The 144,179-nt window shown below is 37.8% G+C and overlaps 2 protein-coding genes across 6 annotated transcripts in view; one reads left to right on the top strand and one right to left on the bottom strand.

Annotated features, from left to right (window-relative positions):
• The first annotated feature begins 37,651 nt into the window (after positions 1-37,651).
• si:dkey-246i14.3 (ephrin A4) lies at positions 37,652-125,267 on the top strand. The gene is made up of 5 exons (XM_022674214.2): positions 37,652-38,142; positions 97,342-97,637; positions 105,605-105,673; positions 120,066-120,098; positions 121,387-125,267. Exons 1-5 carry the CDS (start codon positions 37,991-37,993, stop codon positions 121,479-121,481), a joined length of 645 nt encoding a protein of 214 aa, XP_022529935.2. The 5' UTR covers positions 37,652-37,990; the 3' UTR covers positions 121,482-125,267.
• Positions 125,268-136,210: 10,943 nt separating this feature from the next.
• The window catches only part of flad1 (flavin adenine dinucleotide synthetase 1), a 12,044-nt gene continuing 4,075 nt past the window's right edge, over positions 136,211-144,179 (bottom strand). For all 5 annotated transcript variants that reach the window (XM_007255926.4, XM_022674209.2, XM_022674211.2 and 2 more), the window contains 5 exons: positions 143,969-144,116; positions 142,540-142,638; positions 141,433-141,622; positions 137,323-137,396; positions 136,211-136,591 (listed from right to left, as the gene is read on the bottom strand). In XM_007255926.4, coding sequence (XP_007255988.3) covers positions 136,456-136,591; positions 137,323-137,396; positions 141,433-141,622; positions 142,540-142,638; positions 143,969-144,116 — 647 coding nt within the window. In that variant the 3' untranslated portion in view covers positions 136,211-136,455. The remainder of the gene's footprint in view (positions 136,592-137,322; positions 137,397-141,432; positions 141,623-142,539; positions 142,639-143,968; positions 144,117-144,179) is intronic.

Genomic DNA, 144,179 nt, shown 5'->3' with positions numbered 1-144,179 from the left:
TAAACATCCACAGCAGAACTAAAGGGTTAGACAAGGGAGTAAACTAAGAGCAAAGCAAAAAAAAAAAAGGAAAATGCATCAAAACAGAGCTAGAAAACTAGATAATACTCGACAGAGAATCAAGGAAACAAAGGGATATATATACTAACACAAACAGGTGTGGGAAACGAGCAATCAGAATGTGGGTGAGGCTGAACGCATGCAGTCCATGGGCTGAGAATGCTGGGAAATTGAGTTTTTAGTGGTACAATTGTCCTGAAATAGATTTTTGGATATATATATATATATATATATATATATATATATATACTAGAATCTCAAAAAATATAATATATACTTGAAAACTTACTTTATTTTAGTAATTCAGTTTAAAATGTGAAACGCATATATTATATAGAAGTATTAAACACAGAGTGATCTATTTTAAGCCTTTATTTCTTTTATTGTTGATTGAAACCGCTGACAACTTTTTTTTATAGAATGCAGATTTCATTTTCCAGCAGGACTTGGCACACTGCCCACACTTCCACAAGTGCCAATTGGTCTTAAATAATATTCTAATTTTCTGAGACACTGATTTTTGGGTTTTAGTTCATCATTGGCTGTGAGCCATAATCATAATCAACAATGAATGCAATAAACGCTTAAAATAGATCAGATTACTGAATTATATATCAACTGTAACTACACAGTTATTAAGGAAACCTAATAAATATATTATAATAAAACTCTCTATACTTGTACTGATGATATCAATGAAAAAGTCACACTGCTCACCCCTAGTGGACACTAATATAATAAGATCCTGCTGAATAATATTAGTATATATATATATGTGTATGAGAGAGAAGTGAGTGAATGAGTGAGTGAGAATAAAAAAAAAAAATACAAAAATACAAAAGCAAATTTCGTCTTAATTAAGATTAGGATCGAAAGCGTAATCTCTGATTGGATCCTGAAGAAAGGCGGATGTCAGAAAGCCGTGGTCTCATTTCCTCCCGGGATCATCACAGGAGTGTTACATCACACTTATCAGGACAGGGTGATCAGAGCTTCAGGAAACTCCGAGCAGCGCTGAACACACTGATAAGAACACAAGAGCCCTTCATGCATTTCTAATCGAATTTCACACACCGGCAATAATTAATTCTGGGGTGAAATCCAATGACATAATGGTGCTGCTGATCTGCATCACAGCTCAGAAAGAACGTTCAACCAGGAGTGACCGAGCATCCTTACCCTGTTCTCTACTACTGCTCACTACTGTTCAACTTAGTCACTATAGAATTCATAAATACAGTATATATTGTTAGATTTGTTAAAATAATTAATTAACACCCTTTAACTTTAAATGTTTAATCTGCTGAGTAGTTACTGAATAATTCCATACTAAATAGTTAATATTTAATATTTTTCATAGTGGATACTGAATAGTTCTTAACCTATGAAGACCCTACGTCCTCATAAGTGGACATTAAATTTCTGCTTCTCTTCACCATGATAATAAATTATTATAATCGTTTTTTTTTTCAAACGTTGACCAAACTTTGGCCTCATATAGAGATAACAACTGGTGTTCACATAACAACATTATACTTAATTGATTTAAAAAAGATGGCGGGAATCCCAATCAAAAGTTTTTACAGCCAGTCCAGGCAGATAAATGGTCCAGGTAACAATTCTCTTAGAATTTTATGTTTGAAAGTAGTTAATTTACTTACTGTAGAGTTGGGTCCTTCTAATCCCAAATAGCAAGGATAATTTTTAATTGTTTTACTACTGTCCCCATATAAGGACACTATATTTTGCAAAAACAATTCCTGTACAAAGACGAAGTTTAGTTTTTATACTTGGTAGGTCCTGATAATCCCAAATAGCTAGGATAAATTAAAAATACACACTAAGCAAGTGTCTGGGTCTCAGGAAGATATACTGAATAATTCATGCTATACACAGTACCACTTTATAATAAGGCTCCTTTATAAAGGGTTTAAATTAGGTTATAAACCATTAATAAGCAGTTACAACACAGTTACAACACAGAAATAGGAAGTGCACATAGTGATTCCACATTCATTTATCATACAGTTAAACCTCAGATCTTACAAGATGCTTTTCTTACTTACCTTTTCTGTTAAGAACTTTATTCATTTAACTATAATAAAACATATTAAATGAATAAACTGGCTTTATTTGTTATCTTATTAAATATGTAAAAGAAAAAAAGTGTTTTTTTCAGTGTGTTGTAAGTTAAGCTTATTAATGTTTTAAAAGCATTAACAAGTTAATTTATAACCATTAATAAAATAAAATATATTCATAAAGTTTTAAGAGTTCAGAAATAATCAATATTTGGTGGAATAACCCTGGTTGGTTTTTAATCACAGTTTTTTTTTTCATGCATCTTGGCATCATGTTCTCCTCCACCAGTCTTACACACTGCTTTTGGATAACTTTATGCTGCTTTACTCCTGGTGCAAAAGTTCAAGCAGTTCAGTTTGGTGGTTTGATGGTTTGTGATCATCCATCTTCCTCTTGATTATATTCCAGAGGTTTTCAATTTGGTAAAATTAAAGAAAATCATCATTTATAGGTGCTCTCCTATTGTTTTCCAGAACTGTATATATAGAGAAAGAAAGAAAGAGAGAGAGAGAGAGAGAGAGAGAGAGAGACATTTTACCTAAAGTCAGTGTAAATCAGTATAATCCCCTATATCATGAACTTGAACATGACTGATATCTCCACCGCCGCCACTGTCTGATTGCTCTGATTAGAATGGTGAATGATAGAGAGAGAGACTGATAAAGAGAGAGTGATAAAGAGAAAGAGAGAGAGAGTAATGAAAAGCGAGAGAGGGCCTAGAGTGGTGAATCTACAGTGGTAAAAAAACAGGTCTGCTCCAGGTGGGACCCAGTCAGAGTGTTATTTTAAGAGAGCGGGATGAGCGTGAGGGGGGAGAGAGATAGATAGAAAGAGAGAGCGGGAAGGAAGGAAGGATGAAAGGAGGGAATAAGGGGAGGAGAAGATGAATGTAGTTAATTAAGACGAGCAGGCAGTGAAGACAGTGCAGAATTACACAAACACTAATTAGAGTCTTCGTTAGGGGGCACAGAACGAGAGCAGCACATCCATCATCTCTCTCTCTCTCTCTCTCTCTCTCGCTCTCTCGCATCTCTACCTCTTGCTCAGCACTCCAGCCACTCCCTCAGTCCTCCTCCTTTTCAGTTCCTACACTTCTATCAATCAGGCTGATCTCTCACTCAGTGCTTCCCGTTTATGACGTTCAGCTCTCGCCGCTTCCTCTCGTTATTGGAGGAGCCTGTTCACAAATCACCTGTACAGAGTTTCCCCTCAACCCAGAGCAGCTGCTCCCAACCAGCTGATACACCTTCAGGGCCTGAAGTCTGTGGGTCCCACCTCACACCCACCTGCACAAGGTATTTCACGATGCTCATTGCTATCTTACACCCCAAAAACTTAACAGTCTTAACAGTTTTACACCATATGCCTTATTAACCATTGTTTCAATAGCAACAGTGCTTCTGATTATATATACACCGATGTTACTAAGTTTATTATCTATTTTTCTATATATACATCTCTAGAAAAAAATAAGAGAGCACTTAAAAATGATGAGTTTTGATTTTTAAATTTTTGCACCAGGAGTAAAGCAGCATAAAGTTATCCAAAAGCAGTGTGTAAGACTGGTGGAGGAGGAGAACATGATGCCAAGATGCATGAAAAAATCTGATGATTAAAAACTGGTGATTAAAAACTTTTAAAACTTTATAAATATGAACTTGTTTGTTTTCTTTGCATTATTTAAGATCTGAAAGCTTTTCTGCATCTTTTTTGTTATTTCAGCCATTTCTCATTTTCCGCAAATAAATGCTCTAAATGGCAATATTTTTATTGTACTTGGAATTTGAGATAAATGTTGTCTGTAGTTTATAGAATAAAACTACAATGTTCACTTTACTCAAACATAAACCTATAAATAGCAAAATCAGAGGGTGAAGAGGGTGAAGACAAGCACATGCCTCCTCTGATACATGTGGTGTCAGACTCCGCCTCTTTTTGAACAAGGAAAGAGAGCCATCTACTGTACCCACCCAGAGAGAGCAAGGCCAATTGTGCTCTCTCAGGACTCCGGCTGCTGATTCTTTTGTTTTTTTTTTTGGGTTCTCAGCACCCATGAAGCTCTGATTCTAGAATAATAATGTATAATAATGTAATAATAATGTATAATAAAGTATCTATGGGGTGGTAAACCAAAACAAATGATAAAATTGACTTAAAAATGTTTGTGTACATGTGTGGAACTAAATAAGCAACACAGCAAATGGAAAAAGAACCTGTGACTGGGATAATGGGTCTCATACATCAACTTGGAACTATAATAAGCATTCGGCCAATGATCCAGACTGATTAAACAGGTAGAATGATGAGTGGTGCTGGTTGACCTTTACAGATAAGATCGGACACCCCTGACCAAAGGGTTTCTATCTAAGGTTTCTGGAGGCTATAAGCTTCCAGTACTTGTTCTTTGCCTCACAGATCCAGTACAGCACTGGGGAAGCCACCCTCCCACACCCAACATAAACCTTAATCTGATATATTTGAGGTAATTTAGATTTTTTTTTTCTCTCCACACCATTACTTTACTTTAAGCATCCTATACCTCCCGCATCCTGATGTGCTATATTCACTCCTCCTATAGTTCTCTTTATTGAGACTCTCTGAGTGTGTGTATACAGTGTGTGTGTGTGTGTATATGTGTGTGTGCATTTCTTCAGTGTCAGCACAATTTTTATTGTTTCCCTCGACCCCCTCAGTCTGTCAATGTACCGTGTCACTCTCTTCCTCTCACTCTCTCCCACATCACTGCCATAATTTACCCCTTATTCTCTCGCTCCACTTCTCTTTAGTCCCCTTCGTCCACATCCCATTTTTCTCTATTTCTCTCCAGAAGCTCGGCTTTGACCACCACTACGTCCCCTTCAGCCTCGCAGACCTATATTCAATCTTTTTTGTTGTCAGACAAAAAGAAAAGTCAAATTTTTCATCTAAACATATATATTTATACATATATATGGACCCACAGGCTGGAAACTCTACTCAAATTCACTCAAATTCAAAAACCAGAGACTCGAGACTCAACTCAGATAGATGTACAATCCATGAAATCCATCCCTAGAGATGCAGAACTTGTTTAATGGCTTATTTCTGGCCTAAATCCCATTGGGTTTCTGTGGCAAGACATTGAGAAAATTGCTGTTCACAGACTCTCTCCATCCAACCTCACCGAGCTTGAGCTGTTTTGTCAAGAAGAATGGACAAAAATCGCAGTCTCTAGATGTACTGATATAGGGGGCTGAACACTTCTGCACTGCACACTGTTTTTTAATAATAAAAAAAAACATAGAGAACTGAGTAGAATGAATAGACCCACTCAAACATTAAAGAATAGACTCTGGCTTGATCCCCTCACTGTGAAACATGGTGGTGGCAGCATCAACAGGAAAGCTGTTCCAGCAAGACGAACTACTATTGTAGTTGAAGTATTGGTATAGGGGTTGAACACTTTTGCATATCACACTTTTAGTAAACAATACCCATAGAGAACTGAACATAGACTCAACCAAATAGACTCTGGCTTGATCCCCAGAAACTCAGGAGTCAAATTCGCATCAAAATGCAAAGTGCTATGTGTGGTGGAAAAGTAACATTGCTTCAACATCACACTGTGAAACATGGTGGTGGCAGCATCATCAGGCAAGCTGGTCAGAGTTGATGGAAAGATGGATGGAGGTAATCACAGTTTAGAATCCAGGAAGAAAACCTGTTGGAGGCTGTGAAAAACTTAAGACTGAGAAGGAGATTGACCTTCCAGCAAGACGATGACCCTAAACATACAGCCAAAGCTACAGTTGAATGGTTTAAAGTCTCTAGAGTCTCTAGATGTGCACAGAGTGCACAGTTCTCACAGTGATCCAGTCATGGTTGCACGACTGACTGTTGACTGTTGTCAGGGTTTTAATCAGTCAGTGGCACACCTGTATTTTTGGCCACCTCACCCATCAGTGTAAATATATTCCTAAATTCCGACTGTGCAAGTGCAAGGCGTGAAAATAGACTGTTGACGGGGTGTAAGATAGCAATGAGCATCGCAAAACACCAGATATTAAAGACATGACATTCTATATTAATCACACAGATTGGCAGAGAGGTTTCAGTGCTTCACTCAGATAAATGTCTACTATTAGCACTTTCCCCTCAGCTAATACTCCTCCCCCTGCAGAACAACTGCTAATAAACCAACAGCGATATTAATACAGCGCCGCGCTCCGATACCAGCCTGAATGTGAAAATATAGACTTCATTTAGTGGTAATAAAAGAGCAGATGGAATACAGTGATGAAGTCGTGACCTACAGGACACGCAGAGATTGATGGGTGACCCAAGTGGAAAAACAAATTACACAAATCAAATTAGGCACAGTACCTGCACACACACACATTCAGTTTCTGAATCAGGTTCTCTGATTTTGCTATTTATAGGTTTATGTTTGAGTAAAATGAACATTGTTGTTTTATTCTATAAACTACAGACAACATTTCTCCCAAATTCCAAATACAAATATTCTCATTTAGAGCATTTATTTACAGAAAATGAGAAATGGCTAAAATAACAAAAATATGCAGAGAAAACAAGTTCACATTAATAAAGTTTTAAGCAGTAAAACATGGTGGTGGTAGTGTAATGGTCTGGGGCTCGTTTTGCTGGAATGAATTCCATGAATTCCGCTGTTTTGCAGAAAATCCTGAAGGAGAATGAAGGAGTGGGTTCTGCAGCAGGACAATGACCCAAAACACACCAGAGCAAGTCCGCCTCTGAATGGCTAAAGAGAAAAACAAAGTGAAGACTTTTGAGTGGACCTGAATCCGATTGAGATGCTGTGACATGAACTTAAAAAGGTGGATCATGCTAAAAAGAAACGTCCAATGAGGCGGAACTACAACAATCCTGTAAAGAAGAATGGAACAAAATGATGTAAAAGACTTGATGTAAGTTACTGCAAAACGCTTGATTGCAGTTGTTGCTTCTAAGGGTGAAACAACCAGTTATTGGTTTTAGGGGACAAATACTTTCAAACAGGACCATGTCTCCCTTAATAATTATATATTTTTGATGATCTGAAACATTTCAGAAATCGACGTCTTATTTGTCTTAGTTCTTGTTTCAAAAGGAAATAAAGTAAGAACTGCAATGCGCCGGCCGTCTGCAGCAACAACAGCATATGGTAATCATCTGCGCGGAGAAGAAGTCTAAAGTCATTAGAGCATTTCTCATTGTAGTTATGTTCAATTTCCATATTTCATTTGCTATAATTATGGTATCCGATTTTTCCAATGTGTAATTAGAGACGCGGCTCGTTTTGCCGCTGTTGCCATGGTTTTGGGTTTCTATTCTGATGGGTCATTAGCGGGTTTAATAGTGTTCTAGTGCAGTGGATGGAGCTGCTCTCTTCACAACCATTATGTCTTCTGGGAACAGAACGTCAATTCATTTCCCTCTCGGAGGGTAATGATCAGATTTGTTTTATTGAAATATAAAGGACCCTAATGTTCTTCTTCAAGTTTTAATTTTAACAACTGCCAAATGATGCTTCTCTGCTAAAAAAAAAAAAAAAAACGACAGAACGAGAGAGAGAGAAAGAGAGAGAGAGAGAGAGAAAGTGTGTATATTTGTGTTTGTGAGTAAATACATGCATGTGAATAAATATTGTGCATGTAGTGTTTTACATGCTCATGTGCAATATTATAATAGGTGCTTTTTAGCTGCTCTACATTTTATGAAAATTCTTTAAAAAAGTATTGGTAATACTTCCCATAAATATCATCTCTATTAGAGTTTATAAACACGCTCAAAACACATTATAATGCATTAATAAGGCATTATAAACATGGCTATTTTACAGCCTTTTATAGCCTTACAATCATTTTATAGCCTACAACAATTCTGTTTCTTAGTGTATTTTTTCCTCCTAATTTTCTCTGAATTTAGCTTGGCCAATTGTCCCACTCACTCAGCTGCTATTCAGCTATATATCTGTCTAACTCTGTCAGCTGATGGCAAGCTGCATGACCAGGATTCGAACCAGCAACCTCCCAATCATAGTGGCAGTGCTTTAGCCTGCTGGTCCACAAGCTTACTGCTTTATATATTGTTATAAAATGAACAATCAACAGCTGAGTGGTGTGATAGAGTGCTATTTGGTTGATATTGAGAGAAAAAGAGAGAGAGAGAGAGAGAGAGAGAGAGAGAGAGAGAGAGAGAGAGAGAGATGGAGAGAGTTTTTTCAGAGTCTGAATGAAATGAATGAGTTTTTTCTCCTTTACTCTGCGCCTTCCTTTCATTCTCCTCCTTTCTAATCTCCCACACTGTAAAAAGTGTAGCCCTGCTCAAATTAAAAAAATTGATGTCCATTTGTTGCATCTAAACTATTTGACTTCACTCAATCTAAATAAAGTCAATTGTTACAACCTTATTATTTTATTTTGACATAAACCCTATTACTTCACTCGACCCAATATTAATTATTCACCTTGATCCAAGTTAAATTCTTTACATTTCAGTTTCAGAACCAAACTAATACATTTAAATTGAACCGAACTTAAAAAAAAAAACATGGCAGCATATTCAGAAGTTCCAGAAGTTACTGTGGCGTGGAAGAGGACGGATTACCAGCGAGATTCGTTTCAGTGCTCTCTTGCTCTTTTTATTTTGCTCTGAGGAGGACACTAAGAGCTGGATTTACATGGGATTCCACTTTTGAAAGTAAAACTAACTACAGCTCCAACGCAGCTAACCCCACTCCCACACACAGAAAACACACAAAGGGTGAGGCACAAAACAACCACATAACTGATAACTACATGAATAATACTAGAACAGTGATAATAAAACATGACATGAAACTCTGGGATAAACAGTAACATAAACACGCAGAAAAACACCCACTTCCCCCAACAGGGTGAGCTCCCATAATTCCTTGCGCCCCCCCTCCAGTCCCGACGCCACAATACCATAGCATGCGTTGCTATCTCGCGAGCGCGTTCAGGCACTTTCTCCCTCTCTCATTCTCTCTCTCGCGAGCGCGTTCAGGCACTTTCTCCCTCTCTCCCTCAGTGCTCTGAAGCACTTCTCTACAACTTCTCCCGTGCTCCACAGTGCGCATGCGCAATTCATGTTTGATTCAAATTAAAAATATTACATCCTTATCTCTTTTCTTCGAGTATGATTTCAGTGGAACCAAAACATTTGGTTTATTTCCTTCAGAATTGTAATTAATTTAGTCTGAATCAAAATTGACACATCAAAATTCAAAAAGGTTGAGTTTCACAATAAAGTCAATAATTGTACTATGTGTTCAATCATATTTATTAGCTTGAATGAACAGCTCCATGCTTCACTTTTTACAGTGCATGTTGCCTTTCATCTTTATCTCCTCTCCTCCATCCTTTCATCCATCGTCCCAAACCTTCTGCTGCTCTCTTCATCTCTTTGCTTCTCCTCCATCTGCCTCTCTCTCTCTCTCTCTCTCTCTCTCTCTCTCTCTCTCTCTCTCTCGATATTTAGGTTGATTTATTGCTGCTTGTTGGAAGGGCTGGCATTTTAATAACTCAACTTCTTCTCACTAGAACAAGGGAAGGGGGAGCGGGGGGCACGAGGGGAGAGGGAGAGAGGGAGGGAGGGATGGAGGGGAAGAAAAAACTTCCGTAAGCACAAAACAAATGTGAAAATCTGTTCCTGTCTTTTCTCCGTACGCGTCTTCTGAGCTCATTTGGACTAGGGAAGACACAGTGGGACCCTGAGTGTGTTTATGAGTGTGTGTGTGTGTGAGTGTGTTTATGAGTGTGTGTGTGTGAGTGTGTTTATGAGTGTGTGTGTTTGTGTGCAAACATGCATAGTGTCTCACACACTGCTTTGTGAACTATAATATATATATAGAGTATTTATCACTAGCGAGCTGATGCTTACATAACATTGCTACATGTTTTAGGCTGAAATATGCAAATGAGTCTGTCTTCTGACCAGTAACCAATGATAACTCCTGATGGTTGTTCTTTTTGAACTGCAGAGTAGCATCATAGGGCTAACGCTCAGAGGAAAGCGCAGCGACTCGGTTCTGATACATCAGCTCACAGATGCAGCTTTGTGCTGATCCACATCACCCTTTGGAATGATGTGGGGGGAAAGAAAGAGCACCATCTACTGTACCCACCCAGAGAGAGCAAGGCCAATTGTGCTGTCTCAGGGCTCCAGCAGCTGATGGCAAGCTGCATGTCCAGGATTCGAACAGGATTAGCAATCTTCCGATCATAGTGGCAGCACTTTAGACCTCCATATGGATCTTTTGACCAATCAAGACTTTCAAATAACTCAATAGGACTGATTTGCTTATTAATTTTCTATTGGAAAAGTTTCTGAAGGCATTTATTAAAACAGACATCCACAAGTCTTTGGTTATAAAATGTTTATATTTGTTTCTGATGAAGGAAGAATGGATTTGACATGCAGATGAATGGAGAGAAAGATTGTTTGATGGATGTGTGAATGGGCAAAAGAAAAGATAAATACATACAGTATCTGAAGAATTGATGGATGGATGATTGATGGATAGATGACGGGAGAACTGAAAGTGGTTTAAATAAAGAATCATGGATCTGATGATGGTTTAATACAAATATTACAAAAAGAAAATGGATGGATGTGTGAATAGATAGAGCTAGAGATGGATAAATACAAAGCCTTCTGATGGATGAATAGATGAAGAATGGGGAAGAAAGGATAAATAGTAGGGCTGGATGGATACTGGTTTGATGCATAAATGGATGGATAGTTGAGGAATGGATGGATGTGTTGTTTAATAGATTAAGACATGGTAAATACACTGCTAATGGATTGATGAGTGATGGATAGATAGGAAGATGGCTGCATGGATGAATCTGCCTGTTTTGATGAAGGATAAATGGATGGGAGGATGGATGATGGTTTGATGTGCTGGTGAAGGCATAGCAGGATGGCTAGATAGATGGATAGATGGCTGAAAAGATAGTAAAAGATATCAGAGGATAGACTGATAGTTATGAAAAGATGTGGATGGATAAAAGTTTGATGAGTGTACAGGCCGTAAAAAGTTTAGGATGGATAGTTGAGGGATGAATTGATGATAGATGGATAGATGATTGTATAAATGGAAAGATGCTGTATAGACAGTCAGGTGATGAGGATGTATAGCTGAAGGATGGATTGATGGGGGGTGAATGGGTGGATAATGGAATGGATGATTGTGTGACTGAATAGATGCTGTATATACAGTAAAGAGTTGAGAATGATGGGTAGATGAATGGGTGATTAATGGATGATTGTAAGAATGGATAGATGTTGTATAGATGGTGAGGAGTTGAGAATGGATAGTTGAAGGATGGACTGATGGATGATTGTGTGAATGAATAGATGCTGTTTATTCAGTAAGGAGTTGAGGATGTACAATTGATGGATGGATGGATGGATGGATGGATGGATGGATGGATGGATGGCTGAATGGAAGGGTGAATGGATGGATGGATGGATGAATGGAGGGATGATTGAGGGGCTTGTGTGTGTTTTAATTCACTGTAACTGCAGTATATATTAATTTAAGAGCAGTACAGGTATTGAGTATGGTCCGCTGCACCCCCGCTCTGCATTATCACAGTTTACACATGTAAAACACACAGCCTGTGAGAATCGCAGAGTAATGGATGGGAACGGAATGGAGGGATGAAGTAATTAGAGGACAGAAGACGGGCAGAGAGAAAGAGAGAGAGAGAGAGAGATTTCCAACACTAAAGCAAGACTTTATATAGAGAGCAATTATTCACAGTGGTCATTAGAGCGAGGTATCACTTTTCCTCATTTACTGAAAGGAGCGAGTGCGTGGGGGGAGGGGGGGTAATCATTAGAAACAGATCATTTTCCTCCTGTCTGTAATGAGCAGCGCAGTGAGACACCAAGCACAAACACAGACCGTAACCCACACAACACACAGGAACGGGCAGACAGCCAGCGGACGGATAGACGGATGGACAGATAGAGAGATGGATGAGCCAATGGATCAGTAGTTAAAGGAGGAGAGGATAGACAGGTGAAGGGTGGACTGTTGGATTGATGGATAAAGGAATGAATGATAGATGGATAGAAATGGAGAGGATGGAAACAGGATGTGTGTATGATGGATGGTGGATGGATGGATAGATGAACAGATGAATGAAGCTGAAGTATGCTTAGATCCTATAGATGGAGGACCAGGTAAATGGAGTTACTAAATACTTGAATAAACAGTGTTTGGAAGTATAGAAAGTGGATGGATGGATGGATGGATGGGAAGATGAATGGAGGGACAGATGAATAGATGGATGAGCCAATGGATCAGTAGTTAAAGGATGAGAGGATAGACAGGTGAAGGGTGGACTGATGGATTAAGGGATAAAGGAATGAATGATAGATGGATAGAAATAGAGAGGAGGGAAACAGGAAGTGTGGACGCGTCTATGGAATAAGATTATATGATGGATAGTGGATGGATAGATAGATAGATGAACAGATGAATGGAGCTGAAGTATGCTTAGATACTATAGATAAAGGACCAGGTAAATGGAGTTATTCAACGCTTGAATAAACACTGGTTGGAAGTATAGAATGTGGATGGATGGATGGGTTGCTGGATGAACAGATGGAAGGAAAGATGGAGGGACAGGTTACAGAAGTCGGATGGCTGGAGGTGTAGAAGGGTGTATGGAAGGATTAATGGATAACTGAAGGATTGATGCACATTCGATTGGTTTGTAAACTTCAACATGCCTAAATGAATTAATTTTTAGATGGAATGATAAATAGTTCAAGGATAGGTGGATGTATGAAGAGTTGATGGATTGATTTTGATTGGCTAAAGGTCAGATGGATGGATGGATGGATGGATGGAGGGACAGATAAATATATGGATGACCCAATGGATCAGTAGTTAAAGGATGAGAGGATAGTCAGGTGAAGGATGGACTGATGGATAGAGGAATTGATGATAGATGTGTGGACATGTCTATGGAATAAAAGTTTATGATGGATAGTGGATGGATAGATAGATAGATGAACAGATGAATGGAGCTAAAGTATGCTTATATACAACTGCATGACTGGATGGATGTTGATAGATGGAGGACCAGGAAAATGGAGTTACTAAATGCTTGAATGAACACTGGTTGGAAGTATAGAACATGGATGGATGGATGGATGGATGGGTGGCTGGATAGACAGATGGATGGGAAGATGAATGGATGGTTGGAGGTGTAGAAGGGTGTATGGAAGGATTGATGGATAACTGAAAGTTTGATGAACAATACATACATTTTAGATGGAATGATCAATAAGTCAAGGATAGGTGGATGTATGAATAGATGGATGGATGGATTGAAAACTTGTATGGGAAAAAATAGCTAAATATTGGCAACTAAAATATAGATTGATGTGTGAAAGGATGAATGATATGAAAAGCTAATGGATAAACCTATGGAGGGGCGAATAGCTCAAGAATGGATGGATGGATAGATGTATGGATGGATGGCCAACTGAAGTATAGACAGCTAAAAGATGGTCTGATTGTTGGATTGTGAATGGATAAAGAGATGGAGAGCTGATGGATGAATGGACAGATTGATGAACAGTCTGATCGATAAAAAGTGGGTGGATGGATGAGCAACTAAAGTATAGAATGAATGACAAAATGGATGGATGAGTGTAGAACTATGGGATAGATAAGTGGATGGATGAATGAAGGAAGGACGACTGAATGGAGGGGTAAAATATGGAAAGATGGGAAACTGAAGTATAGAATGATGGGTGGATGGAGAGCAAACATTTTTAGAACATTCAATCTGTCTAGTTTTGTGGATGTTCTTAGAATGTTTTGATTTAACGTTTTTAATTTGTTTGCATAGCTTATCCAAAAGCAGTGTGTAAGACTGGTGGAGGAGAAGAACATGATGCCGAGATGCATTAAAAAACTGTGATTAAAAAACAGGGTTTTTCCACCAAATATTGATTTCTGAAATATTAAAAACTATATAAATATATGAACTTTGGGAGAAATGTTGTCTGTAGTTTATAGAATAAAAAAACAATGTTAATTTTACTCAAATATATATCTATAAATAGCTAAATCAGAGAAAATGATTTATAAACAGTCCCACACCCAGCAGCCGTCCTCTACTGTACCACTGCCGTGTCTGAAACAAACAGGATCTCAAACACACACACACACACACACACACAATCAAACAACTGTGATGATGCATATTTGAACGAATCGATTCCACATCCTTCTATGGAGGCATATTTACATACGCCTGAGCAATTAACAAACCACAAGGAGACAGACTTAATTAGGAAACATAAATTGGGATTAACAGAAACACAGTGCATTAAAGTTTTTAATTAAACCTATTTATTATTTATTTCGCAAACACAGACGTGGGGGCGTGTGGGGAATACGGGCGGTGCGGTGGCAGCTTTTCTCCTGTATAGACATAAGAAAAAGAGGAAGAGAGAGAGAGAGAGACTCAGAGGAGACCTGCGGGGAGAGAGAGAGAGAGAGAGAGAGATGGGGATAGAGAATAGAGAAAAGAAGCAGAGAGACGAATCAGAAATAAAATATGTAGTTTTATCTTCGGCCTTTCTTCCTCTCTGCTGCTTCATCTCTTCTGCATTTCCCCTCTGGGAACAATTAACTCACTTTTAGTTCCCATCAACATAAACCTCTCCTCTCCCTCTCTTTTCCTCTCTCTCTCTCTTTCTCTTTCTATCCCTATATGCCCCATAGCATCCATCCCATCTGAACACATATCCTTTTATCTGTCTCCCTTTCTTTCTCCCTCTCTTTCTTCCTTTCTCTCTCTCTCCCTCTCTCTTTCTTTCTCTCTCTATTTTTCTCTTTCTATCCCTATATGCCCCATAGCATCCATCCCACCTGAACACATCTCTCTCTCCCTCTCCCTCTCTCTCTCTTTCTCTCTCTCTCTCTCTCTCTCTCTCTCTCTCTCTCTCTCTCTCTGCGCATGCGTGAGCGTGAGCGAGGGAACGCGTGTGAGAGCGTTTTTTTGGCGTCTTGCCGAAACTTTATTTTCTCGTTTATTTTTTGTTTATTTAAGTCCGTTTTAACACCTACGGCTGAAAAACACCTTTAGCTCGAGTGTGAGCGCGGTTCTGTGGTGCTGCGGGGTCTCTGACCCCCAGCAGATCTGCTGGAGTCATGGCAGACCCACACAACGGCAGACTTTTTGAATCACTTTCTCGCCGCCATGGAGTGAAAGTGATCGCCAGAGCCAGCGTGGAGGACTGCTGTCTCGCCGCAGGAGACGTGATCGGGGACGAGTTTCTTGTGTCTGCCTCGCGGATGAACAGCAGCATTGTCATGTTTATAAAAACTGTGGAGAAAGCGGCTGAATTGATAGTAACTGGTATTGTGCTGCAGGGTCAGTTCACCCCCGTATATCCACTCAGCACCCCATCTAAGCGCATCGTCCTCTCCAACGTCCCCCCCTTCATAAAGGATGATCTGCTGGCTAAAGAGCTCGGGAGGTTCGGGAAAGTGGTCTCGGGCGTAAAAAAAATTCATCTCGGGTGTCGTTCTCCCCGGATGAAGCACCTGGTGTCGTTCCGCAGGGTTGTACATATGGTACTAAAAGATGGAGCTGAGGAACTGAACTTGGTGATGAAACTGAAAGTAGATGGGTATGACTACGCTATCTTTGTTTCATCGGACACTGAACTTAAGTGCTTTGGTTGTGGACAGACGGGTCATCTCGTCCGCGCCTGCCCCGAGAGAAGGCCCGAGGCCACCGCGAGCGGCGGAGCGGGGGAACCGGGAGCCGGCGCGATCGCGGCCGCTGCAGTCGGCCCCCCTGCGGCTGTGGCGGGTCCGTCGGGAGCGGCGGTGACCGGGGCACCTGCTCCGGGAAACGATTTAGCCACGGAGGACAGTGAGGCGTTGGAGATTGAGCCTGTAGAGGCTCGGCCAACTGCGGAGGAGTCGGGCCGAGAGGATCCCGGTGCTGAGGGGGTGACGGACCGGGAGGATCCCGATGCTGTGGAGAACATGGACAGTTCGGCGCTGGCTGAGGTAGCTGGCACGGAGGAGCAGAATGACTGGTTTCAGGTACCCCCCGGGGATGATGGACATGAGAATGAGGTACAGTGCGATAACTCTGGGGTGGTGGGGTGTGCTGTGGAGCTGGAGCAGGGGTCTGATATGTTCGCTGACCCCGTCTTTAAAGCTCCAGTAAAAAGAAAAATAGAAACTCAGAGTAAGGTCAGTAAACAGGTAAAAAAAGATGAACCGGTCGCTAACTCTGATGTGATTGATAATGATGATGCTCAGTCTGATTCAGGTTGGTCAGTAAGTTCTCAGGAGGATTTTTCCCCTCCAGTGTACTCAGCTGATGATATTAAATCATTTCTAAAACGTACTAAAGGCCAGTGGAATGTCGTGGTCACTGATCACTTTGCCGATAAACGACAGTTTATTCATGATGTACAGTATTTCAAGAGGGAAAAGTGTTTTACTGTAAAAGAATTGTATAGACTGAGAAAAATGCTGACCGACCTGAAAAAAGAGCTGAACAATGAGGATTTTAATGCCGTGGGTTAATTTATTTTTTATTGTTTTAGCTTTGTTTACTTACTGGTCTTCTTTTAACTATCATTTTATGAATGGTTTTAAGATTGCCACTCTAAATGTAAACGGAGCGAGAGACTGTGAGAAAAGAGCTAAGCTATTTGAATTAATTAAGCAAAAAAGAATTGACGTAAGTTTTCTCCAAGAAACGCACAGTGACACCAGTAATACGGCAGACTGGATAAAAGAGTGGGGCGGCGTTGCTGTGCTGAGTTCTAAAAGTTCACTTCGTGCCGGAGTTGCTATCTTATTCTCACAGTCGTTCACTCCCTGCTCCTATGATGTGGAAGAAGTAGTGAGTGGGAGGCTTTTAAAAGTGAGAGCATGTTTTGAAAATGATGTTTTTAATCTCATTTGTGTTTATGCACCGACTGTGGGGGTTGAGAGGGTGGTTTTTTTAGATGTTTTAAGTCAGGTGCTTCAGCAATGTGACTCAAATGAGTTTTTAATTGTGGGTGGAGATTTTAACTGTACTGTAAGTGATATGGATAGGAATCATACAGAACCGCATGTTGCTTCTCGCAAGCGCTGGTGTGAGATTATAGAGACTCATGAACTGTGTGATATCTGGAGATTCCATCACAAAGAACTTAAGCAGTACACATGGACCCACGTTAAAGATAACATGCTCTCACTGGCTAGACTAGATCGTTTTTATGGTTTTAAGCACCAGTTGAATGTTTTTACTCTGTGTTGTATTAATCCTGTTGGTTTTACTGATCATTTTATGGTTCAGTGCACTGTCAAGAACACCAATGTGAAACCCAGGAGTGCTTATTGGCATTTTAACACCACGCTTTTAGATGACGCTAATTTTAGAGAATCCTTTTTATACTTTTGGAATTTTTTTAGGATGCAAAAATCTGATTTTAGCTCTTTACAGCAGTGGTGGGACTTTGCTAAGATTCAGATAAAGGTTTTTTGCCAACAGTACACTCTAAATGTCACTAGGGACATCGCTAGATCTCTTGCAGCTCTGGAGAGTGAGGTGGCAGAGCTCCAGGTTTTGGGTGCAGCCACAGGAAATCGAGAGCATATTAGAGCTCTCAAAAAGAAAAAAGCCACTTTAACTGACCTGCTGGGGGCTACAGTACAGGGGGCGCTGGTCCGCTCTCGCTTTAAAAGTGTGGCTGAAATGGACGCCCCGTCTAAGTTTTTCTTTGGTCTAGAGCAGAAGAATGGACAGAAAAGGTTAATGCATGCTGTTCGAACAGAATCAGGGGATCTTCTCTCGGAGCCTGCTGATATTCGTGAGCAAACAGTCAGCTTTTTTTCAAAGCTGTTTAAAAGTGAGCAAGCAGATGCACCGGAGGTGGAGGAGAGGTTTCTTTGCCACCTGCCTCAAGTGACACAACAGTCTGCGGGACAGCTGGACAGGGAGCTGACCCTGGAGGAGCTGCATGCAGCTCTCATGGGAATGGAGAATGGCAGAGCTCCAGGCATAGATGGTCTACCAGTGGAGTTTTATAAGGCTTTCTGGCCAGTGCTAGGCCAGGATGTGTTGGATGTGCTGAAGAGCAGCTTGACGGAGGGGAGGCTTCCGTTGAGCTGCCGAAGAGCCGTCCTCACTCTGCTGCCTAAGACTGGCGACCTCACCATGTTGAAGAACTGGCGTCCTGTGTCCTTACTGTGCATTGACTGCAAACTGCTCTCAAAAGCATTAGCTGCTCGACTGAGGGAGGTGATGGGGCAGGTCATTCATATTGACCAGACGTACTGTGTACCTGGCAGGTCGATAAGTGATAATATACATTTAATTCGGGGACTTTTGGACCTCTCCAGGCTATTGGGCATAAAGACTGGTTTGTTATTTTTAGACCAGGAAAAGGCTTTTGACAGAGTTGAACACAGCTACTTATGGAAAGTGCTAGAAGGTTTTGGGTTCAACTCTGGATTTATAGCCATGATCAAAGTGTTGTACCGGGACATAGAGAGTGTTCTAAAAGTTAACGGCGGTTTGTGTGCCCCTTTTACAGTTACAAGGGGTATTAGACAAGGATGTTCCTTGTCTGGTTTTCTATACTCCATTGCTATTGAGCCTCTTTTATGTCAATTTAGAGAGCTGCTTACTGGTTTTAAGTTTTCTAATTGTGACAATTCTCTCTGTGTGTCTGCATATGCAGATGATCTTGCAGTTTGCATACATTCACAGGAGGACATGAATGTTTTAACCAGGCTTTTAAATGATTTTAATGTTTTATCATCAGCAAGAATAAACTGGCACAAGAGTGAGGCGATTTTGGTTGGTGAGTGGGTAGATGCAGTACCTACACTTCCAGAGGGCCTTAAGTGGAAAAAGGGTGGGTTTAAGTACCTGGGGGTGTATCTTGGAAATGACGACTTTATGCTAAAGAACTGGGAGGACATTTTAGAGAAAGTGAAAGGAAGGTTGTTGAAGTGGAAATGGTTAGCTCCTAAAATGTCCTACAGGGGTCGTGCTTTGGTAATTAATAATCTGGCTGCTTCTTCCCTCTGGCATAAACTGGCCTGTATAGACCCCCCCGCTAATTTGCTTGCTAGAGTCCAGTCAGTCTTGGTGGACTTTTTTTGGGACCGTCTTCACTGGGTTCCACAGGGGGTTCTTTATTTACCCAAAGATGAGGGTGGGCAAGGACTGATACATTTGCCCAGTAGAACTGCTACTTTCCGACTTCAGTTTATTCAGAAATTCCTCACTGGTTCCAGTGACACAGTGTGGATAAAAGTTGTGAGTAAAATTTTGCAAACTGTTGGTCGTTTAGGACTGGATAAAGCATTGTTTTTATTGGATTTTAAAAAATTGGATCTTTCTGTTTTACCAACGTTTTATAGAGGCCTTTTTAAAATTTGGAGTCTTTTTACAGTGTATAGACAGAGCAGTTTGTCCCTTTATTGGTTATTAGAAGAACCATTAATCTGTGGTGCTCGCTTGGATATTTTTGGCCAACGCTTTTATACCTTTGCCAGGGCGCTGGTTTCTTCTAGAATCGTGAGACTCGGTCAGCTTGTTGGTCTTGTTGGGTCTGATTTTACTGGTGCTGAACGCCTAGCGGAGCTACTGGGGATGCGGTCACTGCGAGTGATGCTCCAACTCCTGCAGAGCTGGAGATCAGTGCTTTCAACTGAAGAGCTGACTCTCCTGAAAGATCATGCTGCAGGAGTTGTTGAGCCTGAGCCGGGTGATCCGTTCCCTAAGTGTTCCATCACCCCAAACCTGCAAGACAGTACAGGCGTGCTGTTGGAGGAGGTGGGGGAAGCTGACATGGACTTGGGGACTGTCAGTGGTAAGATGTTGTACAGAGGCTGTGTGAGAGTGCTGAACAGGAAGAGGTTGGAGGGGAGGGTGGACACTCCATGGCGTAGGGAGTTTGGGCTAGCTGCAGATAAAAGACCAGAGTGGAGGGTCTTGTACAAGCCGCCGTTAACCAGGAAGATTGCAGATCTTCAGTGGCGAATCCTTCATGGCATTGTCTCTGTAAACTCTTTTATTTCTGTTTTAAACCCTGAGGTTTCACACACATGTCCTTTCTGTCCACAAAGGGAGACGGTGTTCCATGCTTTTATACACTGTTTTAGACTCCAACCTTTTTTTGTGCTTTTACAGACTGTTCTTATAAATTTTAATGAAAATTTTACACCCCAGAGTTTTATACTTGGTTTTAAATATGCCAGGAGCCAAAGGTACAAGTGCCAACTGATCAATTTTATCCTTGGACAAGCGAAGATGGCTATTTACATGAGCAGGAAGAACAAAATTGAGCAAAATGTAGACTGTGATGCTGTGCCAATCTTCCTGAGGATGGTTAAGGCTAGGATAAAAATTGATTTTAACTATTATAAAGGCATGAATGACCTGGATGCTTTTATGTTAATATGGTGCTTTGGGGAGGCAGTTTGCCTGGTTGAGGAGGGTGAACTCTTTTTTGCCCCAGAATTACAGTAAGCTGTATTTTTTATTTCATGTTTTAATTTATTTTATTGTAAAAATCTGTTTCAATCCATTTTTAGGATTGTCTAACTTGTCATATTGACTTGGTTTGACTTGGTTCTAATAAAGAACGTTAAAAGTCAAAAAAGTCTCTCTCTTTCTCTTTCTATCCCTACATGCCCCATAGCATCCATCCCACCTGAACACATACTTCTCTCTCTCTCTTTTCCTCTCTTTCTTTTCCTCTCTCTCTCTCTCTCTTTCTTTCTATCCCTACATGCCCCTTAGCATCCATCCCACCTGAACACATATCCTTCTATCTCTCTCTCCCTCTCTTTTTCTCCCTTTCTCTCTCTCTCTCTCTCTCTCTCTTTCCATCCCTACATGCCCCATAGAATCCATCCCACTTGAAAACATACTTCTCTCTCTCTTTTCCTCTCTCTCTTTCTCTCTCTCTCTCTCTCTCTCTCTCTCTCTTTCTCTTTCTATCCCTACATGCCCCCTAGCATCCATCCCACCTAAACACATATTTCTCTCTCCCTCTCTCTTTATCTCTCTTTCTTTTCCCCTCTCTCTCTTTCTCTCTCTCTTTCTATCCCTACATGCCCTCTAGAATCCATCCCACCTGAACACATCTCTCTCTCTCTCTCTCTCTCTTTCTTTTCCTCTCTCTCTTTCTCTCTTTCTTTCTATCCCTACATGCTCCTTAGCATCCATCCCACCTGAACACATATCCTTCTATCTTTCCCTCTCTCTTTCTCTCTTCTTCTTTCTCTCTTTCTCTTTCTATCCCTACATGCCCCCTAGCATCCATCCCACCTGAACACATACTTCTCTCTCTCTCTCTTTTCCTCTCTTTCTTTTCCTCTCTCTCTCTCTCTCTTTCTCTTTTTATCCCTACATGCCGCCTAGCATCCATCCCACCTAAACACATATTTCTCTCTCTCTCTTTTCCTCTGTTTCTTTTGCTCTCTCTCTCTCTTTCTTTCTATCCCTACATGCCCCATAGCATCCATCCCACCTGAACACATCTCTCTCTCTCTCTCTCTCTTTTTTTCCCTCTCTCTCTCTCTCTCTCTCTCTCTCTCTCTCATTAGATCTAAGCTGAACTGCTTGGGGTGCAGCACGACATCGGCCTTGAGCGTTGGATGTGCATTTTTAATGGCAGCGTGAATCAGACAGTCCTGCAGATACAGATACAGATGCAGTTCATTCTTCACAACAACCCGCAGGACCTCTCGGTTTCAGGGCGGAGGGGAAGAGCGCGCGAGAGAGAGAGAGAGAAAGAGAGAGAGAGAGGATGTCTAATTGATTGCCACATCTCTCTCGCGCGCTATGTGCTGACAGCGCTTCCCAGCATATCGTACACTAGATAGGACAAAGGAGACAATGAGCGCCGGCCGCAGCAGGGTAGCGCACTTTCAGCTGAAGGCCGGATTCTACGAACTACCTAATAGTCTTTATATACTGAAAAAAAGCTCTGAAATAGAAGCTGAAGTAACATATTAGAAAAATATACAGTTAGACAGTTTAACCCTTCAGTTTTAGAGTGTGGGTACGGTAGATGCAATAATAACCCCACAACGCAATATAATACAGAACTGGAGGAGCTACAGTCAAATGAAAAGGTTTGGGCACCCCTATTAATCTTAATCATTTTTAGTTATAAATATTTGGGTGTTTGTAACAGCCATTTCAGTTTGATATATCTAATAACTGATGGACACAGTAATATTTCAGGATTGAAATGAGGTTTATTGTACTAACAGAAAATGTGCAATATGCATTAAATCAAAATTTGACCGGGGCAAAAGTATGGGCACCCTTATCATTTTATTGATTTGAATACTCCTAACTACTTTTTACTGACTTACTGAAGCACAACATTGGTTTGGTAACCTCATTGAGCTTTGAACTTCATAGCCAGGTGTATCCAATCATGAGAAAAGGTATTTAAGGTGGCCAATTGCAAGTTGTTCTCCTATTTGAATCTCCTCTGAAGAGTGGCATCATGGGCTCATCAAAACAACTCTCAAATGATCTAAAAACAAAGATTGTTCAACATAGTTGTTCAGGGGAAGGATACAAAAAGTTGTCTCAGGGATTTAACCTGTCAGTTTCCTCTGTGAGGAACATAGTAAGGAAATGGAAGAGCACAGGGACAGTTCTTGTTAAGCCCAGAAGTGGCAGGCCAAGAAAAATATCAGAAAGGCAGAGAAGAAGAATGGTGAGAACAGTCAAGGACAATCCACAGACCACCTCCAAAGAGCTGCAGCATCATCTTGCTGCAGATGGTGTCACTGTGCATCGCTCAACAATACAGCGCACTTTGTACAAGGAGAAACTGTATGGGAGAGTGATGCGAAAGAAGCCATTTCTGCAAGCACGCTACAAACAGAGTCACCTGAGGTGTGCTTTTGCATTAATGCAGAAATTGGCTCCTTTGGCGGAATTGGCTTCTTTTTACAGGGTTTAGACATTAACCCAGTTTCCATTTTATCTACTATAATTCATCATCTATACAAGGCTGAGTTTGACATTAAACCAATTTCCAATAATTATTTCAACCAAAATCCAGTTCCTTTTTTTAACCAGAATTAAACATCTGAACAACATTGACTTTTAATGTCAATCCATTCCTACTTTCAACTAGATTTTTATGTTTTTTTTTCCTAAAATGAGTAGAAAACATCTACAAATATGTTTAATAATATTTGTATATTATAGTAAACTTTATCCTCCCACCAACATTCAACTTTAATTTCCAAAAATGTGTATAGTGATTGTTTTACAGTGTATAGCTAAAATGAGTAGACAACACCTATAAATATGTACAGTACAGTAAACTTTAGATACACAAGATTTCCCATCATAATTCCAAAAATGTACAAAGTTGGGTTTTGACTTTAACCCAATTTCCATTTCATCTACTATAATTTATCATCTATACAAGGCTGAGGTTTGATTTTTACCCAATTTCCAATAATCATTTTCAAACAAAATCCAACATCTGTACAATGATGGGTTTATGTACTTAATTTAAGACATTTTCAGTTCCCACTACATCATTTCCTGTAGAGTTGGGTGGTTTTCAGGGTGGTTACAGGTACAGTACACTGTGTCTCAGGAGAGGGACTGTGTCTCTAAGGAGTAGTTAAGGAACTGCACCCCTGCAGACAGTGCTGGCAGGTGGATAATGTACATTATAGCTATGTATTATAGCGTGGTGCTGCACTGTATTGTTTCTCCATTGTCATATTTAAACAGCTTCAGCAGCAGCCGGTCCCGGACATCACGTCAACCGAGAGGGAAACCCGGGGAACCAACAGAAAGAGGAACCGGGAGAGAGGGTCATTAAAAGGGAGGTGGAGAAGAAGACGATGATGAAAACGAGCAGATGGACACGGTGCTTTTTTTACAACCTGTTAACAAACAGCTTTTACCAAACATGCATTAAAATCAGCAAAGCGAAAAATATTATATATTATATTCACTCACTTCACACACATCCTCAAGTATTGAGTATTGAAGGTTCTTGTTTCTAAAAAGCGTTACTCTATTGTCCGTGTTTGCCTGCCTGTTCCGACCTTGTTTTTGTTTCCCTCGACTCTGATCGCGCTCGCCTAGCTTCTAATTGCTCACACCTGGACTTCCTTGTATATATACCCCCTTGTTTCCTTTGTTCCCACCCCAGGTATTAAATCTAGCTTGCTAGCTCTTCTACTGAGCATTTAATTTGATTGTTTATTTTCACACCGCATGCCTATGTCGATAATATAGTGACAGAGTTTATGAATATATTTACGCCGATGGGCTCTTCTACTTTTTATGTATTGCTTTCTTGGCAACGTCAGAGCACATCTGGTTCTTAAAGTGAATGGCAAGTGACACAATGATTGGTTTATTTCAAGTTACGCAGAAAAAACACACCCATGATTAATCAATTTGTGCATTTCTAGCTGCCTAAAGTGTACTTTTCCCATTGTTATGATAGCAAAGACATACTGATGTGCTCTAAATCAAGTTGTATGGTAGGTAGTTGACAATTCATCTATGGATATTGTTTAAAAAGTACCCATAGTGTCCCCCACACTGCGTACATATATAAATTCTCTCTAAACTCATTTTACATTGCCTTCCATTAAAAGCTAAGAAGGTTTTATCTTTATCCTGTAAAGTTGCTGTTTCAAGGGATTTTTTTTTTATAGGACAGCGACAATAAATAATGTTTTACACCAGATTCTGAGAGTTTTATTATTATTTTTTAATACAAGTCTCTCGACAATGCACCATTTTACCCCAAACTGCGCTGAATTATTAACTGTGCACAGCGTTCAGAATGAGGCCTGTAGGAGCTTAGAGGAGCCGCTTTAACACAGAAACACTGAAACAACAGAGAGACGGAGCTGCTGAACAGCAGAACACGCAGCACAACATACTGAGTGTCAAATGGGATGAAGGGAAAAGCAGAAAATTGAAGGTGGAGGGGGGTAGAGAGAGAGAGAGAGAGAGAGAGAGAGAGAGAGAAAGAGAGAGAGAGAGAGTCAGGTCAGCCAGGGAGGGAGGAAAGAGGCTAAAGCGCATTTTGTAAACAGGTCTCTATAGTAACGGGCGCATAATTTGCTTGGCGGGAGCGAAAAGAGGAAAAGAGAAGCATTTACCGACTCGGCTAGAGCCCACCACTGTAATTACCACACACACGGAGAGAGAGAGAGAGAGAGAGAGAGAAAGAGAGGGCGGATGGATAGAAAGCATGAAGATGTTGGATGAATACAAAGACAGCTAAGATTCAGTCACTCCATTCATTTGTACAGTAGCTTCTTGAAGTCTGTGATCATAAAAGTGGGAAACCTTGAACAGAAGATAACGTCGCTTTAATAATATGAACCCATTGATCTTCTTAAAGGCACACTACGCCACATTTTCAGTTTAATCAATGTGTTTTATACTGTTATAAATGATTTAATGGATGTTAAATGCGAGTTCAGGGGCTCTCAGCCTGCACCAATCAGCTCATTCAGTTTATTAATGGTTTCTAATTAGGTTGTAAATGCCTTATAAATCATTAATAATCAGTTATAACACATATGTAGGAAGGGCAACAATGACCTGTTGTTTGCCAAATAGTGAACCCACAGCCGTCTATATTGTTGCCTTTTCTACGTATGTGTTATAACTGATTATTAATGATTTTTAAGGCATTTACAACCTAATTATTAACCATTAATAACCCAATTGTAAACCATTTATAAACCCTTTATAAAGGTAGTCTTATTTTAAATTGGTACCGATATTTTTCTTAAACCTGAACCCTGAGCTGCATGTTTATAGGTGAGATGAACAGTATATCTGTTATTTTTCTCTGTATTTTCTCTACTTTATAACTTAAAACTCATAAATTTTAAAACAGCAATATATGAGACTTGTATTTTTGCCTTGTTCCAGGGCTCCATGCTTGAATCTATTCTTCTCTCAACCAGTAAAATATTCCTTATACCACTGGCTGCAACACACCGGTCCAAAGTAACCATCGTTACAAAAAGCAAAGATGTTTAGAGTTAAGGAAAAAATTAAGAGACCACTTCAGTTTCTGAATCAGTTTCTCTGATTTTGCTATTTATAGGTTTATGTTTGAGTAAAATGAACATTTTTGCTTTTTTCTATAAACTACAGACAACATTTCTCCCAAATTCTGAATAAAAATACTGTCATTTAGAGCATTTATTTGCAGAAAATGAGAAATTGCTGAAAAAAACAAAAAATATGCAGAAAAAAGGTTTTCAGACATTAAATAATGCAAAAAAAAAACAACTTTATTTTATATTCATAAAGTTTTAAGAGTTCAGAAATAATCAATATTTAGTGGAAAAACCCTGGTTTTGGTTTTTAATCAGTTTTTTTTTCATGCATCTTTGCATCATGTTCTCCTCCTCCACCAGTCTTACACACTGCTTTTGGATAACTTGGATAACTTTAAGATTTGTGTGGACGGAGCCTAAAACACACAGCACAAACACAACCAGAAGAGCAGAACACTCTCATTTCTGTCAACTCTAGCCAAAAGACAGAACTGATGATCGGTGCGAGAGCATATATGTGCGCGAGAGCATATATATATATATATATATATATATATATATATATATATGTGTGCACGAGTGCAATCAAACCAGCTAAGAGGTAAGTTAATAGCAGTGCTGGGACCAGTGTGTGTACGAGCTGCTTGATTACAGTATGGAGGCTTTAGAGAGTGTGTGCGCGAGTGTGTGCGCGAGTGTGTGCGCGAGTGTGTGTGCGCGAGTGTGTACGCCTGTCCATCGCTGCCAAGTCTGCGTCTACAGAGATAACAGGATTAGCTGCCCCCTGACGTCCACTGTACAAGAGGGACGGAGGGAGAGAAACGAGGGAGAAACGAGAGAGAAATGAGGGAGAAATGAGGGAGGAGAGAGGGACATAAGTGACACTGATAGGGTTGAAGGATTTGTGTCACGAGAGAGAGAGAGAAAGCGAGAGAAAGAGAGAGAGAGAGAGAGAAAGCACTGCAGTAAGTCACAGCTGTCATTTATGGTGCATCGTTCGCTTCGGCTGTCTGTCAATCTGTCCTCAGCCCAGCGATCAATAAGGCCTTATTGAAAAGGAGCAGAGTTTAAAGCAGCAGTTCAGCCAAAAATCAAACTCGCTCAGTCTTCCTCTCAGCCCGAATGCAATCGATCAGCCAAGACATGACTGGCGTCTGAAGTTTTCTTCTTTGCTTGTGAGATAAAGCCAGGAGGCTAAAGGCCGATTCATGTTTCTGCAACTGAACAGCAGCGCATTGTTTACTCAGTAAACCTGCGTACGTGGCCTACGCTGTTGTGAGCGTTTATACTTGCACTTTATTGCGACAATGTGGTTCTATGTCTACGTCAGTTTGGTTTCAATGTCTTCCTCATGTTAAACTGTAAAAAAAAATCTGAACTCATTCTGTTAGATTGGATCTAAACCCTCTCTTTTTTTATTTATTTGAGATTTTTCCCATTTTTTTCTCCTAATTTTGCACAATTTTTTGTGTCCCCATCACACACTAAGAAAAGTAAGTACAGATTTGTACTTAAAAGAGTACAAAGCTTGTCGCTGGGGCTGTACCTTATATTGAGGTACAAAAAAGTACCTCAATATACTGCTGATGGTTTTTGTGCCAGTAAAGATTATGAAGAATTTAAATATTATCACCAACTAAATATGGCTTGAAAACTTGATGATCCAAAATTGTCTGGGTCTCAAATAAAAAAATGTGCAATTAAATTATATATTGTTTATTAGTGCAGTGATACAGAATACTGAATGCACCTTTTGGCTGCAGGTTAAATGGTACAAATTTGTACTTACTGCTGTTAGAAATTACTTTGTACTTCAGAGGGAACAAATCTGACCCTGTAAAGACCAATATTGTACCTTTGAGGGTACAATTATGAAGAGTGTACCTTTGAGTACAAAAAAGTACTCATATCGTACCTCTGTTTTTTAGAGTGCACTAGTGGCGCCTCCTCCGACACTTGTGAATTTAGTCACCCCTTTTTTTGAGCTCCTGCTGATAAATCATTGGAGGAAAGCGAGGCGTCTCGGTTCCAATACATCCGCTCACAGACGCTCGTGCTGCCCGGTGTCACCTTTAAGCATGATGACAAGCTGCATGACCAGGATTCGAACATGCAACCTTCCTTTCATCTAAACCCTCTCTGACCAAAACTTGTCAACCCCTTGCTCTCTTGCTCACAGATTACAATTTTGGGTGTCCTCAGGTTGACCCCACTCTCTACTTCATTGCGCATATTAACTCTACTATTATCTCTAAAACTACGTCCGTAACACTGCTAAAGTTCATCCCTCGTGCATTTATACATGCATTTATTTCAAGCCACTTTGGCTACTCATACTAGAGAGACGAGAGACTCGTAGCTTTATAAAGGGAAATGGATGAGTTAGCAGCTCATATGTGTAGCATCTTTTGCTGGAGTGGAGAAACAAAAAAAGGTGAAAAAAGGACAAGTGGTTTGCTTTTGCTGTTTTTTTGGGGGTTTTTTTTGCAGCTATAGCTGCACAGCTGCACCAAGAGATTACGTGTGGATATGAGAGATAAGCACATAGCGTTAATGCTAATACATAAAAGCAAAAAGATGCATGAATTCTGATTTGACCATTCACATTCATGTCGCATGTCCATGGATCGGAGATGAATGTAATTTAAGACCACATATCCGATTTAAGCTCTACATAGCCTTGCTCCATACTATCTGTTCGACATGCAAAACATGCATCAGAGGCAGTGGTGTAAAGCATGACGCCATTGGTCTCTAGAGCAGTAAAGACATGTTCTCTGGAGTGACCAATCATGCTTCTCCGTCTAAGAATCTGATGGATGAGTGCGGGTTTGGCGATTGACACAAGAACCGTACTTATCTGACTGCATTGTCTCAAATGTAAAGTTTGGTGGAGGGGGGATCATTATTATTATTATGGTTTGGAGTTGTTTTTCAGGATATCTTAATTTCAAGCTTCCAACTTTGCAAGAACATAGCCAAAGGGGAGGATGGCCCCTTTCTACTCCAACATGAACACATTTGGGATGAATTTGAGCAGAGACTGTGACCTCCTGGATGAGTTGTTCATGCCCTTTTGGAGTAATTTTGTTCGGTCGGCCGGTTACTCCTGGGAAGGTTCACCAGTGTTCCATGTTTTCTCCATTAGTGAATAATAGATCTTACTGTGCTTCTCTGGAGTCCCAAACTTTAAAAAAAATATGATTTCTGTAATATGTAAAGGGGCAAATACATTTTCATGCCGCCGTATATAAATAGAATCTATCTGAAGCACTACTATCTGGCTGAATCATGGCTTTAACGGGGGGATCTGCTTCTGGAGCGGCACCTGAGCTCCAGGTTTAGAAGTGCACTTCAGAGAAGATCCCGAAGGAGCACAAGGTGACTGTTCCCCGTTTAGCCCCGATTCTTAATTACCCCGGCACTGCTGAGACCGCCGCACAATAGCCCCGGCCCGGTCCACCCGGACCGCCTGCACCCAGCCCTTCATTTATACACATCACAACTCCCCTACGCTCGCAGATATGACCTCTACAAGATGCTCTCAGCTGCTCCAACACAAACTACAACCCAGAAAATAATATATAACACCAGTCTTTCAGAAGACTGTAGATCGGGGGGGTCAGAGTCAGCGGCTGGACCCATAAGACAGCTGCACGAAACAACCTGCACAAATTCTCCAGTGTTTCAATCCTTTTTCACTGTTATTTAGAGATGATTTTGAGATACTTCCTGTTCTCGATTGGATATTTACATTCTACTAAAATACATTCATTTACAATGGGAATATTTTACTCTGCTTCTCACTCTCTCTTTCTCTTTCTTTCTCTCTCTACTTCTCTCTCTTTGATTCTTTCTATTTTTCTGTCTCTATCATTCTCTTTCTCTACATCACTCTCTTACTCTCTATTTCAGTTTCTCACTAATTGTCTCTCTTTCTCTCTTTCTCGTTTTTATTTACTTGTTTCTCACTAATTGTCCGTCTCTCTCTCTCTCTCTCTCTGTCTTTTTTTCTCTCATCTTTACGTATGTTTTTCCACTGTCACTCTTTCTCTTTCTGTCTCTTTATCTCTCAGCTTTACTTCTGTTTCTCAATAATTGTCCCTCATTCTCTCTCTCTTGTTTTCTCTCATCTTTACTTCTGTTTCTTACTAATTGTCCGTCTCTCTCTCTGTCTTTTTTTCTCTCATCCTTACTTCTGTTTCTCATTGTCACTCTTTCTCTGTCTCTTTTTCTCTATTATCTTTACTTCTGTTTCCTCTTTCTCTAGTTGTGTTTCTCATTACTTCTCTCTATTTCTCTCTCTACTTTCCTCTTTTTCTCTCTTCTCTCTCTACCTCTGTTTATTTCTCTCTACCTCTGTTTATTTCTCTCTGCTTGTCACTCTTGATATTTCTCCCTCTCTTTACTTGTATTTCGATATCAGTCTCTACTTGTCCCTCTATATTGCGTGTCTCGTTCTCTCTTTCTTTGACTACCAATCCGTTTTTCTTTCTACTTGTCTCTATCGTTACTTCTCTCTATTTCTCTCTCTACTTGAAATTCTCTCTCTCTCTCTCTCTCTTTCTCTCTCTTTCTTGCATTCCAATATTTAGCCTAATGTTTTTGGACAGAACTTTAACCACTTTAGCCACTATTATCGGAAGATCGCAGGTTTAAATCCTGGTCATGCAGCTTGCCATCAGCTGCCGGAGCCCTGAGAGAGCACAGTTGGCCTTGCTTTCCCTCTGGGTGGGTACAGTAGATGGCACTCTTTCCTCCCCCATCACTCCTAGGGTGATGAGGATCAGCACAAGGCTGCACCTGTGAGCTGATGTATCGGAACCGAGTCGCTGCGCTTTCCTCCGAGTTTTGAAAAAAATTGATTTGATTTGATTTGACTTGATTTGATATTCAACTTAACCCTAGTATCTACATTATACTTCTACCCACAGAGTAATGAATGGAGATACAACTGTGTACATTAGATTTGCAGTCTAATAATGCAATGCGTATTGCACCGACAGACTCCTGGGGACAGAATAATGAACTGATGAAGACCATGTCGAGCAAACCGACGTGAATCACGATTCATCCGGCTCTCTGCGTTAGCATGCTAATTATGTTCCTCCATTGTAGCGGTCAGGGCTAGCAGGGTGTCGGTTTTGAACTCGGGGTGAGCTCTGGTGCACGAGCCGGTGGTGTCACCGCAGGTGCGCTGTGTATTAGTGTAGAACAGCTATCACACTTTCTAACACACTTTCATAAATTAAATAACGACGAGGGTGGGCGCATTAGGGCTCGGCGGGCGAGACCTTTAGAGTAATTACTCTCCTCCGGCGCACCGGGAGGATTGAGGAATCCTCTAGAGGCGCAATTCACACCGGAGACTGTGTTTGTGTGTGTGTTTTTCAGTGTGTGTGTTTTTCAGTGTGTGTGTGTTAGCGAAGAAAGAGGGGATTTTTTTATTTTTTTTTATCCAAGCAGTCCTGTAATATTAATGACTGGCGACAGGAATTAAGGTGGCGGTAATTTAGCCTGTGCATGTGTGTGTGTGTGTGTGTGTGTGTGTGTGAGCTCCCACTAGTAAGGAATAACGAAGGACCACCACCGGCTGCCCGCGGTGATTACTGTGTACTGCGCGAACACACGCGAGTGCTCTCCCACGGGAGCTCCGTGTCGACAACGAGGCAAATTAATTCAGGCTTTCGCTCACCTGTTCGCTCTCTCTCTCTCTCTCTCTCTCTTACACACACTCACACACTCTCGCGTAATAAGGCCCACCTACACATTTACATTACATGACCTATAGTCCACAAAGAACCCTACGAACACACACACACACACACACACACACACACTCATGCACACACAGGCATAGTTGGTATTTCACTCTCATAATAAGGCCCACCTACATATTCACAACTTTGCATGACTTATGAAGCAGAGAGAAACACACACACACACACACAAACACACACGCGAGCCAAGTTTATCCAGGCATTTGTCTTCTTTGATAACTCAGACGTTCGCACGCTGAGACGCTCCTAATGAGGCCTGTTCAGGATGCTAGTTCATTCCTGCTGTCAGCGTCTTGCTGCTCAACTAAAGCAAAGTGAACAGAATAAAACAGGGCGTGGTCTAATCTATACTAATCTATACATAATCTATACTAATCTATACTAGTCTATACATGATACACCAGTGGTGTAACCCTTCAGAGTAGGCGTGACAATTGATGCATGTAAATCATTACATAATATTTAATCAGGAAATATATAGTATAGTTCTTGTAAACTATAAGCATATATTTTATAAATGAACTCAAATAAAAAACAGCAGCTAATTTAAACCATTAGTCTGCTTCTGCCCCCGACGTGTGTCTGCGTGACCCTTCACCTGATTTTGTGAAAGGTTTAATAATGAGTTTATTAGCAAAGTCGCTTGACAATATAATAAATCATATTCATGATTTTCACTACGGGGGGCGGGGCCATGGCGGTATAACCTCTTCTCAGCAGTATTCTGATGAAGGGGCTACGCATTGGTTAGTCGTAAAACGGAGCGCTGGCATGCTGGATTAATTCAATAGTTTAATTATTAACTATCACAGAACTGCGACTGCAGACAGATGTTGATAAAAAAAAAGCCTTTTTCAGGGCTGCCCTTCAATGGGAAACCAATTCACAATAATAGGCCATCTGGTGAGTTTTTGTGTGTACTTAAAGTTTTGGCATTTTGGCAAAAATAAAAAGCATCTCTGGTGAACTTTAGTTTGCACGCGCCCACTTTCTTTCTGTCAGCGTGACTTTAGTTTCTTCCTGTTCTCATTTATCCACCCATTCTTGGGCTCCCTTTCTCCTTATAAAGGCATTTTTTCCTGGGCGTGTCCCAATTCACTAGCTAAGGCAGCGGTAGTGTATTGGAACACAATCCTGACGACACGGGTTCGATTCCACGTGAGGATCGGTGTGTTCACTTATTTGTTTTTTTCTTTCATTTTGGGTTTATTTAATGTTGGGGGCGGGGGGGTGTATTTGTCATTTTAATAAGCTCTTTAATGAGCTACAGCATCGTGACGCCACTTCAGCTCATAATACAGTTAAATCACACATATAGAGCTTTAGTTGTCTTTGGAGTGATTGAGAGAAAGCAGACAGCGAGTTACCAGGAGTTGCAGCCAGGGTTGCCAGATCCAGAAAAAATAAAATCCTGCACAAAGTCTGTCTAAAACCCACCTGTCAGAAGCTTAAACTAGCCCAAATAAAATATTTTTCAGTGGCTGCGATAAATATAAAAGTAGCCCCAAAAAAAACAAAAGCAAAATTTATATTATGTATGTACACACTAGTGCATCTCAATTTTTTTTATATAATCCTCATGTCATCTGCTGGTGTTGATCCACTGTGTTTTATTATCAAGTCTAAAGTCAGTGCAGTTTTGTTTTCCCGCAAAATCTTACAGCACTTCATATCTTACAGCTTCCCTCTGCTACTGACAGCTTCTTTTATAGAGATGCAGATTTCATTTTCCAGCAGGACTTGGCCAATTGGTCTTATATAATATTCTAATTTTCTGGGACACTGGTTTTTGGGTTTTCATTGGCTGTAAGCTTCATAATAATCATTAACAATAAAAGAAATAAACACCTAAAATAGATCACTCTGTGTATAAACTAGTAGCCTAGCACAGTCTACATAAACGGAAATCACCACAATCATCCCTTTAAACTGTGCTTGAACAGCTCTGTCCAGCCCTACCCATTTCCAGACATGTCTGACCACACGTCCACGTGTGCCAACAACCAGCATGCACTCTGCCATTCTGAGAGCAGATTTAAAGACTAACCCTCAATTTCGTCAGTAGAGCTTTAGCGCAAATGTCATCTGAGTCTGAGCCGTTCTCATCACTGTTCTCTATTTCCTGCACTGTGATCTGCAGGAGTTACACACTGCTTTATGCTGTCTGGCCTGAGTGTGTCAGGCTCTGATAACTGAGCCACAGTAAAATACACAGCCACATTAGTGCTGGATATATTTTTAAAGGGATTCAACTATAAAAGAGTTTTAGGGGTAAGTTTTTTTACTGCTTGTCTGAAGGATTAAAACTGTGTGTTGCTCAAATATCATATAGTTGGATAGGATACCTTGGGATATGGACCATATGGATGTTTTACAGAATAGTAATTACCCCTGTAAAGAATTCATCTTTCATCATTCATTTTAATCAGTGATTGTGTGCCTTTTATATGAAATCAAAATCAGTCAGCAAGATACAACTACCATAAAACAAGCTAGGAAGCGCTAACAGAGAAGATAAAGCTAACTTCATCTCACCAGACAGGTCAGAAATAAAGTTGTGGAGAAGAAGTTTAAAGCAGGGTAAGATTATAAAAACACATCCCAAGCTTTGATCGTCCCAAGGAGCACTGGTCCATCCATCATCCAAAAACCAATTAACCTGAAAAAGTGTTCTACAACTGTTTCTACAAACCTGCCAAGACATGGTCATGATCCACCCAAACTGACAGATCCAGCAAGGAGAGCACTGCTCAGAGAAGCAGCCAAGAGGCCCATGGTCACTCTGGAGGAGCTGCAGAGATCCACAACTATAAGTTGTGCCCTCCACAAATCTGGCCTTTATGGAAGAGTGGCAAGAAGAAAACCATTGTTGAAAGAAAGACATGATAAGTGTTGTATGCAGTTTGTAATCAAAAGCAAAGAAGTGGACACTAAACATGTAGAAGAAGGTTCTGTGGTCAAATGAGACCAAAGTTGAACTTTTTGGTTTAAATGCAAAGTACAATATGTGGTGGAAAAGTAACACCACTGCTCATCACCCTGAACACACCATCCCCACTGTAAAACATGGTGGTGGCAGCATCATACTGTGGGGATGCTTTTTTTTTATTCAGCAGGGACAGAGTTAGGGAGCTGGTCAGAGTTTAATTGGAAAGAGGATGGAGATAAAAACAGGACAATCCTGGAAAAAGAAAACCTGTTGGAGGCAGCAAAAGACTTGAGACCTTCCAGCAAGACGATGACCCGAAACATACAGCCAGAGCTACAGTGAAAATTGCTGTTCACAGATACTCTTCATCGAACTTAACTGAACTTGAGCTGTTTTGTTAAAATTTCAGTCTCTAGATGCGCAAAGCTGGTAGAGACAAACCTTAAAGACTTGCAGCTGGAATTGCAAGGAAATGCTAAGCATCCTAATTGATCCACAATTCTAAAAACGTTGTTGTGTGTGAAAACAAACCAGATTAAATGAGCCCCTCTAACAAACCTGTCTATAAAAACGCACTAAAGCTCATCCAGGACCCACAAAGTTTTTTGTAACTTTTTTGAAAAGCTGAAATGCAAATAAATGCAACTACTGACAAGTGCCTAAAGCAGAGGATAGATGATTTGGGGACAGATATTTATTAGAGTGCTGGAGATTTTCATAACAGGAGTCTAGATTATACAACGAAAATTAGGTTTGCATACTGCTGTACAATTAAATCACAAGCATTAGACACTGTGCTGAATTGTGGAAGAACAGAAAAGTAGCAGAAAAAACTGAAGCCAGTCTGAATTGAATTAGTTTCTTAAAATCAAAGAACCACTTAACACAGAGAGGTAAAAAAACTAATTAAAGATAATTCAGTGCAATTATAAAAAGAATGGCAATATCATAAAATAATGTGAACGCTGAGAAATATCTGAAAAGCAGTTCATTCTTTGACAGGGAAGATAATGAACAGTAATAAAACGACTGTAGATTAATGAACTGCAGCAAGATAAACAGGGATCCTGAGCTCAGACTGAAATTATTTACCAACGTTCTCTTATATTTAAAAAATACATTATTTGTAAAAGAATTACCACATTTTTTAGACTTTAAGGAGCTCCTAAAATCCTTAAAGTTGTCCCAAAAATATGTAAATTTTACCAGTCAGGAGCAGTAAAGCCACTCTGCTGAAGTACAGAGTTATACAGGAGTTTATTTCTCCTGCAGTATTAGCATTAGCTGCTAACCACATGAAGCACTAGCTCTTTTGTCATTCAGAGTTGAGTATTATTGGCCTATAGTCTGCTGCTAACCCTGGCTAGCACTGCTGGAGCAATATTAGCACTAGCCACTAACCGTGCTAAGTGCTAGCTCTTTTACCATTCAGAGGTGAGTATTATCGAACTGTAGTCTCTGTGTTTGCTGTGCTAAAACAAGCTACATGGGCTCCTAGGACAAACTAGGGCTCCTCAGTGTAGTGCTGTCGGGCGGCATTAGCTGCTAACCGTGGGTAGCAATAGCAGTTAGCCTAGCTGCTAATGCTAATGTTGCTGCATCCCAACCTTAGTGGAAATCTGAAAATCTAAGCTTACTGTACTCACCCAAATAAACGTTTTTTTCAGGAAAGAAATCTGTGTAGATTAACTTTCAGCACTCGTTTGACTTTAACAAGTTTTTTACAGTTTTGTTTACTTAACTTAGCTTAGCTTTACTGAATTTGAAGAAAAACATGGCGACACTCCTACCTACCTACCTAAACCACCCTACATTATTATTACTGTCTCACTCCAAAACATACAGGGAACTACCAGCATTTAAAAAATAGGAAACAAATATGTGAATTGTATATATGAAAAAAATATTATTTTAATTATGATTATACACAGAATTTCTGTTGTGGGACTTTTTTTTAGTTCGTTTTTATTCATAAAAAGATGCATATTTCAATGTAAATCATTTATATGGCTTTTAGTACTTAGTTTTTTTTTTTTATAAATAATGATGATTAAAACATAAAAAACCTTCAGGGACACTTTGTATGTGTTTTTTATTTATTTATTTATTTATTTTTTATGCAATCAAATGATTCGGAATTGAATGCAAAAAATTAGATTTTTTTTTTTTTTTTTTTTTTTGAAAATTGGGAATTTTACCAAATTCACATATTTGCTTTAGCTTTATATTTTATATATTCTACCTTTTATCTCATTGTTTCCTAAATTAAAGCATTTCACTGCTAATTGTACCATGTATGGCTGGCTATGTGAAATATTTTAAAAATAAAAAAAAATGGTTTTGAATATCAGTTCTGGCATTGACATGTCAGTGGTCTTATTGTTATGGCACATCAGCACAAAAGTTATAAAAGTGCACATTTTATCTGAGCAGATCAGTCAAACCATCTAATCAACAAAAAAAATCTAAAAGCAAATAAAAGTCTTGTGTTTAGCTGTTCAACCAGATTAACCAGTTAACCATCTCTACCTTCATACCAGCGATCCTTCACCAAGGTGATGGGCGTGGCGGCTCGGCTTGGACACGCCCCATGGTCAACTCTGATTGGTGCAAAGTTCGCGTGGCCCCGCCCTGTCCCACCCGCTGTACCTTCTCGTTCAGTTTCTTCTCCCCCGAGAGAAAACTAATCACCTCAACTCAAGGCGCGGCGAATCACTGTCAGATACCAGCGGCTTCAGGAGCGATTTTGTGGAGGTTCTACCATGTTTGGACAGAGGAAACCTATCTGGAATTACTTTTAAGGACGTTTGAGAACTTTTGGGGACTTTTGAGGAGTTTTGAAGACTTTAAAAGAGAGAATTTTACTTTTTGTTTCTTGTGGCTTTGAGAAGATATTTCCTCAAGTTTGTCAATGAAATGTGTCAAACGTGAGGAAACGCCCGGAGCTCTCTTGCCTCACTGCCCTACCAGTTCCTCCACCAGGATAAGTTCTCCCGGGACGCGTCCCGCAGCCGGCCGAGGATGAGCGCTCCCGGGCTGGATGCAGCTATGAGTTTCCCCCGCTGCCCTGGAGCTCCCAGTATCTTCACCCTGTTGCTGCTCCTGCTGGTGCATGTGCTCTCCAGCGCTTTAGCCAAGAGACACGTTGTCTACTGGAACTCCACCAACCCCAGGTAAGGGTCAGTGATCTGGAAAAAAAAGTTCCGCCTTAAATGGTGCAGCAGATGCATTCATTGACTTATGAGGCGTATTGGTATTCTTGGTATTTAAGGTGGAATGGAAAGAACTTTGACCTGGCTACTGATTGTGTAGTTCTGCTATTTGTCAAAGTTTTCCTGAGGCTGGGCTTATAACGTCCAAAAGTTCTAGAAGTGTGTGTTTGTGTGTGTGTGTGTGTGTGTGTGTGTGTGTGTGTGTGTGTGTGCATGAGTGTGTGTGTATGAGTGTGTGTGTGTGTTGGGTTTAAAGAGCCAATTTCTAGGAACCCACGTTTTGGGGTTTTTGAAAGTATAGTGTATGGAGCCAACATTTTAATTCAGTCCCTATATAATCTGAGCTGTTGATGTTGTTGTGACGTCAAATATATCATATAACCACACACGCATTATATCATTTTACATATCCCAAGTAAATCCACCATAGATTAGTCATCATAACATTAAAAACACTATCAACTGAAGTAAATTGATTGCATTGATTATCTGGCAACAATGACAATGGTGCCTACCAAGCCTGGTTGGATAAACATATTAGGCAGCAAGTGAACAGTCTTGACACACTTGGCAAATTGATGCATTGGGAAAATGACACATTGGTTATCTGGCAACAATGGCACCTACGAAGCCTGGGTGGGATCTCCATATTAGGCAGCAAGTGAACAGGCAGTGTTTGAAGTTGATGCATTGGGGAAAATGACAAAAAATCAGCTGTAACTTTAAAACCTCTTGCTGCTCAAGTAAGTGACATTGGTTATCTGGAAACAATGGCAATGGCAATACTAAGCCTGGTGGGATCTACATATTAGGCAGCAAGTGAACAGTAAAGAAAAAATAGCAGAAACCAGGTCAAGGAAAGAATTGAAGCAGGAAAATGTATTCTCACATAACCTAGCCATAACATTAAAATCACTAGCAGCTGAGGTTAATAACGCTGATTAGCCGATTCAAATGGCACCTGTCAAGTGGTAGGCGATGGCACCAAGTCCCAGCAAGTTAGGTTGGCAATGGAAGCAGGAAAAGCTCATTTTACATAGACACCACAGTTCAACCATAACATTAAAACCACTGGCAGCTGCAATGAATAACTGCAATTGATTATCTGGTTCCAATGGCACACGTCAAAGAGTTGGCTCTACATACTAGAGAGCAAGTGAACAGTCAGTACTTGAAGTTCATGTGTGGGAAGCAAATGTTGAAATATCTACAAGTTCGGCAAGATCTTGAGACACTTTTAATTGATTAGCCAATTGTGATGGCTGGACGCCTGGACATAACAGATCATCTCCAAGAGTTAAACCTGAAACGACAAAAACGTCAACATTATATCCACTTGCTGCAGAGGTAAATTGCATTGGTTATCTGGCAACAATGGCACCTACGAAGCCTGGGTTGGATCTACACATTTGGTAGCAAGTGAACAGTCAGTTTTTGAAGTTGCTGTCAACTTTAGGTAGGGTAGGTTGTGTTCAGTGTTCAGTGTGCAGTGGTCATCCATTCACATCTTCCATCTTCTTAACCAATGGTACGCCTTGGCCAACTTAGTATGGCTCTTCCATTGAGAAAACCAAAGTAGCCAGATGAAGCCAGTTAAGACCTGTTAAGGAGGATCAACCAGTGGACGAGTTACAGTGATTGATCAATGATGCTCATGAAGGAAGGAAGTTACAGGGCTTAAATGATCTGCTGCTTACGTAAGTAAATCTTAGTGTCAGATACAGTAGAACATCTTTAGAGGTCTTGCCTCAACAGGTCAGAGCTGTTTTGGCAGCCTATGCAATATTAGGCATGTGGTTTTATTGTTATGGCTGATTGATAGTGTGTCCACCTACTCAGTTTATTGGCCTATAGCCCATTTAACTTAACCCCACCTATTTTCCCTAAAGCTCTAAGTGTTTCAGTCTGGCTGAGTACTGTTGTGAATGAGGGAGGGCCAATCAGAACAAAGCTCATTTACATATATTGACTATTTAATTGTGGGTGGGGCTTAAGAAACAGTTTTAAAACTGCATGGATTTGTTTGGTTCCTTTAACACGGAACCTACTGAAGTAGATTAAGGAGCTCTGTTGCTTCTTGTCCGATGGCATGCGTTTACACTTACACACACACACACACACACTCACACTCCCTTGCACACACACACACTCCCATGCACACACACACACCTGGTTGTCTGTTTGGGGGCCTGCCATCTCAGTGGCTCTGCAGGAGTTTAATGGGGGTCGTTTTGGTGCACCATTGTGAGGTTCAACCTACCTGCCCAGGTGCTGCTTGGGTTCTTATTGGTTGCTTAGCTTTTAAGAAGGCCTCAAGGGCCAGGTGCACTCCGCCCAGCTCAGCAAGGCCCGGACAGGTAACAGCTGCCCACAAGCGTGTGTGTGAGTGTGTGTGTAACGGTGTGTGTGTGAAAAATAGCCCTAGTTAAAGTGGGTTGTTGAACATGGAAAAGTGTGTTCATTCTAAAATGGTCTGGAAAAACAGATGCTAATAATGCTAAAAAAAATGCTAAGATGCTAAGCCAATCAAATTGAGCCAATCCCAGTCAAAACACACTTTCATGATACCTACTATTCACTTGGTGAACTACTGTAATTACAGGTCGTAAAATAAGGCTGTGCAGGGGAAATTCCTGTTGCCATTCCTCAAAATTTGAGTGTTTCTATCCAAGTAGAAATAGAAAAACAACAGCAAACAGCAATTATTCACTCAGAAAAGAGACGAATGGAATTTAATTGTGCAATCGATCCACAGCTCATAGCAAAGTTCCTTTCCTGGAAAAGGTCCTGGGTGCACAAGAAGTAAAACTCACTAAAACTCTGGATACGAGGTGCAAAAAATCTTCAAGAGCAGTAACTACAGATAGGATTATATGATGGGAAGCCAATCAAATGAAGCCAATCCCAGTCAAAACAAACTCTCATGATACCCGCTATTCACTTCTCAAGCTAATGACAGGTCGTAAAGGAGGGCTGTGCAGGTGAAATTCCTGTTGACCATTAAAGAGGAAGTCCTTTCATCGAGAAGGTCTTGAAAAGTGGTTAATTATGTGGTTTAGATGGCTTAGAGTCGTTCACACTGACTCACAGTGTGAATCGTTCCAGAGAAGCCAACAGATTTATTAAAGGTTTTATACATAATGTAAAGTGGTGGTGAATAGAAGCAGTTCTTAAGCATTTTGAAGCTGTTTTTTTCATTTCTTCAAAAAGCATCCTTATGACATACGATACGATGCGATGCGTATCATGTAGTGATGGGCCGTAAATCTGTTGCAAAGAAGCATACTGGCAACAAAAGCGTAAATAAAGAGATATAAGCTAGCCAGTCTTTGCCTGGGGAGAAATGACAGCATCACTTTATCTGAGGAGCTCCTGCTGCTGTTCCTTGAAATATGAGTGTTTTTATCAGAGCAAATTAGAAAAACAACAGCAAACAGCAATTATTCTCTTAGAAAGAGACGAATGGAAATGCGCAGTTGATCCACAGCTCATAAAAAAGCTCCTCTAATACTGTAGCTTAGAATTGAATTAACTTGTTAACTGGAGATAGAAGGGAATTGTGGCTGATTTTATTACTGTAATGGCTCTAATGGTTTCAGTAATAACATATTATAATGATATTAAACTTGTATCTTACTTGTGCAAAATAGCTTTTGAGAAATATGTATTTTGAATATTTAAACACTGAGTATTTTGGGATAATTTATAGTGTTTATCAAACAATTAAATATATTTTCGGCTAATGCTTAGTGATTTCTTTAAATATTATTTGTATATATATAAAATATATATACAAATATATATACAAATATAGAGATATATATTATCTATAAATGTATAAATCTATGGGACAACATAAGTGGACTCAAAAAGAAATCAAAGCCTTAATTTAATGCCTTGCTGTTTGATTTAATATGTACTCCTATATAAAAGCAGAGTCATGCAAAAAATATATATATAATAAAGATACAGTCACATACCGTGAAAAATACTGTGATATACATTTTTGGTCAGACTGTTGTTGTGCCGAATTTTTGATAAAAGCGCTTCAACTTCACTTAGAAATAAGCTCCGAGAGGGGGTGCTTTTCCTGGCGGGGGTGCTGAATTTGGCACAACACCTGCACTAACCGACCTAGCACTATTATCATGATATCGATATATTGTCCCACCACTAACTATCTTACAGTGAATCATTTCACACTAAAAAAAACACTCTTACCAAACACTGAATTGTGCAGATTTTTTATTTTATTTTATACACACTATAATATGTAGTACTATGTTTATTTTACCTGCTATTAAAGCAGTAAAAAAACTAAAATCCAAACATGAACATGTTATTGTAATTAATCTGCTTATCGTTTCTTCTCTTGCAGTAAAATAATCTCAGTAAACCAGACCACAGATTATAAGACTATAACCCTGTTTACATCTAATCCTAATCCAGTTCAGAGATCCGACTGATCAGTGCAACAGAGCAGTAATGATTTGATCGTGTGTCTTTTTTATATATTTTAATTGTATTTAGTTCACTCGCAGCCACAGCAGAGTCATGCTTTCTCTCGCCTCCAGCTGTAAAGTGCTTCTGTTTTATCCAGAATCTGTTTTATACCATCCCACACCTTTATTTAATATTCCCGACACTCAGGAAGATGGATTTTTAGACCTGGTTAGACGTGGTAAATAGAATAATGACGACCTCGTTAAAATCTAGGCTGATGGAAGTGTTTGCAGCAGGGCTTGGGAATATGTGGCCGCTGTTGTGATGAATTACGTTGCAGTACGTTTTTCTGGGTGTATTAAAAAGAAACTTTTATATAAAACACATTTTTAGAACAGTTTTAGGGCAACTGCTTGATATAAAACTTCATAAAATTGATTTTTGTTTATTTAGTCCAGTCTTAAAACCATGTAGTCTTTATTAAACCAAAAGAAAAAAAAAATAGTGTCGATAGGAGGGTCACACAATAGCGGCATCATTTAGTAAACCTATTTGGTTTTTAATTATTTTTAAAAAATAATAATGTGTAATGTGATGAATTGATGGGATGGCGGCCCTAAAAATTTCAAGAAGATAAAAAAATTGTGAAGATCAGTCAAATAAAACAGTCAATAATATCATTCTTTTAAAAGAAAGTTTTATATGTCTTTTTATAAAAAAAATGTATATACTTTTTTTATTATTATTAATTTGTTTTAAATATATAGCTTTATTTTAAAACCTGGCCTATTATGCCGTTGGCCCATTGTGACATGCTTTTTTAAACAGTTTTTGGTTTCTTTTTTGATATTTTTTCTTTTCTCTTCTTTAAAATAGTATAAAATTGTAGCTTTATATATATATATATATATATATATATATATATATATATATATATATTTTTTTTTTTTTTTTAAATCTACCATAAAAAGTATCTGATTGGATGGCAGCCCATAATGACCTTGTTTTTTGTGGTCCTCACAAACCCAACTCACCCAGCTACAAAATTCCAGTCTTAGAGCTAATTTAGAAAAGCTGAATTTTGTGATATGGATGCTGTGATTTCATGTGTTAAACATTTTTCTTTCTTTCTTTTTTATGTTTCCTATTTGTTTTCCTCACTTTTTTGTCTATTTCTTTTCTTCTTCTTTTTTTGTTTTGTTATCTTTTCCCCTCTCTCTCTCTTACTCTATCAGTTTCTCCAGTTTCTCCTCTCTGTTTATGTTCTCTCTGTTAGTTAGTTGAGTTGAGTTGGGGGGGTGTGGTTACAATGAGTGTATGGAGTGTAATGTTGGTATAGAGCAGCATGATGGAGTTAATAACAGTAATAATACTGTGTAATAAGCTCAGAGAACTGTGTGAAACCTGCGTGTTGTGAAAGCTGCATGTTGTGAAAGCTGCGTGGTTCCATGTGTTTAACAGGCTGACGAAGGTCCTTCCTTTCCTTTCTCTGAGGAGATCTGGCATCACTGCAGCTTCCTTCCTCCTCCAGTGTTGTTGGAAAGCCGTGTGGAGAGAGAGGCGTGTGAAAGCTACACTCTACTGATAAACCACAGCACTGCTGAGATAAATCTACATCTTTAAAGGAATGCGTTTCTGGAGAGAGAGAGAGAGAGAGAGAGAGAGAGGGTGATGGTAAAGTTTGGACAGTTGGATGCCCTTGGCAGGAGGGCACTGAATATTTTAGGGAGGAATGTCTTTTTGGTAGCGTTTGAGCGTGTCCTGTCTCACCACTCTCACTGTGGAGGATGGTTACCCTCCATCTGGCTTGGTTATGTGGGCTAACTTACAGCTGCTGCTCCCTGGCTACTATACAGCTACTACACTGTTACTACATTGTTACTACACTGCTACTATACAGCTATTACACTGTTGCTACACTGCTACTACACTGCTACTACACTGTTAATACACTGTTACTACACTGCTACAGGTCACAGTCGTTTAGTCATTTAGCATTTTGCTTATTTTTAGCATCCTCAGCCTCATAAATGCAGTGGAAATCTAATGACGCTTTTCTCAAAGTAATTTTGCAGATTCTGCTCTTTTTGCTGTTCCTCTCTTCCTTTTTCTCTTCTTTTCCCACTGCTTGCCCTCCTGCTCTTCCCCCCTGCATATTACTTTCTTCTGACCATCCCAGTGCTCTTCCTGACACTCTTCTGCTTCCTCTTCCTCCTGTTCTTCTCTTGATCTTCTCTTCTTACTGCTCTTCCTCCTGTTCTTCTCTTCCTCCTGTTGTTCTTTTTATCCTCTCTTCCTGCTCCTGTTCCTCCTGTTCTTCTTTTCATTTTTTTTCCTCCTGTTGTTCTTTAATCTTCTCTTCTTACTGCTCTTCCTCCCGTTCTTCTCTTCACCTTGCTCTTCCTCCTGCTCTTTCTTTCTTATTTCTTACCTTTTATCTGTTTCTTTTATCGACTTCTCTCTAACTCTCTCTTTCTCTATAACTTTCTCCAGTTATCTCTCTGTTTGTGTTCTATCTGTTAGTTGGGTTGAGTTGGGGAGTGTGGTTATAGTGTGGTTATAGTGTGACTATAGAGTGGTTATAGTGTGTGTATAGAGTGGTTTAGTGTATAGTGTGACTATAGAGTGGTTATAGTGTGTGTATAGAGTGGTTTAGTGTATAGTGTGGGTATAGTGTGGTTATAGTGTGTGTATAGAGTGGTTATAAGGGCTGTATGAAGTGTAAAGTGCTGCTGAAGAACAGAAGAGCCTGTTTACAGCTGTTTGTATCTCAACATGATGAAGTTAATAACAGTAATAATACACTGACAACAAAACAGCAATACAGCCCATAATAACCACCATCACTCACCAACTACCATCACATACTCTCTCTCTCTCTCTCTCTCTCTCTCTCTCTCTCGTTTACTCGTAACTCTGGGCCTGTCCTAATAACCACATATTTTGGACGATGTATTTTCGCAGAAATGATTTCGACAAATTATATAATTGTCATTTCAAAGACCATTTAAACCACTGAAATAACAGTAATGTCGTTGCATTATAATGCAATTTAAATTTATTTATTTTTTTATTAATTATTTTGAATGTTTAGAAACTGAAATTGATCTAAACATAAGATATGATATCATAAATCATATTATATCATCGGTATAATAAAGTAAAGTATTTTTGCACCAGGAGTAAAGCAGCATAAAGTTCTCCAAAAACAGTGTGTAAGACTGGTGGAGGAGAACATGATGCCAAGATGCATGAAAAAAACTGTGATTAAAAAACAACCAGGGTTACTCCACCAAATATTGATTGAACTCTTAAAACGTGAACATGAATATGAACTTGTTTTCTTTGCATTATTTGAGGTCTGATAGTTCTGCATCTTTTTATGATATATATTTCTTTTATTTCATGTTCTGTAAATAAATGCTCTATATTATAATATTTTTATTTGTAATTTGGGAGAAATGTTGTCTGTAGTTTATAGAATAAAACAACAATGTTCATTTTACTCAAACATAAACCTATAAATAGCAAAATCAGAGAAACTGATTCAGAAACTGAAGTTCTCTCTTAATTCTCTTAATGTTTATATAAACCTCCGTCTTTAGTAGGCTCACTTTAATAGTACATGTTAATGTAACATGATTATATTAAGTCGTATTGGATCGTTTCTATTGGTCCATTCATAAGAAAACGTTCACAGCACAATGTGAAAGCTGTGTTCTGTTCTGAGGAGAATTATTCAGTAATTACAGCAGAACAATGCAGATCTACTGAGCTGTTATTAAGTAGGAGGAATGAGGCCTGGAGGACCGGACCTGCCGGCGGATCCTGAGAGTTTAAGGGGTTAATAACTTATTTACTGCATAAGAAATGAATATTTATAATTAAATTCCACTATGTGGCTACAAAAAAACCTGTGTTATCTTTATTTAAAAAAATATATTTTCTTAATGGTTACCTTGTTCTTTTTTTAAATATTTAGGATTTTTTTTTTATTCAATATTTTGATGAAGACTGAATACATTCTTTTTTTAATAGTATTTTTTTTTTTTGTTTTGCCACTTTTTTGTTGTTTCATTAATAAAATTGCTTAAATGCTTTTTTTTTGTCCTGCTTTCCAAAAAAAAAGCAATTACAAAACTACAATTGAATATTGTACAAAGACCGGTTTATTTTAAGAAAAACATTTATTTTAATATTTCAGAGTTTCCTACTGCCGGCAGATCCTGGGAGTTAAAAACTCTAAAAAACTACATAAAAAAAAAACTCCCATTAACTAGGCCTGCAATAATAACTTTTTAAAATATTTTTTTTTATCGCATAAGATATTGTCCCACAAATAATGGCCATTAAATCCCACTGATTGGTCATTTTTTGTTGTTGTTGCATTTGCAGGATTCTTTTCAATGTCATTTTTTAAGGTTTCAGACTACAGTTAAGCAGTATTCACTTTTTATACCATCATACCGTGTCCTGTTTTAAAGTAGCTACAATATTATTAAATCCTGCCTTATTTTTAAACTAAAAAAATGTAATTCTTAATGGCGACCTTGTCCTGTTTCAAAGATATTAACTGATTATCTCTCAAATGAATTCTTTTTTTTTTTTTTTACCTGCTGATCTGAACATTTGAGCTCTTGCTATTTTATGGAATAGATAAATAAATAACTGCAATAGAATTATTTAAGTCGAAGAAAACTTTTAATTCTCCTCAAATGAATATAAATGTATTGTTCCACAGTGTTTATATGACATTTAAACAACTCTGCTCTACTGGACATACAAGTCACATTATATTAGTATACAGTATATATTGACCCTGAAATATTAAGGTCTATGTCCATATACTATAGAAAAAGTTATAGATAGTGTAAGTATTGTGACTCTCTCATGCTCTCACTCGCTCTCGCGCTTTCTGCCTTCACTCCAGTGTGAGAGTTTTATTGGCATGACTGTACCATCGACAGGTGATGAGAACAAAGTACAGAGAATTCAGGGAGTGTTTCATAACTTTAACTGTTTGTATCTGTATCTCTCTCTCTCTCTCTCTCTCTCTCTGTTTTTTACATGTGTGACTCACCCACTCAACAAGTTTGGACACATTGCTAATACTCCTGAAATACCAGAGACCTGCGTTCTGTTCTCCACCTCCTTCCTCTCCTTTACCTTCACTCTCAGATCCGTACAGATAATAAAAATCTGTGTTTTAATGTAGAGACGCCCTGAAGTGAAATATCTTCACCTGAAAACAAAACTGAAACAAAATAAAACATTCGGACGAAGACTGAACACGTTTTTAGCTTGTTTTCATTCATTTTGCCACTTTTTTTTTCATTAATAAAACAGCTAAAATAGCTTAAATGTATTATATTTGTCCTGAATTCCAATGGAAAACAATTGCAAAACTAAAAATAAAAATGATGTATCTTTCAGTGTTTGACCAGATCAAAGTAGAAAGATGTGTACTACAATTTATGCGAATATATATGAGAAATAATATATACTAAACAATGACTTTTCCAGCTGAAAAATACATGCTGCACAGTATAGTATAGTAAAGTAACATTAGCTAAGCTTACTTAGCCAAGCTAGCTCGCATCTGCTGTGATTATCAAAATTCTGGCTTCTTTTCTTTGTGTTAATTCCACTCATTGTGACTTGAGTGGCTCTGCTGAGGTAAACGTATGATAAGAATTGCACTGCTGAGGTAAATGTATGGTTAGAATTGCGCTGCTGAGGTACATGTATGATTAGAATTGCACTGCTGAGGCAAATATATGAGTAGAATTGCACTGCTGAGTGCTATTGCAGTGCTATTCTAATCAGTGTATGATTAGAATAGCACTGCTGAGGGAAATTTGTGTTTTTTTAATAGCACTGCTGAGGTACATTTATGCTTCTAGGGTAAATGTATGATTTAAAAAGGATTATGATTAGAATTGCACGGCTGAGGTAAATGCATGATTTCAAATTGCACTGCTGAGGTAAATTTATGATTTGAATATTACTGCTGAGGTATATTTATGATTAGAATAGCTTCTAAGCTAAATTTATGATTTAAAATTGCTCTGCTGAGGTAAAATTATGATTTAAAATTCCACCACTGAGGTAAATGTATGATTAGACTAGCTTCTAAGCTAAATTTATGATTTAAAATTGCTCTGCTGAGGTAAATGTATAATTAGACTAGCTTCGAAGGAACATTTATGATTTAAAATTGCTCTGCTGAGGTACATTAATGATTTGAATATTACTGCTGAGGTACATTTATGATTAGAATAGCTTCTAAGCTAAATTTATGATTTAAAATTGCTCTGCTGAGGTAAAATTATGATTTAAAATTCCACTACTGAGGTAAATGTATGATTAGACTAGCTTCTAAGCTAAATTTATGATTTAAAATTGCTCTGCTGAGGTAAATGTATAATTAGACTAGCTTCTAAGGAACATTTATGATTTAAAATTGCTCTGCTGAGGTACATTAATGATTTGAATATTACTGCTGAGGTACATTTATGATTAGAATAGCTTCTAAGCTAAATTTATGATTTAAAATTGCACTGCTGAGGTAAATGTATGATTGGAATTGCATTGCTGAGGTAAATGTGCTTTTCCTTGATGGTTTCTTTGTGGTGATAATAAAAAAGTGTATAACAAATAAAAGGCTTTTTTAAATTCGCAATTACCTGTGAAAAAAATTGTCTTTTGGCCGTTTAGTTTTGAGTTTGGCCGACAAAAAATATATATATATATATATATTTTTTTGTTGTTGCATCTCTAACAAAGCACAAGTGCTTTTTTCTTGTAATAATAATTAAAAAAAGAATAATTTAGTTTGCTGATTATTTGGTGCACCCCTGTTTTAAAAGCCCTTTCAGAAATGAATGATAATTTAATACACAAGGAGCGACGGAGATTTCCCTATTATGGAGTCCCACTGAAGTCTGGGTAATTTCAGTTGTGTTTCTGCATAATTGAGTCAATTGTCTCTGTGTGAATGTTAATGCATGCGTAAAAGAGCGTCCCTGTCTCTCTCTGTGTCTCGCACGCACGCACACACACACACACACAGAGACACACACACACACACACGCAGACAATGCCGTGTTCTCCTTGGTGTTGGATGTAGAGGGCGGGGCGGCGTGACGGCGTGTCTCTGAGCGTGAGTGCAGCCGTGCACATGCACATTCAAATTAGCAGCTGCAAACCGACTTTAATTTTGCTCAATCAGACCCAGCGCAGTGATTGCGCTTTCCGAGCGCGCGGACTTCCGTACACTGTTCCTTCCAGAGTCCCGACTGTTCCTCCTCCTCCTCGGTTTGGAAATTGTTCCAGAAACCTGTGAGCTGCAATCAAGCGAAACCTACTTCTAAATAATGACTTACTTGTTTTCGCTTATACCAGCAGCGCCTGTGAAAGCGCAATAAAGCTCAATAAAACTTTCTCACTTTCTCTTTCTTATCATGCTTTCAGCTCTCAGTTTCTGCAGAGTGGAATATAATTAAGAAATGGCAGCTCAGGGGAAGTGTGGAAGTCAAGACAAGAGCTAAAAGACCAAGCAAACTCTAAAAAAACTGTTTATATGCTGGTAAGACATGCAAATCCGAACCCTAGTATGACTGGAAACTCTTCTATAAGAACCTGAAAAAAATTTAGCTCAAGATAATAAGGTTCCACTGAATGCTGGTTTGTTTTCACACTTGATGCAATTCATTTTGGTCTGTATCCAGGTGTGATTACTGTATTCACACCTGGATACAGACCAAAACTTTGGAGTGGTTTGTAGGTTGTGGTGAGAAAATAGATACTGGGATACATGGACACCAGTCCACAACACAGGACCCTCTTCCTGTATTTACCTTCTTTTGCTTCCGCCCGAAACAGGCCTGGCCAGTAGGGGTGTGCCATATCGTATCGTACGCGATAATATCGGCAACATTTTTGAATATCGTTAACGATATTATACCCTGAAATATCGTATCAGAACACTCACCCCTAATTATCACACCAGGCTTCTACTTTTTTGCTGTTTTTAAGCAAATGAAAAATTCACACTGTTCTCACTATTCACTATTAAATATCTACTAGAGACTATAGATTATATCTGTCCAGTATCATTTATTTTACTTTAATCCTGGATATATGGAGATATTTGGATATTTGTTCTGTTACAAATCTGCTAAAATTCTTGTATTTTTTAGTATCTAAGTTAAAGGTGTGCAATATTATATCGTATACAATGATAAAATGTAAGTTTTGTTTCATTGCAGTAGCGTATTTTTTTTTTTTTTTTTGTCTTATCGCCAAGAGTATCGTTACCGTGATAATACCATGAAATATCGTGATATTATTTTAGGGCCATATCGCCCACCCCCACTGGCCAGTAAGCATAATTTGATCTGACGCATTGGATGCGCTTGGATTTTTTTCTTCCTGTGTGAAAACAAAGTGAACCAAAGTGAAAAAGTCATTTACTGATTAAGACCTGGGAAAGCCCATTTTAGGTGCAAAAACGAGCTAAAATATTCTATAAAAGATTTAAATAAGGTATGTTGAAATGAAAGGACACTTTGCCAACTGTGAAGCATGAGGGTGGATGCATCATGCTTTGGAGCTCTGTTGTTGTCAATAGCAATATTTATATATGTTATAGGTTTTTGTATTAAATTGGGTCCCACAATTAACCGATTTAAAATCAAAATGTGATATCACACCAGAGGACACTTAAAAATGATGAGTTTCTTTGATTTTACCAAATTGAAAACCTCTGGAAGAGGAAGATGCATGATCACAAGCCATCAAACCACCAAACTGAACTGCTTGAATTATTTTTTGCACCAGGAGTAAAGCAGCATAAAGTTATCCAAAAGCAGTGTGTAAGACTGGTGGATGCCAAGATGCATGAAAACTCTACAAAATTCTTTGCATTATTTGAGGTCTGAAAGCTTTGCATCTTTTTGGTTATTTCAGACATTTCAGCCAAAACTTGTAAAACTAGGCCAGATCTGGAAATTTGGAAACAAATAATGGTGAATATTTTTTGTTCACTCTTCTTGTCAAAGTTTTAAAAGATTTATTGATTTATTTATGATTTTATTGACCATGCTTGAGACGCTTGAGACGTTGGAGACAGTCCACACTGTTGGATATTTTTGAGTTTTGACCCAAATCTTCCATGCAAAACAAAGGCATGTCTAATCATTCACTGCACCTTATTCTATTCATTCTATTTATCTGGTGCGGATAAAAATGCCATGTCACAATAATAAATGCGTGTGGTGCTGCGCACTCTTCTGCATATGAAGTGATCTAATCCATCGTCGCCGTTGGTTTCGGTGGTGTGAACCTGCAGAGCTCGGCATTACCGGAAACGCTCTGTTTCCAGTGTCTCGTCTTAATTAACGTCAGCGGGGGGAAAAATATGTAAATATGAAAGGTCACTTCCTCTGTGTATTGATCTCAACTTCCCGGTGTCCGTTGTGTGATTAGTGTTTACATATGTAGTAAGAAATGAAGCCTTTGGGTTTAATCTATTCATCTACTCAGACATAATTACGTTTGCTTTCTCGGCTGATGATTACGAGGCTTTTCCGATGTTTTAGGAGGACGTGTGCGAGTGAGTGTGTGTGTGTAAATATATATATATATATATATATATATATATCTACAGGGGTTGAAGAAGAATGAAACACCTGGTTTTAGAGCACAATAATTGATTGTGGTGACGGACAGTTCTGGTGGAAACAGGAGAGTTGAGGTGCACATTGAATTCTGTGTGATTTGATCAGCCGTGGTTTTATGTTTTTTGGATGCAATCCGGGTTAGCACCCGAAAAACATCCCTTTCAGACAGCTTCCTCTTACAGCGTCCACAGTTAATCCTGTTGGATGTGGTTGGTCCTTCTTGGTGGTATCTCGCTGACATTACCCTGGATACCGTGGCTCTTGATGCATCACAAGGACTTGCTGTCTTGATCACAGATGCTCCAGCAAGACGTGCACCAACAATTTGTCCTCTTTTGAACTCTGGTATGTCTCCCATAATGTTGTGTGCATTGCAATATTTAGAGCAAATACCACCTGAAATGAAAAAAAAAATTCCAACAGTCTTGAAGGAAGGAGTTCCCAGAGGTGTTTATTAGCACTTGTTGCTCCTTTGTCTTCTTCACTCTGTGCTCCAGCTCACCCCAAACCTGGATCTGGATTGGGTTCAGGTCCAGTGACTGTGGAGGACAGCTCATTTTTTTTTTTGTTAAGTACATAAAACTCCACATGTGTTCATTCATAGTTTTTGATGCTTCAGTGAGAATCAACAAAATGTAAATAGTCATGAAAATAAAATAAAGAAAATGCATTAAAAAAGAGAAGGTGTGTCCAAACTTTTGCCCTGTACTGTGTGTGTGTGTGTGTGTGTATATGTGTGTGTGAGTGTGTGCCAGAGAGAGAGTTTTTTTTTTTTTTTTTTAGCATGAATATCTTCTCTTCCTCTTTTCCTAAAAGTTCATCTATCACTCTTCACTCTAAAGGACACCTGGTCCGGTGGGGACCAGGAAAGTTCAGAAACTCTACAGAGCAATTTCTCAGCTTCTAACCTTCCCTCACAGAGAGATCGGCCTACTAAAGGCAAGGCCGTCCCCCGGCCGAGACGCCGCCGACGCTACAATTTCCACTTCCAAGCCGCCGCCGCCGCCTTCATTACCATGGGAGAGAGAGCGCGGCGATGAAATCGACACAGGCGTCGCAAATCCCATCGACTTTATTCCAGACCGCCGGCAACGAGCCCCAACGCCTCGCCTGTTTACCTTTACTACCGTTTCCAGCGCTCGTGATCAATCAATCAGATGATTCCGGGTGATTAGGCCGGGCCAGGTCTCCTCACACGTCCGGCTCCACGCGGTGAAGAAAGGAGGCGTTGGGTTTTGCCGGGTTTTCGCCGGACGCTGGGTTAATATCGACTCCGTTCCGCATGCAGATGTTTATCAGATCCGGCGCTCCATTATCTCCCACCTCCATATTGACCATGGCATCCAGCAGCAGAGCCACATCAATACCACACACTATTATAACCTTCATACACCAAGCCTCGCCTGTGTGTGTGTGTGTGTGTGTGTGTGTGTGTGAGTGTGTGTGTGTGTGAGAGAGAGAGAGAGAGAGAGAGAGAGAACACGCTGTTGCATCATTAGTACAGAGTCTCGATGTCAGACAGTGGCCTGAATGTGTCTAGAAAGAGAGAGAGAGGGAGAGGAAGAGAAAAAAGAAGAGTAGAAGAAAGAGGGAGGGAGGAAGGGAAAGAGGGAAAATAAGAAAGAAAGAGAGGGAGGAAGAGAGAGAGGAAGGGAGGAAGGAAGGAAGGAAGGAAGGAAGGAAGGAAGGAAGGAAAAAAGAAGGAAGGAAGAGAGAGAGGGAAAGGAAGAGAGAGAGGAAGAAAGAGAGCGAGGGAGATAGAGAGAAAAAAGAAAGGAAGAGAGGGAGGGAGAGAGAGAGGAAGGAAGGAAGGAAGGAAGGAAGGAAAAAAGAGAAAAGAAGGAAGGAAGAGAGAGAGGGAGAAAGAGAGGCAGGGAGGGAGGGAGGAAGAGAGAAAAGAGGAATAGAAGGGAGAGAGAAAGAAAACGAAAGGGATGGAGGAAGTGAGAAGAAGAAACAAGTGAAGGAAAGATGGAGAGTGATTATGAAAGAGAGCAAGAGAGAGAGAGAGAGAGAGCAATACAGAAGTAGAGGAATATAAAGAAAGAGAGAGAAGTTTAAGGAGAGATAGGAAGAGCAAGAAAAGAAGAGAGGAAAGGAGAGTAAAAGAAAGAGAAGATGGGAAGTGAGAAGTAGAGAGAGAGAGAGAGCAAGACAGAAGGAAGATGGGGAAAAGAGGAGGAGAGAGAGAATTGAAAGAAGAAAGGGAGGACAAGAGAGGAAGAGGTGGAAGAACAAAGAAGAACAAAAAAGAGAGAGTGGAAGAGAGAAGAAGGAAGAATGGGAAAGGGAAACATCATTTTTTGCATACCTCTTACTGTTTTTTGTGTGCGTATTTGCTTGCATATGTGTGTGTGTGTGTGTGTGTGTGTGTGTGAGCACGTACGTTAAACAGGTTTGGTTTTGGATAGTTGAACATCAGGACTGAAACAATAGTATTTTTAACGCTCCCAGCACTCCTCCCTCCACACCTCTCACTGACGCAACTCCATCTCCCTGCTGACGCTAACGCACCAAAAACACACTGCACTTTAGCACTTTAGCATTTTAGCATTTCAGCTTCATCTCTGAGTCACGCCTGATGATTCTGGAGGAGAAAATTTGAGTGATTACTCAGGTCCACACTTCCAGGAATCAGTCCTTCTGCAGTACAGGCTGGTGATGGTAATGAATGACTCAATATCAGTGTTTGGATTCTTGACACAAGAAGTAGATACACAGTGCTGTCTCTGTGTCTGTGTGAGTGACAGGCTGCTGCTGCCTGAGAAGCGTGAGGGGGAGGTAGGGCAGGAGTAAACATGAGGTAACTGCACTCATGGCCTCCATCCACATGGTTGGGCACATGCTTGTAAACATGGGCACATACTGAAAGCTGTGCACCTCAGCCCAGCACAGTTTTGCAGCGCAGATATTTCCAGTTACAGCTGAATTCACACTTTTAATATATATATAATCAATAATTAAAAATCAATACAGTGTTGCAAAACCAAAATATGTAATTTTTGGTGCATCTCTAATTGAATCATATCTCCTATATTAAGGTATTGTATCACCGATACAGGAGATCCCCCCGGTTCGAATCCTGTTTATGCCTCTTGCCATCAGCTACCTGAGCCCTGAGAGAGCAAAATAGGTCTTGCTTCTCTCTGGGTGGGTACAGTACTGTAGATGGCGCTCTTCTCTTTCCACTCATCACTCCAAAAGGGTGATGTGGATCAGCACAAGGCTGCGTCTGTGAGCTGATGTATCAGAACCGAGTCGTTGTGCTTTCCTCGAGCGTTAGCACTGTGATGCTACTCGGCAATGCTGCAAAACACAGCTCTACTTGAGCATATCCAGTCTTGAACCTTATAAGAAGAAGAATGCTTGGAAAGCTCGTGCAGACGCTGGCTCTCCTGATGTAAAGTGTCTGCTGATTGGATGTGTGGCGTATGGAGGGGTCTTCACCGAGCGGTGGGGGTCTTCCTGAGTGTTTTCTGAGGCTCTGAGTGAATGATACGTCTCAGGTGCGCTCAGTGGGGTTTGTTGTGGATTGATGTGAAGTGTTTTGCTGTGTTTTTTTCTGAATCAGCCCCTCGCCCAGCCCCCCCCCCCACCTCCTGCAGTCCCCACCCCTACCTGCTCTACTGCTCCCCCAAAGAGAAACACCTGAACTCTGAGGGGCTGTGAGTGCACACACACTTATATACACACACTTATACACTCCTGGGAGGAAAGCGAATTACGGAGGGCTGTGGAGGTATTACTGCATTTGTGAAATGACGTTAGCGTAGCGGAGAGCTATCGCTGGAGATATTACATTTCCACTGCTGCCTGTCGCCAGGATCAGTTGTGGATTGCCAATCTCATTGTCTCAGGTTCAGTATTATACATGCAGGGGCCTGCTTTAAAGAAGACCCACCTTAGGGAAGCTCACACACACACACACACACACACACACTTATTCTTAAAGAAAGTGTTTGGCAGAAAATCTAAATATCTGAAGTTCACTTCTCTAGTTTTGCCCTAAAGTTATGAGTCTAATGTAGCCAACATTAGAAATCATTCACCATCAGAAAGCCTGTGACTGTTTTAAATTACTTTTTTATTAGTTTATCTTTTTAATTCTTATTTTAATTTTAATTTACTTTTATTTATTTTATTTTATTTTATTTTAATACTTTATATTTTCATTCTTTTTCTTAGCTCTATTATTCATTTAATTCTGGTGATCCGGTACAACGCTGCTTTAGTCCGGTGGAGGAGTGGGCGCTGAGAAACTTGCTCATGAATATTCATACATGCAAACATATCGCCTCTGATTGGCCAAAGGCACTGTGACACCACAGACACTGAGACAGACAACAGTTCTTTTTTAAACTAATAACAGTCTTTGTGATTTGTCATATGTTACTTTACAACATCAGCATGCGTAATAATGCCCTGCTAAGTACAGTTCAGCCACTTACCATAGTCTTAGAGTCTCTGCAAAACACCACCGGAAAATCCACCGGAGATCCTATACAAACCTGTACTTACACACGCAGGTGGGTAGTCCAGGTCCAGAAAGTAAAAATCCACCCCGATGAAATGTAAAATTTACTGACGATCAGTGATGGTTTGGAGAGTCATGTCTGTCATCTGCTGGTGTTGATCCACTGTGTTTTATTATCAAGTCTAAAGTCAGTGCAGTTTTGTTTTCCCACAAAATCTTACAGCACTTCATAGCTTCCCTCTGCTACTGACAATTTTTATGGAGATGTGGATTTCATTTTCCAGCAGGACTTGGCACACTGCCCACACTGCTTAACAAAAGTACCAGTTAGTCTTTTTATATAAGATTCTAATTTATATATGATTTTGAACTGAGTCACTGAAATAAAGTAGTAACTATTTAATGATTTTTAATTTTTTTAGAGACGAGATGCACTAACAAGGTTTGGAAGAAATTATTATTATACAAAAATATCTGCAAATGTTGCACTTTTAGACATTTTTTAGACGACAAGAGGTGCTTTCTAGATTTGTAGGTTTGAAACTGATGGCCTTGCTGGAAAAGGTTAAATCACGTAAAGCATCCAGGTAACTGCAATGTTCACAAAACACACAGCCAGCGAATGCAGAAAGTGATTTTCTTTTTAGATCGAGTCATTAACATCACATCACATCTCCACTGCACCAGCCTTTCAACTATATAATAACCATCATCACGCCGTGGAGATTTCTGGGTAATGTAGATCAGACCCGTGCACCAGGCACAGGGAGGGAGGGAGGTGCGGGCGATGCTGCTGTAAGTAAATGTTGAGTTGGGTACATTAGAGCGTGCGGGAGACGCATCAGATCATTTACGACCTGCAACAGCCCTGATACACACCCTCCACTGCAGCCTGCATGACTCACCAGCTTACTACAGGCCCTCAGAGCGGGAGTGGATAGGCCAGAGGTTGTGTAATATGTAACCGCTGGAACGGGCTGATGTGTTGAAAGCTCTTGTGGCTGGTTTATGATTAACTGTGGGCTAATTAGCCGCTATCTCAGCTCAGGCCTCAGCTTTAAACTCCACAAGACAGAAAAACAAAAGCAGCCATGTTTGTTTTTTGCCACCCCGCCTTTTGCTTTTCCACTTAATGAGTTAATGAACAACCAACAACGCGGAGAAGCAAGATCTGGAGTTACGAGCTTAAAGCATGTGTAATTGAGGACTCCACTATAACAAATAATACAATTAAAAAATGCTATTTATAGGTATACGTTTGAGTAAAATGAACATTGTCGTTTTATTTTATAAACTTTTTTGCATGCATCTTGGCATCATGTTCTCCTCCACCAGTCTTACACACTGCTTTTGGATAACGTTATGCTGCTTTACTCCTGGTGCAAAAATAAATTCAAGCAGGTCAGTTTGGTGGTTTGATGGCTTGTGATCATCCATCTTCCTCTTGATTATATTCCAGAGGTTTTCAATTTGCTAAAATCAAATAAACTCATAATTTTTAAGTGATATCTGACTTTTTTTCCAGAGCTGCATATATAAATAAAAAACTGAGCCAAGTAATGTTTACTATGGATTTTGCTCTTTTTAATTTTAGTTGTTTTTCTTAAACTTAGATTTTGAGTTAAATATTCATTTTATTGGAATTTAATTCTAAATAACAATTGTTGTTTAGAAGTTTTTAGAAGAATGTTAGTTTTATATATACATATACCAGAGATCAAAAGAGGACAAATTGTTGGTGCACGTCTTGCTGGAGCATCTGTGACCAAGACAGCAAGTCTTTGTGATGTATCAAGAGTCACGGTATCCAGGGTAATGTCAGCGAGATACCACCAAGAAGGACCAACCACATCCAGAAGGATTAACTGTGGACGCTGTAAGAGGAAGCTGTCTGAAAGGGATGTTCGGGTGCTAACCCGGATTGTATCCAAAAAACATAAAACCACGGCTGATCAAATCACGGCAGAATTTAATGTGCACCTCAACTCTCCTGTTTCCCCCAGAACTGTCCGTCACCACTTTACTACTCTTATTCTTCTCTATATATTGTGTTCTAGATATGTTCCTTGCTTTTCTCTCCACAGATGCTCACAGAAATTTGAATAAAGAGTAATAACTCACATATAACACTCGTATATAACACTTGTATATAACGCTCTCTTTCGGTCCTATTCTATTCTTTGGCTCACGCTCACAAATCAAATACACTTATTAGGCCTCAGAGGAGCAAAGACGGCAAACACCATATAGTCTTATTCAAACACACCTGAGGCGTGAGCGAGTGTGTGTGTGTGTGTGTGTGTGTGTGTGCACACTTCTCTCCTAATGCAGTTAAAGCACAGTGCAAATAATAGTGCAGGAACGAGAGGAATGTGCGGTCTGAGAACACACAGAACAGCAGGGAGGAAAAGCCCAGTAACCTGCAGGCCACACACGCTAACACGCTAGCACGCTAATGCTCTAATAGGCTAATACGCTAACACATCAGGGCTAATGAAACACTTCCACACATTATGTTACACCATCAGCTTCACCCGGCTGAAATTAACGCTTTAAATATTAAAGAAACTCAGCAAAACTGAAACTAAGAGGAATCAGCTTTTTAATGTTTTTTTTTTTATTATTACTGGAGCTATGAGGCTAATTTAGCTAATACATTATTTAAGCTAACGGCTACAGTTAGCACTGTTACTCTGTATGACTGGCTGTGCGATGCTAAAGGCTCTCAACCAAACTAGCTTCTGTAATTTCTGGCAACATATGAATTTCTGATACTGCTGCTGTTTTTGTTCATTTTCTGAGGGTCATTCAGGGTCAGAAACCACAGGACTTCACATAGTTTAGGCTAATACTGGTTAGCATTTAACTTTTAACATTAAACACACATGCTAGAGAAAATATTTTGATGTATATTGAAATACATAAATCTTTTTCAAATATATTGTACATTAAACCAGCTTGTAATTCTCAAAACTCATTTTATTAGAATTTGATTTTGATATTATTTTATAAGAATTTAATTCTGAATAACAATTTTATCAGAACTTAATTCACAACAATAATTTTATAAGAATTTGTTTTGATATTTATTTAAAAAGAATTTGGTTCTAAATAACAATTTTATCAGAAATTCAATATGTATTTTTATTAGAATTTGACTTTTAAAATAATTTTATTAGAATTTAATTCTGAATAACAATTGTATCAGAACTTTATTCAATGTATACTTTTTATTTAAATTACATTTTTATATTAATTTATGAGAATTTAACTCTGAATTTATTTTTTTCTGAACTTTATTCATTATATTTATTTTATTATAATTTTACTTTGATATTAATTTTATTTAACTTATTATTTAAATAATTTTAGATTAATTTTGTGGCAGTAGTGTATTCCCAAAATTATGTTTTTTTTTTTTGTTTTTTTTATATTTTGTCAATGAACATCGTTATCACAAACATACCCTGAAATATTAGTATAAGTATGACTAGTATGAAGGGTTATGATTTTAGGGCCATATCGCCTACCTGGACTGATGCTGATATCCAATTGACCAATTGGTACTTTTGGCAGTGTGGGCAATGTGCCAAATCCTGCTGGAAAATGAAATCCACATCTTAATAAAAACAAACACCAGCGGATGACATGTCTCTCCAAACCATTTGTCGTCCCAATCCAGAGAGGTGGCAGCAATTGGGGTGGAGGGATGGGTGGTTGATCATATGTTGGAAGTCACATACTGTAAGTGTTGTCCAGGGAATTGAACCAACAACCTTCTGGTTCCTATTACATAGGAGTGTATACAAAGTATTCAGCAATTAGAAGATGAGTACCTTGCTCAAGGGATTGAACCAGCAACCTTCTGATCCAAATGAATAAGGGTCTCAAACACATAGACACACGGAGAGTTGGTAGGCAGGTACCTCCGCATTTGGTAAAGGTGGTGTAAGTTAATAATGTTGGGAAATTATGGCCTTTTTTATTCTTACCCTCTACTCAAACTTTCTGCTGTTCCTGGGTTTTGAACCCACAACCTCTTTTATATACGTGGTACTAAATCACCTTATATGGAGACGTTCTTGCCCTGGCTGAAAGGTGTCAGGCCCGGTGGGGTTAATAATCGCTGTATTCCATTTCATTCGTTGGCGCTGAACGAGCTTGTGTCGGGCTGCGAACATTAATTTCATAGCTTCATGCTTACATGATCAGTTCATGTTTCAATTTGTAATTCATCATTCACTTTCCTCCCCCCATTAACCCCACTGTTCCAGCCTGGCATTCAGAGCCTCCCTCTTTCTCTCTCTCTCTCCCTCTCTCTCTCTCTCTTTCTCTCTCTCTCTCTCAGGCAGGAGATGGTATGAGTGAGAGGAGGTAGAGAACAGTGAGCAGCTGCTGTTTCTGTTTCTAAATGGCAGGGAGAGGGTCTCCTCTGGGGGTGGAGGTGAGAGAGGGGGGTGTCAGCAGGTATTACTATCAGGGTTTCAGCCTGAAAGCAGGGCAATTTGGGGAAAAACAGCCCACAAGTGTGTTTGTGTGTGTGTGTGTGTGTGTGTCCTGAGTGAACCCGAGAAAAACAAGCTAACCTACATTACAGGGACAAGATTAAAACATTATTCTTTATTCAATTTATTTTACATTTTTCCAGTTTTCTCTTAATCAGCTGTACATCCACCCATCACTAATGATGCCACAACGCAAGGCCTCCTCCGCCTCTTTTTGAGCTGCTGCTGATGTTTCATTGCCGAGTAGCATCACAGCTCTACACAACGCTCGGAGGAAAGCGCAGCGACTCAGTTCTGATACATCAGCTCACAGACGCAGCCTTGTGCTGATCCACATCACCCTAGGAGTGATGAGGGGAAAGAGAGAGCGCCATCTACTGTACTGTACCCACCCAGAGAGAGCAAGACCAATCGTGCTCTCTCAGGACTCTGGCAGCTAATGGCAAGCTGCATAACCGGGAATTGAACCAGTAATGATTTCTCGATAATAGTGACATCGCTTTAGAACGCTGGACCGCTCAGCGCCTAAATTAGAACATTATTATTAATATAAGATAGATGATCACAAGCCATCAAACCAAGCTGAACTGCTTGAATTTTTCCACCAGGAGTAAAGCAGCATAAAGTTATCCAAAAGCAGTGTGTAAGACTGGTGGAGGAGAACATGATGCCAAGATGCATGAATAAATTGTGATTAAAAACTAACAGGGTTATTCCACCAAATATTGATTATTTCTGAACTCTTAAAACTTTATGAACATGAACTTTTTTGTTTTCTTTGCACTATTTGAGGTCTGAAAGCTCTGCATCTTTTTTTTTTTTTTGTTATTTTAGACATTTCTCATTTTCTGTAAATAAATGCTCTAAATGAGAATATTTTTATTTGGAATTTGGGAGAAATGTTGTCTGTAGTTTATGAAACTTATAAAACTAATTTTCCAGAGCTGTATATAGAAAAGACACATATGAGGAAGGGTGTGTGTGTGTATGTGTGTGTGTGTGTGTTGTGCTTGTTTATATTTGTAGCACTGCTGTAATGATGGGTTAGTATGTGCCTATTAGCTTAATGTGGTATAATAAATGTGGGAGGTGTGTTGCTGTGTAATCTAATAATAGTGTTTTTTTTTTGTGTGTGTGTGTGTGTGTGTGTGTGTGTGTGTGTGTGTTTATACGACGGGCTTCCGTAACTCTACCTATTAAGGGGTCTGCAGTGGAATGTTTGGTATGGTTGGTATGGAGTATTAAAAAAGGGAAACTCACACAGGATCTGTTTTAATAAGGATCAGAGTTTCAGGAGCGTGTGTGTGCCTGCATGCATGGTTTCGAGTGAAGGTGTGTGTGTGTGTGTGTGTGTGTGTGAAGCGGTTAGGTTGCATGTGTGTGCAGGTTTGGGTGTGTTATTTTGGTAGCGATTTCAGGATCCTGAGCTCGCGACTCACGATTTTCAGGTTGTTAAAGTGGATTTATCCCGCGTGTGTGTGTGTATATATGTGTGTATTTATGTGTGTATATATGTGTGTGTGTGTGTGTGTGCTGGTTCTGTGTAGGCACTATTTGTCAGGCAGATTGGGCTGTTGAAGTGTCGACTCTGTAGAATAGAACAGAATCTCCTGCTGAGGCTGTGGAATAATGACTCCTGGCCGCTGTTATTATGGAGGGAAAATTGGAGCGAACAAATATTTCATTTTTCAGTTCCTGAAATTAAACCTGCGCTCTGAAAATCAGCGCAGATGGAGTTTGCATTGAATCTGCGGAGAGAGGCCGAGGACGCCGCGCTTATTTCCTGTGCCGTTCTCTCGTTAATAGCATCAGTGTGGTGTTACCTTAGCGCAGACACACACACACACACACACACACACACCTGTCTGAAACGATATAGGTGCGTCTGCATTAACCTGCCATCTGGGAAGAATATAATACAGTAGGTCTGAATGGTATCTGCGTGGAGGGCTTTAGAGGGAGTTCAGTTTACTACATAAATTCCCAGATTCCCAAATTGAAGTGATTATAACTGTAGACACTGTGACAGTGTGTGTGTGTGTGTGTGTGTGTGTGTGTGTGTTTGTATCGAGAGGGAATTAACACATAAAAAGCCCAGACCTATTTCTGAATATTAGTACCAATTAGGGGTGGGCAATATTATATCGTATACAATATATCATGATATTAAAAATCCATATTGTGATAATAGAGCTGTTCTATCTTAAAAGTAGTCTATTATTCACTGTGAAGCTTTAGGTGTATTTATTGTATAATTGTTTTAGTTTGCAGTTTATATGCATGCACTAAATATTCTGCAGTATTATTTGCTGCATTATATTATTTTATGCTATATTATTTATTTTGCCACATTATGATTATGCTGTTATACTATTACACTATATTCCTGAAATTAATTAATTATTTCTGTTTTCCTATATCGCCAAGTATATCGTTATCGCAAAAATACCCTGAAATATCGTGATATTATTCTAGAGCCATATCGCCCACCCCTAGTACCAATTTCAATATTGAATCAGATCAATTCAGTGTAAATATTAATATATTAATATTAATATTAATAGTTAAAAGTTGGAATGTCCCGATAAAATCTGTTACTTTTTTTAATGCAGAAAAAAGGAAGTTTTCCCTTAAATAGTAACTAAAATCCACCCTCAGCTCAAATTTGAAAAATGCTAAAACATGGGAGGGGTAGTTTGGGAGGGGCACTGAGTGATGTATGGGTTTAGGGGCAGAGCAGGAGGGAGAAAGAGCTGATTGGCTGAGCTGCAGCAGCAGCAGTGTGCCTCTGATAGCGAGATGTGAGACGCAGATGATTGGACGTCGTCAGCAGGGGGGCGGTATTATTATTGATTGACTGATTTGCATATTGTGATGATATGTCTGCATAACAAAGTACACAGAAGCATCATCCTCACCTATAGCACAGTTGAACCTGAGAGGGCGCTGCAGAGGCAGAACCTTTTACAATAAAAGTGTTTTTTAAAGGTTTTGTTACTTCAAATGGAGCTAATTTCAGCTATTGATGAATATATATATATAAAAAGTAACAGTGTCTAAAATGACTATTTTTAGCTTAAATTGAACAAGTAAATAGCAATATAAAAGATCATGATAATTTTTTTAATGCTGGTACATTTTTTTTTATCTCAGGGTAGTTTTGATGCTTTAAATACAGGACATGTAGGACGTTAGGGCTGCACTATATATCGTTTAAGCATCGTCATCGCCAAGATGTGTGATGTCACTTAAGGCAATTAAATCAAACACTTCATGTTGCAATATGTTTTGATTCTTGACACAAGAAGTAGATACACAGCGCTGTCTCTGTGTCTGTGTGAGTGACAGGCTGCTGCTGCATGAGAAGCAGGAGGGGGAGGGGGAGCTGCATGGCCTCTATCCACATGGTTGGGCACGTGCTTGTAAACGTGAGCATGTGTTGAAAGCTGTGAAACTCAGTCCAGCACAGTTTTGCAGCGCAGATATTTCCAGTTACAGCTGAATTCACACTTTTAATCCCAGAAAAACAGAAAATGCTCTTTTTTACCTTTTTAAAAGTCATTTAAATGCCTGATTAAAGGGAGGGTTACTGTTGTTTTGCATGTTTTTACTCAGCTTTCCTCAGAGTGCTCGGCGAGGCTGATGACATCCTGGGCCCTGCATTATTGTTTATTACCAAATTTGCTCCTTTACAGTATCCTGGCCCTTCCTGGAGATGACTGTGAGCACACCACAGCTCTAACAAGCTAATTAACGTCTGAGAACTTTTGTTAAAAGTTATCCGAGACGTCCAGATCTCTCTCTTTTTTTTTAACGGTTCTCTACTTGCTCTCTGCTTTTGTTTCTGGCTCTTCCTGCCACAGATTTGGCCGGTGGGTCGGTCAGGAAGCGCAGCTCCAGCTCGGCCTGGCAGCTCCCTGTTCCATTCAGAAAGAGCATATTACTCTCCCGCTAATGCAGGGCTTCATTACAGCGCAGGCCGCGTTACGATACTTTATTCATGTCCTTTTGAGCTATCTTTATCTCCCCTCCTGTCTCAGACCCTGTGATTCATTTCCTTCAGCTGTACGCCGGGTTGTCAGATTGAGGGCTTTTCCTCCGAGTTGTGCCGCTTTCGGCTTTCGGCCGCATTAGGGGGGGAAAAGTACTGGCTGGACAGACGGATAAAACTTGCTCTGGTTTGTGTCCATAAATCACTTCGTTGAGTCAGACGGCAAAATTTAAACAGGCCTAACTTCTCCACACATCTGGTTGCACATCTGAACACTGATTGACATTAATTTTTATTAGCTTCTGAAGTATGTGTGTGTGTCATGTAGGGCTGTACAATACTAGAGCACCTCAAAAAATGACAATATCATTGAAAAGTTTTTTTTTTTCAATAATTTAGTTCAAAATGTGAAACGTTTATTGTTGATGGTTATGATTGTGATGTTTAAAGCCAATGGAAACCCAGAAATCAGTATTTTAGAAAATCTGAATATTATATAAGACCAATTGGTACTTTTGTGTGCAGTGTGGGCAGTGTGGGCAGTGTGCCAAGTCCTGCTGGAAAATGAAATCTTTCCCATGTCCATAAAAGTTGTTATCAGCAGAGGGAAGCTGTAAGATATGAAGTGCTGTAAGATTTTGTGGGAAAACAAAACTGCACTGACTTTAGACTTGATAATAAAACACAGTGGATCAACACCAGCAGATGTTAGACATGACTGACGTTATACAGTGTTTTTTTTCTTTAATTATTTCGTTATATACTATCGTTATTGTGAAAATACCATGAATTATTATTATATTATATTATTTTAGGTTCATATCGCCCACCCCTATTCTTGATTATGATTGATATTATTATTATGATGATATTTCACAAGCCCTTATTTGTTTTTGTGCCCTATTACCCATCACCACGCCCCCCCCACATCCTGGCACTTGGTGCCCTGGCTCTGATAGCTTGATAGATCCTTGTCCTGTTTGCTGTACATTTTATTGCACTCGTCTAACAAGAACAATAACTCTCTTTGCTATGATAGATGATTCAGAATAAATGATGATTCCAGTGTCGTCTCACGTTCCTAATTATTGTGGAGTGTTAGCGTGGCGTGTCCCAGTGTGCAGAAGATCTGAGAGAGGTTTCTGCTTGCTCTGTAAGATGCTGCTCTGTTTTGCTTGCTCTGCCTTTTGTAAATGCTAAGGCTGGAGCATTTTGCTGACTTTAGCCTGTTTTTTGACTTTTAGAGCAGGAGCAGGTTTTGAACACGCGTTCGGCTGGAGCTCCTTAAATCAGTGACGTGCGGATCGATACTGAAATATCGATACCTATGATATCAGATCTTTATGCTCTGAAATCGATTTTCAAAATCAAAATATCGATACTTTGGATTAGGGTTGTACCATCATATCGTACGTGGTAATATCGCAAAAAAATGTTCTCATTTCCCATTATATATCTACTAAAGAGACAGATTATATCTGTCCAGTATCATTTATTTTACTTTAATCCGGGATATATGAAGACATTTTGAGTACATTATTATTAGTATCATGGCTATATTCTGGATCATTGACTTCTGATACAAATCTGATAAAAAAAAAAAAATTAATATCTCAAAAAAGTCTCATATCATATCGCATTCAATAATAAAATTCCAAATAATTTTTCTAATTCAGTGTTTTGTCACATCGCCAAAATTATCGTTATCGTGAAAATACCGTGAAATATTTTGATATTACTTTAGAGCCATATCAGTCAGTTGAGGCAATACAGTATATATCACTCACAGGAACACAGTGGAAATAACGTAACTATTGAAATCTTGTCTAAAATTCAAATTCAATTCAAATTAATAAATATAGTTATGAAAAAATAAATAGCGAAATAAATAAATGCTTTACAAAAAGCTACAAAAGTTCAGATTAGAGTAAAAATATGTAAATCACTGAGATGATTTATTCAGGTAAAGTTTCCTAAATAGTTTATAAGTTTAAGTTTAATTGATAATCTAAAGTAGATTACGTATACTATGTGTCTATGTGTATTAAATTAAATATAATTGTGTAATTGTGATAAAACATCTGAATGAATGGTGTATTCATTGGTATTCATAAAATAAGTAAATTAACTATTATTGTGGCATTTCTTTATTTATTGAAGTAATTCTTTTTCTGGCAATGTAAATTTGAGTCTCCCATGGATGGATGGATGGATGGATGGATGGATGGATGGATGGATGGATGGATGGATGCATGGATGGATGGATGGATGGATGGATGGATGGAAGGATGGATGGATGGATGGATGGAAGGATGGATGGATGGAAGGATGGATGGATGGATGGATTGTATTCTCTTATCGTAAGCTATTTGGAGAGACTACATGCATGCAGAGTTGAATCTAAATAGGATTATCCAATAGGATTCAATGCAGAAAACCCCAATCATAATTCTTTTAAATTTGTTGTTTAAAGTAAATTAATAAATAAATAATCAATTTGGATATCTTGTATTTTTATGAAGCTATGATTTGAAATACACTAAATTAATAAGAATAAACAGACACATTAGGTGTATTTGCACAAAGTATCGGTATCGGATCAGAAAGGAAACGGGTGATATCGAAACATCGCTATAAACCTTAAATCAGCGTGGCAGGCCTGGCAGCGCTGCCGGTCCGGAGTGGCAGGTGCAGCGCCGTTTGACACGCCCCCAATCAGGAGAGATTAAATGTGAGCAGAGGGCATGTAGATGGTTAATTTCTGTGGCAGGGAGCTGGGAGGGGGGCTGTAATCCCAAATGAAGTAGATAATTCCCTCGCTGTATGGGGTACGCCAGACAGCGTGGCTAAAACAACCTGTGTGTGTGTGTGTGTGTGTGTGTGTGTGTGTGCGCGCTAAACGTTTTGAATGAATGTGTTTTGTACTTTTGAGTGTGTGCTTCTCTCCAGCCAACAGATAAAGGAAGGTTTGAGTTGTTCTGAATCCTGTTTTAAATGCATGTTTCTGTGTTTCTGTTCAAAGCATCAGTGAACAATAGAATTAGAAAACAATAGACAACAAATATATATATATATATATATATATATATATATATATATATATATATATATATATATATATATATATATATATATATATATATATATTTATTGATATATAACATGATGTAAGTAGAGCACAGTGGTAGGAGTGGCTCTAAAATAAAATGATAGTAATAAAAAATAATATCTTTGCTGTACATTTTAGGTTTTTTTGCGATAACAGTATTCTTTGTGACAGTTTCTCTGATTTTACTATTTATAGGTTTATGTTTGAGTAAAATGAACATTGTTGTTTTATTCTATAAACTACAGACAACATTTCTCCCAAATTCCAAATAAAAATATTCTCATTTAGAGCATTTATTTACAGAAAATGAGAAAAAAAAGATGCAGAGCTTTCACACCTCAAATGATGAAAAGAAAACAATAAAGTTCATATTCATAAAGGTCATAGAGTTCAGAAATCAATATTTGGTGGAATAACCCTGGTTGGTTTTTAATCACAGTTTTTTTTAGTGCATCTTGGCATCATGTTCTCCTCCACCAGTCTTACACACTGCTTTTGGATAACTTTGTGCTGCTTTACTCCTGGTGCAAAAATTCAAGCAGTTCAGTTTGGTTTGATGGCTTGTGATCATCCATCTTCCTCTTGTTTTCTTCATTTATATATATATATATATATATATATATATATATATATATATATATATATATATATATATATATATATATATATATATATATATATAATCATATATAAAATATGATTGTGAATAATTTGAAAATGTTTCTAAACAAGTGGCTACCTATTTGAAAACAAAACTATTAATTGCCTTTTATTCCAACATCTTTTATTCAGTGTCCCTAGAGTCTCCCAGTCTTTCCAGTAGAGTAAATGGGATGTGGTGCAAACATGATAAACATGATGAAGAGCCATCATGTTTAAATGCCTCTCAAATAGAGAAGTGCCTGAAACTACACTTCAGCGCTGGCTTTATCAGTGAATGTGCTGCAGGTTTGAAATGCAGGAACACGTGTGTGTGTGTGTGTGTTAGGAAATCAAATAAAACACATTTGACTAGAGAAAAAAGATGAAATGTAAAAGTACTATAGAAGCAGAGTCTGGAAAAATTGCTGTGATTACTATAATAACACTGTAATAACACTGTAATAACACTGTAATAACACTGTAATAATACTGTAATAACACTGTAATAATAATAATATAATAACACTGTAATAAAACTATAATAACACTGTAATAATACTATAATAATACTGTAATAACACTGTAATAATAATAATATAATAACACTGTAATAAAACTATAATAACACTGTAATAATACTATAATAATACTGTAATAATACTATAATAATACTGTAATAATACTATAATAATACTGTAATAATAATAATATAATAACACTGTAATAAAACTATAATAACACTGTAATAATACTATAATAATACTGTAATAACACTGTAATAATAATAATATAATAACACTGTAATAAAACTATAATAACACTGTAATAATACTATAATAATACTGTAATAATACTATAATAATACTGTAATAATACTATAATAATACTGTAATAATAATAATATAATAACACTGTAATAAAACTATAATAACACTGTAATAATACTATAATAATACTGTAATAACACTGTAATAATAATAATATAATAACACTGTAATAAAACTATAATAACACTGTAATAATACTATAATAATACTGTAATAAAACTATAATAACACTGTAATAATACTATAATAATACTGTAATAATACTATAATAATACTGCAATAATACTATAATAACTTCTCGTCCTCAGTCAGATCTGTAATATATTTCTTTATCTCATCAACTGAATCTTTTCAGAGCGTCTGCTGCTGCTTTATATCTCACCCTCTTCTTCTTGCTATAATTCTCCCGCTCGGTCTCTGTGTTCAGACCGGTCTAACACGGTCTAGGTGCCGCTTTCTTGTCGTAATTGTTTTCTTTCTCCTCTCTCTTTTCTCCGGAGGAAGCCGAGAGCACGCTTTAGCGCCGGCTCTTTGTCCGGAGCGTTTCTGGGGCTTTTGTGGAGTGTGTGCCTAATGCAGACTGAAGCTGCTGCCGCTTTTCTCTCCGCTCTCTGCGTTTGTGGATTGGCCTCCTCGGCTTTGTGCCGGCGGCCCTTTGTGACCGGAGCTTGTTCTGAGGCGCTGCTGCCGGACGCCACGGCCAAAACCCGCCGCGCTCCTCCGCGCCCTCTCTGCCCTGAAAACAGAAAAAAAGAGAGAGAGAATAATCCCTAATCGCAATTTGAATTGGATGAGTTTTGACAGGGAAAGATGGAAAGAGAGAGAGAGGGAGTAGAGAGATGGAGGGGGGCGAGAGACACCGGGAAGTGAAGGGAGAGGGAAGTGAGAGAGAGTGTGTGTAAAAGAGAAAAGGCAGTTTTGTCCCTTGAGATTACAATGCAGTGACCGTGAAAGAGCTTAAATAAACGCTGAGACAGAGAGAGAGAGAGAGAGAGAGAGAGAGAGAGACAGAGAGAGAGAGAGAGGGAAGAAGAAATGACTGGAGATGACTGAGAGACTTAGAAGGAAAGGACGAAGAACGAGAGGGAGGGAGAGAAAGAGACAGAATGAGAAAAGAATAGTGTTAGAGAGAGAGAAGAGAGAGAAAGTGCGATGGAGAGACAATGAGGAAAAAAGATAGAGAGAGAGAGAGAGAGAGAGGAAGGAATGGTTACTTGGAAATGACTGGAGATGACTGAGAGACTTAAAAGGGAAGGATGAAGACAGAGAGAGAGGGAAAGAAAAACAGAGAAAAATAGGGAGAGAGAGAAAGATACAGAAAGAGAAAAGGATCGAGTGAAAGAGTGATGGAGAGAGGCAGGGAGAAAGAGTGATGGAGAGACAAGTAGCAAAAAAGAGAGAGAGGGCGGAAGATATTGTCACCCGGAAATGACTAGAAAGACTTAAGAGAGTTAGGGAGAGAGAAACAAAGATGGAGAAAGAGAGATAGAGAGAAAGAAGGAAGAGGGAAGAAAGAGATAGAAAGAGAAAAGGATAGAGTTAGAGACAGAGAAGGCAAGAGAGGGAGAAAGAGGGAGAGAAAAGGATAGATAGAGGAAGAGAGTAAAAAAGTGAGAGAAATTAAGAGAAAAAGAAAGAGTGCAGTGCAGAGAGATGGATGGAGAGTTATAAAGAGACAAGGAGAGAAAGAGATAGAGAGGGAGAGGGAGTTTAAGAGAGAAAGAAAGCGGGTGATGAAGAACGAAGGAGAGAAAGAGTAAGGGAAAGAGATAGAGAGGGAGAGGGAGTTCAGGAGAGAAAGAAAGAGTGCAGTGCAGAGAGATGGATGGAGAGTTATAAAGAGACAAGGAGAGAAAGAGATAGAGAGGGAGAGAGTTTCAGAGAGAAAGAAAGTGCGTGATGGAGAAGGAAGGAGAGAAAGAGTATGGGAGGGAGACAGAGAGAGGAGAGAGGAGACAGGAAGAAATGATCATTGGGAAATGAGAAATTGAAAAGGGACAGAAAAGAAAGAAAGAGCGGGAGGGAAAGAGAGAGAAGGACATGTTTGACAGGAAAAGGAAGTGAGTCCCATCTTGCGAGCGAGGGAGTGAGAGAGTGATTGAGGGAGGAGGAGAGTAAAGAGAGGGAGAGCAGGACTTTATTAAAACGCTACAAACCTCCTCGGAAAGAGGAACGATGAGGGCGAGCGAGAGAGCAAATGAGAGAGAGTGAGGGAAACTGAGAGAGAAAAAGTAATTGCTTTCCATTTTCACAAAGCTGCACTGCGCTTTAGTGTGTGTGTGTGTGTGTGTAAGTGTGTGAGTGTGTGTGAGAGTGTGTAGTGGGCAGTGTTGGTCACAGACTTGCTAAGGCCTTAAGCAAAGCCTGACAGCCTCCTGATGTCTGTTTGACCTTCTGATTGGATGGAATGGAGTCGTAGTTCTTGTTTCAGGCTCAGTTGACACTACCTCCACCATGTTTCTGTTTTTCCCCAGACAGAATCGAGCATAGCATCACCCTCTGTATTTCTCTTGTCCTATTCTTTTCTTTGCTTTCGTTATTTTGCATCAGGGATGTGCTGTTATGCCCATGTTTCTCATTCTGAGTCTAAACACAACTTTTTACATTTTGTTCCAAGTGGAAAAATCCAGATAATCACCAGCTTTTTCTCGAATCTGGTTTAATCTGTGCAGGTATTTGAAGGTGGAAGTGATTCTTTTAAATCTTCTGGGTATGGAAACATGAGGGTACTTGTGAATGGTAGATGGTGTGGTGGACAGGACGGTGTGTGGTGTGTTTGGCAACAAAGTACCAATTATTTGGATGCAATATGGGGTGTATCTAAACCCTGGTGTGATTCGAATCATGTTTTCATTTACCTTCTTATATTAGTGTTTACAGCCGTGTCCCAAATCACTCCCTTCACCCTACACCCTGCACTCTGCCCCTCAAAGTGTACTCTCAGGTGACGTCCACACCATGCAGAGCTATAGAGAAAGAGACCTATAAGGGGTGGGGTTATAATTAGGCATGGTTTTTGGGACACAGCCAATTTTTAACCAGGTTATTTTATGCAAATACTAATGCTGTCACCATTAACACAATAGCCTATGTAAATTATTTGGAAACTTTCTTTTTTTTTTACCCCATTTGGCCTCAACGTTCTCTTTAACTCTAACACTGTCTCTCCTCCATCCCTCTCTCCCTTCTCTCTTTCTTTCTCTCTCTTTCTTTCGCTCTCTATCATACTAAGACACACACATCTACAAACACACACACACACACACACGAACAAACACACACTGTTTGAGCTTGTTTTCTATGCTAACACTTTCCTTAAAACCCTTACTCAGGTTTGCATCATTATTAATCACAGCATATTTTTTCATTAGATGCTTTAATTGATTTAATATATATACATAGTAAATACATTACAAGCCTACACACCACCAACTACACACAACCGACTACTCACAACCTAATACACATCACCGACTAAACACCACCAACTACACACCACCAGCCAGACACACAGCATGTCCACCAGGGACTTGTGCAGACGTCCCATATACCACACACCCCCACCCGCTCACCCCACACACTCACACACACACACTCAGGGTTAAGGAACAGGACAGGAAAGAGCAGGAGAGGTCCAGAGAAGAGAAAGGCAATAAAGAGAGAGATTAATAAGGTGAGCATGGGGTGAGAATGCAGCAGTGGCTGCAAATCAATGTTCAGAGAGAGAGAGATAAAAAAGAGAGAGAGAGAGAGAGAGAGAGCAGTGTCACAATCTTTACAGCAGTATATATTATATTTCCCATGATATACACTGATGCATTAAAAATATAAGCTGTGTATGTATATTACTAGTGATGCCTCAACACCAGGAGGGTGAAGACTAGCACATGCCTCCTCTGATACATGTGAAGTCAGACTCCGCCTCTTTTTGAACTACTACTGATGCTGTAGTAGTATCACAGCGCTAACGCTCGGAGAAAAGCGCAGCGACTCGGTTCTGATACATCAGCTCACAGACGCAAGCCTTGTGCTGATCCACATCACCCTAGGAGTGATGAGGTGGAAGGGCAAGACCAGTTGTCCTCTCTCGGGGCTCCGGCAGCTGATGGCAAGCATTTTAGATCGCTGGATCACTCGACACCCTCGTGATTTTAAACCAACATAAATGTTTTATAAAAGCCACATTCAGAAGATACCAGGATTTGGGATTTCATATGATGGCGTCAAATTGTGCTCCTGATTTTCCTCTGTAGGGAATAGCGAACTGTGAACCGCATTTCAAACACAGACAAAGTGACGACGTGGAGAGAAAGGAAAAGCACAGACAGGGAGGAGACCAGCAGGAGAGCGAGAGAGGGAGGACGACAAAGAGAAAGAGAGAGCGCGAGAGCAATGCAGAGAAAGCAAGAGAGAGTTCTTTCCTAGCCTATCAAAAGCGTGACCCAGTTTAGCGATGATGGATGCCCAAAGCCAGCTCAGATTTATCGGTATTGCTTATTTGCTTAGCGGGCGCCCTTTTCAGCGCCGCTCGGGGTTGAAGGCTGGAGCAGGAGGCTCACGCGGGCGGCTGCCTGCCCTAACCCACTTACTGCCTGCAGCTGGGCCTCCGGACCACAAGCGTGGCCTGGCACACTGCGCCGCACCTCAGCCAGATGCTGTCCTGCCACACGGAGTCCACATGGAGCCCAAGCCGAACGCCCACTCCTTCACTTTAGCTAGGGATCTCCCGGAGGGTGTTTTTTTTCATACTTTAACTCATTTTAGAAGCAGAGAGTTCGAGTAGAGAGTAGTACTTTTGTTTTACTGTACTGTTTAAATGTGAAGAAGTTGGCTGTATAGAGTGTGGCTGGTAAAAATACAACTTCCTGTCCTCACTAAAGCTGAATACTTTGGCTAAATGCAGTCAAATCCTCACAGCAATGCTCCAAAATCCAGTAAAATCTGGTAGAAAGCATTCCCTGAACAGTAGAGACAATTTTGCAAGCTATTCAAGGCTAAACACAATGGCTACTTCATAATAGTATGGATTCTGATGGTGTGTCATTATCAGATTATTAAAGCTTTTTAATTTCTTTTGATCCTAAATCATATTTATAAGGCTTTAAACTACACAGAAATCATATTTTCCCAGCTTAATTATTTTCCCCTACACCCCTCAACCAGTCCATCACACCCCATTACCAGCCCACCGAACCCATCAACCAGCCCACCAAACCCCTTCACCAGCCCACCGCACCCCATTACCAGCCCACCGAACCCATCAACCAGCCCACCAAACCCCTTCACCAGCCCACCGCACCCCATTACCAAACCACCGAACCCCTCAACCAGCCCTCTGAACCCCTCAACTAGCCCACCAAACCCCTCAACCAGCCCACCAAACGCCTCAACCAGCCCACCAAACGCCTCAACCAGCCCACCAAATGCCTCAACCAGTCCACCAAACCCCTTAAACAGCCCACTTAACCCCTTAACCGGCCCACCAAACCCCTCAACCTGCCCACCGAACCCCTCAACCAGCCCACCGAACCCCTTAACCTGCCCACCGAACCCCACACCAGCCCCCCGCAGACTAGTTTGGAAGCTAAAAGGAGGAAGTTGTATTTAAGGCCTGGGCAGGAAGGTTGTTTTTACAGTAGGCAGAGAACCCTCATTAGGTTGAGGTTTTTGGACGTGACGGAGGGAACAGAGGGAACAGAGGGAACGGGTGGAGTGGAGGAAGGCCGGGGTGGAGGCGACTTGGCGCTGAGCCCAAGCTCTGGACTGGCATGATCCCAGGCCACGCCACCTCTGGCCCCACATGCCCCCAAAGTTTTATACCTTTAGTAGAATCAGAAATTCTATAAACTATAATCTAAAATCTTTTTCTTAAACAGTTATTTACATAAACTTGTATAAAACAGAAACAGATTTGAAGTGCAGCATATAAAGTGTGTACAAAAACAGACCGTGCTTTTATTAATATCGCAAAATCACAATATGGAGTTTTTTTATTGTGGATTAAGAATGAAATGAGTTCTTGAAAGAAGAGCTGTGGATAAGGTAGAACTTAAAAATAGAACTTGTAAGCTATGTTCAGCAAGGGCATGTTTGGAACTGCGTTTAATGAAAAGAACACTCTGCCAACCGTGAAGAAAAGTGGGCAGCTTTTAGGATAACAGGATAACAGGATAATGATCCAAAATATACCTCAATATCCACCACGGTTCACCTGCAGAGACACCTGCAAACTGAAGCGTTTGGAACGTCCCTCACAGCAAGGATGACTCGAGAAGATCTCAAGCAACGAGACATTTTCAATACAGGCTCTATATTAAAGGTGTTCTTGCTCTAAAATCCTCTTTTTCTTGTTCTTTGTGAAATACTGCAGGTCTTTCTGAGTTGTTTATGATGCTGCATATAAAACTGTTTCTCAGCCTTCACTGTCTGCAGTAGGTAGTAAAAGAAAATCCACAGAAATACTAGTTGATCAGAGAGACATTAGGGTGTCAACGCCAACCAGTTACTTCATAGCCTCGCCCACCTCAACCCACAAAGCTTACAGCTTTTGTTGACAGAGCTAGTTAGAGTTAAATATCTTGTGTAAGTAACTGTAGGTTTAAATCGGATCTCCGGTGGACTCTGTGTTTTACCTTACCTACTTAAATACACACTAGGGAAGCACGGTTTGACAAAGTAGCTCAACTCGAAAGAATTTTCCAACCACTTAGCAACTACCTGGGATACCACAGTAACCACCTAGCAAACCACTTGGTAGAACCATACCCATTTCCTTGGAATACATACCATAGCAACCAACTAGTAAACCACTTGGTAGAACCATACTCATCTCCTTGGGATACCACAGCAACTGTCTAGCAATGCCAGCAACCACTATGCAACACCATAGCAGCCAAATGTAACAATATAGAACCCATCTTCCAACCACATAACAACTACCTGGGATACCACAGCAACCACCTAGTAAACCATTTGGTAGAACCATGGCCATCTCCTTGGAATACACACCATAGCAACAAACTAGTAAACCACTTGAAAGAACCATACCCATCTCCTTGGGATACCATAGCAACTTCTTAGCAATGCCAGCAACCACTTTGCAACACCATAGAAGCCAAATCTAACAATATAGATCCCATCTTCCAACCACATAACAACTACCTGGGATACCACAGCAACCACCAAGCAAACCACTTGGTAGAACCATACCCATTTCCTTGGGATACCATAGCAACTTCCTAGCAATGCCAGCAACCACTATGCAACACCATAGCAGCCAAATGTAACAATATAGAACCCATCTTCCAACCACATAACAATCATTTCCTTGGGATGCCTTAGCAACCAACTAAAATTGACTGTGGGTGAAGAAGGCAAGTAGGCGTTCTCTGCTGTAGTGCTCTTAGCCAATCAGAGGGTATATATATATATTTGCATGTATGAATATTCATGAGCAAGAGCCAAAAGAGATTTACAGCATCTGTTTGCTAGTACAGATGCTCTACTACTCATTTTTTAACTGTACGGGCTAAAAGATGCACTGCACCTTTAAGATGTGTGTTAGTTTTACACATTCTTCACATATTAATAGTATTATTATTACACTCATTATTTAATCTTTACCATTTAACCTGTATTGTTTTTTTTTTTTTGGTGACATTCCTTATTTTAGCTTACCTGATTCTTTTTTTTTGGTCACTTTAAGTTGTAAATGATCAGCTGCTTTAAAAAAGTTTCACCTCAATGTATTACAGAATGGAATTAAAGGTTAATTGATTGATTGATTGATTGATTGATTAACACATAAAAACAACACAAACACCACAAAAAGCGGGAAAAATAAATAGAAATAGAAATAGTTAATAAGCTATCTTTCTCCAGAGCCCACTAATCCAGTGATCTAAAACAGGGCTAAATAGAAACACCGGAAACACACTTTTTCGTCACAAAACAGCTCACATGGCATTCATTTATAATTGAGACACAACTAGACAGAATTAAAATGAATAAAAAAATGATTAAATCAGACTTTTAATAGTGTTGTGGTCCTCCCACAGCCTTGTGCTGATAACAAAGGTCAGGGAAAAGCTTACTTTAGATTGCTGTTTGAGACGGTTCGGTCCAAAAAGGCTTTATTTATTTTCATATCTGCATTGTGCAAAAAATATATAAATAAATAAATAGATAAATAAATAAAAATGGGCTCCTAGTGTCCACTTCAGAGCTAATGCATCAGCAAATAAGCTTCACACTCTGGAAGTGATGGCCATTTGCTACCGTTTCTCCATTCAAACCCACACACACACTCTCACACACACTTGCACACACACACACACACACACACACTCCGTGCTAAAGTCAACTCGTCCTGCTCTTTGTAGCAGCTTGGGTCCTGCTGACTCTTGGTGAAAAGGCTCCAGAGCTAACAGGCAGAAAATAGACCCAGCTCTCCGTTTGAGCCCTGGCCTCCGGGGCCCCGGGGCCGCACCGTTGCCCAGCGATGAACGACTTTGAAACATGGGGGCGGGTGGTGGTGGGGGGGTTCATTCTGCTTCATTCCTAAATGCTAACCACTTCTCTCCTTTCCCAACACACACACACATGCACACAAACACACACACACATGTGCACACACACACATGTGCACACACACACACACAATACAACCACCCAACATGAGTTCTTTTATACTGGACTTGTCCTATAATTCTACTGGACAATGAAAACGCACTCATGCTGCTCTTTCCTGCTCTAACAGTACTGGGCAGACAGAATTAAGGCACTTGAGGAAATGGGTTTTTAAAGCTGTGTGTTAATTGGGCAGGAAGTGTGTGTGTGTGCATGTGTGTGTTTGTGTGTTTGAGCAGAAAAACACTGGAAAAAAGGTAAAAAAAAAAAAAACAAAGAAAAACATCAATACAGTAAAGGCTTTGTAAAGTTAAGTCCGGTGTTATTGCTGCTAATAGAATTGCAGAAAAAGCAGAAAATAGATGCATGGAAACTGCCAGCATTGCTGCAGAGCTTGAAGCATTGTGAGGTCAGCCTGCCTGCAGTGCTCAGACCATATGCCACACACTAAGGCAACAACTCTGTAAATCTGCATGGCACTGTCCTAGAAGCAAGCCTCTTCTAAAGCTGGCACACAAGAAAGCCTGCAAACACCTGCTGCAAACACCTGCTGCAAACACCTGCTGAAGACACGCAGTCCAAAAGCATGGATTACTGGAATCAGGACAAGACCAAGATAAACTTGCTTGGCTACAGTCAAGCATGGTGGTGGTAGCATTATGGACTTGGGCTTGCATGAGTGAACTTCATATATATGTGAAGAGTTTGTTAGCAAAAACTATGGAGAAACGAAAAATGGCATAAGAATGACTAAATAAATGGACATATAAATGAATAAATACATGATTAATGTATCTATTTATTTATTGATTGGTGTATTTCTACATTTGTTCATTTATTAATTTCAACATGTATTGATTTATTTATTTATTCAACAATTCCACTTAAAAAAAATTTTTCATGTATGTATTTATTTATTTATTTATTTATTTATATTTTTTTCTGTATTTCTGCATTTGTATGTTAATTAGGTAGGCGGTCCTATCCTTGTTCTAAACCCCACCCATCCGAGTAGTTAGAAGCCGGTTGCTTCTGTCTTATTCACCAGCTGACCAATCCTGCTTTAGAGCGAAAAGAGGACCGCCTACCTAATTATCATACAAATGCGGAAATGTATAAATAAATAAATAAATAAATGTTGAAATAAATAAATGCAAAAATGCAGAAACAGCCCTAAATAAAGGCTCGTGCATGAAAATTTAATTTTAAATTGAATTTTAAGCATGAATTTATTAATTAATTACTTTATCAATACCATTATGTATAAGTGTTTTCTTCTTATTTATTTATTTATTTATTTATTCATTTATATATGCATTTATTTATTTATGCTTATGTCACTTTTCTTCCTCTATTAAAAAGATAAAAAACTTATAAAAGGATAAAAAACAATAGTATTAAAGATCTGCATGTATCTGTTTTTGGTAATGAACTTGTGCTCATGGCAAGGCTACGTAAGGAATAAATCAGGCCTGATAATGGGTCACAGATATGCAGATATTCAACATATTCATACCTCGCATCCTTTAGCTTCCATGGGATGTTGCAAAAGTCATGGGACCCCAAACTGTAAGTCAAAATCGAGGTTTGTTTAGTGTAAAGTGTGTCTCTTGTAGGAAATCAGTGGTGTGTGTCGTCCGCGAGCGCCATTACTGTAAATGTGTTGATGTTTCTGGACGGAGATGTAGTCGGTACGTTCATAATGGCCTCAGTTCTCTCCAGAGTGTGTGTGTGTGTGTGTGAGACACTGGCAGAAGCCAAGGTCAGTAGAAAGCCTCGCTCTCCAGGGACGAGAAACGCAAACATTTCCAGCAGCGCTTTTTTACATAAACTGAAGCAATTCCAGTGCACTGTATCACTATTCACTTCCTGTAGCCGGAGGACAAATTTAAACTTTAGTTTAGGCCCAATCCCATTTCACCCCTTTGGCTCTACCACTTACCTCCTACCCCTTGTTTTCGAGTGTATCCCTTCCTCTTGGAACAGAGTTATATACATTTAATGAGTATTACAACTGTATCACTATATATTATACACCAGGTATATTATATATGTACTAAGAATTAATATTAAACAAATATTATACATATACAAATATGCTTCTTGTTTCTGTCTTTTGTAAGTAGCACACTTCTAGTATACTTCGTTGGTTATAAAATATATATTTTAATATACTGTACTACAATTTTTGCATGTTACAAATTTACCTGTATTTTTTAAAAATTAGTAGTGGTAACTTAATTAACTTTCTAAGAAAAGTTATATGATACCGTGCACTTTAAGTGCACTACTGTAACAGTTGTTTTAAACATACTTTGCTAAAAAATGTACAAAAGTATATTTGGAAATAAGTATATTGAATTACATTAAACAATATATTTTTAAAAAATACACTATATTTTACTTATCAAAAAGTATGATCAAAGTTTGATGAATTTGATGAAAGCATAATAATAATGTACTTTTTATATAATTTAAGTAAGTACATACAGTAAATCTGTTTCTGAAGACATACAATAAAATACTCCCTAAAGTGAACTAGTTATGCAGCAGCAGCAGCTCGGTTACTGAACTTTAGCGCTCAGCCACTTCCAGGCAGGTCAGGAGAGGACTGAATAGAGAGAATTAAGAGAGGTAAAGCTATTTAACACTGATATTTCTAATATATATATAATGATATGGGGGATAGAAGTGCTGCAGGGTATAGACAGTCGGGGCGTTTAGCAGTTTTAATGATAAGTCACTATTTAAAACTAGTGATAATATTAATATAACAGCAAATATTCTGCTGCTGCAGCAACTCTACAGCCTACAGAGCACAGAGCCCTGAACTACATATATTTACAAAACCCTGACGGGGGTTTATAGTGAACAGCACTGATTATCTGATTCCAAAAAATTTAATTAAATTTCTTTCATATATTCAGATGGAAATATTAACAGACAATATTATTATTGAATTAGTTTTTTTTTTTTTTTGTACTAGCTATACTGACGAATAATTTATGTAAATTTCCAATAAGTCAGTTTTTCGTTTATATATTTATATATATTTTTGTATATTTTGTATATTATATTTTTATTATTAATATTTCTCTTTGTATTGTTCTCCTTTTGTATTTCCTCTGTAACCTAAGTTGCCAGGTTCACAAATTTCCCTCCAAAGTGGGCTTGTTTGTTAATCGCAGTTCTTTTTTTTTAACATCAAAATTTAAATGACTGAATACTTTTTTTTTTGTGAAAGTTTGTGGCAACCTTAGATATTGAGCTAGTTGAAGTTTCTGTCAGAGGGGTTTTAGACAGATTTTAGGGAGGATTTTTGGACCTGGACCTGGCAACCCTGGCTGAAGTTGCAGAAACTCACTGTTTGCATTCTAAATTATCATTATAAAGACAAAAGAAGCCACTATATGTGGGATTTAAATGCTGGGAATATGTTTAAATGTATATTGAGCTGATGTACAGTGTTGTCTTGTCCCTTATCTGGTGTGGTTACGTTCTTTTTTTTTCTAATTGTACTGTAAATTATAAAATACTTACAGAAAACCCATATATACCTTTTTAAATCACGTTCCTGATTGGTCTACAGTACTGCAGTGCCCGATTGTGAATGGGACAGTGGATAACAAGGCTACTTCAGACCGGCTCGGGCTGCTGATGTAGAGAAGAATAGAGTGATAAAGAGAGAGATGGTGAAGGCTGTAGGGATGGAGGAGAGCAGTGGAGGGTACTCGAGGTTGGAGAGTTCAGGAAGAGGGGGATTTGGAGAGGTGGAGGGGGGATACGGAGGGTGGGCTAACAGATGGCTGAAGCAGGAAGTTAAGTAGGGGTTTGTCTGCGGATTTTTAAGAGGGACGTTAGACACAACATGGCTGACTTAGAGCTACACAACATAAAACACACAATCTTTTATAGCTGAGACACAATGGGGTTCAGTTATTTAGCAGGCTAGCAAATATGGTTGCAGCAGTAACCGTTTTCAAAACATGATATGATATATTTACACAGAAACTTTTAATCAAATAATGTTACGTACCGCAAACAGTGCTGCAACATGGCTGGTTTAACAAATACAGTCTACCAGGAAAAGTCATAATAGTCTACCGAGTAAAGTTGTAATATTACGAGAATAAAGTCAAAATATTAAAAAGCTAAAGTAGATTAATAACTTGGGCGTCCTGTATAAGAAGCTTGGAGAAAAGCTTGGAGAAAAGCATTTTCTGCTCATGATCTGTTACAGGGCTGCTGTGATTATCATCAGTTAGTTACATTCATAACCCGCTGCTTTTTAATGCTCTAGTGTTGCATTTAGATAATAAAGTGTCTTTTTTTATTGTCCATTAAATAATAACAGACAATATTACTTTGAATTTGATTTTTTAATACAATTAATTTAAGTTTAATTTAATTTAAGTTTTGCGGAGGTTGTGTGTGCTATCTTCTTCATCATAGAGTAGTCCAGCCTTTTATTTTTTTTTTTTTGACAATGCATTTCACATGCGGCTGGTTTCGTTAAATTAATTTTTTGCCGCTTTTCATTATTTTTAGCTTATATAATAATATAAAAAACATATATTAGCCGCACTGTTAAATTAGCTACACATAGTGTTTGAAGCGTGTGAAAAAAAGTTGCGATATGTAGCCCGGAAATTACGATAGATTTAGACATATATTATATCTTACTTGGGCTGTCACAATAATTGCAATATCGATTAATCGTACAATAAATGAACGTGACCTCAATCATTTTTGATAATCGTGATATCGTCACATATAACAGTGAGCAATATTTTAGCCAGTCAGGCTTCAATATGTGGGACTCCACACACACACAGTGTGAACTAAAGTAAGTGAAGAAATATATAAGAAGTATATAATTCCCAAACTAATTTTAATAAAGGATTATTTCAAATGTTGTTGTGCTTAAAAAGTGTATAATAGTTTTTTATGCTATTCTGTTATTATTATATCAGTGGCATTTAATAATCTTTAAATTACAAAAATATTGTGTATCGCAATCATTTCTGGGACGATATATCGTCCACAAAAAAATCTTATCGTGACAGACCTGTATCTTACAAGCTTTTTTTATTCTTAAGTTTGGATTTATGTGCAAAACTGTTAATATTCCTTATAGAAGAGTTTGGGATTCAGTCGGCTGTGGGATGGCGTGAGGCGTACCGCGGGGTCTGAGGGTCTGAGGGAATGGCGTGAGGAGCGTTGGGTTGGTGTGGGGTAATGCTCAGGGTTTTTGGGGACACAACGTTTAACTGGGGATTAAGGGGGGGGGGGTGTTTATCTCAGGAGGGGATCGGGGGGGCTCAGAGAGGTAGAGGCTGTGTGAGACAGCAGAGCCATGTGTTTGTTTTTTCTTTTTTTTAAATGAGGCTGAGCAGGGGGTCTTTCAGGGGGCATCAGAGGGAATGAAGTGAACAGTGGATTTATTCATAGTTAGTTGATCTTTAGCTGAAAGGATTGATTGTCTTCGTTCGGACAAGTTTCTGTGTAGAGTTTCTAACAATTCTCAGCAAAGTATCACAGTTTTCTTTTCATGCATCTTGGCATCATGTTCTCCTCCTCCACCAGTCTTACACACTGCTTTTGGATAACATTATGCTGCTTTTCTCCTGGTGCAAAAATTCAAGCAGTTCAGTTTGGTGGTTTGATGGCTTGTGATCATCCATCTTCCTCTTGATTATATTCCAGAGGAATTTTTAAGTGCTCTCTTACTTTTTATTCAGAGCTGTATCTTCTTTTGACTTCATGCAAGTAGAAATCTCTCCTAAAAATGAAGAACGGAGAGAGAGAGAGAGAGAGAGAAAGAGAGAGAGAGCGAAAGAGAGAGAGAGAGATAATGGTAAAGGCACAGCTGACTTTGATTCAGGTCATATGCATGTCACATGGAATATTCTGGAGTGAGTGAAGGAGAGAGAGGGGGGAAAGGGGGATTAGGGAGCTGGATGAAAGAGGAGTGATCACTATTGATCAGTAACATCAGTCATGCTTTTCAAACCACTTCCTTCACCTCTTTCTTTTTTCTCTTCTCTCCTGATGGGAAGATCAGTAGAAGCTCTTTGGGGAAATAATGTGTCCCCCACCGTCTCTGCTCTCTGTGTCTCTGTGCTGACGGAGGGGGACAATAGAATACAATTGATCCGGACAAACGCTGGACAAACGTTTCTGGACTGAATGTATAGTACAGGCCAAAAGTTTGGACACACCTTCTCTTTTTTTTTCTTTTTTCTTTATTATTTTCATGACTATTTACATTTTGTAGATTCTCACTGAAGCATCAAAACTATGAATGAACACATGTGGAGTTTTATGTACTCAACAAAAAAAGATTCATTTATGTTCTAGTTTCTTCAAAATAGCCACCCTTTGCTCTGATTACTGCTTTGCACACTCTTTAGGCATCATTCTCTCAATGAGCTTCTTTAAGAGGTGGCCACCTGAAATGAAAAAAAGTTTTCCAACAGTCTTAAAGGAAGGAAGGAGTTCCCAGAGGTGTTTATTAGCACTTGTTGCTCCTTTGTCTTCTTCACTCTGTGCTCCAGCTCACCCCAAACCTCAAATCTGGATTGGGTTCAGGTCAGGTGACTGTGGAGGTTCAGCTCATTTTTTTTGTTAAGTACATAAAACTCCACATGTGTTCATTCATAGTTTTGATGCTTTAGTGAGAATCTACAAAATGTAAATAGTCATGAAAATAAAATAAAGAAAATGCATTAAAAAAGAGAAGGTGTGTCCAAACTTTTGGCCTGTAGGATTAGTGGGGGCGCCGAGTGGTCCAGTGGTCTAAAGCGCTGCCACTATGATCGGGAGGTCGCAGGTTCGAACCCCAGCTCATGCAGCTTTACCATCAAGCTGCCGGCGCTCAGAGGGAGCACAATTGGCCCTGCTCCCTCCGGGTGGGTAGATGGCGCTCTCTCCCCACATCACTCCTAGGATGATGTCTGCAGCACAGGGCGTCTGTGAGCTGATGTATCAGAACCGAGTCGCTGCGTTTTCCTCCAAGTCCTGCAATGCTGCATCAGCAGCAGCTCGAAAAGAAGCGGTAGCTCACATGTATCGGTAGCTGACATCACTGGTGTGTTGGGGCAGTCCTAATGAGTGGGTTGGGTAATTGACCGTGTAAATTAAGGAGAAAATGGGAAAAATTGGAAATACAATAAAAAAAAATAAGGGTAAGTGTATAGTGTTCAATGAACTGACCACCCCTCAACCTCCAGTCCAGACCTCAACATCATTGAATGCTTTTGGAAGGATCTGTAGAGCATGGACAGATTCCTATAAATTGGAAATAAAAGTTCAAATTCTCCACAATTTCCATTTCCACCACAGTTTTCCCATTTTGCCAGAGCTTCCCACTCTGTTTGTGTGTTTTGATGTAGACAGCACGGCATTGTAAACCAATTATCAGGCCCATTTAGCAATTACGCTGTTGCTGACAGCGAGGCGAGGGCTGGAGAGCGGCTGGTTTTTGGTATGTGTGCTGTTTAGGGTGCTCTGTATTCCTTCACCATGCCCCTGGAATTGTTCACGCTTTTAATTATTCTCTTTCATAAAGGGATCAAAGGTGCTGCTGCCGCTGTTGGCCCCTATTTTCATTCACACTCACTCTCTCGCACACTCACTCACTCTCTCGCACACTCACTCACTCTCTCGCACACTCACTCGCTTTCACACATTTTTCTTTTTTTTATATTTACTATGAATGTGATCCATTATTTAAATCACGTAGCGCATGCTGTAATGGGTCCGTTTTAGCTCTACGATGCAGCAGTGTGTGATCAGACTGTGAGTGTAGTCTATGTGTTTTAGATCCTTTTGAAAATGACCTGAGGAGCATGTTTCCTCTATGACATCATTGCCTATGAGGTCACTGCACAGGTGAAATTTTAATTTAGCTTAAAAAAAACAGAGAACAGTACGTTTACATTACTCAAATTACGCCAATTCTTTTGCTCAAATCAGATCTGATTTGTCTATCTTGTCGGTTCACATTCACTGTAAATGTAAGTGATCTGTATCTGTGCGTAATGTAAAGGAATCTGTTCCTGAAACTCCTCACATGCTCCTCACATTAATACCTTGTGTATAAACGCCTCCTTCTTCTCCAACAATGTAAAAAAAAAACCTCATATTAGAGAGACGAGAGACTCGTAGCTTTATAAAGAGAAATGGATGAGTTAGCAGCTCATATGTGGAACATCTTTTGCTGGAGTGGAGAAACAGCAAAAAAGGACAGGCGGTTTGCTTTTGCTGTTTTTTTTGCAGCTATAGCTGCACCAATAGATGTGGCGTGAGTACAAGAGAGAAGCACGTAGCGCTAATGCTAATGCTAATGTGTAAAAGCAAAAAGACGAAGCATGAATTCTGATTTGACCGTTCACATTTAAAATCACATGCTCATGGTATGTGGTCCTAAATGGTGTCAGATTTAGGACCACAAAAACGTCTTTGGCACGTTCACACAGCCATGAAAAAATTAGCAAAAAATCAGTGGGTGAAGACTAGCACACGCCTCCTCCAACATATGTGAAGTCAGACTCCGCCTCTTTTTGAACTGCTGCTGATGCTGTAGCATTACCGAGTAGCATCACAGCACAGCGCTAACACTCGGAGGAAAGCACAGTGACTTGGTTCTGATACATCAGCTCACAGACGCAACCTTGTGCTGATCCACATCACCCTTGCTCCGGCAGCTGATGGCAACCTCAAGTGCACTCGCAAAGACAGTAAAAAAAAAAACACTACGACATCACTGTAGGAGTGATGAGAGGAAAGAGCGCCTGATGGCAAGCTGCATGACTGGGATTCGAACCAGCGCTTTAGCCTGCTCAATAATAGCACTGCAAATCTAACATTTCCTTCTGGATACAACTATTTATAAAATCTTTTATTTGATTATGGGTGTCTATTTGTTTAACTATTTAATTTCAGTTTATTTGCAATATACACAGTTGCATATATATTGTAGGGAACTGTAGAGAAATAATAGTTAATATATTTCAATTTCTTTACTAACCACAACTAGAAATATCGTTTTAAAGATTGCTTTGAGATCAAGTAGCCGGGAACTCATTCAGGAACAGTACCTGCAGGGGCATTTGGCCTGGGATGACAGTGATCAGCCCATCATTTACTCATCTCCTCGGGCGTGTGTGTGTGTGTGTGTGTGTGTTTCTTTGTACATGCTACTATTTCTCTTTGCATGAGTTTCCTTTTTTCACTGTCAAGCTCTCACACACACACACACACACGCACTCTCTCTCTCTCTCTGTGTTAATGCTGCTGGGGAACAGCAGGATTACAGCTGCTTTGAGGTGAAGTCCTCTCTCAGTCTCACGCGGGCTCTAACAGGCTCTAATAGGTGTTTTGCAGGATAAGGTTTGCGTGAGGCTTCAGTGTGAAGCTGGAGAGCAGGTTATCCAGCGCTGGAGGAAATCCTGTGATAAAAGCTTCCATCACGTCCTTTAACTCTTTAACTCTTAAGCCTGAAAGCTGCCGCCCGGGCCGTATCGTACATCTCCATCTCTCTGACTGCGGCGGGGTGACGTCTCACGCTCGCCTCACGTGACCCGTGTCCTCTGATTCAGCACTAACGCAGCTTTTCACTCACGCCAGTTATTGAATGCAAATATTGAATGTAGAAATAAAAGCGGAGGCGGTGTGCTATTAAGATTCCAGTGTTATATATATATATATTTTTTGTATATAACTTTTTATTTCTATTTTTGGTTTATTTAGTTGCCATTTAACCTTCCTTTTATAGTTACTTTTATTTGTTTATTTATTTGTTTTTTTATTGTTTTTAGCTATTTTTAGCTATTTCTTATTATTTTTTAACGCCTTTATGCTCTACTTTATATATTATGTCTTATTAAAATGCTGGATCTTTTTATATATATTTTTTCATTTATTCTTATTTAATTAAAAATCTTATTTGTTTTATATCTATTTTAAATGCTGGGTCTTTTTATTTATTTATTTATTTTATTTTTTATTTAAGTTTCTTTAATTTACTTTTTTTCTTGTTTAATTGTTTTTAGTTATTGCTTATAGTTTTTTTTTACCTCTTTTTGTTCTTAATTTTATTTATTCATCTGTAGTTTCATTTCTCAACATTTGTTTATTACATTTGATTTTCTTACCGATGATTTTTTTGATTCCGACTAAATTCTTGTTTTTTTTTTAATCTTAATTGTTTTATATCTTATTTTAAAATACCGTATGTATTATTAAAACACAAAGGATTTTTTATTGATTGATTCTTTTTTCAATGTATTCTTAATTCATTTTAAATCTTACTTCTATGTTATTTATTTTATATCATATTTTAAAATATCTTATATCTTTTAAAAATGCTGGGCTTTTTATTTGGTAATTCTTTTTTATTTTTTTTTATTTTGGTTAGTTTTAGCTGTCTTTTATAGTTTATTTATTTTTTCTTTTTTATTTTATTGTTTTTAGTTATTGCTTATTTTTTTTTTACTCCTTTATGTTTTTTTGTTTAATTTATTCATCTGTAGTTACATTTAAATCATTTTCTTGTTACCTTTGCATGGTGGTACAAGTGGATCAGATTGAGCAGCAGTGCTGCTGGAGTTTTTAAACACTGCTAAACTAAGAATACTCCGAAAACCAGCGCATCCAGCAAATAATCAGCATCCTGAGTTTTGTTGGGAAGTTTCTAGAGAAGTTTTTCTATACTGTATTTGTTTTATTAAAGCTTTACTGTGTGTGTGTGTATGTGTGTGTGAGACTGTAGGGGTTGTATTTGTACTCAGTGGTCACAGATGCTGGAGTCTGTACTGTGAGTTAATTAAGTGTGTGTGTGTGTGTGTGTGTGAGCGCTAATTGAGACATGTTGTGCAGCTGGAGGGCGTTGAGCGCAGACGCTGTATTGATCAGCCGGCCTTGTCTGAGTCTCGTTTGACTGATTCCTGATCGATTGGTCCTGTCACACTGATTGATCACCGATACTCTGTCACAGCTATTGATCAGGGCCGTTGTTTAGTGACATGCAGCGCTGGTCATAAGAGCTTCTTGTCTTCAGTCCTGAGATCCACGTCCTGTAGATCAGAGCTCTGGTTTGCTGTTGGTCGTGGCGCGATGCTGTGATTGGCTGGGTGGCTCCTGTGGTATTAATAGTTACTGTACAGCCGCCCGCGACACGCGGGTCACTTATATACAATTATATACGGCTCTGTTTCTGCCTGTTGTGCATCAGGGAATAATTAACTGAAAAATAAACAAATAAAGAGCCAATAAATAAAATCCTTAACCCTCACTGTTCTCTAGCAAAATGTAAAATAATAACGAGAGAGAGAAAGAGTGAAAGAACAAAAGAGAGAGAGGGGAGAGAACGAGAGAGAAAAACGAGACACAACAAGAACAAACAAGAGAATATGGGAGAAAGAAAGAGGGAGGGGAGAGAGAGAATGAGAGAGAGAGAACAAGAAAAAAAAACAGTGAGAGAGAGAAAATGAGAGAAATAGAGAGAATAAGAGAAAGAGAGAGGGGAGAAAGAGAACAAGAGAGAGAAAGAAAGAATTACACAATGAGAGAGAGAGAATAAGAGAACAAGAAAGAGAGAAAGAGAGGAAACAATATAGAGAGAAAGAGAGAATTAGACAACGAGGGAGATAATAAGAGAACAAGAGAGAGAGAAAGAGAGGAAACGAGGGAGAGAGAAAGAGAGAATTAGACAACGAGAGAGAGAGAGAGAATAAGAGAACAAGAGAGAGTGGGAGAGAATGAGAGAACAAGAGCCAAAGAGAGTGAACAAAAGAAAGAATGAGAGAAAGTGAGAACGAGATAGAAAATGAGCTAAAGAGAATTAGAGAACTTGAGAAAGAATAAGAGAACGAGAGAGAGGAGATGGAGAGACAGAACAAGAACGAGAAAGACAACAAAAATGAGAGAAAAAGAACGAGAGAGGGAACTAGAGAAAGAGAACGAGAGAATGAGAGAGAAAAATGAGAGAAAGAGAACAAGAGAATGAGAGAGAGAAAATTAGATATTTAGAGAATGAGATAGAACAAGAAAAAGAGAATGAGAGAGGGAATAAAAGAGAGAGAAATAGAACAAGAGAGAGAGAGAGAAAAACTGCTAGCTTTGTGCCCAAAACCTGTCCAAAATGTGTCTAACAGAAAGTTAAAACACTTATTTAATGTGATTAAATTGTGTTTCAGTGTTTCTCTAAAATCTGTACTGAATTAAATCACTTTTGTAGGTAAAATTAGATGATTAACAACCTGTTAAAATACACCAGAATGCAGGAAATTGCATCTAATTCATTAAAAATCCCCTCTTATTAAAAAAAGCATTTTTTATTTATCCTCTGTGATGCAAATATACTGTTATAAGAATTTGTATTTGAGTCAGAAATGGTAATAAAACAGGTGAGACAGGGGGGTGAAAGAGTCACCCTCATGCTGACAGGAGGCCTGGCACTGCTTGTTTTCACAGTTAAGCACATTAGCATGTTAGCACGTTAGCATGTTAGCATGTTTGTTCAGAGCGGGGCTTTAATGTAAATTACAGCACTTCAGCAGTAATACCTCCAGCGTCTGAACTCAGCTTCACTGCTTCCGCTCAGCATTCCAGCGTTTACCTCCTTATATCATTACGCTATAATTGCACACGACCCACCTTCCACTCACCTGTATTTAATCCTGTATAATCACAGCTGCCTTCAGCACAGAGCGGCGAGAACCAGCTGTAATTACACTCATATACAGAGTTATTACAGCACAGGCCTCACGCCAGCTAGCTTTAGACTTTAACTGAGCGCTGGAGGATAAATGTGCTGATCAAATTACTCACACCACCTTTATAAAAGCTCCGTCTTTATACAGTCAGCCTGTTCACCAGCGCACGGATTAATACACCACTCCTTTCACCGCTAATTAGCGGTTGTGGCTAACAGGCTAAAAAAAATGTAAAACCGACTGAAAAATGACAGGATTGATCTGGGGGAAGTGTTCGGATGGACAATAAAAATGTTATTTAAATAAAGTTTTATAGAAAATAAGCTTTAAAAAACGTTTATTTATTTATTTATTTATTTGTACAATAGTTTACTTGTTTTTTTACATTTTAATTCACTATTTTTTTTTTTGGTAATTGGTTCATTAGCCCATCAGTCAAAACCTGAGTAGTGGGCGGGGCTAGAGAGAGAGAGTGAAAAATCAATAGAGAGAAAGAGAGAACGAAAGAGAAACAGAATGAAAGAGAACAAGAGACAGATAAAGAGAGAAAAGTGGAGAATGAGAGAGAGAGAATGAAAGAGCGAATAAGAGAATGCTAGAGAGGACGAGAGAGAAAGTAAATTAGAGATTCAGAGAGAGAATTAGAGAATGAGAGAGAACGAGAGAATGAGAGAGAGTGTGAGAGAATGAGAGAGAGAACAAGAGCGTGAACGAGAAAGAGTCGGAACAAGAGAGAGAATGAGAGAGAAAATGAGAAAGAAAACGAGAGAGAATTAGAGAAAGAGAGAGTGGGAGAGAATGAGAGAGAGAACAACAGCATGAATGAGAAAGAGTCGGAACAAGAGAGAGCGAATGAGAGAGAGAGAATTAGAGAATGAGAGAGAAAATGAGAAAGAAAACGAGAGAGAAAATAAAGAGAGACGGAACAAGAAAAAGAGAGGGAGAATGAGTGAGTGAGAGACTGAGACAGAGAACAAGAGAATGATAGAGAACGAGAGAATGAGAGAGAGTGGGAGAGAATGAAAGAGAGAACAAGTGAGAGTGGGAGAGAATGAGAGCGTGAACGAGAAAGAGACAGAACAAGAGAGAGAGAATGAGTGAGAGAATGAGAGAGAGAGTGAGAGAACAAGAGCGGGAATGAGAAAGAGATGGAACAAGAGAGAATGAGAGAGAAAATGAGAAAGAAAACGAGAGAGAATAAAAAAAACACTGAGAGAATTAAAGAGAGACGGAACAAGAAAAAGAGAGGGAGAACGAGTGAGTGAGAGATTGAGAGAGAGAATAAGAGAGAGTGACGGAATAGGAACGAGAGAGAGAAAGAATGAGAGCTGGAGTGGAGAGTAAACAGCTGGTCTGAAGTTCATGCTCTGTTTTTTGCAGCTATAGCTGCACAGAGAGATAGAGTGTGGGTAGAGAAGCACGTAGCGCTAATGCTAATGCTAACATGTAAAAGCAAGGAGACACATGAATTCTGGGATGACCGTTGCATGTCCGTGGATCAGATATGTATCAGATTGTAATCTGCATTAGAAAAAAGTCAGATTTGAGTCACTTCAGCCTGGTAATGTGAACGTAGCTTTAGTAGTAGAGGACGTGGACGTTCTAGTTGGTTCTCCCGTGTCGTGCTAAAGTGCGATTGTGCAGTTTAGCGTCTGGTTGCTGACCTGCGGCGGACGCTTCCATCAACATTTCATAAAGCGAGCGTCCGGACGACTTCCGCCTGCAGCTTCAGACTCTCGGGCGGATTTTAGCATCAATATTTCAGGCTAACTGGGACATGCTACGCTAAGCTCGGCGCTAGTGGGAGCCTGTTGGATACCTAGTTTACTGTTCCTTTCTTAACTTTCTTTCTCTCTCTCTCTCTCCCTCTCTCCCCTCGCACTCCACACCTCCATCTGTCTCTACCTCTCCCTCGTTCCCTGGCTCCATCCCTCTCTTTCTTTCTCTCTCTCTCTCTCTCTCTCTCTCTCTCTCTCTGTTCCGCTCTTTCATTAGCCTTTTTCTGTCTTCTCTGTGTCCACCCACTTAACTCAGGACCCCGCCTCCCCTCCCAACATGTGCGCACACACACACACATTCCCTCATTCTCTTTCTCTCTTTCTCTCTTTTTTATTTCATTTCTTTTTCTCTCTCTCTCTCAGTATTTTTTTTTTGCTCTCTCACTCCGCTCTGTCGCTTTTTCTCAAAGAGTCATGGTGACGGACCTGGACCGGCCGCCTTGCTCTCACATCCTGTCTTTTCTTCTCCTCCGTGGGCCCCCTCTCGCGCTTCCCTCTCTCTCTTTTTTTTGCCCTCTCACGCACACACACACAAACACACACACACACACACACACACACACTCTCTCTCTCTCTCTTTTTCTCTCTCTTACACACACACCATTGTGGTGCAGAAAAGACCAATTAAAATCCATCTTGTCTCCTTTGCTGTCTCCCACCAAACTCTCTCTAGGGCGACTAATTAAAATAGAACCCACCCTCCTCCTCCTCCTCCTCCTCCTCTACATCCTCCTCTTCCACCTCCTCTTCTACCTCTTTACCTCTCTCTCTCTCTGTTTCTGTCACTCCGTTCCTCTGTGTCTCGTCTCTCCCCTGTCTTCTAACCCGCTTTTCTCTCCTTCTGCTCTTTGTTCACTTCTCAGGACTTCAGACCTTCTTTAGACTCTTTGCTCAACTTTCGTCTCCTCCTTTAACCCTTTGAACTCTAGGCTATTTTGGTTTGTTTTTTCTCTTCGTTTTTCTTTTCAGCTCCTCTTTTTCAGGTCTTATAACACAGTAATAATATCAGACAGACACATGCCCTGATCTCTTTTACTCCAGAAGACATACGGCTGCTCAAAAATAAAAAATATAATCATTTAAAATGTAAAAGGAAGCAGAATTGTTCTATTTTCCTGGAACTGATCATGTTTTGGTCAAAATGTTACCAAACGCCTGTTTTTTTTTTTATGTATAGACTTTAAATATATTCACACCTAAGATCTAATCTTTTCATAAATGGTTAGATTAGAGTGGATAAGAGTTGAAAGCATAAGAATATTGATTATTTGAGTTCATTGCATGGATTATTAATTATTATTTTAATAAAATACATGGAGAAACAGCATCATGCGGAGTTATTTATTTATTTATTTATTTATTTATTTATTTTGGTAATCAATAATTACACCTCTAGGATACATGTAGATACTAAAAACCTGACACTCAGAGCAGCCTATGCCTTTCAGTGTTTTCAGTATTAGGACACATAAAAAAAAACGATATATATTTTAGTCTAAATGAATAAAAATTTAGTTTAAAATTTAGTAAAAATGTGCGAGTAAAATAAAAACTATATAAAGTAGTGCGCACACCATAGCTTTAGTGCTTTAGTTTGAGTAAAGCAGGTAGTTTCACCTTTTTCTTTTTTCCTGTGGACACTTTTGAGTCTTTATTTACTGACATTATTTGGTTTATATGAAACATCATATTAATATGTTTAAAGCACTAAAGGTAAATACAGTAATATTAATTAGGGAAGGAGATTTTCTCACTTTTTTAGGTGTTACTTTTTTATCTCAATGGGTTTCTTGTAGATGTAGCTTTACCGCACTGGGATGACTTTACTACTTTTTAGAAAGAGTAAGCTCCGCCCTTTTTAACCATATATGGATTATTTTTTGAGGTGCGATTTTGAATGGAAAATCTGTTCATAGGGTTGTAAGGGTTAATGCTCTTTACTGCTCTCTCTCTCTCTCTCTTTCTCTCTCTCTCGCTCTCTCTCTCTCTCTTTTCTCTCTCTCTTTTACTGATGGTAAACATGTAAACAGGTCTTTAAAGGCAGGCATATGTAAACAAGTCAAACTGCTTTCACCAGCCCACCAAAGGGCCATTGTATGGTAATGCGTAGCCTATTAGCGAGGCTTCACTATTAGCTTTGGTGTTTTTGTGTGTGTGTCTGTGGTGTGTGTGTGTGTCTGTCTCTGTGTATGTGTGTGTGTCTCACTCCTCACTCTCGCTAATTAGCATATAGCTGCTGTGAACTTGCCCTTAAACACTCTGCGGATTCTCCAGGCCAGTTTCTGAAGCGACGCCTCTTTTTTCGGGTGGGCTATCAGAGAGGTCATTACACAGACCGTCTCGGTTTTCTTTGTTTAATTAGTGCAGAAACTGTTTTCACATGGCTGAGCCTCTGCTGGCACTTCCAGGCCTTCAGCTGAGACCCGGATCCAGTGCGTAACTGGGCTGAGCGGCACTGGAATAAAGCGTTTAGGGAGAAGTGTGCTGTAATGAATAGAAAGTGTTTGTTTTTAGAAGTATTCTCTATGGTTAAAGCTGATATAAAATAGCACTGCGTTAAACAGTGTAATTAAAATCACTGAAGTTACACACAAATGTATAATAAATATCTGTATCTGTCATTTTAAAATGTGAGACTAATTACTTACATTAACTACAAAACATCTGTAAAACACACAGGATTGAAGCACACAGAATATGAAGAACTCTCAACATAAAGGACTGAAATGGGAGCAGTTACTCGATTTATGCACAGCTGTGAACAACACCCCGTGACCACTGATAAAACATTAGAGGTTGATAACCCACTTGTAATAAAAATCCACAGTGCACAAATTGAAAAATTAAAACTGTATTATTTTTTATGTTAATTTACATGCATATCATAATCCGGTAATTGCCATCAGACAAATTAGCTTTAAATAATAAGATTTGTCTGTTTGTATGTTTTTGTATGTTTCCCATATTTCTATGTTGTTGTATTAAACTTTTACCCTGAAGGTTTGCAGATTTTATACTTTAAATATCATTTATTTTAGTCTGCAAGTTTAACCAGTTAACACTTACACATATTTAACATATTTAGCACTTTTAGCATTTTGTATTAGTTTATTAATAAAGTATGACAATAAGATGATATCGCAATACATATTAACAGATACCGTTGTTTTGGGTTTATAATGTCTTTATATGTTTTACTTTGTGAAATGTGGAGTTGTGTTGATTTCAGCAGCTGTTTGAGGCAGTTGATCAGTTGAGTTGATGCTGATGCTGTGATACCGTTCAAACATAAAGTATTGATAACGGCGTGATATATCTTAAAACCAGTATTTACTGTAGTATACAGTAAATTTAGCAGATATTACAAGTGTAATCCTGTGAAAATGCATAAAGTATATTTTAGTAAAATTCCAAAATAAGAGTATGCTACAGTAAGATAAAAAAAAAACATCAACAGTATATGACTAAGTAAAAAATCTGCAAAATTACAGAGTAAAAGTTTAATACAAAAACATACAAACAAACATAAAAATGCAAAAATTAAATAAACATATGGCCATATAATAATTTCAGCTTTGGTTTGAAGAAAATTGTTTAAAACACAAGATGTAAAAGTGCATTTGATTTAAATTTAGTTAAATATGTGTTAGTGTTAAATGTTTAAACTTGCAGAGTTAATTTTTGCATTTTTATGTCTGTTTGTATGTTTTTGTATGTTTCCCATATTTGTATGTTGTTGTATTAAACTTTTACTCTGAAAGTTTGCAGATTTTAGACTTTAAATGTCGTTTATTTGAGTCTGAAAGTTTAAACATTTAACACTAACACATATTTAACATATTTAGCACTTTTATATTTTGTATTATTAATCATTTACTTCAAACCTGCAGAGTAAAATAAAAGACACAATAAGATGATGATATCACAACAGATATTAACAGATACCGTTGTTTTGGGTTAATGATGTGTTTATGATGTCTTTTACTTTGTGAAATGTGGAGCTGTTTGAGTGAGTTGATCAGTTTATGTTGATGCTGATGCTGTGATACTGTAATATCGATATTGATAAGGGTTTGATATCTGGTGCAGCCGCTCTGTGTGTTCTGTGCTATGCTGTGCAGGGCTGATTAATACAGTGAATTGATGGATCGTTGCTGATATTTCACTGCAGATCTAAACACAGCGACGTGATTCAGAGCAAAATCTGTAGCTGGAGATTTATTGAGCCGGCAGAAATCTGCACCGTGGAAAAAAGCCATATTTAACAAACTGCAGCTGTGAGTCCTCTCTGTGATAGAAATACACACACTGATTTATAATCTCTCTCTCTCTCTCTCTTTATCTCTCTTTATCACTCTCAGGCTCACGAGTGATGACTACTCCGTCCAGGTCAACCTCAACGACTACCTGGACATCCTGTGTCCTCACTACCCCCCCGGCCAGCCGCCGGCCGGACCCCCGGAGACGCTGGCTCTGTACCTGGTGGCTGAGAGCCAGTTTCAGGGCTGCCAGGAGACAAAAGGGGCTGTGAAGCGCTGGGAGTGCAACAAACCCCACGACCCCCTGGGACCCGTCCGGTTCTCGGAGAAAATCCAGCGCTTCACGCCCTTCTCCCTGGGCTTCGAGTTCCTTCCAGGACGCCACTACTACTACAGCTGTGAGTGACTCTGCTCTTTTACAGCTGCTTCACTGTTTGAGTTGTGAGAGTATGTATAATATATGTAAATATATATATATATATATATGTGTAAAATTTCTTCTATTACCATAAATGGAAAAAAGTTGAGGCAATCTGAAAAATGCTAACGAAAGAACAGTGTTTCTTAATTCTTCACTTATTTTAATTTTACATTTTGTCGAAAGTTTTGTCTGGTTACACACATCCCTATATTTTAGACCTGTGATACATTTTTAAAAAAGTAGGGACAAGCAAGGAAGCAAAGCATTTACCACTTTGTAATCTATATATCCTTTTTTTCTTGTTATATAACGTTTGTTAGTTTTAGCGTAATTGCAATTTACGTGAAAGCACCACATTAATCAATCTCAAGCCCAGATCCAGTTCTGAATACAGTTACAAAATTTAAAAAATATAGATTTTAATGTGATTAAAAAGTGCACATGACTGATAAATCATGATGTAGCATAAATGAAACAACAATTTCATAACTTTTTATATAGTTTTATATTTTTTCCTAAAAAACAAGTCAGGACTTGGCGCAGAGCGGTCCAGTGGTCTAAAGCGCGGCCACTGTGATTCGAATCCCAGTCATGCAGCTTGCCCTCAGCTGCCAGAGCCCTGAGAGAGCACAATTGGCCTTGCTCTCTCTGGGTGGGTAGATGGCGCCATTTTTCAGATGACTTTTTTACTTAAAAAATAAATAAATAAAAATAAAAGCTCGAGTTGAACTTCTACTGAAGTATTTTAAACTAAAGTTTCTATACTTCTACCCACAGAGTAATGAATGTGTATACTCTTAAGATCACTAGTATCCAGTCCAGAGGTCTTTCCTACTTTTCCGCTGGAAGCACAGTAAGAAGGAAGGAAAGGAAAGACGCTCTGTGGCTGTAAAATAACATGACGACTGATTTCTTTTCCCCTTGAATTTTTCCTGTTTTGGTTCGAGGCCTTTTCCCTTCTCCACCTTCCCCAAGCCTTTTTCTAGGCTTCTTTTTATCAGGAATCATCAGCATCAGGAACACAAAGTTCAATACACTTTAAGACATTAATATACAGTGTAACAAAAAGTTTAATCAGTTTAATACAGATATTAAATGTATAATTCAGTATAAATTGCAAAATGCACTAAATACAACTACTGTAAAATCATAATACAGCTAAATAACAAACATATGTAAAGTAGAATTCAGTACAATTCACATAGCAAATGAAACAAGTGTTCTCCTGTGAAAATGCATAAAGTAAGTTTCTGTAAAATGATTATATATTTCTGTAAAAGTAAAGGTATCTACAATAAAATAAAACAAAAAACATACTAACAGTAAAAGGTTACAACAAAAAACTAATACTGGAAAATATACAAAAATATATATACGAACATAAAAATACAATTTAAATACAATTAAATAAGCTATGAAATATGGCCATAAAATAACATATTCTCTAGTATGGATCTGCTTTGGTTTGAAGATTTTTTTTAAATTACAAAATATAAAAGTGCTACATGTGTTGAATATTATGAATTACAAAATAAAAGCATATCAATATTAATGAATAAGTATTAATAAGTATGACCATAAGAGGATATCACATCAGCTTTTTCCCCATCATATATTTGATGCTTTGGTGTGAGGACATGACCCCCCACACACACACACACCAAACACACACACACACACACACACCAAACACACACATCACACAACAGTCTTTTTTTCTAATCCACATTCCCCAAAAAAATAACACATTGAAAAGTATGATGGAGAGAAGAAAGGAGGGACAGATCAATACAGCGGCCAAAGAGAAGAGCAATGAAGAAAAATGAAGAAAAGAGAGAGCAGACGGAGAGATGTAGCGGGAAACAGGAGGGCAGGGAGAAGAGGAAGGGCAGGAAAAGAGAGAGAGAGAGAGAAAGTGAGAGAGAGAGAAAGTGGGGGGGGGGGAGACAGGGACACAGAGGAGGGAAGTATCTTTACATAAATTACTGATCCAGTGAACGGGACAATAGAGTATTGTTCAGGCATGAGATCCAGTACACACACAACCCTCAGCCTATTGTGTCTCTCGCTACACACACACACACACACACACACACACACTCACACACAGTAAGGAGGTGGGGAGGTGAAGATCACAGCGCTGAAAGAAGATCTGAAGGATATAATCTCTTCTAGTCTGTTGTGTCTGTTCTTCAGATGTCGCTGTGGATCTCACACTCGCTCCCCCTGCACTCCAGACAAAACCCTGTATCTCCACACAGTTCACTTTTAGATTAACTTCACCTCAGATCACCAGCTGACCTCTGCTACACTCAGTGGGAATTTTATGATAAAATGGGAATTCTGAACTCACAGAAACCTTTATAACCTGTTAATAAAGCCTAAAGCGAGGTGATAAAGAGTGAGGTCGGGAAATATCTCATGATTTTGTTGCCAGTAATTGTTGGTTGAATGGTCAGTCAGACGGACTGGTGGATGGATTGTTGAGGGATGGATGCATGGACAGATAGATGGACGTATGGATGAAAGTATGGATGGATTGGTGGATGGAGATATGAATGGATGAATAGAGAGATAGATGATTGGAAGGATGCGTGGATAGACTGGTGGATGGAGATATGGATGGATGAATGGATAAATAGAGAGATGGATGATTGAAAGGATGCGTGGATAGGCTGGTGGATGGATTGTCGAGGAATGGATAAATGGACAGATAGATGGACGTATGGATGAAAGTATGGATAGATTGGTGGATGGAGATATGAATGGATGAATAGAGAGATGGATGATTGAAAGGATGCGTGGATAGACTGGTGGATGGATTGTCGAGGGATGGATAAATGGACAGATAGATGGACGTATGGATGAAAGGATGGATAGACTGGTGGATGGAGATATGGATGGATGAATAGAGAGAAAGACGATTGAAAGGATGAATGGACAGACTGGTGGATGGATTGTTGAGGGCTGGATGAATGGACAGATAGATGGATGTATGGATGAAAGGATGGATGGACTGGTGGATGGAGATATGGATGGATGGATGAATAGATGAATAGAGAGATAGATGATTGAAAGGATGAATGGACAGACAGGTGGGTGGAGAGATTAATGGATGAGTGGATGGATGAGAGATGGATGCTTGAAAGGATGAATGGATGGACTGGTGGATGGATTGATTAATAGATGAATGAAAGGATAATGGATGGATTGATTGGTGGATGGATAGTTGGAAGGATGGATGGACAGGTGGATGGATTGTTGAGGGCTGGATGAATGGACAGATAGATGGACGTATGGATGAAAGGATGGATGGACTGGTGGATGGAGATATGGATGGATGGATGAATAGATGAATAGAGAGATAGATGATTGAAAGGATGAATGGACAGACAGGTGGATGGAGAGATTAATGGATGAATGGATGGATGAGAGATGGATGCTTGAAAGGATGAATGGATGGACTGGTGGATGGATTGATTAATAGATGAATGAAAGGATAATGGATGGATTGATTGGTGGATGGATAGTTGGAAGGATGGATGGATTGATGGATGGATGAATAGATGGATGAAGAGATAGATGATGGATGGAAGAATGGATGGTTTGGGGTGGTGGATGAATCTATGGATGAATGTATGGATGGGCTGGTGGATGGATAGTTGGAGAAATGAATGGACAGATGGTTGAATGTGTGGATGAAAGGATAGTTGGAGAGATGGATGGATGGATGGAAATAAAAATAAAAAATGACAGGAAAAGTATAATGTGATCATATAAAATGAACATATAATAAACAAAGTAATAATACACACAGTATGAACAGTACGAAGATAATTACCCAGAAATAGATTACAGTAAAATTAGTCCAAATGACAGTAAATGATAATAGTAAAGAACGTTAATGTAAAATTGGCAGTAATATTTAAAACTATATGGAAAAAGCATAATTTGGCCAAATTTGATTTAGTATATGATAAAGGTGTAATTATTGCATTACCATAGTGCTGCTGTACGCTTTATTTTGAACCCCTAAAATGTGTGAATCTGATTTAAGTGAAAGCAGTAGTGTAAGAGTGTAAGAATGGTGAGTGTGTGCTGTTGTGAGTGAATGGTAAGACTTGTTCTCTCATCTCTCATCTCTTGTTGTATCATCCAAAGAACTGCAGGCCTCACTTTATGTTCAGGACTTTGGGACAAGCGTTTATTGTCAATTTAGTCAGAAAACATCTTTATGATCCATAAAACTGTTGGGAAAATGAATGGAAAATGAGTGAATGGATGGATGGGTGTGTACATATTTAACATTTGTCTCAGAGAAAGGTAGCTTTGTACAAATACATTAAAAACTGCACAAAAAAAAAAAAAAAAAAATATATATATATATATATACAAAAAATCCTCTGTGGACTGACGAGACAACAGTTGAACTTTTCTAAAGTGTGTATCCCATTACATTAGGCGTAAAACTAACATCATACCTACTGTAAAACATGGTGGTGGTAGTGTTACTGTCTGGGGCTATTCTGCTGCTTCATGACCTGGAAGATTTGCTGTGATAAATAAAACCATGTATTGTCAGATCATCTCGTCGTGACCTCAAGCTGAAATGAACTTGGGTTCTGCAGCATTCTTAAAATTATTATTATTATTTTTTTATAATTTTAAGAATGTAATATTGCAGCAAAATTTTTGTAAAAGTAGGAAATGATCAAAATTAGGATCAAAATTAGAGTCTTGACATGAAAAAGAAATTGAAATTGCTTTTAGTTCAAAAATAAATAAATAAAACAAGTTCTAAAAATAAACAAAACGAATTAACTTGGGTTCTGCAGCATTCTTAAAATTATGATTTTTTTTAAGAATGTAATATTGCAGCAAAATTGTTTTAAAAGTATAAAATGATCAAAATTAGTATCAAAATTAGAGTCTTGATGTTAAAAAATAAATAAAAAATGCTTTTAGTTAAAAAATAAATAAAAAATGAATGAACTTGGGTTCTGCAGCAGGACAATGACCCAAAACACACCAGCAGGCCTACGTCTTTGAATGGCTGCAAAACGAAATGAAACAAAATGAACAGAATTGAGACTGTATGACTGTTTAGCATCACTACAAGCCCAGAACATCCTCATAACACACTTGTTATGTGGCTCCTAACAGTCCTGAACACACACACACACACACGCACTCACACAGCCTGGCTGGAGTCCGAGGTACTCATTTGCGTCAGGGTGGAATTATGGCGCAGGGCTGGCTGGATGTATGTGCGGTTGTTAAGAGCTCGCTAAGAGCTGAGTTTAAGAGGAGGGGAACGGGCCGCAGCTGCAGCGTGTGTTACTGAAACGGCCGTTATGGATTTATAGTTATAGGCAGCGTGATTAAACATGGAGCCGGCGCTGCTTTCTGAAGGAGCGCAGCAGCACAGCCGTCGCCATGCTCTCTGTTCAGAGGGCTGAGGAAGAAATGCATGTGTGTGTAAATCCTGATCTCATTTAGACCCAATAAACCTGCATGAACATTTCATTGCATATTTTCTTTAAAAGATATATTGTTAGATTGTTCCAAAAAGTATTGCGATAAATGATAATCATTTTAATTTAAAAACTGTTCAACTGTAGGTTGAAACCAAAGAACAGAAAAAAAAAATACTAGAGGTGGGACAAAATAATGTATAATTGTTTTATTTGTGATTTACAGCTCTGTAAAAAAAAAAAAAATTAAGAGTCCACTTAAAAATGATGAGTTTCTTTGATTTTACCAAATTGAAAACCTCTGGAATATAATCAAGAGGAAGATGGATGATCACAAACCATCAAACCACCAAACTGAACTGCTTGAATTTTTGCACCAGGAGTAAAGCAGCATAAAGTTATCCAAAAGCAGTGTGTAAGACTGGTGGAGGAGAACATGATGCCAAGATGCATGAAAACAAACTGTGATTTAAAAACAACCAGGGTTATTCCACCAAATATTGATTTATAAACTCATAAAACTATATGAATATAAACTTGTTTTCTTTGCATTATTTGAGGTCTGAAAGCTCTGCATCTTTTTTTGTTTTGTTATTTCAGCCATTTCTTTTATTTCATTTTCTGTAAATAAATGCTCTAAATGACAATATTTTATGTGGAATTTGGGAGAAATGTTGTCTGTAGTTTATAGAATAAAACATCAATGTTCATTTTACTCAAACATAAACCTATAAATATAGAGCAAAATCAGAGAAACTACTCTAGGCAATATGAATTTTTAAAAAATAATTTTAAGTATGTAACATTTTAACAAAATAAGTATTAAATTATCAAAATTAGTATGAAAATAAGACTTTCAGCGTACAAAAAAATCGAAATAAAATGTGTATATTTAAATTTTAGACTGTATAGATTTTTGGCTAAAATCTAAGTAACAAAATAGATACACAATAGATAACAACTAAATAAAGTGCTGAATATTAAGAGGATGCATATAAACCTCAAACATTAAGAATAAAAAATACTGAAAAATAAAAACTATTATATCTTTACAATAAATAGAAAATGATTAAAATAGAATACTGCTATATTATCAAACTATATTATTAGAATAAATTAAAAATGTTATTTTATTACATTTTATTAAACTTATTTTAAAGTAAATAAATAATCAAGTTATTATATTTAAAATATTCAAAATAAAATTTATTTTGCCTATAGATTTTATATTAGATTTTATTATTATTACAAATCGTATAATTCTTATACATTATTGGTAGTATTTTTACCAATTTTTTGCCAAATGACGTAATTTCTTAAGTAAATGCAGAAGAGTGTTTCTGTTTTTGTATTTATCGTAACACATTAAATAATGATTATTTTACCTAGAATGTTTGGATGTTTTTATGTGAAATTAATATTCTGAATTATATTTAAGCCCTTCCAATGAATAATCATATTTTTGACCGTTTCTTCATTTTTGGACAGTGTGAAATGTGCTTTATTTTTATTGTATGTTTGTATTTATAAAAACACTTTTTATGATAATAAAATTACTTATAAAAAGTATTAGATAAAATAACTGATTTCTCTCAAAAAAGATAAATGGTGGATTAATGGTTATATACATAATACATCACCTTTTAATTCATAATAAATTCTGCTCATTTATTTCAGAATCTTGTTTTTTGAGATGATTAATCATGTGTTTTTTTAGTTATTGTAGTGTTCATTTAGAGGAAATGACTGTCTCTGATGTTTAATGTAGAAGAAAAAGGATAAGAAAAGAGGATGAGTTCGTGATTCACACCCATCATTTCTTATTTAACAGCTCCTCGTGCTCAGCCTCGCCCGCGATGATGCTTTAGAGTTTTCTGATTCAAGTTTTATTAATAAATTATTATTTAGTTTTGGTCTTAATGCTGAGTTTAATAAAGAGTGGATGAACCTGTATGTTTTTAGCTGTCTGTCTGTGTTTGTTTATACAGCTCTGGTAAAAATTAAGAGACCACATTGTTGTTTTATTCTACAGACATTTCTTCCAAATTTCAAATTAAAATATTGTCATTTAGAGCATTTCTTTGCAGAAAATAAGAAATGTCTGAAATAACAAAAAAAGATGCAAAGAAAACAAGTTCATATTCATAAAGTTTTAGATGTAAGAGTTTAAAAACAATTTAATCACAGTTTTTTTTTCATGCATCTTGGCATCATGTTCTCCTCCACCAGTCTTACACACTGCTTTTGGATAACTTTATGCTGCTTTACTCCTGGTGCAAAAATAATTCAAGCAGTTCAGTTTGGTGGTTTGATGGTTTGTGATCATCCATCTTCCTCTTGATTATATTCCAGAGGTTTTCCACTTTCCACTCTTATTTTTTTCCAGAACTGTATATTTTTAACATGCAATGTTTTATTTGATTGTATTATTAACTACTGTCTATCTGTCTGTCTGTCTGTCTGTCTGCAGCCCTGTCGACGGACGACGGCCCCCCCCTGCCCTGTATGAAGCTGAGAGTCACTGTGTGCTGCGAGGCCAGTGAGTACTCTCCTCTTTTCATCCCTTCTTCTTCTATTTTTTTCTCCTGCAGGTTCTTTTTTTTTCGTGGCAGTCCCTCCCCTCGCGCCCTCTCGCGCACTCAGACGACCCTCTTTCTCCGCACGCGATCCCCTCGCTTATCTTTAACCTCTCGCTCCCTCTCTTACACACTCTCTCTCTCTCTCACCCTCCCCTCCCTGTTTCACAGATCCCTCTCTCTCTTCCTCTCTCTCTTGCTCTATTTTCCTTACTGTTATTCTACCTTTATCTCCACTGTATCTGCCTATACCTTAAAAAAACACTTTATATATATATATATATATATATATATATATATATATATATATTAAAATAATGTAATTTTGTTATAATTTAATCTTAAATAAATACTGTAAAGCTTATTTACAGATTTATCTTTAATCTGCTTTAAACTAAAACTGCTTAATCTAATATGAACTGTAAGCTGAAATAAATAAACAGGTTTTATATATATATATATATATATATATATATATATATATATATATATATATATATATGTCTTTTGATCAAGAGAAACCAAAGTTAATATATATAAAAAGCAAAGTTAGTATATATTTATATATATATATGTTTAAATATATACTCTCATTTTCAGTGTAGCCAAGCATTTACTAATACAGGGATTGACACGACAAATTATAGAAAATTATAACTACATTTAAACATTTAAAATGACCAGTAAATTTAAAAAATAACAGTTAATAAAAAATATAAAAACTGATAAAAAATGTAACTTGAGGTTTAGCTGATAAAAAATTAAGATAAAAAAGATAAGAGATTAATAAAATACAAAACAGAATTTTTTTTTGGATAAAACAAACTTAGATAGTACATAAAAACATTATGATAAATAATAATAAGATGAACATTAATAATAAAAGAAACAAATTTCAATATGTTAAAAAGTGCATTACAATTGTAAAAATGTAAAAATAAAAAGCTAAGAGAAGGAATAAAGAGATAAAGAGATAAACGTTAATAATAAACACCTCTACTATGTACTATAGTGTTTTATGTCTGTTGTGTTTATAGTTACTCTTTAATAAAATAAAAAACAAGAATCTTCATTTTTGTCAATTTTCAGTTTACACTGTAAAAAGTGTAGCCCTGCTCAAATTAAAAAAATTGATGTCCATTTGTTGCATCTAAACTATTTGACTTCACTCAATCTAAATAAAGTCAATTGTTACAACCTTATTATTTTATTTTGACATAAACCCTATTACTTCACTCGACCCAATATTAATTATTCACCTTGATCCAAGTTAAATTCTTTACATTTCAGTTTCGGAACCAAACTAATACATTTAAATTGAACCGAACTTAAAAAAAAAAACATGGCAGCATATTCAGAAGATCCAGAAGTTACTGTGGCGTGGAAGAGGACGGATTACCAGCGAGATTCGTTTCAGTGCTCTCTTGCTCTTTTTATTTTGCTCTGAGGAGGACACTAAGAGCTGGATTTACGTGGGATTCCACTTTTGAAAGTAAAACTACCTACAGCTCCAACGCAGCTAACCCCACTCCCACACACAGAAAACACACAAAGGGTGAGGCACAAAACAACCACATAACTGATAACTACATGAATAATACTAGAACAGTGATAATAAAACATGACATGAAACTCTGGGATAAACAGTAACATAAACACGCAGAAAAACACCCACTTCCCCCAACAGGGTGAGCTCCCATAATTCCTTGCGCCCCCCCTCCAGTCCCGACGCCACAATACCATAAGCATGCGTTGCTATCTCGCGAGCGCGTTCAGGCACTTTCTCCCTCTCTCATTCTCTCTCTCGCGAGCGCGTTCAGGCACTTTCTCCCTCTCTCCCTCAGTGCTCTGAAGCACTTCTCTACAACTTCTCCCGTGCTCCACAGTGCGCATGCGCAATTCATGTTTGATTCAAATTAAAAATATTACATCCTTATCTCTTTTCTTCGTGTATGATTTCAGTGGAACCAAAACATTTGGTTTATTTCCTTCAGAATTGTAATTAATTTAGTCTGAATCAAAATTGACACATCAAAATTCAAAAAGGTTGAGTTTCACAATAAAGTCAATAATTGTACTATGTGTTCAATCATATTTATTAGCTTGAATGAACAGCTCCATGCTTCACTTTTTACAGTGTACAACATAATTTGAACAGACAAACTGTCCTTTACACTGTGTCAAAATTTCTTGATGAACGGACCAATAGAAACTCTTCAAAATTACCTGAAATAAACTCTTTTTACATTGACTTCCATTGAAAGATAAGAAGGTTTTTTCTCTCTCCTGTAAAGTTGCTGTTTTGGAGATAAGTGTTTTTCATTTCATAAACAGCATTTATGCATTTATATATAAATGCATTTTTATTTGTTGGCTAATGTGTTGGAGTGTATATATGTGTGTGTGTGTTTTTGTGTGTGTGTGTGTGTGTGTGTGTGTGTGTGTGTGTGTGTGTGTGTGTGTGTGTGTGTGTGGCGTGGCTAGTGTCTCGGGGCTCTCAGCCCCCTGCAGTAATGTTATTCTTCCGCCTGGCTGAGCTGACGAGAGAGCAATGGGGAACGCCGTCCGCTTAGATTGGGAATGGCAGTCCAGTCCGTGAACCGTCCGCCTTAATTCCACCTCTCGCATCACACACACACACACACACACAGATGTATGGCAGGCTGTCCAGTCCAATTCGTTGCCTCCCGTTCCGCTCCGGTCCCAAATCAGGCTCCTGACTCTCCTCCGCTCCTAATCGCCACCATTAGCACTAATCCTGTCCGGCTGCTAATGCTGGTAATTCCATAAGCCACAGAGATGTTTATAATACGTGTCGGAGGAGCCGAGGATGAGCTGCGGACCAAACCTCTAGAGTATTAAATCAGATTCCGTAAGTTTTTCACCCTTGTTTCATGATAATGTCGTTAATGTTCCAGCAGCGGTAGCATGAGGTCAGTAGTAGTGAGGGTTTTCTGCTTTTCAGATGAATTATGGATCAATTCTAGGTAGTTCTATTGAGTTCTATGAATGCAAACATTTTAAATTACTTGATATGTGAAAGCTATGGATTAAAAGGGTTAAAGTTGCTGTAAATATCAGAAATCTTACAAAATTAAAGTCAAGAAAACAACAAAATAAAAAATATATAGCAACAGAAACTCACATAAAACTGAGGCCTCAATGGACAGCTCAGACTTAATATAGCTAACAAGTTAGCTAGAAGCTGGATGTTGTGGATAGCCAGAATTTACAGGGGTTGGACAATGAAACTGAAACACCTGAAATCATTTTAGTGTGGGATTTTAGGTTTCATGGCTAAATTAGAGCAGCCTGGTGGCCAATCTTTTTGGCCATTAATTGCACATTGCACCAGTAAGAGCTTTAAGAGTGTGAAGGTTCAATTAGCAGGGTAAGAGCAACATTATGAGGGACATACCAGAGTTCAAAAGAGGACAAATTGTTGGTGCACGTCTCTGTGACCAAGACAGCAAGTCTTTGTGATGCATCAAGAGCCATGGTATCCAGGGTAATGTCAGCGAGATACCACCAAGAAGGACCAACCACATCCAACAGGATTAACTGTGGACGCTGTAAGAGGAAGCTGTCTGAAAGGGATGTTTGGGTGCTAACCCGGATTGTATCCAAAAAACATAAAACCACGGCTGATCAAATCACGCAGAATTCAATGTGCACCTCAACTCTCCTGTTTCCACCAGAACTGTCCGTCACCACAATCAATTATTGTCCTCTAAAACCAGGTGTTTCAGTTTCATTCTCCAACCCCTGTAGTACTATACTTAGTTTAAATGAATTTCTTAACCCTGGTCTCTGCCTTAAAAGTCCAAACCATCAAAAAAGTACAAAAACTTTCATTCACACTGCACACAATATTTGTTTCTTTGGTCTGAACCATGATTTTCACCCCTTTCAGAGCAGATATTTTGGTTTAGACCAAAGTAAAAAGTCTAAACTAAAAGGTATGAAAGCACCTCTTCATAAATCTCTCTGCGTTTGAGCTGGAATGTTTTGAAGTCATGCTCTCGGGTTGGTGTTTGTGGTCAGTGGTAGATGTAGAGAAGGGACGGCGTGTGTAATAGCATGTAAATAGCTTGGCGTTTGCAGTGCGGCGGCATGTTTTTGATTGAAGACGTTGGATAGGTTACTGGTTTATTGTTGTCTGAAGTCTGGACGGTATCAGAGCGGCCAGCCGTTTGATAAAGCGCGTTCTGATTGGCGGTTACTTTGTGCTCTTTGAAAGTGGACGTTCAAACACAGTAAAGGTCCACTTCTTCTTCTTCTGCTTCTCTTTCTTCCTCTTTGTCCGTTTTCCTCGTCTTCCCATGCACTTCCCTCAAACGGCCTATCTCTTTTAACTCTCTCTCTCTCTTCCTGCCTCTCACACTCTTTCTGTTCTCTGACCGAAACTAATCCAGACTAAACTGTAGCATCTCCTCTTCTCTCTCTCTCTCTCTCTCTCTCTTTCTCTCTCTCTCTGTTTCTAGTGTTCTGTCGTTCCTGGAGTGGCACTAATCTCCAACCCCCCCCTCTCTCCGTTTCGATTTCTCCCCCCTCCCCTCCCTCATTTTTATGATCTGTCGTTACCGGAGCAAAACTAATCTGCCCTCCATCCACTCCCGTCCCTTTTTCCGTCCGACTTTCTCGCCCCTTCCCCACCATCCCCCCTTCTTTTTTTTCTCTTCCGTCCTTGCGATTCTTCTTCTATGAGGAATTCTTCCTCTTTAACACCTTTCCAAACCTTTACAGCGTCTCGGACACGACAACATGACTGCTCATGTTTACAGACTATATATACATATATAAACTATAGAGAGGTTCCTAATTGCTCCTCACTGTAGTTCTTCAGTTTCCATTAAAAGATGTAGTTTTTCATTTTACAGAATGTGAGTATGGCAGTTATTTACATTATTTCCAAATTCCATAATCCATTGGCTAATAAAAATGCTTTAAAATGACCTAAAATTAGTTTTAAACTAGTTTTAAAGTTCTTTAGTCTTCTGTGAAGTCATTATTTTGAATGGATGCTGAAAAATTCATAGTGGATCCTGGAGAGATTCCTATTAGATAACTAATAATTCATAATGGATACTCGAAAGGTTCATAATAGGCACTGAAAAAAACAATATAGTAGTTAGCGAAAGAATCCTAATGAATCCTGGAAAGATTCATAGTGGATAATGAATCGTTAGTAATAAATACTGGATCATTTACAGTGTTTATTGGAAAGATATATAGAAAGTACTGCATAATTCATAGTGGATCCTGGAGAGATTCAAAGTAGATAATGAATAATTCATAAAGGATATTGGAAAGCTTTATAGTAGCTAATGAATATTTCATAATGGATACAGGAGAGATTTAAAGTAGATATTGAATACTTTTTAGTAGTTACTGGATAATTCATAGTGGTTATAGGAAAGATTCATAGTAAGTACTGAATAATTCATAAAGGATACTGGAAAGATTTATAGTAGCTAATGAATAGTTCATAATGGATACTAAACATTTTCATAGTAGATAATGAATAGTTCATAAGGGATACAGGAAAGATTTATAGTAGATATTGAATAATTTGTAGTAGTTACTGGATCATTTATAGTGGTTAAAGGAAAGATTCATAGTAAGTTCTGAATAATTCATAAAGGATACTGGAAAGATTTTAAGTAGATATTGAGGAATTTATAAAATATACTAGACAGAATTATAGTAGCTAATGAATAATTCATTATGGATGCTGAAAATATTCATAGTAGATAATTTATTGTTTGACATAGATACTGTATAATTCATAGTGGTTATTGGAAAGATTCCTAGAAAGTATTGAATAATTCATAATGGATACTGGAAAAAAGATTCACAGGACAGATTTATATTTATAGTAGCTAATGAATAATTTGTAGTAGATACTGGATGATTCATAGTGGTTATTGGAAATATTTATGTTAGGTACTGAATAATTCACAGAAAACATATATAATTCATAGTAGGCACTAAAAATTCATAAATCATTTGTAGTAATACTTTAGTTTAGTTTAAATATTCTACATTAATTAGAAAACAATGCAAAAACTGAAGCGTTTTTTGTTATGTTTTATTTTATTTGGGGTGGTTTTGGACTTTTAGGCTCTTCAGTTCTTTCCTCCGTCCTCATCATTTTCTCCACACCTGTGCAGAACACCCTGCCTCCACACCTCCACACCTCCACCCCCCCCCATCCCCTGATCACTCTCTCTCCCCATGGTCCTGTGAGAAAGGAGACAGGATGTTTTGTTCCCCCCGGTTCTGTTTTTGTGGTTCCTTCCTGTGGCGGCTCTTTTATCTGACGGGACGCGTCCCGGAGGAGGTTCTGCGGAGCCCAGGGGCCGAATCCCCTAAAACGCATTGGGTTCTAAGTCCTGCTGCTGCGCTGAGGGGTAATACAGGGTAATTAACAGGTTTTTTATAAAGCCCTGCTTTTCCTGGGTAGGTCATTGAAGCCGTAATGAGCCGGCCCGGGGGAAGCTGAAGGACGGAGTAGAGATCAGCCGTACCTGAAGGAATATCATCTCCAGTACTGCTGTTCTCCTGCAGAACGCGCCATAGATTCTCTCTCTCTGATGCATCAAACAGCCAGCAAATCAATGAACAACCAAACTGCAGATACAGGGGTTGGAAAATGAAATTGAAACACCTGTCATCATTTTAGTGTGGGATTTTAGGTTTCATGGCTAAATTGGAGCACCAGTAAGAGCAGAGTGTGAAGGTTGGTTCAATTAGCAGGGTAAGAGCACAGTTCTGCTCTAAATATTACAATTGCAATGCACACAACATTATGGGAGACGTACCAGAGTTCAAAAGAGGACAAATTGTTGGTGCACGTCTTGCTGGAGCATCTGTGACCAAGACAGCAAGTCTTTGTGATGCATCAAGAGCCACGGTATCCAGGGTAATGTCAGCTCAGCATACCACCAAGAAGCACCAACCACATCCAACAGGATTAACTGTGGACGCTGTAAGAGGAAGCTGTCTGAAAGGGATGTTTTTCGGGTGCTAACCCGGATTGTAACCAATAAAAAACATAAAACCACGGCTGATCAAATCACGAATTCAGAATTCAATGTGCACCTCAACTCTCCTGTTTCCACCAGAACTGTCCGTCACCACAATCAATTATTGTGCTCTAAAACCAGGTGTTTCAATTTCATTGTCCATTGTCAATTTGGTAAAATCAAAGAAACCGATCATTTTTAAGTGCTCTCTTATTTTTTTCCAGAGCTGTAAATTGTATATGAACTGAATGAACTCTAATTCAGATTTTAAAGTGATTGAATCATCGGCTTCAGATCCGTGTTTTTTTAACACCGTGATGCTTCAGTGGGTTCTGTAATTAGAGGGGAGTAATTAGCAGGTAATTGAGTATCAGGCCGGCGGGTTCAGAGGTCGCCGCTGGAGCGTCACGGTTAGTGTGACGGTGAAAAGTTGTGTCCGGCTGAATCTGAATCCTGATTCAGTTCCTTTCTGATTCCAGAAACACAATGAGGCGTGAACATGTTTCTCACTATAGACCCCGCCCACTGTGGACCCCGCCCCCTCCTCTCAGAGGTCGACTCCTCCAAACATTCGTTCTGCTGATGTTTTTTTCCCCTCTCTCTCTCTCTCTCTCTTTCTCTCTCTCTCTCTTTCTCCTCTGTCTCTCATTCACTCTCGCTCTGTCGCTCCCCTGCTGGGAGGAACCATTACAGTCAGTTCTACTTTCTCTCTAATTGATCCCTCTCTTTTTTTTCGCCCCTTTCTCGCTTTCTCTCGTTCCTGCTGTGAGCACGCCATTTCCTGTTCCAATTCCCTTTTCTCTCTCTCTCTCTCTGTTTTTTTTCTCTCGTTCTTTCTCTCTCTCTTTTTCTCTTCCCCCCTCGTTCCCACCTCCCTCGTCTCTTTCCCGCTCTTCTCCTTTCTCTGCCTTTATTCTTTATTTCCAACTTTCCAATAAAACCCGTAGTTTTTCTGTTTTTTCAGACATTTACTCAACAAAATTAAGTTTTCATTATTTTTTTAAAGCTTAAATTCAGTATAAAAGCGAGTGACTGAAGTAAACAGGCCGTGTTAAGATCTCTCGTTCTTTTTTAATCTCCTCCCTCCCGGCTTCTCCTCACCGTCTCTCGCTTTTCTTCACGCTCGCCCCGTTTGACGCAATTTAGCGGAGAGCGCAGCCATTTTAGAGAAGGAAGCGTAAACACTCTGCCATTTTGGCGCCGCAGAACTCGCTGAGCTTCTGACTGTAGAATCCGTGAAGCTTCAGGTAGCGATTTATCAGGGGATTTTATGGATTTGGTTTTATTAAGATTTAATTTTTTACGAAAATTCAAAAAAAAAAAAGTGCTCGTGGGAAAATGGCGAAAATACTGCAAATATAAATATATATATATTTTTTTTAAACATGATTTTTAGATTTTGCTTTTTTTGTATGCACGGTTTTAGACAGAAACTAAAAACAAAGTTGAATCAAAACCTTATTACATGTTTCTACATCAATTCCATAGAAAGACCATTAAAAGCTACATTAGTTTTTTTTTTTATGTTCCTTCTGCTGGTAAGTTGCTAAATTGTAGATAAAACAATTTCTAATGTATTTAACATTTAAGGATTTTTTTTTTATTGTTTTTTTTTATTTAAATTGTGTTATGTTTTGTATTTTTTTACGTTTTTCAGAATCAGAGCCCAAGAGCAATTATCTTTTATTTGCGAAAATTTTATGTATTCGAAAACAGCAAAACAAATTTAAATAGATAATAGAGAAATTTAATATAATAGAGAACAATTAAATATATAGTTTTTTAGCAAATCACAATGTAAATATATTCAGCATTTTATTTATTTATTTAATTTTTTTTTTATTTGTCTAAATGTAATATAATAGAAAACAGTACAGTTTTTCTTTAATTTAATAAGCTAGAGAAAAATTGAACATAAGATTACGACATTATTTTACATTTCATATCATAGCTGTCTCACAAAAATATATATATTTTTCGGATTCCTTCTTTTTACCTTTAAAAACTTTTTTACTAATTATATCTTCTATTTTAATATAAAAAATGAAAAAAGTTTTATGATGATAGAAAAGACATAGAAATTTTATTTTTTTTTTTTAGCAAATGACAATGTAAATATAACCAGTATTTTATTTATTTATTTATTTAAGATACGATAAAATACGATAATCCTTTATTAATCCCACAATGGGGAAATTTTGCAGTGTTACAGCAGCACAAAGGAACAAATAATAATAAATCTATATATATAAAAGATTACTGAACATATAAAAAATATAAAAATACTAAAAAATATATACATCTAGTGTAGCTAAAATAAGGCCAGAGGACATATGATTATGGTACACATATAAAATAAACATATTGCACAAATGTTTTCAGTTTTCTTTTATTTGTTTAATTTTAATCTAATAGAAAACAGTAACATTTTTAATAGATTCATTTTATATATTAGAGAAAAATGTAACATACCAGTGTGACACTATTATACATTTTTATATCATAGCTGTCTCACAAAAAAAGCAGTTTTTGTTCTTTTTCAAATGTTTTATATTAAATTCAGTATAACTTTAATAATTTTGCTTTATGCAAATCTAAAATTGTGGACATAGAAAAAGTTTTTAGTGAATCACAATGTAAAGAAAAACAGCATCATATATATATATATATATATATATATATATATATGTGCAGAATTCAGTTTTTTACGTATGTTTTTTTTTATTGTACCTGCTGGTGTGAAACAGTGGTTTAAAAATCTCCCTGATCGTTTTTGCTGCAGCTTGTTCTGCTCTTGTTGTTGTTTTTCTGCTGTTGTTTGTATTTTCTTGTTGTTTTCTATTTAATTTCAGCATGAAAGAGTAATCGGAGTAATCTGGAATGAGCTCTTTCATCCGCTTTGTGACTCTAAATGAATTATTACAGTAATTAAGAGAACAAAAGAGGAAATAAAGGTTTATATCAGAGCGCAAGTTTAGATAAGTCAAATGAAGGACAAACACAAAATACTGAATATACTGCTCTCAATTACTGCTCTATTCTTACTGCGGGTATTAATAACAGCATAGTAACTTCCAAACTATATATAGAACTATATATATATATACACTCTAAGAAATATAAGTACAGATTTGTACTTAAAAGAGTATAAAGCTTGTCGCTGGGGCTGTACCTTATATTGAGGCACAAAAAAGTACCTTTCAGTAAAAGTCCTTTTTTGTACCCATGGTTTTTGTGCCAGTATAGATTATAAAGATTATAAACATTATCATCAACTAAATATGTCTCAAAAACTTGATGATACAAAATTGTCTGGCTTTCAAATAAAAAATGTGCAATTAAATTATATATTGTTTATTAGTACAGTGATACAGAATACTGAATGTACCTTTTGGCTGCAGGTTAAATGGTACAAATTTGTACTTATTGCTGTTAGAAATGACTTTGTACTTCAGCGGGAACAAATCTGACCCTGTAAAGACCAATATTGTACCTTTAAGGGTACAATTATGAAGAGTGTACCTTTGAGTACAAAAAAGTACTCATATCGTACCTCTGTGTTTTAGAGTGTATATATATATATACTACAGCTCTTTCTTTGATTTCACCAAATTAAAAGCATAAAGTTATCCAAAAGCAGTGTGTAAGACTGGTGGAGGAGGAGAACATGATGCCAAGATGCATGAAAACTGTGATTAAAAACCAAACCAGGGTTATTCCACCAAATATTGTTATATTTCTGAACTCTTAAAACTTTATGAATATGAACTTTTTGTGTTTTCTTTGCATTATTTGAGGTCTGAAAGCTCTGCATCTTTTTTTGGTTATTTCAGTCATTTCTCATTTTCTGTAAATAAATGCTTTAAATGGCATTAAAATTTGTGTTTGTAATTTGGGAGAAATGTTGTCTGTAGTTTATAGAATAAATAACAATGTTCATTTTAGAACATATTAGAACAGAGTAAAATATATATATATATATATTTTTTTTACTTTTTGTTGTGAAGTGAAAGTAAGAAAGTATTTTTTTTCCAATAAAAATGATTTAAATAAAAATTCACTGCAGATGCAGAATGTATGTTTGGCTAAATATCTGTTTAATTCACTTTAATTTCCAGTCATTTTAAATCAGGTGCTAATATCATCTAAAATCACAATCTAAAACTTTAACCTGACCTTTACTTAGTTTTTTTTTTATTGAATGGATCAATAAAATGACTAATATTTTTTTTACATTTAAAGTCAGCTTTAATGTTTTATTTGCCGTTTTTGTATATATCTTTTGCAACATATTAACTTCATTAACAAAAAATAAAAATAAACAATAAGCAGTTATCTATAACAGTTCTTTGTAAAAAAAAATTATATATATATTTTTTTTGCAAAATATAAAATAAGAGTAAAATCTTTAAATCACGTTTATATAGTTATAGATTTATTTACAGGTTTCTGACAGAATCAAATCTACAATATATCTACTGAGATTCACTCTAAAGCTTTTATATGTAAATAAATACAATCTTAACTATCCCATATAAGAAATCTATTTCAAACAGTAATTCAATTGAATCAAATTAATTTATTTCACCTATCTATCTATCTATCTATCTATCTATCTATCTATCTATCTATCTATCTATCTATCTATCTATCTATCATGTGTATTTATATTTAAAGGAAGCAATAAATCAAAAGGTATAATAAAAATGATGTATATTAAAACTAAATGATTTAATGTATTAGAATATATTAAAACAATAGAACATAATAAAATATACAGTTTTTCACTTTTTTTTAGTTATAAAGTAAATCTGTAAGTTGTTTTTCTGGAGGTCAGATTTTTATTATCATCATTTATTGTCTATTCTCTCTCTCTCTCTAGATCATAAAGTTCATTTACATTGTTTGAATTAAAGTTTGAAATTAAAACAATGAGCTTATATTAATTTAAACACATTTAACAGCCAACTGTACCTAAAAAGATCATACTAGACATATTTAGATGTGTTAAATGTTTTTTTATATTATTGATAACATTCATAACATTCACTCCAATTTATTTAGACGTGTTTGTCTGTAAAAATAATTATACAATGAAAAGGACAACACTTCATGCACAAATTAGATTAAATTACATGTAAAATATATATATATATATATATATATATATATATATATATATATATATTTATTTTTTTTTTTTTTTTTTTTTTTTTTTTAATGCATGTGTAAATAAACACACTTAATAAAATGCTTAATAATGAAAAAGTTGATTTAATTGTTTGTTAAATTAGAACTAAAACTTTTAGATGAATTTTGCACTCATAATTATCATTATAGATAAATTAATTAAACGTCAGATTTTTACTATCTAGAAACTATATATTTTTCCAAGTAACTTTGGAGTGATTCACATATTTCCAATATTTACATGCTGTAGAGTTTTTAAGTATTTTTTATAAGTAGAGATTTAAGTATTTTTTATAAAATTAAATGTATTTTGTTATTATGTATGTTATGTATATGTTGCATATGTAACACTCTATATACTTATTTTTTAGTTTGAACTAAACTTTTGGGTGAACAAACAACTGCAAGAAAGAATTACTATTATAGACCACTATAAACCTTTAAAAAATATATCAAAGAAAAAAAACAAAAATATATATGTTTTTATATTACTTAAAAGTAATTAAATTAAAAAAATATATAAAATGTAATGAAGCAAAGCTTGCAACTGACGCTCCAGCACTTTTGCTCTCATTACTTCAATCAAACATTCCTTCACCTTAAATAACTCTCTCTCTCTCTCTCTCTCTCTCTCTCTCTCTCTCTCTCTCTCCCTCTCTCTCCCCTGCTGATAGCGTGACACAGTGGCCGTCCTCCTTCCTCTCTCCGTCTGACCTTCTTTTACTCCCTCCATCCCCTATCGCCCCCCCCCCCCCACCCCCCCCCACCCCTCATTCACTCCTCCAGCCTCTCCTCTGTCTCGCTCTGTCGCTCCACCGGCATTCTTACTTTCTTCTGTACCATTCTCTTTCCTGTACACCTCTCTATCTATCTATCTATCTATCTATCTATCTATCTATCTATCTATCTATCTATCTATCTATCTATCTAGCGAGCTAGCTATCTGTCTGTCTGTCTGTCTGTCTATCAATCTATCTGTCTGCCTGTCTGTCCCTTTGTCTGTCTATCTATGTTTATCTGTCTGTCCGTCTATCTATCTGTCTGTCTGTCTGTCTGTCTGCCTGTCTGTCTGTCCCTCTGTCTGTCTGTCTATCTATCTATCTGTCTGTCTGTCTATGAATCTGTCCCTCTGTCTGTCTATCTATCTATCTATCTATCTATCTATCTATCTATCTATCTATCTATCTATCTATCTATCTATCTATCTGTCTGTCTGTCTATCAATCTATCTAGCTGTCTATCTGGCTATCAATCTGTTTGTCTGTCTATCTATGTTAATCTGTCTGTCTGATTGTCTGGTTGTCTGTCTGTTTATCCCTATAAATATCTGTCTTTCTATCCCTCTATATATCTCTCTGTCTGTCCCTCTATATATCTGTCTGTCTGTCTGTCTATCCCTCTGTCTGTGTGTCTGTGTTCTTATAAGCCTGGTTGTAATGAAACAATGCAACAGTAACAATAAAAAGGACAAAAGCAGCAATAATTACAAAGTAATTACAAAATTATTAAAAAATATTTCCAAAGTAATTACAAAATTATTAAAAAATATTTCCAAAGTAATTACAAAATTATTAAAAAATATTTCCAAAGTAATTACAAAATTATTAAAAAATATTTCCAAAGTAATTACAAAATAATATACAAAATAGGTGATAGCAGTCATAAATAAAGATGACAATAATTAGAAAAAAAAGTTCAAACGTCAAATATATACATATACTTAAAATATTAAGTTAATTATTATTTTAAATGTAATTAATTACTGAATACTGATGAAGTGAACAGTGATGTGTAGCTCTCTCTCTCTCTCTCTCTCTCTCTTTTTCTCTCTGTCAGTTCTGCAGAACTCTTAATCTCTTCACTCCTCTTTTTTTCTCTCTCTCTCTCTCTTTTTTTCTCGGATGCGACCTTTAAGTGAATTTGCATGGGGGTGTGTGTTGGTATTTTGGGTCCGTGCAGCCGGTGCTCGTTTTTCACGCTGTTTCACGCTGAGTAATGGTGAATCTCCTCCGTCTGCATTAATCTCCTCCCTCCTGTGAACATCTCTCTCCCTCATACATGATCTTCAGCCCAGAAATAATGACTGAACTATTTCTCTCTCTCTCTCTCTCTCTCTCTCTCTCTCTCTCTCTCTCAGCGGCTCCTGAGAAGAAGCAGGAACGAGTGAAGGGTCAGTATGAGATTGTGATGATTGTGATAATTGTGATGATTGTAGTTCAGTAACAGTTTGACTCCTGATCCATCTGATTCACCAATTCACAAATCTGATATCTATATTTTTTATATCAGATTTAATATCAATATATAACGTGGCTTTTTTTGTTTTAGAATAGTTGTTTAATTGTTATATGAACACTGAATAACACTACAGATATCAGTATTTTATTAGATACTTTTCATACTATTATATACTTTATTATATATTTATATATCAGATCTTTTATTATATTAATTTGAGGAGTGGTTTCCAGATTAAGATTAATGATTTACTTTAACTTTTTTTTAAAACACATTTTTTTCTTTAATTAATGTTCTCAAGACTTTGAAGTTTTTTATTAATCATTTAGGCAACACAATGGAAATACAAAGGAAATAAATATCAGAAGATTTTAAATCTTATAAGAAATCTAATAAAAACCCATGTAATAAAACCACATGATTCAGTGTTTTAGTATATATGTTTTTCTTATTGGACTAAATATATATTTATATGGAATAAGGAATAATAGTCATATTTTTACTTATTTTTTAAATTTAAAATGAACTATTAATTACATTTCATATTGAATTCTCTAATAACTTTTTTTTTGTCAAAGCACAATTATTTAAATTGTATTTTAGATGTATTTTCTTCTTTAAAGAATGGTTTAGATTGTTAGTTTCTTATTTTTAAACGTTTAATTTAAAGTTATTTGTAATATGTAAATTACTGGAAGATGTAATACATTGTCACTTTGTGTTTTATATGTTTAGTTTATTGTTAGTATTATATATTATCTTTTATTGTATTTTTAAATACATATATTCATCTATTAGAAAATAAATACTATATAATATACACAGACAACCTACAACCCAGTAATCCATCAGTTTCTTACTAAATACTTTTATCTTGCAAAAAAAAGTATATACTTAAAAGAAATGAGAAAATCGACTATAATAATTAGTAATAAACTTCCTAAGTGAAATAACCATTTTATATATTAACTATATATTGCTGTTACACTTGGTACAATTGTATTTCCCTGTATTATTATTATTATTATTATTATTATTATTATTATTATTATTATTATTATTATTATTATTATTATTATTATTATTATTATCATATTTTTAATTTTTCCAACTACAAATTGAGAAAAAAATGTCTATTTAAGAGTTGATAATGACCTTTTGCAGAACTTCTAATGTAATAAATTAATAAAATTAAATATGTTTTGTATTTTTGTTGACAGGAAGTCCAGCTCCCCGCAGCCTCGGCCCTCCCAGATCATCCAGTTCACTCTCTCTCCTTTTTCTCATCCCTTCTTTTCTCTTTCTCCTACTATGATAACTGTTAAACTAAACCCCAGGGAAGCTAATAACCAATATATCATCCTTTATCACATCATCACTGTCCTGACAAAACCTCTCATCTCCCAAATGGAGATGTACAGTAAAACAGAGGAAAATAAATGTAGACTGGGATCTTAAATATATAAGCTAAGAAAAAAGAAATAAAACAAAAAATATATACATTTTTGACACAATGACAGTGATGATACTTCACCAATGGGTCTGTCACAATAAGTACATGGTTCAATTCAATTTATTATACAATTTGTGGACAAAACCTCAATAATTTATGTGCTGTAACGTGTGCAGAATGTGATTTTGCATTGTCTTGTTAATACTAATGTACGGATGTCCCTGAATATGTTGATTTTAGGCCCTTTTTAGGAGTTTTTTGCCTTATTGCTGCATCACAGAAGAGTTCAGTGGGTAAACTGTTAAGATTGAAGACATTATTTGAGTATAAAAGTGTTTTTAAAACAAATCTGGCATTTAAAAATATGGGGCAAATTTTTTAAGCTCAGTTTTGCACGTTTTGAACTGAGCAAGTTTTACTTTACCCGTCGTTACGATAGCAAAGACACACTGACACACCCTAAATCAAGCTGCATTGTGTGGCTCACTTGACGGCTCATCTGTACGTCACTAAAAGCGGCCCTTATAGACTTAAAAATGACCTGATTACCCTATTTTTTGTTTTAAATAATGTATTTTTAATATTAAACCAAAATATAATCTTTTTTATTGATGCTGTATGCTGCTGTATCACTGTACAGCACCACACCTCAAACAATAAATATGTTTATAGAGTCTAATAAACATGACATACATAGAAAGTGTATAATACATATTTTTTCTTCAGTTTTTAGTAAATTTGTTTTTTTTGGTCTTTTTTAAGACCCTGGCAAAATTTTAAACACTGGATTTTGTACCATTTCCATTTATTGACTGGACCTGAAGAGCTTAAATGGCAAAAAATATATATAAGGGGGAAAATTTGTACTTCTAATTTACTACTTAATATATTGAAATTGATATAAAATTAAGTTTAAAATATATATATTTTTAAAAAATGGTCAAGACTTGGCACTACTTTGATCTACTTTTATAATCCCAACTTCCTGATTTAGTTAACACCTCTGATTTATTGTGTAATATGTTGATAATGTATTTATTGTGAGAGGCCTAATCAACATTAATAATATAATTTATCACAATTATTATTATTTTGTGACAATATATTATTCAGAACAATAGTTATTGTGACAGACCCAATCCCAACTCCACAAACTCAATAAACTGTATCCAGTCCTTCCACACATACAGGTGCATCTCAGAAAATGTCATTAAAATCTCATTGAAAAGTTACTTTATTTCAGTAATTCAGTTAAAACAAAATGTGAAACTCGTATATTATATTATATAGATGTATTAAACACAAATTGATATATTTTCTATAAGCATTTATTTCTTTTATTGTTAATAGTTATGGCGTACAGTCAAAAAAGACCTAAAATCAGTGTCTCAGAAAATTTTAATATTATATAAGACCAATTGGCACTTTTGGCAGTTTGGGCAGTGTGCCAAGTCCTGCTGGAAAATGAAATCTGAAATCTCCAAACCATCACTGATTGGTGGAAACTTCACACTAGACCTCGAGCAGTTTGGACTGTGTGTCTCTCCACTCTTCCTCCAGACTCTGCTCCCTTTATTTACTTTAAATGAAATGTAAAATTTACTGATTATCAGTGATGGTTTAATGGAGAGTCATGTCTGTCATCTGCTGGTGTTGATCCACTGTGTTTTATTATCAAGTCTAAAGTCAGTGCAGTTTTGTTTTCCCACAAAATCTTACAGCACTTCATATCTTACAGCTTCCCTCTGCTACTGGCAACTTGCGAATTTCATTTTCCAGCAGGACTCAACAATAAAAGAAATAAACGCGTATTGAAAATAAATCACTCTGTGTTTTATACATCTATATAATATATTATAGAGTTTCACATTTTGAAATATATATATATATAGATATATAACTCACAATGATGCCATCAGCACCATTCTGGACCAGGAAGACACTAATCTACCTTTTAAGAGCTGGTCCTACTCTTCCCTTTCTCTTCCTCCTTCCAGCCTTAAAAATCCCACATTCCTTCACTCCCCCTCCCTCCATTTCTCCTCCACCTCCTCGCTCTCCATCCATCCATCCATCCGTCCCTATCTCCGTCCACCTTTCTGTACATTACTACTGAACTGAGCCAAAGGGGAATAAACGAAGAGCGGCGGACGTCCAACCAGAAGATTAAAGCTCCCAGTCCAGCTTTCAGAACTGATTTATTTTACATTTTTTACTTTTTTCTCTTGATTCCACCAAAGCAAGACCACATTACACTCAGTTCAGACGTTAAACACGCCTCATCATCGCCTCATTGGCTCAGCAGCTCAGCGCTGGAACTGTGTGTTGGAGAACTCGTGGAGACTCGGTGTGGAAGGAGATCTCAGAGGTCTGTTCTCTGTGTTGTTGAGGACAGTATGAATCCTCTCAGGAAGAACCGCGACGACACTGTGGAACCTTCCGGACCGGAGGAGGAACCGGTACCGGTATCTCCTGCTCATCTTCCAGAACAGACAAAAAAAAAAAAATGAAAGAATGAAAAAAGCTTGGCTGATTGGCTGATTGGCTGATTCCTCTCACCATTGTCAGTCAACTCAATTGGATTCATTGGACGCTTCTCTGAGCACCCAATCAGAATCAGAATCAGTTTCTACTCTCTGTTTCAGTTTAGTATCTGGATTTTGTGGGTGGGGTACAATGATTACTTTTTTTTGTAGACGTTTTTCTGTTATTTCTACATCTTTAGAGTCACGTGTATATGTACTGGCACCCGTCAGCTATGTGTATTGGCAATGTGATACATTCCACTACAATACAGAGTTAATTATTTAATATAAATCACAATATGCTAATACATCTCCAGAAAATAAAATATTATTGAAAAGTATTTTAATATTACTTTATTTCAGTATTTAGTTCAAAATGTGAAACTCATATATTATATAGATCTATTGATCTATTTTATATAAGCGTTTATTTCTTTTATTGTTGATGAAAATTGGAATATCATATAAGACCAATTGGTACTTTTGTTGGCAGTGTGGGCAGTGTGCTGGAAGTCCTGCTGGAAAATGAAATCTGCATCTTCATAAAAGTTGTCAGCAGGATACAGAATAGTCCATGGAAATGTATTAACATAATAATTAATATATATTAAAGGTTAATTTAAAAATAATGCACATTTTATATACTATACAAGCTTGAATTTTTTTCACCAGGAGTAAAGCAGCATAAAGTTATCCAAAAGCAGTGTGTAAGACTGGTGGAGGAGAACATGATGCCATGATGCATGAAAAAAACTGTGATTAAAAACCAACCAGGGTTATTCCACCAAATATTGATTTCTGAACTCTAAACTGACAATATTTTAATTTTTACCCATAAATCTCATATTCAGTCATTTTACTAACAGGTGCCAGTACATTGCTGTGACTTAAAAAAAAACTTAAAGCAATCAGTTTACAGATTAAAAGGGTTATACTGGATTTTTAACTTCTTTGTTTTTTATTTTTGTTTTTTAAACTTTTTTAGAAATTGTTTGTGTGAGTATGATGTGTGTTTTTCACATTTTAGTGAAGAGTTTGGCATCTTCTGTGAAGAGCTACAGCTTAACCATGTGTGTACTGTGAAATGAGCTACGCTGAATAAAAAGAGAATCAGAGAATCAGATCTTTATTTTGTGTGGTGTTTTTATTTATTTTCTTGATGTACAGAAAATAAACAAGAAAAACTTGTTGTACAGTAAAGTTGCACCAGATTCAGATTTTACTAAATAAAAAACCTCTGGAATATAATCAAGAGGAAGATGGATGATCACAAACCATCAAACCACCAAACTGAACTGCTTGAATTTTTCACCAGGAGTAAAGCAGCATGAAATTATCCAAAAGCAGTGTGTAAGACTGGTGGAGGAGAACATGATGCCAAGATGCATGAAAAAAACTGTGATTAAAAAACAGGGTTATTCCACCAAATATTGCTTTCTGAACTCTTAAAACTTTATGAATATGAACTTGTTTTCTTTGCATTATTTGAGGTCTGAAAACTTTTCTCATTTTCTGTAAATAAATGCTCTAAATTATAATATTTTTATTTGGAATTTGGGAGAAATGTTCTCTGTAGTTTATAGAATAAAACAACAATCATTCATTTTACTCAAACATAAACCTATAAAAAGCAAAATTAGAGAAAATGATATGGTCTCTTCAGACTTTATAATAATGACTGTCAAAAGCCATAATGCTATAATGATTCATAAGTACTTATTAATATAGTCATTATTATAAGATTGTGTATGCATTATATTGCATTACAAAATACAGAATTGATGGGAACTGTAACTGTAGTATTGTCAGTGATGTTAAATGCACAGATGCAGTTTATAGATCACAGATTATTAGTAAAGTTTTGGTGGGGATTTGAGTCTCCTCTTGTGTCCTGTAGAGGGCGTAATGGTTTCACTAAAGGAATCTACTCAGAGCTGCAGGGAATAATACTGAGGATGTGCTCACACTCAGAAAGTGATGCTTTTGGGTTTTACTCTGTTTTTTTCTTGTTAAGTTAACCCCTTCAGACCTGAATTATGATCCAGTGATGGAAAAATATAATAATGCTATTTTCTGCCTGTGATGAACACAAAATAAGTCTCTTATATCCTAATAAAAACTGTATATAAATTTTAAACTCAAATAATTAACTAAATATTTAATTGTTTGTTTGTTTTTTGTTGCATTGGAAGCCTGTGCTTAACTTTTATTTCATATTTGATATTGATATACCTTTTCATTTAAAAAAGAACATCCCTAATCATGATAAAAAAGTGTTCTAAGTCACATAAAATTAATAAAAACAAAAATAGCTCTTTCTTTGCCTCATTTACTCTAGTGCTGCAATGTGTTGATTTTTTTTTTCAGTACAGTGGGTGGGGCTAAGAAACTGTTTAACTGTCTTATAAGCGTTTTTATTGGCTGGTTGATGGTCTATTCAGATGAATAATATGTCTCAATTAGTGTTATATGCAACAAAACATCTTTTTAAAAAATGTGATGTCCATTGTAATTGTTGCAAGGTCTGAAAGGGTTAATGCATCAATTTGTTAATATGTTTATGGCATATTCTGCCTAATTGGTATCATTTCTGTGCCCAGGAAATTACATGTATAAACGTGCATACAAAATAACTTTAAATATATATTTTATTATTAAGCATAGTGTCTTTTACATTGACCTGATTGCAAAAGTAAGACATGTATTTTTAAAAAAAATAAAAAAAAACTACTTAGAACACTGAAAAAATAGCATTTGTTACCTGTCCCCCCACTCTCTAACTATAATAAATAACCTTTACCATAAAATATATTATTAAAATCATCCAGAAACATATATGTATTTTTTTTTTTTGCATTGTTGTGTGACTCCAAATCCCATCTATGCTTTAAAATATATATTTTTCTTCATAATAAATACATAATATTTAAGTTAAAATACTCATTTTAGTTGTGTCCCTGGGTTTCACTCAGTCTTGAGTTTACATCCTGTACCGCGAGCTCCAGCTCCGTCCGCCGCCATATTTGTATTGATAATGTTATAGACATAGACACACACAGACGCCACATAGCGTAGCAACAGGCGTCAGGAGCCAGGCTATGTGGAATCTATGTACATATATGTCTATGACACTATCAATACAAATATGGCGGCGGCGGAGCGGATTATAGCGTTACAGGATGTAAACAGTGGTTTTTAATAAGCTTCTTGTGCACTTTTTAAGTTATTAATGCCTCGTTTTAAATGTCAGGGCTCTTCTGATTCTAGCAAGGAGGTGTGGAGCTACTTTGAGCTGAATAACGGTGAAAAAAAAACGATTTATCTGGGGGAATTGTGCCCCGTATCACCCAATCTGAAGGGTGTTTTGGACAAACTGTTAAAATTTCTGGATCTCAGAACGCTGTGGGAGAACGGAGGTGTGCTATTCATCAAAGGTAAGTACTTTTTTATCATGTTTTACTACAGCAAAAGTCCAATTATATACACAAATAATTATATATATTATATATAATATATATACCCCCCTATATTAGGGGGTCCTAACACAGTCTTAACAGTGTTTTTCTTGCTTACTGTAACTAAACTCTACAGAACGTTAATGATAAATCAATTACATCAGATAATATAGCACAAACCAAACAATAACCTTTATTATCAGGGTCATAAACAATTTATTATACAGCAATATTAACAGCTAATCAATTCCACACAAAACACACACAATGTCGTTGGTTGCAACCATATACAACACAATCTAAACCTGTACCTGTTACATTACACACATAGGGCATCAAATAATCTACATCTGTCAGTCTGACAATTAAATTCATATTTTACAAAAAGTCTAAAAGTCTAAAATTCCCCATACCTGCAAAGACCCTGATTAAGTTTCATATTTACATTTTTAATTCCACCTTAAAATGGCGCAGGTTACATTGAGCCTGTAGTGTATGCCAAGTGCTTTAAGAGGTTTTTTTTACATTTCTGTTTATGTTTGCAGAAATTACAAGCAGTCCTCATAAAGCTTCATCTGGATTCCAATATGAATGTTCTGTTCCACCTTAAAACCTGAAGACAAAAAGTTCATCTAAAGCCTGAAGCCTCTGTGTCGCCATAGCAACATTTATTTAAAAAAAAAAAGCGATCTGGTTTTGATCCGACCCAGCTAAACTAAATATACAAACTAAATAAACATGCAAGTATATACTAGTATTTTAAATGACACCACTAATGTGATATAATTGCATTTTACATTTGTTACATTGATTCTTTTATTTACATTTAAATATCCACTATAATAAACGTACAGCATCTTAAGAAGAACAAGTGAGATTAATCACAGTTAATCACAGAATATTGTTTTGATTAATCTGATTCAACTCTTTAATTGATTGACACCACTAATTAAAAGCTGTACTGACTTGTAAAGCTACAGCCTACTAGACTCTTATTCATAGATTTTATAATATTTGTAGTTTAATTCCACAGTCTCTCTCAAATTGCTTTATCAGGTCACAAATATCTTGAAGTCTGTTTATATCTGTCTGTATGAACAGAGCTTTTCTGAAATGGCAGACACTGGCCATTTCATGAGATCTGACAATCTGATCCTTTAGCTTCATCAGAACCAGGGTGAGGATGGGATTGGTGAGATAACAGCCCTGCCGTAAATATCTGAATTTCCCAGAAGGATCTTCAGGTAGAAGACTCTTCAGAATCCTGAAGTCACGTGGAGGAGTGGGAGAGATGTTTTTAAGACTCGTGAGGCATTCCTCTAAGAAAGACCACTTTATTTTAATTTTCTTTGGGGCTCCAGTAAAACTCACCTTGAGACTGAGGTCAAGGTTGGGTTTCTTCCGTCTCCTAAAAGACGAGGGAATGAACACTTTAAGACGTCTGGCCAGAATTTTAGAGAATATTAAATAGTTAACATTGAAGGTGTGTTTGTTTTGTATACGGATAGATTGTTTGAAGAGTAAAAGGACAATTTTACTTTTTAACATCAGATTGTAGTTTATCTTTAAGATCTCTGTCATTGGACAGCGAAAAAGTTTGTAATCATCCACTGTCAACTCGTCTAGACGTATTATTCCAGATTCAGTGAAAGACTTGATGGCACTCAGTATTTCTGCACCACTGATGTTCTCTGGTTTCCGGTGTGGCTTTCCATCGTATCCAAATTCCAACAACATTGAGGCAACATTTGGAATTTTATTATCAGTCTGCTGCTGAGTCCTCAGGAGCGTCAGGACAACAGGATCATGGTCAGAGATTTTCTTTTGTTGGCTTGTTTTGTAGATTTTGCAACTTTGGACTCGTTTTCTTGTGTCCTCTGGCATGAAGAACATGTCTAATCTGGAGTTACTGCCCCCTTCACGACGCGTGAAGTCTATGTCTCTAGGATGTAGTTCTGCCCAGATGTCTCTGAGATTTAGAGATGAGGTAAAATCTTCTAAAATGTGTCTTAGTGCTGATTGGCCGGCATGACTTGCTGAAGATAACCTATCAAAGTTCGGATCCAAAACTGCATTGAAATCCCCTCCGACCACCAGAACCCCCTCAGCTGTTTCCTGCAAGTATTCTTTCAGTCTACCCAGGAGAGTTCTCTCTTTTATGTGATGGTACACATTTACAAGAGTGTAGAGTTCTCCATACAGACGACAGAAGAGCACAATGTAACTCCCACTGTGATCTTCATCATGACATATGTACTCAAACTTAACATCATTTCTGATTAGAATTGCAACTCCTTTGCTTCGAGGGCTGTAAACAGTGAAGAAGACTTCCCAGCTTTTAAATGTACATGGGACATTTTCATCGGACTTTGGCCCAACATGAGTCTCTTGTATGAAGACAATTTCAGCTCGAACATTGTTAAGCTCTTCCAACAAATCTGAAATCTTGTTAGGTGAACTTGCAGTGTTCTTAATACCCCGGGTGTTCCAGGAGATGAAGCGCAGTCGTCTTCTTGTTTCTGAGCTCATTGTTGTTGACAGAACCTCTGCAAATACAAAACAGGTGATTATCTCTTCTGGTAAAATATATTTATTTACAATCATGGTTTTCTTACTTAGACCAAAAGAAGTGGTATTTCTACCAGTGATACAGTCATATGTAAAAGTTTGGGCACCCCTATTAATCTTAATCATTTTTAGTTGTAAATATTTGGGTGTTTGTAACAGCCATTTCAGTTTGATATATCTAATAACTGATGGACACAGTAATATTTCAGGATTTAAATGAGGTTTATTGTACTAACAGAAAATGTGCAATATGCATTAAACCAAAATTTGACCGGTGTTTGGTTTAATGCATATTGCACATTGTTAGTACAATAAACCTCATTTCAATCCTGAAATATTACTGTGTCCATCCAGTTATTAGATATATCAAACTAAAAATGGCTGTTGCAAACACCCATTATTAAAACTAAAAATGATTAAGATTAATAGGGGTGCCCAAACTTTTTCATATGACTGTACATAGCAACAAAGTAGAACTTCTTCACTACTGTAATTAAACAGCCACTAAACCCTGACCCATATTTTTTTCATTAATACACCTTATTAGTTATTGTTAGTGCTTAGTTATTGCATATTATATATTGTAGGTTTTAGACTTTTAGTGTTAACCAAAGTTAGGTAAGGTTAGGTTAGCAGCATTTTAGGTTAGTCAGGTTAATCTTAGTTTAGTTAGGTTTGCTCCATGAGCTGGTTAGCTAGGTTAGGTTAGGGTTGGTTAGGTTAGCTAGGTAAGGTTAGCTAGGTTAGGTTACGTTAGGTTAGCTAGGTGAGGTTACGTTAGGTTAGCTAGGTAAGGTTAGCTAGGTTAGGTTACGTTAGGTTAGCTAGGTGAGGTTAGCTAGGTTAGGTTACGTTAGGTTAGGTTACGTTAGGTTAGCTAGGTTAGGTTAGCTAGGTTAGGTTAGGTTAGCTAGGTTAGGTTAGCTAGGTTAGGTTAGGTTAGCTAGGTGAGGTTACGTTAGGTTAGCTAGGTTAGGTTAGCTAGGTTAGGTTACGTTAGGTTAGCTAGGTTAGGTTAGCTAGGTTAGGTTACGTTAGGTTAGCTAGGTTAGGTTAGCTAGGTTATGTTACATTAGGTTAGCTAGGTTAGGTTATGTTAGGTTAGATAGGTAAGGTTAGCTAGGTTAGGTTACGTTAGGTTAGCTAGGTTAGGTTAGCTAGGTTAGGTTAGCTAGGTTAGGTTAGATAGGTAAGGTTAGCTAGGTTAGGTTACGTTAGGTTAGCTAGGTTAGGTTATGTTAGATTAGCTAGGTTAGGTTAGCTAGGTTTGGTTAGCTAGGTTAGGTTAGGTTAGCTAGGTTTGGTTAGCTAGGTTAGGTTAGCTAGGTTAGGTTAGCTAGGTGAGGTTAGCTAGGTTAGCTAGGCTAGGTTAGGTTAGCTAGGTTAGGTTAGGCTAGTGGTATTTCTACACAGTGAAGATATCATGGTTTGGCATTTACATTGTTAACATGACACATGAGATGAGTCACATCTCAAATCAGACAAGCCTCTTATTAAGACACACTTACTCATTTGTTTTTTCTTTAGTCATGTGTTTTAAATATAATTTGTCACACAATGAGACAATCCCCCCTGAGAGGTATTGAGAGATTTATTTGCCTTATGGAAGAAAACGTTCTTCTAGTCATTCTAGTGCTAATAGTTCAATATTTCAATAGAAAAAAAAACTAAATCTTGAGCATAGTCTGTAAGAGTATCTGTAAACTGTAAGCCTGGATAAGTTAAATTTGTTTAAATTATTTGAAGTAATTCATTGCCTCAATTTGCTTAATTAATGTTTACTAAAAACATTGAAATAATTAGACTTAAAACTTTTAGTTATTATGACTAAAGGTTAATTGATGTTTTTTGTTAAATTAATTGTGTGGCAATTGAATTTAATGATCAGGTGAATAAAACATGAATTTTGTTTTGTTTTTTATTTAATATTCTTTCACTCATTATTTTATTAAAGTAAAATATAGATTAGAAATACACATAGAAAATTACATGTAGAAAAAAGATAATGCTATTGGGTGAACAGTATTGAGAGCACAGTCAACGCTGAGTCACAGTAGCTCATTAAATGAAGCTTGCTCTTATCTTACAGCCTACAATAAAAAGGCCAGGCAGTTAATCATTACAATATATGATCTACAATAAACTCAAAATAGTTTTTTAATGTTTGTAATTATCCAATTCAAAGAAATGGTGGGTTTACAGTGTAATATGAACTGATGTGAAACATCAAAAGCTACCCTTGTGTATTTTAGTATATTTTTTAAAAGTATACTTAAAATTGAAAAGTATGTGTTTTTTATATTAAAATATGTACTTAAATATATACTATCCCAGTTTACCAGATGACTCCATGATACCAGTCATTTCATCAGGAACTCTTTGTTCTTTGTCTCCTTCTGTTCTGTTTACCTTCCTCTTTTTTGCCAACCCCCCAGTCCAGATAAAGACAGCACATAGCATTTATAATATAATGCATGTCTGGTAGACCTTTAGTTTGGGCTACTGCTTTTAGAACACATATGAAGGAAGTTTCTTTTAAGGATTTGATTAATTAAGTTTAGGTTGTTTAACACTGTCTGCATATATTTATATAGCCTGAATTGTAGAAGACACATCTAATTTTTGTATCTACAGAAGCATCCTATTGTTATATTAACATTTAACTGATGAATCAGATAACTCAGATAAATCGTATAGGATATAAAGAAACTACTCGAAGCTGAATATCACAAAAATGTCTTAAAAAAAAAGATGACTAAACTGGAATTTTGTTCCAAAAGCACAAACACTCTTCTACATATTTCAGACTTCAGAATGCAACTGTATTTGATGGAGGAAGCGTGACTTAACATGTCACGGTCAGAATACGGTAAAATCTCACGCTCTGGGCTCAGATACAGCACGTCTGTCTCTTCATGCTCAGTGTTTGATAAAATAGGAATAGAGTCATTCTTTAAAGCTGGATTTGTCTCGTTAGTGTACGGTAAAGGTAAATTACAGCCTCACACTTACCCAAACCGTATATTCAGCTTGATCCCGGGCAGAGACGCTCCCTGTCGAGACACAGATTGTTCTTCTTGAAGTCCAGACGGACGCTTCAGAGACTCTTTATATCAGAAAGTACAAGAAGAAGCTCGTCTTCTTTTATCACGACTCGTTTTATGGTCCTCTGCCACTCGTCCAAGCCTAAAAAACCTGCTCAAAGGGCCAATCACAAATGAATTGTAAGACCAGGTCCTCTTTGGAAAGTTGAGAAGTCTGTAGGGAGAACGGTTCTCTCTTGTTCTGAGAAGCAGGCGGTGATTATAGATTAAACACGTCTCTGTTGAAGAAGTAGTCTCAGGAAAATGATCACTAAAATGTTTATCAGTTTATGATGGTGATTTACCTCGTAAAAATGTGTAGATACTTATAAGTGAATCCACACCCTCAAACATTCTTTATGCATTAGTTTGGTTTCACATTACAGACGAAATAATACGCCCTCAAAAAAAACAAAAAAAACAGTGAGTCATACTCAAGGGTATTCTCAAAAGAGATGCGAGGCATATGCTAACATTTACTGACAAGTTGTCTGGGACAGTCGGGTTGTTTAATATTGTGGTAAAGTTCTGTTGGAAATGTGAGACACTAAAAATGTCATTTCCAAAGGCTTCAATCACATGAATGCATGTATTAAAAACATCTCATTTCAGACACTAGACTAATAGGTGAAGATGTTTAAAAGTAAAATACATTGCCTGGCCCAAAAATGATCCTAGTTAACCTAACTAATGGAGCTCCGTTACTTACATAACCTGCCTCCACAAATCTGAACTTAACTACCTTTCTAAGCAGTGGATTTAGAGCATGTCGATGTTTGTTTGGTATTGTTAGGGTGCAAAAAATACGCCTTGCCCAGCTCGAAATGCACAAAAGACATGAACTAATTCTCTTAATTAATCATGGGTGTGTTTTGTGCGTAGAGTGCAATTCTGATGATTGACTGTTGTCAGGGTTTTAATCAGTCAGTGGAGCTTCTATGTTTTCTGATGCCAAAATATACAAAAACACTCCAGACATGTACCTGAACAAACCTCACTTCCCGACCACAATGCCCAAAAGTGTAGATTTATTCCTAAACTTAGCTGCTGTTTTAACAGTATGGATGCAAGACATGAAAATAGGCTCTTGACAGGGTTTAAGATGGCAATGAACATCGCAACACGGCTCGCGCAGGGTGTACGATAGAGCTGAAAGGCTGATAAAGTTCTGATAAAGGCAGATCGAGTTTATTCCACATATTTTGCACTGAATTTTGTTAGCCAGAGTAGCGCAGCTGAATTATTTATGACATAAAGAATTTTTATTCCTGTATGTATGAGGGCGTATGTATGTTCCGATCACGAGTCATTTTGTACAAAATTGATTACATATACTTTTCCCGTTCATCAGTCTTTCACATTTTTGCTTAGTTGAAAAGTGGAATGAATTTTGTTATGTTTTTTTGTTTTTAAGTATTAATTTATATTTTTAGTTTGCGCCTAATTTTCATCATGAAAAATAGGTTGTCGATGAATATTTTTCTTCATAGTTTTGGCAAAGGAATTAATACTGTGCTATGCCCTTATCATTTATCATCAGCATTGTAAGCCTGTTAGTTGGGAGAATTGGCTAAAAGCTCTGTATTTGGGAATGCTGTGAGAGAATGGAGGTGGGATATTCCAGAAAAGTTCATACTCGTTCTCATGTTTGCATCTCACTACAACCCAAGTTTATTTCACACTGTTTTTTTTTTTATGATTAACTATTAATCAGGTTTTCTCTTATGATCAGCTAAACGCACGCACAGGCTTTTCTTTATTAGTGATTTTTTTGAAGGCCTCAGCGCGGACGGTCTCCTCCACCGCAGCGGAACACCTGAACCCTGCTGATTCCTGCTGATTTCTGCTGCAGATGAAGGTGTGATTGATTTTCCTGGTTTAAATCAGCGCTCTGATGATGTGATCAGTGCTTAAAGCTGTTATTATTACTGTCCTGATCAGTGTCAGCCTCCATCAGCGGCTGCGGGTGATGCTGAGCTGAGAGAGCTGATAATTAGAGGTGTAACCCTCAGCCAGACGCTTTATTACATCTCCCTGCATCGATCCTCACTTCCACACCGTGATGAAGAGGAGGAGGAAGAGGAGGGCAAGGAAGAGGAGGAGGAGGAAAAATAGGAGAAGAGATGAGGAGGAGGAGCAAGATGAGAAGAAGATGGAGGAAAAGAAGAAGGAGAGGAGGGTGGAGGGGGAAGAGGATCAGGGAAGAGAGGAAAAGGAGTTGGAGGAATAAAAAGAAGATAAGGAGGAAAGGAAGGAGAAAGAGGAGGAGGAAGAGAGAGAGGAAGAGGATCAGGGAAAGAGGTGGAGGAAGAAAAAGAGGAGGAAAGGGGGGAGAAGGAGGAAGAAGAGGAAAAAGTGAAGGAGGAGGAATAGAGGGAGGAAGAGGCGGGGGTGAGATAAGGAGGAAGAAGAAGAGGAGAAAGAGATGGAGGAAAAGGAGGAGAGAGGAAGTGGAAAAAGAAGAGGAGGAAGAGGATCAGGGGAAAGAGGTGGAGGAAGAAAAAGAGGAAGAAGAGGAGAAAAAGTGAAGGAGGAGGAGAAATAGAGGGAGGAACAGGAAAAAGAAGAGGAAGGAGGAGAAAGCAAGAAGAGAGGGATGAGGAAGATGGGTGGAGAATGAAGAGGAGGAGAGGGAAGATGGATGGAGGGTCGATACGCAAAGGTTTTAATCCAGTTTAGAGAAAAAATATATAATTTATGGTAATCAGAAGTGGAAATATGTAAAATGTGGTTGTGCCGCCCCCGTGTGGCCATCTGTGATTCTGCACTTCATGGTAAAAAATTTGTGCCTATCTAGAGGTTCAACACTTTTTTTTTATTATTAATTATTATTATCAAAAAATCATACAGGTTAATATGCTTCTACCGTGATTATGACCAATTTAATTTAATTGTATAGGTATCTCTCTAAATAAATAATAATAATAATAAATTGACTTAAAAATGGCACAAAAAAAAGCTTTGGATTTAGAGGTTTTATTATAACTGTATTTTGGTTATTATACAGCTCATTCATTTTTTTTAAATGATTTAAACAGAGAAATAATAACATAATTTAATACAAATCACATATTTCTCTCTCTCTCTCTCTCACACACACACACACACACACACACACACACACACACACTAATTCACGACAGTGTTTAAAATAAAAAAAGGCATCAGTCCTTTTATCAGTCAGTGTCTCGAGTCTTCTCTAGCTTCACGCCCGGGAGTTGCGTTCCTCCTCTCCTTTCTCCAGCTGGTAGGCGGGTCTGTAGCGGTTCACGCCCCTGCCGTCCACCAATTGGAGAGAAGGGTTCCTGAAGGTGTTGTCCATACTGCCCAGAGACGTGTAGCTGCAGGACAGAGAAACGCAAGGACAGGTCTATTGTATTATATTCCAATAAACAATTTAAAACCACAAATATAATTTATATACACTTTAAAAAGTGAAATCGTAAAGCTCCATGTAATCAAAATAAACATTTTGCTCTAAATAGCTTATTTTTCTTTTACACACAAATAATATGTATGTATAAAGAAAGGATGCTTTTGAAATTAAATGCTGTTTTCTGTCTGCAGAAGTGCTGGATATAAATCTACACAGATTTCTCTCTTGAAAACTGTTTATTTGAGTGAGTAAAGCACTTCTGTTTATTTACTGTAAGCTTTGATTTCCAATATTTTGTCTAAGGGTGAGTTTTCAGTGAAGTTTCTCCAGCACTAAGGCTAGGTGCAGCAGCAGCATTAGCATTAGCTGTTTACTACTAGCGCTAGACTGAGGAATCCTGAGTGTTCCAGTAACCTTTAGCGCTATAGCGCTATCAGCTATCAATGGTTCGTCCCATGTGGCTTTTTTAAACATGGCAAACACTACTTAAACTACTACAGTCTAATATACTCACCTCTGAACAGTGAAAGAGCTAATGCTGCTGCTCCCAGCCTTAGTGCTGGAGAAACTTCACTGAAAAATCACCTGTATAACGCTGTACTTCAGCGGAGTGACTTTACTGCTCCTTAATACCTGCGTATTGCAGCTATACTGCATGATATGCTTAGTTTAAAAGTTTGTAGAAATCATCCTCACCCTTTGTCATAAAGAATACAGTAGGGCACATACAGCGTCCTCAGGAACGACCAGATATCATGATACGTCCAGTCCTGAAGAGAAAAAAGGAAACAAAAACCATAGCCATAAAAAAATCAGAAATATGTGTTGAGTGTTTCAGTTGCTGTTTCATGTATTGGGCTGAAAAATGCTCAAGTGCAGTTTTACAAGCCTATTTACAATCCTGTTACTTTTTTCAAACCAAAACAAGCCTGTTTTGTTTTAGTACTGTTTTAACAAAACACAGGTAGTATGTACCACAGCTTTAGCTTTTAGCCTAGCACAGAAACCTGCTCACTTTCCAGCCATTAGGTTCCTCTATAACAAGAGTTTGAGATTCGAGCTTACCTACTGTGGACACTGGCACAAGAAAAGGTCTGGTAATCCTTCCAACATGCATTCACTCTACTAGCAGACTAGAGTCTGGAGGTGATGAGCTGCTCTCCAGTATCAACAACATATTCCCCTAAAGTCAGATTCATATACTTATTTACCACTGACTACTCTACACTGTATCAAAGTGTGATATCTTCAGTGTTGGCCCATTAAAATATAAAATTCTAAAATATTTACTTAAAAAAATGTGAGAGGTGTACTCACTTTTCTGAGCTACTGTACACGGACATATAACTTTCTGTGATGTATTTTTTATACTAAGCTCATTTTCATGACTTTATAAAAGTTTTGGGACGGCGTCTGACTCTGCTCCGCTACAACGAGCCGCCTAATGAAGCTACCCGACATCTAAATCTATAGCAGAAATCGAAGTGAAATCTCAGGCGAACACACGCAGCCATTAACAGCAGAAAGTTTAAGGAGTAAAAGTGAGGGTCGTTTGTAATTCTGACGTGTGTTTATTTCTGCGGCTGGTTCAGACACACAGCAGCATTGATTAAGATGATGGAGTTGCCACTCAACAGGCTCTGAAAGCCCATTCATCACTATTCACCAGTTATTGCCATCACTTCTTATATAAATATATATATATATATATATATATATATTTATATGTGTGTGTGTGTGTGTGTGTGTGTGTGCTGGAGCAGTGTGTTGTGTAGCTTAAAGAAACGCTGCTTTAGATATTAATAGCAGGTTAATGATAATTACTCTCATTAGGACTCAGAGTTGCGCATTGGGGTGTATTATATTGTATTGTACACAATATATTGTGACAGTAATATAATTATTTTTAAAAAATCCATATGTAAATAATAGCAGTATTCTGTATTGAAAGCAGCCTACTGTATACTGTGAAGCTTTAAGGCTCTTTTTTGTATAATAACATGCGTTAGAATATCCATTGTGATAGAAAACTGCATTTAAGTATATTTTTAAAAGTATACTTAACATGGAAAAGTGCACAATTTTAACATTAAAATAAATACTGTTCTCATACAGAGTTCCCCAATGGTGGAACAAACTACCCTCCACTACCAGATCAGGAGAATCTCTCACTATCTTTAAGAAACTCCTGAAGACAGAGCTCTTCAAAGAGCACTTACTCTCCTAACACCTCTAACTAACTACCTTCTACTACCAGATCAGGAGAATCTCTCACTATCTTTAAAAAACTCCTGAAGACAGAGCTCTTCAAAGAGCACTTACTCTCCTAACACCTCTAACTAACTACCTTCTACTACCAGATCAGGAGAATCTCTCACTATCTTTAATAAACTCCTGAAGACAGAGCTCTTCAAAGAGCACTTACTCTCCTAACACCTCTAACACACTAACTACTTCTAACCTCATTTCCTTCTTCCCCTCCTTCACTCCTCTATCCTATTATTCCCCTTTGACCTCCTTTTATCCCTATCCAAAGATGTTTTACCTTTAAACTTATTTTACATTGTACTTGACTATTGTAAGTCGCTTTGGACAAAAGCGTCTGCCAAATGTAATGTAATGTAATGTAATGTAATGTAATGTAAATATAATGTAAAATACATACTTAAATCTTAAAGCTTAGCTTTCTACTAGTTTTGTTCTGCTTATACTTTTCACTTTTTATTTCTTTGATTTTGTTGTTCTCATTTTTATTTTATCATTTTTGTTTACATTTATTTCATTCTGTATTTTATGTTAATATAAATGTTTTATTCCCTACTATTTCATTACATTGTTACTTTTTAATTGTTTTATTTGTATTGTATTATTTTTACATATTGTGAAGCACTTTGAGCTGAATTTTTATGTATGAAAGGTGAAATAAAATACTAAATGTAACTTTTTTAAAACAACTTATGGTAACTTAAGTATATTTAAATTGTAATTAAACTATATTCAAACACAACATAAAAGATTTTTTAAATTGTGCTTTTGAGTGCTTTTTTTTGTACAACTTAAGTAGATTTAAGTATGTGTATGCTCACAGGCTGAATGTGTACGTGTGTGAGAGTGTGTAACAGTGTGTGTAAGAGTGTGAAAGTGTGCGAGAGTGTGTGAGTGTGTGTAACAGTGTGTGAGAGTGTGTGTAAGAGTGTCTGAGAGTGTCTGAGAGTGTGTGACAGTGTGCGACAGTGTGTGACAGTGTGCGAGAGTGTGTGAGAGTGTGCGAGAGTGGTGCAAGAGTGTGTAAGAGTGTGTAAGAGTGTGTAAGAGTGTGTAAGAGTGTGCAAGAGTGGTGCAAGAGTGTGTGAGAGTGTGAGAGAGTAAGTAAGAGTGTGTAAATAGTGTGTAAATAGTGTGCGAGAGTAAGTACGAGTGTGTAAGAGTGTGTAAAGAGTGTACGAGAGTAAGTAAGAGTGTGTAAATAGTGTGTAAAGAGTGTGCGAGAGTAAGTACGAGTGTGTAAAGAGTGTGTAAAGAGTGTACGAGAGTAAGTAAGAGTGTGTAAATAGTGTGTAAAGAGTGTGCGAGAGTAAGTAAGAGTGTGTAAATAGTGTGTAAAGAGTGTGCGAGAGTAAGTACGAGTGTGTAAGAGTGTGTAAAGAGTGTACGAGAGTAAGTAAGAGTGTGTAAATAGTGTGTAAAGAGTGTGCGAGAGTAAGTACGAGTGTGTAAAGAGTGTACGAGAGTAAGTAAGAGTGTGTAAATAGTGTGTAAAGAGTGTGCGAGAGTAAGTAAGAGTGTGTAAAGAGTGTGCGAGAGTAAGTACGAGTGTGTAAGGAGTGTGTAAAGAGTGTGCGAGAGTAAGTACGAGTGTGTAAAGAGTGTACGAGAGTAAGTAAGAGTGTGTAAAGAGTGTGTAAAGAGTGTGCGAGAGTAAGTAAGAGTGTGTAAAGAGTGTACGAGAGTAAGTAAGAGTGTGTAAAGAGTGTGTAAAGAGTGTGCGAGAGTAAGTACGAGTGTGTAAAGAGTGTACGAGAGTAAGTAAGAGTGTGTAAAGAATGTGTAAAGAGTGTGCGAGAGTAAGTACGAGTGTGTAAAGAGTGTGCGAGAGTAAGTACGAGTGTGTAAAGAGTGTACGAGAGTAAGTAAGAGTGTGTAAAGAATGTGTAAAGAGTGTGCGAGAGTAAGTACGAGTGTGTAAAGAGTGTGCGAGAGTAAGTACGAGTGTGTAAAGAGTGTGCGAGAGTAAGTACGAGTGTGTAAAGAGTGTGCGAGAGTAAGTACGAGTGTGTAAAGAGTGTACAAGAGTAAGTAAGAGTGTGTAAAGAGTGTGCGAGAGTAAGTACGAGTGTGTAAAGAGTGTGCGAGAGTAAGTACGAGTGTGTAAAGAGTGTGCGAGAGTAAGTACGAGTGTGTAAAGAGTGTGCGAGAGTAAGTACGAGTGTGTAAAGAGTGTGCGAGAGTAAGTACGAGTGTGTAAAGAGTGTGCGAGAGTAAGTACGAGTGTGTAAAGAGTGTACGAGAGTAAGTAAGAGTGTGTAAAGAGTGTGTAAAGAGTGTGCGAGAGTAAGTACGAGTGTGTAAAGAGTGTGCGAGAGTAAGTACGAGTGTGTAAAGAGTGTGCGAGAGTAAGTAAGAGTGTGTAAAGAGTGTGCGAGAGTAAGTACGAGTGTGTAAAGAGTGTGCGAGAGTAAGTAAGAGTGTGTAAAGAGTGTGTAAAGAGTGTGCGAGAGTAAGTACGAGTGTGTAAAGAGTGTGCGAGAGTAAGTACGAGTGTGTAGGAGTGTGTAAAGAGTGTGTAAAGAGTGTGCGAGAGTTTACCAGTAATGGGTTGACTCTCATGTACTCAGGCCAGCCCGGGTCTGTAGGGCAGAGAGGGGTGAGGATGCGAGAGTACGGGTCAGTGCGTCTGGTGCCCATCAGAACCGCCCGGAGCTCCGGCCTTCTCTCCTGAACCTCAGCCAGAGCCTGACGGATACTACCCTCCACCGAGACCAGGTCCAGATCATATCTAACACGCACACACACACACACACAATAATCATAATTTCAATAGTTGTTGTACACTACTAAGGATGCCTACATCGAAGTGAACAAGGATGCTGCCATGTCTTCCTGACAAAATCAGTCAGTGTACGGATGCTCACACAGGACAACTGCAATGTCATTTCATACCACTGGGAGCCGCTGGATCCCATAGGCACAGTGCAGAAACACTGTATGCCCTATTTTAGCAATACATAGTGCTAAACTGATCAAAATTAATCAGGGGTATGTTTTTGGAGTAATGTGAAATAAACCAAATCAGTGTGCTGACTGTTGACAGGGTTTTAATCAGTCTGTGGCGCACCTGTATTTCCCACCACCAAGATAGAAACTGGACAGAAATTTACCCAAACATACAGAAAGCACAACCAGATTATAAAGTGCAAATTAAAGGATTTTATGTATGCCTTATTGCTTAAAAAATACAGTAATTAAAAACTCATTGAAAAAACCTTAAGGGACAACTTGGATGCTTTCCTTCTTACTTTTATTCTTTCTTCTTTTTCTTTTATAGTATTGGATTGGGGCTCAGTATCAGCAAATACTCAAAAAAATACTCTCGGGCTATATATATAGAATAAAATGTGATCTGGGCATCCTTAGGTCTAATTTAACCCATTCTGATTCAATCTCTGATATCTATATGTGGGGCCACCATGGACCTTGTGGACTTTTAAACTATCTGGCACCCATTCAGTCCACACATGAGCATGTTATCTGGTAACTTTGTAGGTCAGGCGCTGAACCAGAATCCTGCTGAACTGAAATTTGACATTTAAAATTGGAAGCTGCCTCTTTAGATGAGCAGTAAACAATATTTACATCATTTCTGAGGCCATGCTGATGCTGATGCTTCTTTTCTTTATCGTTTGAACAGTTTACCTCTGGATGGTGTCCTGTAGGAATCGTTCCATTTCTGGGAAGGGGGAGACGATTCGGATGTAGAGAGCTTTCACTTTGTCTTTACTGTGAGGGTAGCGCCTGAAACAGAAACAGACAGTTTTATTTCTGTTAGGAAAATTAATTTTATGTTAAGAGTGGTTCATTCTGTAATTCAATACAATCAGAAACCCTGCACATATTGAGCTTTCCATGCATTAGAGTAATGTATACTACACACGAGAGGCATTTAAATGATTTTTAGAGGCCTGAGCTTCCTCTGTGGATTATAGGAGGTAAAGGTACTTATAAATAAAAATAAGACTTATAAAATAATGTAGTTCATTTAAGTTAAGTTAATTTAAGCTTCAGTTAGCATCTTCTATAGTCTTATATTTCTCATTGTACCACCTTTATTATTGTTTGTTTCTACTGTGTTGTGTAACTCCATCCATCCGTTCGTCTGTTCATATATCCATTCATATATCCATCCATATATCCATCCATCTGTCCATCCATATATCCATTCATATATCCATTCATATATCCATCCATATATCCATACATTCATTCATCCATGCATCCATTCATATAGCCATCCATCCATACATACATCTATACAAACATCCATACATTTATCCATCTATATATTCATCCATTCATATATCCATCCATCTATCCCATCCATCTATACATCCATATATCCATCCATATATTCATCCATCCATCCATATATCCATACATTCATTCATCCATACATCCATCCAATCATAAATCCATCCATCCATTCATATGGCCATCCATCCATACATACATACATCTATACATACATCCATACATTTATCCATCTATATATTCATCCATTCATATATCCCATCCATCTATACATTTATCCATCCATCCATATATATATTTATCCATTCATATATCCATCCATCCATCCATATATTCATCCATTCATATATCCATCCATATATCCCATCCATCTATACATTTATCCATCCATCCATATATTCATCCATTCATATATCCATCCATCTGTCCATCCATGTATTCATATATCCATCCATCTGTCCATCCATGTATTCATATATCCATCCATATGTCCATACATACATACATACATCCATATATCCATACATTCATATATCCATCCAAATATTCATCAATATATCCATCCATCCTTAGATCCATCCATTTTAAGTTACTACATGATTCCTTTTGTTTCGTCATAGTCTGGATATAGACTTTTCTATTCATTTACAATGTAGGAAAAACATGTAGAAAATGTATTTAATGCAAAATAAAACCTTCCAGTCACATTTCTCAGTCTGATAATGTTCAGGCGGAGCTGTGTTTGTTGTGAATACAGCTGGCAGAGACAGTAAGAGGCTCCAGCCTGAGAGTGAAGGTGATTAGGAATCGCTCTCACCGTCTGAGAGCAGCGTGGTACAGATGCAGCAGTGCGGTGCAGTCTTTTCCTCCGTTAAATCCGACACAGATCTCATTAGCCGGATACTGCTCCAGCGCCGTCTCGATCGTCCTCAGAGCCGCAGACACTTTCTCCCCCAGCGCAGATCCTACACCACATTTCAGCACACTCTTAATTACAGCAGATCTGTGAGACATTCTGTCCTCTTTTT

Source organism: Astyanax mexicanus, chromosome 6 (genome assembly GCF_023375975.1).
Source record: "Astyanax mexicanus isolate ESR-SI-001 chromosome 6, AstMex3_surface, whole genome shotgun sequence".
Lineage (NCBI taxonomy): Eukaryota > Metazoa > Chordata > Actinopteri > Characiformes > Acestrorhamphidae > Astyanax > Astyanax mexicanus.
This window is presented reverse-complemented; position numbering and strand designations above follow the sequence as displayed.

Excerpts from the sequence above, each read along its gene's own strand:
- si:dkey-246i14.3 (XM_022674214.2), top strand. The coding sequence starts at position 37,991 with ATGAGCGCTCCCGGGCTGGATGCAGCTATGAGTTTCCCCCGCTGCCCT. Across the intron at positions 38,143-97,341 it reads TGGAACTCCACCAACCCCAG|GCTCACGAGTGATGACTACT; the intron begins GTAAGGGTCAGT and ends TATCACTCTCAG. Across the intron at positions 120,099-121,386 it reads GAAGCAGGAACGAGTGAAGG|GAAGTCCAGCTCCCCGCAGC; the intron begins GTCAGTATGAGA and ends TTTTGTTGACAG.